Source organism: Phytophthora infestans, genomic scaffold (genome assembly GCF_000142945.1).
Source record: "Phytophthora infestans T30-4 supercont1.25 genomic scaffold, whole genome shotgun sequence".
NCBI lineage: Eukaryota > Oomycota > Peronosporomycetes > Peronosporales > Peronosporaceae > Phytophthora > Phytophthora infestans.
The window spans coordinates 665,576-806,203 of NW_003303734.1; the positions used below are offsets into that span (position 1 = coordinate 665,576).

The window sequence follows — 140,628 nt, forward strand, 5'->3', positions numbered from 1 at the left end:
TGGCGCCAGCGCCTCAGATAAGGCGTTTAATCTGAAGCGTCAGAAGCCGAATACACGCTGTTTCGGTACACGGTCATGCTGAGAGGGGGCTCACTATCGCCGATACTTACACGCTCTTCATTTTCGTGGTGTCGGGATTGCGTTAAACCAAACGGAGACGGCGTCGGCACTTCACCGTCAGCACAACGTTGTCGAGTAGTAACCACGATACTTGCTGATACGTGTGGCGTTACTGGGGGAGCACAGGTTATAAGTGAGTTAGGACGCTTGTCAGCAAAAGACGTTCCACCACTTTCGCCTTCGCCTCCCCCCCCCACACACACGCACGATCACGTGAGCTTGCTCAACTTAGCGTCGGGTGGCTTTCTCTACACTTTTGTTTAGTTCTCGTCGGTGAACAGCTACAGCTTGGCTTCTTCTTCGGCCTGTCTTGATAATGCAATTTGACGTGCCGTTTCAGAGCGATGATGCGTGGATATTTAGTCACGCATTTGGGATACCCACGCACGATGCACATGGGCCTATTCCGGGAGGGACTTTTATTAGGGCAACCTTGGCTGACGCTGCGTACTCCGTTACTTTCTCGGTCCAATGCTCGCGAAAGTGTCCCTCAGTAACAAAATGTGGTCGTCACTATTCTCTCTCACAGCAGAGTGATACTACAAAAACTGAATTGAGAGATATGAGTCTCTCCAACCTTTTGCGTTACCATAGACCCGGCCCAGCTGCGGTTTGAAGTGGGTCAATCTGTTTCCAGAGTGGTCGCCCAAAATTATTTGAAATTTCGTGCTCGCAATATGTTCGTCGGGTTTTGTAGACGGACTTATTGTGAACACCAAGAACGACCCTTGTTTTTCCTTTTTTAATCAGCTAGCAAAATTGTTGTAGCCTGTTCCTTGACCTTTTCATCACACCTAATCCAAACGGTCCGAGCGCTGCGATAATCTGTTGTCTTTCGAGGTAAGTACTCAAAACACACAGCAAAAAATAACATCAGTAGATTTTCTTCACTGTATCCAAAATAAAATAATTAGCCGTTTGATCTGCAGTGTAAACATTCGAAATGTCTTGCTCAACCATTGTCTGCCGAGCACTGGCTGTGAATTCAGTAGCAACTTTAGCGGGCATCTTCAGGGGTCGTCTGGCCTCGCCTAGTCCTGGCGCGGATCGAAAGTCTGTGACGTCGTAAGAACCGACGAATCCAGGTAGTTGATGCTCGGAGCGATAGCGGGTTGATTCCTGCCTCCGCAGCGACCGCTTTAGTTTTTTCTGTAAGTATTCCAGTCGAAACTGGTATACCGTCGCGGCGGGAAGCGTTTACCCATAAATTTGGGAGATAGAACAGCACCTTGCCCGCGTTGACACAATTTAAGCAAACCGCCTTTACCCTGTGAGCACATACACTCCGTGTGAGCGCGCTCCCGTTGCCATCGCCCGACCAGCTTTTTAAATCTCTTGCGTTCTAGTGGGATTGTGGCCTGTCGGAAACTACTTCTACACTTCTAGCAGGGGTTTTAGTTTAACAATTGCTCTTAGCTTTTTGTGTATCAATTGTATTGAAACTTCGCTCGCTTATTGAGCTGAAGTTAAGCTGTGCTTTTGTTCTAAACACAAGGACAAAACACACATATGATTTGTTATTAGGGATACAGTTGAGTGTCCATTGTTGCCCTGTTGGACAACCGTAGACATCATGATGAGCATGCCCCCGGCAGGAGTCGTAAAGGGCTTTAATGATCATCAGGCATCTCTAAATTTGGCATTTACGGGTAGTTTTGGCACTCGCGCCAAATCCAATCTTTCAAAAATGCAAAAAAAAAGATGGCCCCGGTAAGGGGAACTGAAACTCCTTCTTACGCACATTCGCCTTTATTGCGCTTCATTTTAGCTCATAGCAGTCGTGGCAAGAAGTTGCAATGCCTCGAGCTTGTCTCATGGGCAGGAGAAAAGCGGGAACAAGTGTCTCCACGCCATATACCGCGATCTAACAAAGTGAATCAAGCTATCACGTTCCACACCATTTCAAGACCGTCCCCTTTTAGAGTTTGGCCTGAAGATTTCTGAGCGCAATCCTCAAAGGGGGGGGGGTGTTCTTGCTGTCGCTTGCCAGTCTGTATTTCGTTTGGGCGCGAGGAGAAAGTTGGCTCGTAACGTAAACAAACTGCAAACACGAAGTACTTTAAGCTGCCATTTCGACCAGAGCAATACCGGTTGCACCTCACCGGTCAACATTTAAGTAAATGGGAGCACTATCAGCAGCTTTCTACCGATGCTCAGAGAGTTTACTCCGACGAAGTGCAGTCTTTTCGTTCCAGTATTCACTCTTTTGTAAATGAAAACCAAGCGCCGATAGTCGTTTGTATCGATCGTGACATTGTGGACAAGATTGTGGGACGGATTTTACTCGATGAGGAGGAAGACGACTCAGCCTGGATGGGGAGCTAAGCGGTCTAACATTGATCTGGATGAATTGAGCTCACACTATGTGCTGACAATTAAGAATCCCGTACGGTTTCATTTGATTGTCGACTACCTCAGTTTTGGTATGTCATTTCGAATGGCAATTTCGGTCTTGACGAAAGCTAACGAGCGCACAGGATTGGCATCATTAGGCTCCTGCTCAACCGAACTTCCTTCAAAGTATGCCCGCTTTGTTTGTATTATGAATTTGGACAAAATAAAGCAGATCATTACAAGCTAGTGGTCTTTCTCAATCGCTTTGGACATGCCGATACATTTGTCGATATCGTACTTGGATACACGTATTCGAGTCTACTATAACGCCAATATAATATTTTTTTATTTGATGGCCATTTCTTTGCACGAGAGCCATACTAGAGAAGCCATGTTCGATGCTGTCGTACCGGTGCTTGAAGTGCTTTGTCCCCACTAGAGAGACATTCTGCTCGGCATTACCACTGACGGAGAGCGGAAATTGACGGGTGTTAACAAAGGACTGGCTACTCGATTTCAAAAGGTGTTGCCGAAGTGGCTTCATGCGTGTTTGATGCGGCTTGCATCAGCTAGATTTGGATCTCCAGAATGCCTTCAAGGCCGCGATGAATGGCCGGCTTTTCGGCTATATGACGCAAACAATTGCATATCTACGAAGCGAAGGAACTCTGATACGTCGGTTGGATACCATCGCTCCTCTTCTTCAATACACGCGCTGAGAGTCTATGCAACGATGCTGTACTTGGTTTAAGAAACACCGAGTGCCATTGACGGCACATTTGAATGCAAAAACACCAGTTTGCAAGCCGCCACTTCAGTGGTAGTTGATATTAAGTTTGATTAAAATGTTGTCAACCCGGGCAGTGATCACGTTTAGAAGCCTAGAAGAAAGCAAAACCCTTTTGACGGAGCAAATGGCTCAGATGAAGAGGCTGTCTAGTGACATCCAGATCATGTTTGGGCTCGAGCTGTGACGGATGAAAACCACTGTGACCTAGACACCCGACCTACTACATTATCACTGGCTGAGAACAATACAATTGTTTGTGACCAAGCGATAATATTGGATCTGCTTCAAGACAACGGTTCTTTCGCAATTAAATTCCTGGATACTATGGGAACGGATGCTGCAACTCTATTAGATTCGGATTTCGCACGTGTAATTGCAACTTTGGTTAAACGAGTTAATTTAATCAAGACCGAACGCAACGAGAAAAATGAACCTGTAGAAGGAGAGCTTCCACCAGCTCTTCCTCGGGAGTTTGTAAAGTTAAAAGGCCGGGATTTATCCGCGTTGATAGTAAAACATCGCGATCGAATGGCTCCGCACTGGCCTGACGAAGAAATGGATGCCATTAAGCAAGAGCATTTAGCCTTATGCGACCAGTACCGCAGTCATGAACAGTTCCGCCGCAGTATTAACAATGAAGTTGCATGTCACGAGAAAGTATGCACCTTTGAAGACGCCTGGAATAATGTCGACGGGAAATTCGCAACACTAAAAAGGTTTGCAGGTGGATTGGCCACAACGTTTCCTGGTACGCTGACCGTAGAAAGTAATTTCTCGATTTTAAAATGGGAAAAGCCACCGTCGAAAAGCAGACTTACAAACCTTTCCCTTAAAGGAGCGTTGCACGCGAAGCAATTCGATCTTCTCAATAGCATCAATGTCTCCTCAGATGGCAAGTGGGGCGCTCAACACACTAACTAGCACTACCATGATCCTCTTATGTCATAGTTGTATGATGCCAAATCACTGCCAAATCCTATTTCTTTAAAATGCCAAATAATATCTATTTTGGCACAAATTGCTATATGCCAAGCTTGCAGATGCCTGATGATCATGTATTGCTATCAAGCCAAGGCGCTAGTCCTTTAATTTTAAGGTGCTGGGGTTAATATTTTTAAATTAACAGGTTCTACCTCCAGACCCAAAAAGAATGAGCACTTAAAATAGTATGAATAACGCTACTTGAATTTTATTGATGACTTTGATTACATGTATTAAAATAGTTGATACCTAGGTACATATAGCTGATTTTACACTCAATTGGAGCACGTATTATATCTATGTTCATAACACCACATTGCAGTGCACAAGAGGAAGCCAATGTCCAGCGAAATGATGCATTTGTCAACGAATCAATTCTGCTTAGATTTTCAGCTGTCAATACGACTCAGGTGTCAGCGTCCCATTGACTGCGTTAGGCTGACGCACATTGTTTCTCAAAAGCACGGCGCAGCATTGCCCCCCTTCCCCCCTCCTACACATTAAGCGTTCAGATGCAAGCTCGTGTTTGAGAATGAGAAGCTCGGTTGAAGGTCACCGCGCCAGCCTGCCGCCTCTGTTGCACACAAACTGGTTTGTACTTGATCTATCGTCTTGATCACCCAAACGCCATGCTCTAAAATGGCCCAACAATCCGTGACCGTATGGCTCCGCCGAATGAGAGCAATAGAGCAACCCTGACCTCCTTCAGAAGATGAAAGGAAGACTTGCCTCCACTCAAATATTTGCCAAGCTCACTGCAACAAGTGGCAGCGGTAATGGGGAACATACACCCATCTGGATCGACCACAAACTGACTTTTAGATGTAATACGTCTGAGAATAGCAGAAAGTTTGAAGTCACAAACGGCTCAACAGGGCTCGTGCAATGTGCATAACGACCATCCGATGATCTTGAGGTTCAACATGAACGTATTTCTGTGGATTGTCGTTTTGCAACCAAAAGGTTAATAAGATAGGCGGGCATTCAGTGCCTTCCGAGAAAGACCTTGAGCTCTCCTCATTGTCCATTTTGCTATCAGGTGCAACAACTACCAAATCAACTTCCAGTTAAACCAGAGAAGATGCACGATAACGACAACTACGAGGTCGCCAACTCTCCCTTCAAGGGTGGAGCTGCTCCTACCAATACATTCGATGAAGCCAACAAGGCCGCTGCGCGTCTCATCAAGCCAAAGGCTATCCTGTACACCACTGCGCTGCTGTCATGGATGCAGCCGTTCCAGAGCGGTTGGTCCACCTCGCAGATGAACCTGTCACAGTACAATGACACGGACGAGTGCAATGCTCGTCCCGTGGCTGAAAACACGTGCCTCATGTTCCCTGGCCACTCGAAGCTGGAGTGGACGTTCGCCGTGAACGCCTGGATCTTCGGCGCCATGGTCGGCTCGCTGTGCTGCGGCCACTTCAGTGACAAGTACGGCCGCAAGAAGGCTCTCATGGGCAACTGCATCTTCATGATCGTTGGTGGTGTGGTGCAGGCCTCCGTGTCGAACGTTTGGCTGTTCGCTCTGGGCCGCCTCATCGCCGGTATTGCTTCCGGTACGGCTACCGGTACTATTGGCGCCTACATCAACGAGCTGTCGCCGCCGCACATGCGCAACACGCTCGGCCTGGGCCTCCAGATCTTCACGACCATCGGTATTTTGGTGCCGGCAATCTGCTTCTTCTTCGCCAACACAAGCTCTGGCTGGCGTTACCTGGCTGCGTTCCCCGTCGTGTTGGCCGTCATCTACCTGCTGCTGGCCCCGACCATGTGCATTGAAAGCCCTGCATGGCTTCTGAATCAGGGACGCAAGGAGGAGGCTAAGCAGGTGATTGCTCGTCTGTATGGCGAGGAGCACGTGCAGACGGCTCTGTCGTGGCTTGAGGTGAGCAAGAAGCCGGAGAACGCTGAGGAAGGCCTAGCTGCCCCCAAGCAGGAGTCCATGTTCAACCCCCGCTACCGCATGCAGCTTCTTTGCGGAATTCTGCTGTCGTGCGCTCAGCAGCTTTCGGGTATCAACGCTGTGTTCTACTACTCCGGTAGCATCTTCTCGGATGCCGGCATTTCGGACTCGCGTGTCGGCACGCTGATCATTGACTTCATCAACATCTTCCCGGCCTTCTTCACGGGTGTGCTGGCCAACCGCTTCGGTGCTCGCAACATGATCCTGTGGGGTCTGTCGGGCATGGTGGTCATGTCCATCGGTATGACGGTGGCGTTCATCGTGGACGTGTCTGCTCTGTCGATTGTGTTCACTGCTCTGTACGTGATCGTGTTCGGTGTGACGCTGGGTCCTCTGGTGTGGGTCATGACGGCCGACATTTTCCCAGACTCGATCCGTGCCAGTGCGTCTTCGTTGTGCATTGGTATCAACTGGCTGTGCAACCTCATCGTGGGTGTGTCGTACCCGTACGTGTCGGACGCTCTGGACGACTATGCGTATGTTCCGTTCATGGTGCTACTAGCAATCTTCTATTTGTTGGCTTTGAAAATGGTTCCGGAGACGTCTGGGAAGTCGGCCGAGGAGATTCAGGCCGAGTACGACTCGCGTCGTGATAAGTAATCTTGTTAGCCTTGAATGACATTATTGCTTTTAGACACGCTAAATTTTAAATTCATATTTGTGAGCACCCAGGATTACGCACAGTTTTTTGGAAATAGGGCTTACTGCATCGCTCACGACCAGCCAATGGCCAAAATGAGCCCCCCCCATCTCGATGCTTAAAATTACACGATGACCACTGGTTCTGCTGTGGTATCATTCTCATTCACATGGCAATTAATTTTTGCTTGTACATGTATTGCTTTGGTGATGATTTTGACATGAATAATTGGATTTTTCTATTTGTCCACGCTGCCAGTGGAGGTGCTCTAATTATTGTATATTGGGAAGTACACGATGTCGCATTGATCTTAAAATCCAGAAGCGCACCTGCCCCTTTCCGCTTTAGACCACCGCTGTGGGTGGTGTCGGGGCGAGGGACAAGAGCCTGCGGTCTTCATAGCGTGCGTGTTCCCCAAGTTTCTACGCTTCACGGCGAGTTCAGGCCCTGGGCGACGTCAACGATGCACGATGCGGGGCTGTTTGTGCTGGTGGAGGTTCTGGCAGAGCTTCTGCGGCCGTTACAAGAGCTGCTTTCTGCGGCATTAAAACTTTCTGCAGAACGAATCCTGGTGGCTGCCGCGATTCACGGCCCGTGAACCTTGGACAACTCATTTTCCAAGTTTCTACCTGACCAAGAAGCAAACCAAGTCTGCAGTACCCTCATGAAGTGCGCCTTCGTGGACTGTGTAAACCCCGAGCTCCCGACGCTGTACCCGTGTACTGTATGCGAGCGTCAGGTTCATCACTTGTGTTCAAACGACTTGTTCGACCCCGAGAACATTGCGGTGCAGTAAGACACTTTATATTCACCTGCTTATGGACTGCTCTAACGACTAGTTCTAGTTTTTGTAGTGCGCAGTGCGTGTCCAGCTGGAAGGCTCAGCCTGGAGAGACGTCAGTGTACGACGACCAAGATGCGTTCGAGATCGTCGGGCCTGGCCAGTCGCTCAGGCAGCTTGCCAGTCAAGACTCTGAATCCACCATCACGGAGTCGGAAGACAGTGGATGCAGTCAATCGTCCCTTGATTCGACAAGTGACAGTCGTGTGCGAGTGGATGCCTACGGTATCCCGGTGGAGGTTCATCACTATCGTCAGCTCGGGTAGCGAGATGATGTCTGGGACATCACCGACTGGAGATGACGATGACGCTGAACGCTTCACCCACGTGTGTGTGCTCTGCGCGCTAAGGTTAACCAGCCACCCTAATGCCTCCGAGGACGCGTGGGAAGGCGCACTACGGAAGTTTAATCACACCTCGAACGTCAAGGACCACTTAGTGGCGAAACACAGCTCACACCCGATCGGCAAAGCGGAGGCGACCAGCGAGTCAAGCGAGCGCGTCGACAACTCGACGACGCGTTTAGACAAGCGCCTGGCTCGATGGCAACCGACACGGCCAGCGTTGACCACTCTGCAAAGGGATCAATGAAGCAGGGAGCGCTCAAAAAGCTGTGGGGGCCGTCGAACATGCAGCTCAGAGCATATATTGCCAAGTGGCTGATCAACGACGGTAAGCAAATCAATGTTGCCTATTGAATTGCTGGTTACTGACTCGTTATGTTATTGGTTGTAGGGCTACCTTACAACACTGTGACGAGCGAGAGTTTCCGAAGTCTAATGAAGGTTGCTACAGGGAAACCGGACGTGGTTGTTCTCTCTGCGCAGACGTTCAACGACGTCCTTGCGGCTTCCTTTTTGAGGTTCCGCGAGATGACGAAGCGCCTCTTGGAGATGGAGTACACATCCGCGTACAAGAGGCCGTTCCTGAACCTGATGCACGACATGTGGACTGTGGGTACCGGGAAGAAGGATATTATCGGCACGTCGATGTCCTTCATCGACAAGGACTGGACCTTTCGCAACGTGGCGTTGCTAGTGACAGTCTTCAACAAATTTCACGATTCCGGCGTTGTGCAAAAGAAGATTTCGAGCTGTATTGAAGAGCTTTATGACGTCGATATCGGCTGTATGGCTCACTTCGTCATGCCGGATACGGCCCCTGCTGATCGCAAAGTGTCAAAGCTCTATGAGGACGCAGTGCCAGTGGACTGCTCGATGCATGTATTAAACCTGTGTCTCGTGTACGGTCTGGGCATGAGGGAGAACGTTAAGACTTGCCACGTGGTCAACCCGGTCACGAATTTATTACAGAAGCAGCGGAAAGTGCGCACGCCCGGAGGCCCTTTCCCCGAAGGCGCAGCGCTAGTGAAGAAAACCCGGGTTCTGAACAACTACTTCAAGACTCCGCAACGTGTGGAGAGGCTGCTGCGTGTCCAGCAGCACTACGGCCTGCCCGAACTCGCTGCTATGGTGGACTGTGATACGCGTGTGGCTTCGACGGTGACGCTGCTCCAAAAGAGTATCCTGAACTATCCCGCATTTAAGGCCTACTTTCAACGCTGCGCGACCTACGATGATCCCAAGGTATTCTTGAAGTTATCGAAAGAAAGTGGCGGATGATGGCCCAGTGTGAGGCGGTAACGCACATTCTGGTAGACTTGGCACGAATTGAGGTCCAGAGAGAAGCCCACATTTCCTCCGAGTTGCTGGTGCTCATGCGGCTGGCGTGTGATCGGCTGAACGCAAACCGGTTCCACCCCTACGATGTCGACGCACTTTGCACACCCAGAACCACCGTCAAGACTTTGCCTCGGACGGCAACTGACGTGACCTCACTCTGTGCTGAAGCGGCGATTTTTTCCTTAATCGTATCAAGGCCCAAGTCCAGAAGCGCTTGGCTAATGTCTCCGCCGAGTCAATCGTAGTGTTGCTCTTGGATCCAAGGACGAAGGACTCTATTGATTCTTTGGTGCATTGCAGTACGGATAGTCCGGGCACCGGCGACGTCGACATGACGGAAGAGGAAGGACGGGTTATGCTTCGCCGCGCACACAGCGCCGTCTTCCAAGCTATGTATCCTGCAGCGCATGAGGTACACGGCGCTGGGGAGATGTCTCCGAACCTGGACCTCGTGCCGTCGATGGAAGACGAAGAGATGCTATGTGGAGCGCCGCTGACGTTGGAGGATGCGGGTCGGCGGTCCCTAAGCTCTCTTCATCAGGAGGCGGATGAGGTGCTGGACAGGTGGCTGAGCCACAACGTACCCTGGGTCCAAGTAGCTGTGCAGCAGGCTGATGACAAGACCATGACGGCGGAGGAGATTACAAGCCTGTTACTGGTACGCTGCAACGGAACTGTGCGCTGGAGTCTACAGGGCCTTTTTAAACATGTAGATGTTCTCCGGTGGTTCAAGGAGATCGGCGCCAAGCAGTTTCCTTCGATTGCCGCTCTTGCTCGCGTTTGGCTTGGCCACGTGTCCTCGAACGCGTTCCAAGAACGCGTCTTCTCGACGAGTAGCTTGGTAATGAGCTCACGGCGTACGAGCACTGATAGCGAACGTGCTGAGATGCAGGTCCTCCTCAAGCAGAACCGTTCAGAAATTAGTCGGATGGAGCCGCACGGCGGAAGCTCCGTCGTGTCGATCGACAATGCGCAGGTCTCTTAGGTGGTCGAAGGGCAGTACTTCCGCCGGTACTATAGTACTTCTACACAGTAACCCAGAAGGTCAGATTGAACCTACTGTGTAAACAGTAACTATTATAAACATAAAAAACTACTGGTGGCAGTAAAACCAAAAAAGCGCCGGTACTTGTAACATCTGATCATTCCTATGGAGTTCCCTAAAATAAACTCGAGCATTTCGCCAAGCAGCCGTATTGGTGGCAAAAGGATGTTCATTGTAGAGTAGAAATCGATGGGCGCGATACGTCGGGTTAACTCAGTGCAAGGAAATCGAGAATGGAGCCTGTGAAGCCTTCCTCAGTCTACAGCTAACTTTACTGTTTCTTTTTCGGTCTACTTTACCGCTTCGTAGCCAAGGAAGTCTAAACTCCATTTGATTCCATGGGGATATTAATTGTGGACTAGAAGTCAATGGGCGCGGTGGGCGACCCCATGTGAAGTTAATAGATTGCCACGCGTTTCGCCTTACTGTGCTGAACCATTCGTCTTGAGAGCCCATTGGTCTTGAGAGTCCTGTAGACGGCTTTGCCGGCTGCCCTGGGAAGTTTTCAAACAAGTCGGATGCTCACTGACCAAGCAGCTTGCTCGATAAGCCTGTCCGCACCGCCAGCTACGAGAGCTGATGCACCTCTTATGCGCATCGAGTGTGCTGCTTTTTTGGATTCTTGGACACCGGTTGCTTGCGATGTTCGCTTGCTCGCTCTGTTCACATCGTGAGAGCTCAGGTTTCCGCACAAGTAGTGAATAATGACGCTGACGTTTGGCTTCCGGATAGGCTTCGACACCCCGGACGAGGTATTCTGGATGGAGTATTCCAACTGGGGGTCAGATACCTGACGACAGGTTAGTGTCCTAATAGATGCGATCAAGAATGCAAGATGAAGACACATAATCAAGCACCACCTGTCCTGACGTGAAGAACAACGTACAAAGCGCAACCCAAGATCTTCAGTGACCGCGAACGACTCAAAGCAGCTGCAGACCTCGAGCCTGTCAGCTGTGGTCGAGTTGGAGTCCCGAACGGAGCATCCTAGATGAAAACTCCTAGACGGGGAAGATCGTGTTGTCTGCTGCGGTGTCGGGGGGGGGGGGCAGCTTCAGATCCGCGAGGGCGACCTCGCGCGTCTAACCACGATAAGTCAGACTCTTTAAGATCTAGTAATTGGATGTCATTTCTTGAAAACGGTTTGTCAACTAGTCTAGCTGTACGTAGTCCGTCGATGGCCAGTCGACTGCGGAACTGGCTGAACTTCCTATTGACCCAATGAGCTATGATGTGTAGCACTGTAGGGTCGACTGAGCACATGTCAGCACAAAATAGCTCGCGTGGCCGCTAACCCATTTTGTGTCGTCGTTGTAGACGTGTTTGACAATTTTTTACATGTGCTTACGAGTTTAGCGCATGTCTTTGGCTATCGGGCGTATACAGGTTGCTCTTGGACGAGAAGTCTTACATATTGACCCCTCCCTCGGTGGTGGCTACTTCATCAGTTGGGAGAGCCCGACGGAAATTCGTAAGCTCCATGTAGCATGGAGGGGGGGGGGGTCGTGGCGAAGTCGACGCGCGAGACTGTTGGACGGACTGGGGTTGCGTTTGGCCTCTCTTCCCTGTATGGGTTTGGCGAACAATAGCATTGTGAACTTGTCAATCCGGTGGTGAGGATTGGAAAACGATACCCTGTGCCTGTCCCTGGACATGTAATCAAAGCTAGAGCTCTTGTCAGATTCGAAAGTTTCGTGTATGTATCTTCGCTTTGCGAGCGGGCGGTGCATATGCTGGACTTCGTGAACATCGTCATCTTGAGATGACGGGGAGCATCGTTTGCATCGGGGCTATTCTCCACGTCAGAATCACCTTTTGTGTGCTGAGCGCTAGACTTCTCGCGGCCAGTTGCCGGCGCGCTGTCTATTATGTGCGCCTCCGTAGGTCGGATAGTTGCTTGCGGATAGGAGTATATTTGGTTTGACTCTTGCTGCGGGCTGCGGCTTCGTGGTCGGCAGCATGCGGATGACGGACTTGGATGAGTCGGAGCGAAGAGGGGAGAAACAGGTGTATTATGGCTATGTCGGAGTACGGGATGGTTAGCATCTCGGTGACAAATTTCGGTATGCTCGTACGTCGTCGGTTACGTGCTGAAATTGCATCATTTTGGTGCTGCAGAAGCTCCGCTGGACTCAGAGTGGGAGCGCTGACACTTCCTCAATATGTAGCCCATAGTTAAGTATATCATGTTTATTATAGCCTTCGCCTCGGTAAGCGGAATGCGCGTGGGTCCGTCGTGGTAGACTAAGGGCGAAGCTGTTGCCTTGTCCGCCCATTCATCGACGTCGGTGAGCGATGTACTGATGAAGGCTACTGGATGGGTCACGTACGACCCTGAACAATATGCTCTCTTGCGGTCGCGACGACTTTATTCTTGAGCACTTCAACGCCATAGTCAAGGTAGACTGCTCGTCCTCCACATCATCGGGTCCGGCTAGTTTCACGACAGCCTCGATATCGTCAGCGGCGACCAGCTCGACGTACTCGAAGTCTGCAAATCACGTGCGCGGGACCGGGCCGAAGGCAAGCGTGCCTAACTCAGGAAAATACATCATTCTGGAGGGGGGGGGGGCTGCGAAGGCGCTGATTAGTTGGAGAGGCTTATTGTTGATTTAATCTCAGTGCGGCGAATTCAAGATTGATCCCTATGAAGCCTTCCTGGATTTACAGCTAACCTTACTGTCTATGTTGGACTACTCTGTCGGCTTCAAATCATATTGCTTTCGCAAATAGGAGTATCCTTCTCACCGGAAACTCTCTACTTTCCAGAAAGTGTGAAATTATCCTCATTTCTATCAAATTCAGATACAATTGAAGCAATAAGCCTTCGTCCATTTCAGTTTCTATGCGAACGCGGTAAAAATCCAAATTTGCGTGTTTAACTTGGCATCATCCAAAGCCAGACCCGAGAATGTTTACCCATTCAATATGTCTATCGTCATACACGGTTAACACAGCTAGCTCAGATAATTCCAGTCAGCTGCTGTGTCTTGATCTTGGTCCCCCATGCGTCAACAAACTTGAGAGTTACTCTTCAAATCTGCCTCCCGTATATTGCCATTTCCTCATGGACAATCAAACAACCCCTTTTCTGGGAACTTCGACAAAGCCACTGCACAATTTGCTCGATAAGCCCCATAGCTTACTGCCCATGCGAGAGAGTATCGAGGAACATGGTCGTGCTCGCTTCGTAGAATACATATACTCAAGCCATTTCCACGCTTGTCGGGGGTAATTCGGAGTTCCAGCGTCAGGTTTTGTCTTACCTTGTTTAGTACTAAGGCCGAACCCAGAAGCACGAATTCGGAGGTTTCGACTCGTTCATCGCCGTATATCTCAATTTGCCCCAATTTAAGTCGAGCTATCAGTTACGCTACTGAATTCTTTGTGTCGAGATATCGACCTAATCTATCGAATACGCTAGCTATGACGCGCCCAAATAGCAAAAACCAGGAAGCCTCGTCTTGTAAAATATCAGTCTGCACTCACCACTGCTCTTTAGGACCTCGCGTTATCAGGAAGAAACGTTTTAAATATGTTCGTTAAATCAGCAAAATTTTAATGTGATTATAGTTAAATTTAAACGTTAAGCTAAGCACGGTTTTTCTAATCACCGATATCAGGATACTTCAAGTACCACCATTTTATTTGCCGTCCACATTAAACATTATTTTGCGCCCAATTAAAAAAGTGATGTACATAGCGCAAGTATCGGTCCCAATTCAAAAATGGGTCGATACTGCTACGGAAATCTATTCCTCTCGAATCCCCCTATTTACATGTATTGGGTTTTGTCAGAATATCGTTGCTCCAAAGGTCGCTAATCACGTTTGGTTTTGCAATACTACTGAAGTATTTGTTTAATCACTTCAGCTAAAACGTAGTATTTACTTACTCCTAACTACTATAATACTACTACAGTAAGCAGATCTTAACAGAGGTCGCAAATAATTAATCGTACCTGTTCGGTAGGGTTATCCGAAAGTTTGCCTCTCTGAAAAACGTACGCGTACGGGTAACCGACTTCCACGATCGGTTGGTTATGGTTGGCCGAGGGTGGGTATTCAAAGATTTTCTTTTCATTATTAATAGTTTTGGCGACGGCCCGCCCGAGAGAAGGTTGCGTGTCAGCTTATTTTGAGCTGAAATATTGAAAAAGAAAATGGCATTTCACCCTTTTTCATTCTATTTATAAAGAGCACGTAATTTTCGGCTAACCGATCGATAATTTCGGCCAGCCATGGTTGTCCGAACAGTCCGTACGGTTGGCCATGGTAATCCGAAACTCGATATCCAGGGCTTTCGGACGGGTACGGTTAACCGGAAACTTACGTTTGCGCCCTCTGGATCTTGGTTATTTCCTTCAAAAAAGTATTTTAACAGAACATACATACTACGTATATGCGTGTTTCAAAAACATTATATTAGTTTTATTACTGTTCGCGACGCGAATCGTACTCGGCCTGGATCTCCTCGGCCGACTTGCCAGACGTCTCCGGAACCATCTTCAAAGCTAACATATAGAAGATCGCAAGTAGCACCACGAACGGAACGTACGCGTAGTCGTCCAGAGCATCCGAAATGTACGGGTACGACACACCCACGATGAGGTTGCACAGCCAGTTGATGCCAATGCACAGTGAAGACGCACTGGCGCGGATCGAGTCTGGGAAAATGTCGGCTGTCATGACCCACACCAGAGGACCCAGCGTCACACCGAACACGATCACGTACAGAGCAGTGAACACAATCGACAGAGCAGAAACGTCCACGATGAACGCCACCGTCATACCGATGGACATGACCACCATGCCCGACAGACCCCACAGGATCATGTTGCGAGCACCGAAGCGGTTGGCCAGCACACCCGTGAAGAAGGCCGGGAAGATGTTGATGAAGTCAATGATCAGCGTGCCGACACGCGAGTCCGAAATGCCGGCATCCGAGAAGATGCTGCCGGAGTAGTAGAACACAGCGTTGATACCCGAAAGCTGCTGAGCGCACGACAGCAGAATTCCGCACAGAAGCTGCATGCGGTAGCGGGGGTTGAACATCGACTCCTTCTTGGGAGCAGCGAGGCCTTTCTCAGCGTTCTCCGGCTTCTTGCTCACCTCAAGCCACGACAGAGCCGTCTGCACGTGCTCCTCGCCATACAGACGAGCAATCACCTGCTTGGCCTCCTCCTTGCGTCCCTGATTCAGAAGCCATGCAGGGCTTTCAATGCACATGGTCGGGGCCAGCAGCAGGTAGACGACTGCCAGCACGACGGGGAACGCAGCCAGGTAACGCCAGCCAGAACTCGTGTTGGCGAAGAAGAAGCAGATTGCCGGCACCAAAATACCGATGGTCGTGAAGATCTGGAGGCCCAGGCCGAGCGTGTTGCGCATGTGCGGCGGCGACAGCTCGTTGATGTAGCCGCCGATGGTGGCAGTGGCCGTACCGGAAGCAATACCGGCGATGAGGCGGCCCAGAGCGAACAACCAAACGTTCGACACGGAGGCCTGCACCACACCACCAACGATCATGAAGATGCAGTTGCCCATGAGAGCCTTCTTGCGGCCGTACTTGTCACTGAAGTGGCCGCAGCACAGCGAGCCGACCATGGCACCGAAGATCCAGGCATTCACGGCGAACGTCCACTCCAACTTCGAGTGGCCAGGGAACATGAGGCACGTGTCCTCCGCTACAGGACGAGCATTGCACTCGTCCGTGTCGTTGTACTGCGACAGGTTCATCTGCGAGGTGGACCAACCGCTCTGGAACGGCTGCATCCATGACAGCAGCGCAGTGGTGTACAGGATAGCCTTGGGCTTGATGAGACGCGCAGCGGCCTTGTTAGCTTCGTCGAATGCCGTGACGGGCTTGGGTGAGACGGCCTCAGAGTAGGTGTTGGGAGTGCTCTCAGCCATAGTTGATGACTTGCTTAGATGACCGGCAATCGCTTAGGTAAGAAGACTTGTTGGTGGAACTTGTTTAAATTGAAAGTGAGCGACACTTGTGGTGCCGGGATCCGAGCGCCGGTACAGCACTTACCACTGCGAGCTCCTTGCAGAACCTTGATGAAAAGTCTCACTTGATACATTTGACATTTGGCCAGATTATGTGGTGCTGCGTTTTCATGTGTTCGATTTGGAATTGTGTGAACTCGGCTTGACGCTTCGATATGTTAGAAGTTTGTAGAGCGCAGGGGCTGGGGAAAAAGCGACTTTAGCAGTGCCGCAAAGACAGGAGATTTGTTATGAAGGCCATGGGCTTTGTAGGACATGTACCGGTACATGTATGCACTTCTGTAAAAGAATCCGAGCGAAAATATACTGCACTCATATGCAGTGTCCGCGAGTTTGTCACTCCTGGTCTCTTCTCTTGCTTTCTGTTGGATGTTTTCTTTCTTCTTCAAGCGGGGGAGAGCCGAGAATCGATCTAGAGTTGGTTTTCGAACGACCTGTCGAAGTTCGACGCTCCGAAGTCGATCGCAATTATTGTACAGTACTTATTACTTCGTTTTCTAACTTACCGTAAACCGAACTTACTGGTACAGACTATTACGAACTCGCCCAAATAAAACTTCTGAATAAGGTCATCTTTACATACCATGGTACAAGTACATTTTAAAATGATACTTATAATACAAACTCTTAGACTGTTGTATTCGCTCAGACTTGTGGAAATATCGGAAGTATTTGAGCTTTACTACTAAAAAGTTGCGGAGATATAAGAGGGAAAGGGTGCTCCGCTTTTACAGTGAGGAAATTTATCGATTTTAAAGGACTATTCGACGCTTAATATTACTATCAAGGGGGTCATCTTTGGCAGGATACCAGGCGTGGATTTCTGAAGCTTGTTCTTTTTTGCATCCGACATGCTTCTTGTTCCTAATGATTCCTGGGTCGCTGCGTTGCAAGTTATCTTTGCAATCATTATAATAATACAAAGAGCTGTTGATGTATTATCACAATACAGTATGTGCTCCTTTCGTACTATACCGGTATAAGGAAGTAGGAAGTAAAATACTGAGAAGTTATTTACTGTAGAGATCGACGGGTACTGCGTGATTTCATCATTCATGTGATGCATGCTGAATATTGATCAAATTTTGAAAGGAGTTTCCATAATACATGTACTGAGCTGCTAATCCCAATCTATAAAATAAATGTTCGCTAATCAGTACCAAAATGGTAAATGATATTACTGTATTAGGTGCTGATGGATTGTAGAAAAAATGTAAAAACTGTTGACATTCAAAATGCGCATCTATCTTTAAAGGGAGAGACTAATGACACAAGGGGGGAATGGGTGTTATGAGACTGCGAATCTATAAAAGTGGAGGAATTGACGTGAATTCTATCACCCTCCTAAACCCAGACCCAGACCTTCCTGAGCATTAACCCTATAAGCCCGAGCGAGGTTTAGCCATGCTTGGCCCTGGGTTTAAGATCCGAGCGAGTCGGCTTTCACCCCTCCTCCCTATTTCGTACTTTACGGGGGAAACTCCAAATAACTCTCCTTTGTGGAAATAGTCACTCTCTCTCTTTAATTCCACCTTGTAAATGCTTCTTTTTAAAATGTAATAGAGCGTCAAATTTAAAAAGAATTCTGTTGCCTGTATTCACGAATATTGGATCGATTTGCGCCGCTACATATAATAGGACGGGAAGCCTATCGAATCATTGTACGACTCTACGGACGTCGATAGGACATTTCCGCGATACGTAACTTTTCCATTTAGACAATGGCCTACGAGTGTGACACTGTTATGACCACCAGCATACATATAGGTATATGTATCCCGCAACTTCAGGTGGAGCCAGCACGTATCGGAAGCGTGAGCTTAGGCCGGTCGAAACATAAGCGCAGAACGCTCTGACGTAAGGGCTAAACGAAATTGGACAACACTTGCATAATTGTTTATCTGAAATATATCTTTCCGATTTTGTGTAAGAAATTAGGACAAGCTTTCAACAAGTTATAATAAGTTGAATGATAATCCAGTAATTATCTTGACCGACACTCTGACAAACTGCAGCCAAAATTGTATACGTGAGAGTATTAATTTGGAGGAGGAGATATATCTCTACCAAACCATCGAAGATTTTTTTCTACGCCGTGCATTTTTTAATTTAGATGTAAAATAATAGAAAAGAGAAAATTACATGCTGGTCTATTCAAATTAATACTTCCTCTCGTTGGTAATAATTGCAACAGTCTCCTAGTCAAGAACGTGGTTTTTCCTACAGACTCGCTTTAATTGGCGGAATCGTCGCGGTGTGATCTCCTCTGGTTTGCGCGCGAAAACCGCTGCTCAGACGCCAGAGTTATCGACGGAAATGTACCGCAGGCAGCTTGCCATTTCACAATTTTCAGCATCTTTAACACCAGACACTCCCCATTTCCAAGCCGCATGACCAACGCAGCCGACTCAGCTGGGGCCACTTCGAGGCCAAACCTAACGAACCGAGAACGCCAGGATTTCGTCCTCTTCATCCTCATGCGCAGCGTGCGGGGGTACACCTGACTGGGGTTGCTTGACCCGTGCATCTGACCATTTTGGCGTCGACAAGAGCACAATCAGCCGTGTTTGGTCCGCTCCGCACTGCTGGACCAGATAGCCGACGTCCCTTTCAGACGCCGCATGACCCAAGACAGTTTAGCAAAAGAGGTGGGTGTGTCTCGTTCGGTCATTCGCGACGCGCTTAAGGAAGGTAAGCTGCTGCGGCACTTAAAGGTGTAGATAGTACAATGTTGCACTTATTTCGTCCCGGAGGAAGTATTTGTTAAGGGTGTGTCCGATAGCTCGACTGCTCTTTCTACAGCCTCAAGATCAATCCCACAAATAACAATCGTCCACCAAGCACCAAAGACGCCAGAGCGTCGATCAATGTTGTGAGCGGCAGTGGTCTATTTGCCAGCAGAATGAATGTCAACCACGGATTCACTTTGGTGACTGTCTTAGAAAGAGGCAAAATCGATAAAAGAACGCTATATAAGCACCGCAGAACGTACCATGCTGTCAAGTGGTAGACACAAGAATGGCAGCAAAAACGTGCAGTAAAATTTTCGCTACAGCCATATTAAACGCACAACGAAAAAAAACGCAGAATCGCACCTTACAGTGATGTCGTAGAGGTCGTTGCCAATGCTTGGAGCTCACCGATGAGATCCATAGTCGCACACGACGCACGCGCTCATCAAGGTCAGATCGAGTCCGCTGCTCCAATGATTTATGGGTTTTCCCGCGATGTTGGAGCTCTAATACAAAACTGCTGTCCTAAAGTACTATCTGAAGTACTAGTACTACTTTTTACTACTATTAAGTCTGTTAGGACCATCAGCATATTATTAGCAGCTGTGGAATTCGAGCCAATGTGTGATTGTTCCCAATCCAATCCAATTCACTGTTCTGACCCTAGCACTATAATACTATAAAACAATTGCAATACTTATTATTGGCTCCGACATTATTACAGTAATGTATTACTTTTTTCAGCGAAGCCAGTTCAATTTTATATTTAGCTGTCTGCTTCACAGCACTTAAGCTCCAAGTCCATTCATTGCCGGCAGCGTCGACAGCCGTTTGCCCCTCCTATTCTCTATTACCCTGGTTATTAAATTGCTCTACATCAATTATGATACGCACAGTAGACCCAATAAAAATACAATCTAACGGTCGTGCCAATTAAACAAAAATGTATCGTCTCTTAAATGGTACCGGTACCTTATAGGTGACCAATCTAATTTGTTTTGGGATATAGAAATAATCTGGACCTTAAGCTGTTCACTGGCCCTTAATTGGCGCTAGTCTCGTAATTCGGATCAACCTTTTACAAGCTCTCTCCAGAGTTTTAGGAGGCGAGTCATTCTGACCCAAACCTACTCTAACTTCCTTTATTCAGACCCCTAACTACCGTCTTCAACTCAAACTAAAAACAATACCTAAGAATTTGATACGCCTGTTATATAAGATCTACAGTTCCTAGTACGTCTGCGTTGTCAGTGGACTTGTCAGCAGAGGAGTCCATGACGCCTCGACCCTGTTACAATGCTGCTTGCTGCACCAAGGGGCCTACTACTGGACACCGGTGTGCAAGGCGCAGCCTTACAGGGACTTGATGATGGCTTGGCGCGCTCGAGGTAAGTTCGATAGTGAGCTGTCAAGCCCAGTGCGCTCCATTCACGTACCTTCGCCACTCCTCTCAACCCGTGCGAGTAATATTAGGTCGTTACCTAACTGTGCTACAACTATGCTAACCGACGAGCAGCGGCATCGTCTCGTCAACGGCAGCGTCCGCTGCAGAACCAACTCACACAGCAACGGTAGCATCCGATGCTTTCACTGCAGCGCTTCTGTAGGATGAGATGGCGTGGCGTCTTGTCCAGGCTTCACCGGCAGCGTTACTGGCAGCAAGACGCGGTGTCTTGCTCAGGCTGAGCTTGGCGGCGCTACTGGCGACAGTCCACGCGGTGTCCTATCCGGGCTTCGCTGGCCACGTTACCGGCATGGGGCACTCAGGAGTCTGCAGTGATGACGGCGCGTCTGACTCCATGCTTTGGTTGCATCCAGGCGAGAGCACGGTGCAGCGCACCTGCTTCTTCTCGTACGCAGTACGGTTCGACGACGGTGCGTCGGATCTCGAGCATTCGGAACCAGCAGGCAGGACGCAGGAGCGATGTGGAGCGCAGCTCGTCTCCTGCTCCAAGTACGGTAGAAGATCACGGCCACCGAGAGCATAGTGCTGCGCACTTGCAGCTCACGTACGGCAGTACGTCACACTCCCACTCGTACACGATGCGCATCGAGACACAGGCGCGCCGAGCTACAGTCTGGCGTGGCAGCGCAGTCTCGCAAGTGTTGGGGGCAGACTTGCTCGTCGGATCGGACTTCTTTAGGTCACGGCAGCCTGACGCAGGCTGTGACAGGAACTGGTAGTACTTCATAAGTCAGCGCAGCTGATTTACTGTAGCTAGCAATCGCACCGATAATCTTGTAATCCACGCTCATGCGTCCGTAATGGATTCAATATCGTGCTTGTGTTTCTTAGGTGTGCGCGTTTGCAGAGCATCTGCAGTCGTCGCAGCAGTTCCTTCAATTGGCAACACCTTGAGCTGTGGTCGAAACTGACTGAACGTTGCTCGTGCAAGAGTTTTCGTCTTGATATCCGCGGTTTTGTCATCTGCTGCCACGTGCAACATGGTTAACTTGCCGTCTTCCACCAGATGCCGAATCAGGTGAAATTTGCTGTTGATGTGTTTCGTGTTGGCGTGCTTGCCGGGCTTCTCCGTCAACTACAGTGCAGCTTGATTGTCACCGCGCAGCAGTGGCGTGGTCGCAGGCCACTTCAGCTCTTCACACATTCCAGTAATCCACAACATCCTTCACGCCCTCATTCATTGCCACGTACTCAGCTTCCGTACTGGATTAGGCATTAATTCCCTGCTTGTAAGACGCATACGAGATCACGTTACCGTCCAAAAACGTGATGTAGCCCGATATAGACTTCGCATCGTCCGGGTCGTTTGCGTAGTCGGAGTCGGTGAGCACCGAGATAGCCACATCCTTTCCTGAGATGACATCCATGTGTAGTGCATATTCTCTTGTCTGAAGCAGGTAGCGCAGCACGTGCTCTGCTTCTCTGTTGTGAACCTCCGTATAACAGGACAGGAATTTTCCGAGGTGTCGCACTGCATGTGCTATATCTGGCCGCGCGCCAGACACTAGATATTGTAGACCACCAACCAACTCACGATAGGGCATCGCAGTGTCCTTGGGAAACGGATTTGGCTTCGCTCTGGACTCGCTCGTTGCTTGAGGCGTCCAGCAGCCGTACGAGTTCGCAAGGTTGAATTTTTTCAGCAGCTTGTCGATGAGAGATCATTGACTGTACACAATGCGATTGTGTACACCATCCAGCGTAATCTCAATGCCAAGTAGGTATCGGACTTCACCCATACTTGTCAGTGTAAACTTCGACTCGAGTTGTGCAGCGACTTGAGAGCACAGCGTAGCTGGGCCCATCAAGAGTAGGTCCTCAACGTATACTGTTAGCAACATAGCAATATCGCCGTCCTTGTACATCACGTAAAGTCCGTAGTCACTGTCGAGTCTTGTGAGTCCTGTGCTTACGAGGAGCTCATGCAGCGTCTTGTTCCACACTGCCGGGGCCTGTTTCAGCCCGTACAACGACTTGATAAGCTGGCAAATCAGTGCACCACCTGATGCCCCTTCTTCAGATCCCGCCGGAATCTCCATGAAGGTCAGCTCTTCAAGTAAGCCATAAAGAAAAGACGTCTTGACGTCGTACTGCCTGATGTTCCATCCGCGTTTTCGAGCGTACAGAATAGCGGCTCGTATAGTCTCGAAGCGAATGACAGGAGCGTAGGCCTCAAGATAATCAATTCCAAAGTGTTGCTTAAAGCCGTGAATCCCAAATCTCGCCTTGAATCTCTTGATTCGTCCTTCGACGTCTCGTTTCAGCGTGTAAACCCACTTATTGGTGATCACCGTCAGATGCTTTGCTTTGGTTCGCGCAACAAGCTTCCACGTTCCGTGCTGACGTAGCGACGTCAGCTCTTCCTGCATGGCAGCTTGCCACTCCGGCCAGTACTGGCTCTTCTTTGCTTGTTTGTACGCGTTCGGAACTGGAATGTCTTCTTTCGTATTGATGACTGATTCCACAATGTACTCCCTCAGATGTGCTGGCGGCTTCCTCGCGCGGCGAGAAGCCGTGTCACGGCTCTGCATGACATCAGGCATGTGACGGGGTCACACAGCACCTTGCGCTAGAGGAAGTTATCTTCCGAGAGTATACAAACTCTCAGTGAACGGCAGTTCACAGGTCCCCTCTTTAATTAAAGAGGGCGAAGTGACCTAAATAAGGTAGATTGTAAACTGAGTATATTTATAGGTAGGTTAAGTTTGGGTTTAATACAAACTATAAGTTACCTATAGAAATGCAATGTCATTTAACCAATGGTTGGCTTTGAACGACCTTGGTACCTTGTACCAAATATCCCGGAGTATGACGTGTCATACTCCTGAAGTGTGAAGTGTCACACTTCGTGTAACCAGGGTACACTTAGGGCTACGTACCCCGTTACATCCTCCCCCACTTAGGTTCGGTTTACCATCCAAATCAGAATGAAGAGGTGTTCGTCACAAACTCTCGTTCTCAAAGTCGAAAACCATCGACTTGGCCGCGCGAGCGCGGCGGAGGCTCACTTCACAGTTAGAGCCTCGAGCAGCAACCTGTGCGCTCTTCGTCTAGGTCTCCACTTCGACCGTTAACATGCCTCGTGGCACTGCTAAGAGCGGTGGTAAGACACGCTCCAAGGCTGCAGCCGGTAAGGCGCAGGCCAAGAGCACTAAGCCTCACGGCAAAGGCTCTGCACTTAAGAAGCTACTCAGGTGGCCTCCGAGGCGATCCAGTCCTCGGGTGACGCGGCTGTGGACAAGCGCGCAAGCAGGCGCCGCAGTCCGTCGCCCTCGTCTTCAGACAATCGTCCGAACCCTCGGTTCGTAGAACGTGAGTTCAACTCGGGCAGTGAAGACGATGCCGAGTCCGAGAGCACTCATGATGCTCCTGCGGGCTCTGTGGGAGGGCACAGTCCAGTGCCCAGCGAGCACAAAGATGACAGCGTGCAGTCGCCCGCTAGTGATCACGGTGATCACAGTCCCAGGACCTCTGTGCGCTCTGCGAGTCCGGCCGTCAAGGCTAAGGGCGGCTCCAAAGCCGGTGGCGATGAGGAAGAGAATCCTCGCAAACGTCTCTCGCTTGCCGAGGGTCTTGCGCGCGCTAAGGCCTCTAAAGCCGAAGGCGCCAAGCCCTCAAAGAAGCGTACCGCCTCTAAGTCTCCACTTCGCGAGGAGAAGGAGACTCGACGCTCCTATCAGAGTCTCTTCGGCTCCTCGGATGAAGAGGAGGAGAAGGAGGAAGAAGAGGAGGAGGAGGGTGCTATCGTTGAGCCCCGAAAGGTCTCGAATGACCTCGACCAGCAGCAGGAGGATTTCCAAGCTGCCCAGCGTGTGCGTGGGGGTTCGGTGGCGGCACCCGTCAGCCAGGGAGCTGCCATCAACTCAAGAGGGTATTGGCCTCCCGAGGAGAGCTCTGGGGCTGACCTCTTCTTGGAGGTCCTCGTCGCTCCTTGTGGCCTTGTGGGCGACCACACTTCTAGGGGCATCTATGAACGAGCCCTTGTTCAGAAAGAACAGTTGTTCGTCGACAACTTGGAGGCTGCTCGGTGTGTGCTTCTCGCGCCACACCGCATTCCCCTTAAGGACTTCACGACTTGTCGTAAGAAGCCCGAGACCCGGGGTGGTCTCTATCCTGTTTGGGGATACCCCTGGGCTATGCCCGAGAACTGTCCCACGTGGAGTTCTTGTGAGGACATGTTCTGGGCGTGGGTGGAGACTATCCAGTACTCGCCCACGGAGTTATGGGAACTCCATGAAGATCAGCAACTGTCCCACATCCTGGACCAGCGTGATCTTCGTGTGAGGTTTGCCCACTTGATCAGCAAGCGTATGCTGCCAAGGGACACCCTGAAGCGCGCGGCTTCGAGCGCTCACGATGAGCGCGGGTACGGTATGTATTCATCGACCGTACCCCGTTTGGGCAAAACGCCCCGGACTACTTATGAAGCTGCCGCCGCTTCTGCTCCCAGATTGCGACAGCCTTTGGGCAGTCAATCAGGAGCCGTTCAATCGGATCCCACGAGTTCTCGGAGTGGGCATAACCCCTCCACTTCACGAGGAGCTGTCGCTTGCCGCGACACCGTTGCTCCTGGAGGATCCGCTCCACGTGGAAGTGGGCTTCTCCATTCCGTCAAGCAGGGGCGGAGGTGCCCTCGTACGAGTACGAGTACTCGGCGCCTCCCGAGAGCCACTCTCGTCCGAGTGCTCCGACTGCGGGTCCGACACAGGACCCTGAGGTTGACCGCCTCCGTCAACGTGTCCTCGTGCTTGAGATTGCACTTGGCCTTAGGACTGGCGGTAATGCTGCCGCCCAGGCCGGGAATCAGGGCGAGCTCGCTCGTCTTGCGGGTCGCCTGGACCTGGTGGAGCGAGAGGTCGCGAGCCTGCACCTGCGGGTGGACCGCCGGGCCTCTTCGTCCGATCTGGACGAGGCCTTTCGCATGATCCGACGGATCGAGGCTTTGTTGCCACGTCCGGAGCCGCCTACGGCACACTCCCAGACGTACGCGTATTGTGCGTACCCGGCGTACTCAGCGTTCTCGGCGTATGGCGCCGGGGTCCGTTCGTATGGAGCCCCTCCGGCGTACGGTCTTGACCGCAGCCTTGCCGTCCCGACCGAGGCTTGGGTGCCTGCTCCGACGCCCTCGTCGACGACTGTGACCGGCCCTCGCTTCGAGGAGCTGGGTCAAGGGGGGTCTGCGAGTCAGCAACCCCCTGCGGGTCAAAGTACCGCTTAAGACGTCCGACATAGAACGTCGGGTGCGTCGTCATTGACTTTGGAAGGTCGATGGTGTACGACGCACCATGTCTGGCCAGGACTGCAAAAGGTCCGATGAAGCGGTGCTTCAGTTTGTTGCTGCCGACAGAGCTAACAGTGTCTAGAGGTAGGTTCCTCGTGTCTAGCAACACTAAGTCACCAATCTCAAATATACTTAAGTTTCCTCTTCCTTGTTTGTCCGAGTACTCCTTTTGTTTATCTCAGGCCGCTGCCATGGCATCGCGGACCCTGCTGACAATGTTCAGCTTGGTATCCATAAAGGATTCCACCTGTTTCCGCAGCGAAACTGGCCTCACATCCGAGACCTGGGAGGAAAGGGCTTTCCGAGCCTCTCCCCCACTTAGAATAGAGGAGTCAGTGTCTCCTCGAAGAGTGAGAGGCACTCTGGGGTGGCGGAAGCCGTTCAAGTAGAACGGCGTGAACCCCGTGGACGCGTGCACCGCGTTGTTGAGCGCAAACTCAACAACTGGAAGCTGCGTCGACCACGTACGTGGCGCTGCCGCGCACACACTGCGCAGAGTGTCCTCGGGCACTCGATTGACGCGCTCTGTTTGGCCGTCTGTCTGCGGATGATCCGCAGTGGACATCTGCAGACGAGTTCCCAGTAAAGGGAACAGCGTTTTCCAAAACGCAGCAGTGACGCGGGTCTCGGTCCGAGACAATCGTCTCCGGGAGACCGTGATAGCGGAACACGCCATCGACGAACAGCCTTGCGGTTTGTTCGCCCGTTACAGTGACGGGAACTGGAGCAAGGCTGAGCAAGATGTACCATCTTGCTCAGCCGACACACGAACACCAAGATTCCGGTGTTGCCGTGTCCGTCGGCGGGCAGCCCAAAGATGAAGTCAAGACTCATCGACTTCCAACAATCAGCCGTTACGGGCAGGCTCTGTAGTGGAGCCGAAGCGTGCCCTGCGGGTTTGACCCGCTGACATGTTTCACATGTCTTGACGTACCGGGCGACCCACTTGTACATGTGGGTCCGCCAGAAGGACTGAGAGACCGACAGAAAGGTCTTCTCGCGGCCCAAGTGGCCGCTGGAGGGCGCGTCATGCGCCTCCGCGAGGATGTCGAGCTTCAGATCCTCGTCGTTGGGTACGACCACCCGTGGAGGATCAGTGGGCTCCACCCGATAATAGAGGAGGCCCTCCTTCAACTCATATCGGTGGAGCCGTGAGTGCTGTCGCGACGAGAGCCAGTCGGACTTCGCGCTCGTTCCGGCCTTAAGGAGCTTGACGATAGGCGCGACAGCCTCATCGTCCCGATACGCCATGCGTATCCGATCATATAGATCCGTTGTCACCCGCGTGATGTGGGCCAACTCATAGTCGGGACGCCGAGAGAGGGCGTCCGCAAGCACGTTGAGCTTGCCCGGCTTGTATTCGACGCGGAAGTTGTATTCCGCGGAGAAGGACAGCCACCTCGCCATCCTTTGAGAGAGGTGAGGCGAGATAGTCGCCGTCCTCAAGGACGCGTGGTCTGTGTAGATCACAAAGGGCCTAGAGCCCAGAAGGTGAACACGGAACTTCACAAGGGCATATTTCATTGCCAGGAGCTCCTTGTCATGGACAGGGTAGTTCCGCTCGGCGGCTTTGAGCTGTCTGGACTGGAACGAGATGACTCGTTCGTGTCCAGCCGTGTCGGCCTGCAGCAATGCACATCCGATGGCGTAATCGGATGCATCGCAGACGACGCTAAGCGGCTTCGTCTCATCCGGCAGGGCCAGGACAGGGGCCTCTTGGAGACTGGCCTTGATGCTGTCAAAAGCATCCTGGTGCTCTTGCTCCCAGCGCCAGTCGACGTCCTTTTGAAGGAGACTCGACAAGGGCTTAGCGAAGCCCGCGTACCCAGCGTTGTACTTGTGAAGGAAGCTGGCCAAGCCCAACCACTTTCAAAGATCCTTCGGGGATCGGGGCGTTGGCCATGCTGCTATGGCCTCGACCTTGTCTGGGTCAGCCCGAACGCCCACGTTGCTTACGAAGCAACCGAGAACTTTGATCTCTGGTGACGCGAAAACGCACTTGTCGATGTTGGCGTAGAGCTTGTTCGCTCGCATCACGTCCAACACTCGACGGAGTGTCCTAGATGCACCTCCATGACCGTCTTGCCTCCCTCGGCAGGGCTATGGACGAAAATGTCGTCGAAGTACGTCTGTACGAAGGTACGCAAAGGGCGGAACAATTGCGTCACCAGGCGATTGAACGTCGCCGGGGCGTTAGACAAGCCCTGCGGCATGACGAGCCACTCCCAAAGCATGCCGCTTGGAGTGCTTACCGCGGTGAGAGGGATGTCACTCTCTCGCATCAGGATTTGGTAGTATCCGTCTACCAAATCCAGCGCACTGTACAGTACGCTCCCGGCCATGTTGTTCAACAACACATCCTTTCGTGGGATTGGTGTTTGGACCGGCACCATCGCGTTGTTCAGCTTGTTATAAGCGTGAACCAGACGCCACTTTCCGTTCGGCTTACGAACGCAGAAAGTCGGCGTCGAGTGCGGGGATTTCGACTCCCGCACCATGCCTGCCTTCGCTTTCGCGGCGAAGAAGGCATCAATGACCTCGCACTGTTCGCGCGGGAGAGGCCATTGCCTCGTGACACAATACTTTGTGCCGGGCACGAGATCAATCTCGTGCCGTACGCCTCGATCCGGTGGGAGTTGGGTCGGTGGGTGTTTGTTCACCACGTCCGCATACTCCGTCACCAAAGGATACACCGGATCCTTGGGGTTCTTGAGAATTTCAGAACCCAAGCGCGCGCCTGACGCTGCTTGTTCATGTCTTCCAGGACGTTCTCGTCCAAGACAGAGGAGGAGTTCAGCTCCTCCTGAGTGGTCTCAGGTCTCATGAGTACCATCTCAGCAATTTCGCCAGCCTTGAGGCTGGTCAGGAAAGACTCAGCCGTCATTTCCTCGAGGTGCAGTATCTCTGCAACCTCTGGCAACGATTCCAAGTGGACACCAGATGCCCTGACGGGTAAACCTGTCTTGCCATCGAAGAAGTTATAACACTCTTCCACCGGCCTTGTCGGAGGAGCCCGGGCCCTGGGCTCCGAGTCGCTCGAAGCGACGTCGATCGGAACGAAGTTCGGATCCGACTTAAGGCGGCGGCGGCGTCTTTGACGGGGAACTTTGCTGCCCACGTCTAGGGATGTCGTCGCTTCGACATCCGAGGCACTCGTGGCCTCGTGTCGTACTGTTGTACCCACACAGGAAGCGTGTTCAACGCCTTCCTCTTCAGTTAAGGTCTGGGCGACCGCGTGTGGCACTGTGTTACCCACACAGGAAGCGTGTTCAACGCCTTCCTCTTCAGTTAAGGTCTGGGCGACCGTGTGTGGCACTGTGTTACCCACACAGGAAGCGTATCCGACGTCTTCCTCTTCAGTTATGGTCTGGGCGACCGTGAGTGGAACTCTGTTACCCCCTCTGAACACGCTGTTCTCAGTGTTCATGACAGCTGCAGCTGTCTGCGGAACTAAGTTACCCGCCTGTGGACCTAAGTTACCCACTTGGCCAGCGCCTCTTCTGGGCGCGGCCACCATCAAAACATCCTCGGAGTCGTCATATACGTCGACGACTTTCAAGCATCTGCCGGATGCTTTGGTACCCTGGCAGCCCTCGCGGGCGCCCCGGGTCCTGACAGAGGTGGGAACATGACTCATTAATGCTCTGTCGGACTGCGCAGGGCGGCTGGCACCGATTGCCTTGCCTCGCCAGTCGATCCAGGGCTCGTGCTTCTCAAGCCAGGGCATGCCCAGGATCATATCATATGGATCCATATCGAGAACCGTGAACTGTTCGAAGCTGTCAAAGTCTTCAAACTTGACAGCCAGATCCACTTGGACGTTGGGAACAGTGACGACCTTCCCGTCGGCCAGTCGCACTGACACCGTCCCGTTGCCCTTGCTTTCTCTCAAAGCATCGGACAACTTGTTGCTGTTACGAGCAACCGTCTGGCGGCGTGCGAAATTCTTCGACGCCCCAGAGTCAATCAAGATTCTAAAGGGATGATCGTATCCCCGTACACATCCGTGTACTACGAGCAACCCGCCGCTGCTCTTCGCCGATTCGAGAGTGCGAAGACTCTCAGGGGCTAAGTCCCCGTGGTACGCGCCACCCGCGCACCCTTCACGAAGACTTAGCTCTTCCCCAGTAGGGCGCCCCGCCCCTACTGGTTCCCTGCGTTCCCCTGTCCCCGGGATCCTGGATTTTGCCAGCGACCCTTGAGGACGGGCTTGGGGAAGGACCGTCTGCGGAGTCTTTCCGCGAGGCAGTCGCGCTTGAAGTGGCCCATCTTCCCACAGCCGAAGCAGCGGATGTCACGCTGTTCGGCGGACCCGAGCTCCATGGGAACTGGTCCGTTGGGGCTTGTTCGACCGGGAGCCGACAAGGAACTCCCAGGCCACGCTGAGGCCGGAGTACGCGCCTGGCGATGGCTGTACTCTTCTTGAAGAGCCACTTGAATCGCCTCTTCAAGGGTGCTTGACTGCACCCGGAACAGCTGAGTGCGTGCGGGGCCCACTCGAAGGCCGTCCATGAACACAGTCATCTTGATGTGTTCGTTGAGTGGATTTCCCACTAGGGACGCCATGAGCTCCCGTATCTCTTGCACATACTCGTGCAGTTCGCGCCTTCCTTGTTTACACGCGAGGAAGCGCGAACGCTGGCGATACTCGTAGTTCGCCGGGAGGAACGCGGCTCGGAGCTGTTCGCACAGCTGAGCCCAGGATGTGAAACATCCAGGGGATGTTGCTTCCCGAGTGTACACTCAACTCTTAGCACGACCGCTAAGGCTGGAGAGTGCAAAAGCAACACGCAGTTGCTCGGTCGAGATCAGAGCCGCGTCCATCGCGAGCTCTACTTCTCGGACCCAGAAGTGAAGGTTCTCGCCTTCCTTCCCTTCATACGGCTTTACCTTCAGCCGTATTGGCTTCGGGTGAGGCGGATTTGCTTCCGCCGCCGGAGCCTGCAGGTTCTTCCGCACATGCGCGATGAGGCCCTGCTCGTACGCGTCGAATGCATTGACGCGCTCGAGCTGCTCAGCCGGTGTTGATACCACCAGGCTCTGCAGGGCCTCCATCCCGAAGATGCCTGCCATCTTCCGAACCGACTCGAACTGAGAGTCGTTCATGTGGGAGAAGTCGTTCCTATCCATGGCAACGAGCTTCGGAGAGGTTCAGGTAGTCTACCCGCGGTGGCGTGGATTGACTACGAGTGCTACCAAGTGTGACGGGGTCACACAGCACCTTGCGCTAGAGGAAGTTATCTTCCGAGAGTATACAAACTCTCAGTGAACGGCAGTTCACAGGTCCCCTCTTTAATTAAAGAGGGCGAAGTGACCTAAATAAGGTAGATTGTAAACTGAGTATATTTATAGGTAGGTTAAGTTTGGGCTTAATACAAACTATAAGTTACCTATAGAAATGCAATGTCATTTAACCAATGGTTGGCTTTGAACGACCTTGGTACCTTGTACCAAATATCCCGGAGTATGACGTGTCATACTCCTGAAGTGTGAAGTGTCACACTTCATGTAACCAGGGTACACTTAGGGCTACGTACCCCGTTACAAGGCACCACCTTCGGAGGCTCGTAGTCGTCACCGGACATCTCTGCATCCGGCCGCAGTCGACGCTTGCGCTTGTCCTTGGACTTGACAGCGCAGCTTGGCTTCACTTGGTCTGTGGACACGACGGCTGTACGTCCTTTTCTGGCTCTCCCACTTGCTCATATCTGGCTACTAGATCAGGTCCACTGCTTACTAGTACAGGCTGAGGCAAGACGGTCGATCTTGGTGGATCACCGGCGTCGGGAAAGAGCCGATTGGTAAGTGAGCTACCAATAGGCACGACTAGTATCTTAACAGGTAATTCCACATTGCCATGCTTGTAGGTATTCAATAGGAGCTGACGAACATAGCCTTGAGAGACAGTGAAGCGTTCATGGCAGAACACATTGCCACTCCGTTTCTGCAGCACACTGCCGGTTCGCAAGTCCAGTAGTTTGAATCCTTTCGTATCCGTCGAGTATCCAATTAGTAGTGCCAGCTCGGCTCGTGGCTCGAGCTTATCACTCGTGGTTGTCCTTTCTGTCGGTACGTGGGCGTGTACCAGACATCCCCAGGTTCGTAGGTAACGCAGCGTAGGCTTCCTTTTATATAGTGCCTCAAATGGCGACATGCCGTCCACGCAGCTGTCGGCAGCTTGTTTACAGTGTCAACGACGTGGAGGAGAGCCTCTCCCCACAGCAACTTAGTCTGGTGCGTAGCATGTAGTACAGCTCGTACTCGTGGCAGTACGAGCCCATTTGCTCGTTCAACGACACTGTTCTCCTCAGGAGAGTATGCGTTTGTGTACGGTGTCTCAATTTCTTCCTTTTCGCAAAACGTCTGAGGATCCTGGCTCTGGAATTCGCCTCCTTGGTCGGAGTGAAGCGTCACCACCTTGTTCCCAGCGCAAGAACTGTGTGTTCAGACGTAGGATGAGCTTCTTTATCTTGTCAGCGGCCTCGCTTTTTATCTTGAGTAGGTAGCACCATTTGAAACGCGTTGCTTCATCAATCACTAGCATAAACATTGTTTCGCCAGTAACCGTTTCTTGGTTGCTTGAGCATAAATCCACGGAGAGCTTCTCTAGAGGATTACGTCGTCGTTCAGGGTTACGTCTGTAAGACATGCGTTTGAATTTAGCTGACAAGCAAGGTACACAGTCGTAAACTGAAAGTGACCTGAGATTCGCGTTTACGCCGAAATCGACCTTCTTCGCAACCATTTCATGAATTATATGCATGTTTACGGGTCCTAGACGGCTGTGCAGTAGACCCATAGCGTTCTTACGAGACTCCACAGCAGTAACTAGACGTAACGATCGCTTCGTACGAAGTCGGTACAGCTTGTCTTAACGATCGAAGCGCAGCTTCATCGTGCTCTTTGTCAGCCAGGCGACACGCTGGTCGTCGCTGAGCGACACTGCAAATCCGCAGGCTTGCATGTATCCGAGACTTATCAGGTTGACATGAGCGTTGGGAGAATAGTGAAACTTCGTCAAGGCGGCGAGGCTCCCACTGGCTCGTCACTTCGTTCATCACATGTAACACGACGCTCCCACTGGCGTTCAGAGTCTCCGTCTGTCCTAGGGCCATGCGCAGCTCCCCAGAGTCCGTGCTGAATGTAAGAAAAGCATGACAGATCACCACAGAGGCTCACTTGTGAGCCGCTGTCAAGCAGCCACTCCATCTCATCTGTCGCCGCGTTGTGAAGCCTATCTTTCTCTTGATTGGCTAGAGCCATTGCCACCAAGCCTCCACGTGAACCGGTTGGAGATGGTGGTGGCGAATGTTGCTGGTTAGATGTCGATTGGTCCTCGACACGACGCGCGTTCTCTGGGCGCTTTGTCTCCAACTCTTCCTGTAGCTGCGCAGCAGCTCGTTCACCCAGCACTTCGCGTATTTCATCGAATGTGTACCCTGCCGCAGGAGGGACACTCGCCTCAGGACGTACAAATACTCCGCCAGCAAATGATTGCATGCGTGCTTCTTCTTGTTCACTGGCTTGTTGAGAAGTGTTTTTGCACAGTCCATCATCTCTCCAATGCCCTTTATCACCGCAGGAAGAGCACCGGGAATTATCTTTCTCTTAGCTATGGACTCAGCCTTAGCACTCGCGGTAGACGACACACTTGACACAGATCGGCTACGGTTTCCACCGTACCTGCCACCTCGCTGGTATGGCTTCTTGCTCCTGCTCTTTCCGCCACGCTGGACTCAAAATTAATTTGCTATGGCCTTCCGCTGGATAGGCCGCGACCTCCACGTGGTGAGTTCTGATGCTGCTCGCGGGCATGCGCAGTCATCTCTGCATTCACCAGCTCTGCACGCGAATCATAGATGGTGAAGTCCGTGGCTTGAATTCCACGACGCGTGACGTCGTCCATAATCCTTGGATGCACTCTCATAGCATTGGTCAACATCAACCGCGCTACGCGGTGATCTGGAATAGGGTCGTTGTTTTAAGCAAGGATGCGCTGCATCCGTTGGAGATCATTAATATATTGCTCCACTGTTTCGTCTGACTGTAACTTGCGCGCTTACAGGTCGGCTAACACTATGTCTGTGTTCACTCCAGGACCACGGCCAAAATCACAGTAGATACGGTCCTAAAGCAGCACGGGGTCCGCTTTGAGCACAATGACCTCGTAGCGTAGTAGTACTTCATCAGAAATTGAAGCCACTAGCAATCCTTGGGCCTTACGGGCACGCACGTCGTAACAGTTCTTCTGAGCACGAGACATTCTATCGTCGTAACGTTCGTTTCCTTGAACGAGAGTCTCCAGTCGTGACATGGCTAGCCCGGTCATAGCATGCATTCTCCACGCAGGATACTCTGACGGCTGGGAGAGCTTATTCCCAACGTAAAACTTCGTAACTGACTCAATCTTGGGCATCGCGGACGCCTGATCGTCCTGCTCGCTGGCAAGGCCGACGTCACTCGCAGGTGTATGAGTTGTATACGCTGCCGAGGCTTGGCCGTAATTCTGTGCGCGCGGCGGCACAAAAGCAGTCTGTTGCCGTCCCCAATAGGTCTGTAGTCCAGGCAGCCGAAGTCTTTCTGAGGTCTGAACTGGGTCGCTGGCTGTCGAGCGTTGGACAGGTAACGAGGTAGCCAATGGCGTGCCAGGGCTGTTGTTCGCTTTCCGCACGGCGGCTGCAAGCTGCTATTATGACGCGGGCAAGTTAGCCAATCCGTGACCTTGCGTTGGCTGGCGCTCAAGTTCAACTTGAGTTTCTGCCAATCGGTCATAAGAACTGGCCTCCGTCACTGCAGGTGTCCCAGTAGGGTTTGGGCTCATAGCATGAGACGAGGCGTTGTTAGTGGACTTGTCAGCAGAGTAATCCATGACGCCTCGACCCTGTTACAATGCTGCTTGCTGCAGCAAGGGGCCTACTACTGGACACCGGTGTGCAAGGCGCAGCCTTACAGGGACTTGAGGATGGTTTGGCGAGCTCGAGGTAAGTTCGATAGTGAGCTGTCCAGCCCAGTGCGCTCCATTCGAGTACCTTCGCCACTCCTCTCAACCCGTGCGAGTAATATTAAGTCGGTACCTAACTGTGCTACAACTATGCTAGCCGACGAGCAGCGGCATCGTCTCGTCTACGGCAGCGTCCGTTGCAGAACCAACTCACACAGCAACGGTAGCATCCGGTGCTTTCACTGCAGCGCTGCTGCAGGATGAGATGGCGTGACGTCTTGTCCAGGCTTCACCGGCAGCGTTACTGACAGCAAGACGCGGTGTCTTGCTCAGGTTGAGCTTGGCGGCGTTACTGGCGACAGTCCACGCGGTGTCCTATCCGGGCTTCGCTGGCCACGTTACCGGCATGGGGCACTCAGGAGTCTGCAGTGATGACGGCGCGTCTGACTCCATGCTTTGGTTGTATCCAGGCGAGAGCACGGTGCAGCGCACCTGCTTCTTCTCGTACGCAGTACGGTTCGACGACGGTGCGTCGGATCTCGAGCATTCGGAACCAGCAGGCAGGACGCAGGAGCGATGTGGAGCGCAGCTCGTCTCCTGCTCCAAGTACGGTAGACGATCACGGTCACCGAGAGCATAGTGCTGCGCACTTGCAGCTCACGTACGGCAGTACGTCACAACGTCGGATTGTAATACTATATTCAGTGGGTTATCTTCCTTAAACTTGCATAACCTGTCATTTCAGCTTGTACCAGACAGTGTCAGGTGCGGTGTCAGTGACACCGCACCTTCACTTCAAGCTAGTAGAATTGCTAAGTACAGTATATCTGACATCCCCTGTACCAGTGATGATACCCAGGTGAATGTTGCTTGTGGCGGCTAATTTTGAAGAGCAGTATTACTTTAGTAGCACTGTATTATAGTTAAGCCAGTGAGTATTTCGCCCGCCGACTATACAATTATACTCCCCAACATGCGTAAAATGGACTTAGCCGACGGTCTTGGCAATACTCGCTCGGAATTAATTTCTAATCCCAGACACAGCGCCTTGCCGAGTCGAGGACTTAGAGGCCGGGGTGGGGCAGGCCGCGCAGCGATACCCCCGAGCGCAGCGCATCAAGCGAAAAGAGGGGCGGGCCCAAGGCTATAAGTCCGCAGACGAGTGCAAACGCGCTAGTGTCCTGCCTTTACTCCAACGTAACGTATTAACGTCGATGCTATATTACCTCAGTCGGGCGAAATAACGAGTGCCTATAGTTAAAGTGCTTTATTCGGTAATATACGTTAGTATTTAGTGAAACAACGTGGTTAAACTATCCGTCATCTACTGTACTTCATGGACAGAAGTTTTTAGATTTACCGGTATCCAGATTGTCGATGTTCCAAATGTCGCGCCGAAATTCCTTACCAGTTACTGACAGTAACTTACTGTATTAACCCTTTCGTTTATACCTAAGGTACCATTTAACAAAAGAGGGTCCAATGAGGATGTAGCCATTTGAGGCCAGTCGAGGGACATAGTGGGCCTATGATTATGACTTTTCTAAAACACGATCACCGTATATTGAACCATGACTTTTGGACTCTCCCGGCCGAATTTCTACGAATCAATAGAGCCCAAATATCTCTTTCCGAGAAGAATTTAAAGTTGAAGTGTACAGGAATTGTGTCTTGCTGGCGTAACTCCTCAGCTGCAGAAAGTTGTGACTCACAACCTATTTGTCGAGCTTATGCTCATGTCGATGTGATGCAAAACGTCTCATCAGCCTTGCCGTGTACAATAGTAACAGTCCCCCTCTCGATTACGTCGAATACCGGGAGTCGTCACCAGCAACAGCCTAATTTGCACAAAGCCAATGCCGCGTCTACGCCGGCTTTAAGTAGCCTCATGAGAGCTAGGGCACATGAGACACTATAGCATCTTTCGTGGACGCGACAGCCAGCATCAATAGTGCTGATGCGAATCGTTTCAAGTGATTTATCTAAGACGCGAAATCATCATGTCATCTACAATCTGTCTGCTTCGTCAGCAGTGTTGAACTGGATGAAGCCTTCTCCGAGACGCGTTGGTTTTGTGATGGGAGGACCAACGAAGCTTCACCGAAAAGAGCGGCAATAGAAGTAGTGCTGGTGCATCGAATTGACACAGTACTCTGTTTTTGCTGTTGTGCTATATTTAAACTCCTTTGGCGCAGATACGCAGCAAGTATAAGTGCTTGGTACGGTGGGAGTGGTGCCTCGTTGCTATTGGCATTCATCAATCATTATAGCTACATATAACCTACTCGTATGACGTCTTTACGGCTTTAAGAGATCAAGTCGAGGGAGAAGGCTAAAAAAAGTGATGCATTCATCGACATTATCGTTGAGACCTAGGTCGGTGTCCACATCGACATACATATGTAAGCTTATTCGAATCGGTGGCGGTTGCTGAAGAAGAACACATCAGACGCAGTCATTTCCAGTCCTGGTATGATACATTGTATGGATGCATCATGTGCCACTGCGGAGAGCGATAAACCACCACACATTTTTCGCAAGGGCATGGCTTCCAAATGCGTGGGTTCTGGATCTCGTGGGCCAGCATGTCAACAATATCCATGGCAATTGAAAATTGCAATCAAACATTGTAACGACGCTTTTCAGCGCGTCCTTCTTGCTTGTGTTTCTGTATAGCTTCATCGCTCATTTTATCATCGAGACAATATGATGATAACGCTCAATGTGTTCATCCAGCCGTTGTCGTCGTTTAAGAAGATTATCGTTCAAATGCCCCAACCTCGCGCGGTTTAGCGGTCTCGTAATCTGAACAGACAATATTCATTGCTACCAAACATCTATAATTATACTTTCAACAAAAAAGTGAATGCTTACCTTCGATAGTTCTATGTTCAAATCTAACCAATAAAGCATCCAACGGTAATTGTGCACGCTCTTACGTCTTCATGAAGATCATGCATTTCGTTTACAGGCAGAGATCGAATGAAAACGTCGACATCAACAGAAGAGCCGTAGCGATCAAATTTCTGCATTCTCACATGAGCGTATCAGTAGCTGGTATCGAGCTGGTGGGTGGGGTGGCGAGGCTTACCGACTGTTGGCTCTTGGGCTCTGCATACATGCTTCTTCCAGACGGTGACACCGTCTTACTTGGAGGCGGCAGCCGGAAAGCCTCTTTATCTGGCCTGCGATCAGCCATCGCAGCCTTTTCCCTGATTGCTCACGAGAAGGATTTGGAATGACAGGATCCTCTGGGTACCTATCTCAGTCGGAGGTCCTCGCCAAAAGTAGCATCATCCCATCGAAGCGTCCAAATATGTTGCCATTTCTATTAAACTTTATCAAGATAAGATAGTCAAAGCAAAGCGCATCATCCAGTTCCAAATACCATTTACTTCTTGCTGGATCTCGCAGTGCCCAGTACAGTTGTACGTACTACTTGGTTGGGTATCAGTGGATATTTTCGGGTACCCAAATGAAGAGAGAGAGTCGGAAGTTGAGGTTTAAAGCCACAGCATTTCCCGTGGTCCCTTCCTATCATTTTCGGGGCTTATGCTTGCCAGTCTGCCTGTCAGTAGATGCTTTAGTATTGAGGCTCATACAGTCCGCTTGGAATGCACAAAACCAAATTCAGTGTTTTTTAAATAATCTTCCCGTTGCGAACAGTTTTGCCCACACGGTGCGGCTTAAAGCTCCTGCATGGGAGTCAGAAGGATGCGTTCTTCGAAGTGATGTGAATCCAGCGCTCCAAAGCGTCGTCATGTAGTACTGTGAGGAACACAGAATGTCTCATCAAGTCCGAGGCTACTGCTATATTTGAAGCATGACTTTTGACAAATCATGTCGTTCGGTGATCGTGTCGGCCAATCAGTAGGGGTCATTGCAAAATAATACCTGAGGTACAAGAGTCGCCTAAAACCTCGTACACTTGATTAAAAAAATCTCAATATAATGCGATTTATGTAATAAACCTCTATGATTAGATACTACCTCCGCTCTGAAAAAGATAACCATTTCAAATTATATTACAGCCTACCCAACAAAATACCCTCTCTATGCCGATCTTTTTTTTTGGATTTCGAATCTCCCGCGCTTTCCCGACCAGACTGGCTCCCGCTCCCAAGCTTTCATTTTGTAAGCTGGCACCTGGGGGAGATCACAGACAGTGAGCGCCAGGCCGTCTTGGAGACCTTACTGCTTCGCAGCGTGGGAGAAGTGGTCAAACATGGAGAGATCGTTCGGGTTGCAGCGTACTTCCGTGTAAGCCGCCAAGTTGCCGAACGAATTTGGAGGCGTGGAATCAATTCGAATGGAGATCGAGTAGCAGCCGTGGTCAAGTCAAGGAAGAGCGCATGTGGTAGAAAGAAGGTGGATCGAGCTGAGCTGTGCGAGAGAATCGCTGCAGTTCCTGTCAATGAGCGCGAAAACCAGCATCTGCTTCAGCGCGCGTCCAACATGAGCTGCTATTTGGTTCAGCAGCTGATCAAGGAAGGCTACATACGGCGTGCGCTCAGACAGACCCACGCACAAGTTGGCGCGCCTCCGGCACAAGGACAAGCAAGTACGAGCTGGCACTCTCCCTACGTCACTGCCTTGTGACGCTATCTCACTCGCCAATGCTAACGCGTACATGCTGGTTCTTGCAGCGAGCAGCCCCCCACCGCCTACCGCTGAAGTTCCAGAAGCCCCACTGAGCGCCCCTTCAGAATGTGGCGATGTAGCTGCCGTCTTAGATCCGTTTTTGTATCTGTAGTTGCACGGCGGAGCATGAACGCCTGTGCCTTGCTTAGTTTCTCACTGTCAGCTCTCGGTCATAAAGCTAGCTAGCCAGCCTCTCACAAATTAATAAACGCTTAAATGAACGAGGCGGAGCGTTGCGCAAAAAAAACAAATGGTTATCTTTTTCCTAACGGAGGTATTAATAGTACGTTACTGTTGTGAATTAATTCAACGAAGTGTTCAAAAAGTGCAAGCACAACTTCATTCAACTGAAGGCTACATGTAACATTATCTAACGAGCTTACTTTTCGCGACGCGAGTCGTACTCGGCCTGAATCTCCTCGGCCGACTTCCCAGACGTCTCCGGAACCATTTTCAAAGCCAACAAATAGAAGATCGCAAGTAGCACCATGAACGGAACATACGCATAGTCGTCCAGAGCGTCCGACACGTACGGGTACGACACACCCACGATGAGGTTGCACAGCCAGTTGATGCCAATGCACAACGAAGACGCACTGGCACGGATCGAGTCTGGGAAAATGTCGGCCGTCATGACCCACACCAGAGGACCCAGCGTCACACCGAACACGATCACGTACAGAGCAGTGAACACAATCGACAGAGCAGACACGTCCACGATGAACGCCACCGTCATACCGATGGACATGACCACCATGCCCGACAGACCCCACAGGATCATGTTGCGAGCACCGAAGCGGTTGGCCAGCACACCCGTGAAGAAGGCCGGGAAGATGTTGATGAAGTCAATGATCAGCGTGCCGACACGCGAGTCCGAAATGCCGGCGTCTGAGAAGATGCTGCCGGAGTAGTAGAACACAGCGTTGATACCCGAAAGCTGCTGAGCACACGACAGCAAAATACCGCAAAGAAGCTGCATGCGGTAGCGCGGGTTGAACATCGACTCCTGCTTGGGGGTCGAGTCGATGAGTCCCTCTTCGGCGCTGCCCTTGCTCACCTCAAGCCACGACAGGGCCGTCTGCACGTGCTCCTCGCCATACAGACGAGCAATCACCTGCTTGGCCTCCTCCTTGCGTCCCTGATTCAGAAGCCATGCAGGGCTTTCAATGCACATGGTCGGGGCCAGCAGCAGGTAGACGACGGCCAGCACGACGGGGAGCGCAGCCAGGTAACGCCAGCCAGAACTCGTGTTGGCGAAGAAGAAGCAGATTGCCGGCACCAGAATACCGATGGTCGTAAAGATCTGGAGGCCCAGGCCGAGCGTGTTGCGCATGTGCGGCGGCGACAGCTCGTTGATGTAGCCGCCGATGGTGGCAGTGGCCGTTCCCGACGAAATACCGGCAATGAGGCGGCCCAGTGCGAACAACCAAACATTCGACACGGAGGCCTGCACCACACCACCAACGATCATGAAGATGCAGTTGCCCATGAGAGCCTTCTTACGGCCGTACTTGTCACTGAAGAGGCCGCAGCACAACGAGCCGACCATGGCACCGAAGATCCAGGCGTTCACGGCGAACGTCCACTCCAACTTCGAATGGCCAGGGAACATAAGGCACGTGTCCTCAGCCACGGGACGAGCATTGCACTCGTCCGTGTCATTGTACTGTGACAGGTTCATCTGCGAGGTGGACCAACCGCTCTGGAACGGCTGCATCCACGACAGCAGCGCAGTGGTGTACAGGATAGCCTTGGGCTTGATGAGACGCGCAGCGGCCTTGTTGGCCTCGTCGAAGGCGGTCACACCGCCAGTCTTAGGTGTTGCGGCTTCCGTGTAGTCGGCCATTTGAGCTTGACTTGTTGTCGGCTTGGTCAATTGGAAAGTGAGCTTTCGGAGACTCCTGCCAAACGTGACCCTTGTGTTCCTGAACTTCCAGTGTGCACGTGTGCAGTCACAACGTCGTAAATTGTGTATCGGTTGCCAAGTTGAACTTGGCAGGTATCCTGTACGTGCTCTTACCTTTTGCCACTGAATTTTAGTTCGAAAAAACTGATGTTGCCCCGTATCTTGTTTGGTTTGAACTTGTTTCTGATCCCGAAGGGACAATAGAACAGCGCACTTCAGAAACAATCAGATGTTTGGTAAGTCGCACATTTGCTGGGATGGGAGGTCCGCATTGCTCTCGTTTGACTTGGCTCGAGTATGTGAGGCTGCTTGGTGAAAGAACACGAGGCTCGTGGTACATGCACTTTCTAGCTAGCCGAGATCAAGTAGAGTTCGGACTTAGGGTGCACAGCGACGAGCCCTCCAGTGTGACTTTGTGTTAACAAATTACGAAGTGCAACTGTAAAAGGTTTAGGAACTGTACATGTACTGTACTTCGAAAAACTTCTGAAGTGCATGTACAAGTGTAAGGGTCCGTGGCGTCGGTCTCCCAAGTTGAAAGGCCGCTTCTTCGTGCCTCTTTTCTTCAGCACTTAATTTCTGAGAGTTACCGCACAAACTTTCCATGTCCAAACCAAAGGTTGTACACCTATAATTGTGCCCCCCCCCCACTAAAATATACCCCTCCCCCAAAATTTTGAGCAAGCGGGGTTAGTGCTCCCTAAAATAACCTCCCCCCCACCACACACATACACTATTTTAGAACCCCCTGGTAGTTATCAGAATTCCTCGTCTCACTGCAGCGGTTCCGGTAACGAGGTTACTGAAACGCATTCTAAGCTAGAAGTACACTTTCCGACGAAGGAGAGCTAATCATTGACGATGTTTAAGTAGGAGGCCCCGGCAAAACTTAAGCCTTAGCTCGACTCACTTGACCTGACATTGATGTGTGCACCTCCCTTAAATTGAGCCCCCTAAAAAAGTACCCGTGTTTGGGTTACGTAACTCGCCAGGGGCACAAATACTTCGAAGTAGGATTTACAGTACCTGGTATTGCAAACAAGAGGGCGCTAATAACGTACATGCTTTTCTTTTGCAGCTAATTAACGGTAAAAGCTATAAAGATAAGATATTAGCATGTTATAATTAAAAAGAGGAGCTCGACTATTTATGTTTTTAATTGTAAAAAGTCGAATTTCCTTTTTTTATTTAAATATAGACAGCTGAATCTTCTCTTTTTTATCTGCTAAATACCTCGTTTTTACAAATGCTGCTCAGCTGTCCGAAGTGAGAGTTGCGTTTTAAGAAGAAACGTTGGGTTGTTTGAGTCCTTCGTGAATTACATGTACTGAAGTTCTAGAGTCCGTCAGGGTCAATACAGAAATCTGCCTGAATAAGGAACGCCTGATATAAATTAAGAAAGATATTGCATAAGCTGACAATGCCCCGCTAAAAACTGACTATGATATCGGATCATGTGCATGTATTGAATTAAGTTAGGATAAATTGAAGATTCGACTTTTATATGAATTCCGGCAGTGCTGAATCGTAGAAGCGCTAACTTTAGACCATGCAGCCTCGCACCAGACAGTGCAGTTAGCTGGTCGACGTTGTACAGGTTGTCGAGGCCTTCGCCTAGGCGATCCAATGCGAACATCATTTTTTGCGATAAGATGTAGCGTTTAATGCTTTTGATGATCCCCTCAACACGGACGTTGCTTAGAGAGAGACCAACCTTTGCGCCTTCTTGCGTACAGCCTTTTCCGCAGGCCGTCCGCGCAGCACAGCACAGCACTTGATTTGAGTATACGGCAAATTTTCGTTTTGCCAAGGGCCGTTGGAAGCCCAAACTCTTCAACCGCCCACTCAGCTAGCTCATTTTACGACAGACTAGGTGAGCGAGCAGCCTTCTCGAGGATGGCTACCTTCTCGGACCAGTAAGGCGGAGACGATTGGAGGACATGGGAGTGCTGAGGACGCAGTCGGCTAGTGAGATTGAATGTAAATGTAGGAATGAAGTTCGGCTCGTAGGGCTTGAAGCGAAGGAGGATCACCTACTGCGCGCCATTTTTTAAATTGAAATCAAAGTCAGTGCCTGGATTGTTTTGTCAGTACCTTGCCCATCACTATCCCCTCTCCCTAAATCTTTCCCGACTATCAAAATTGCGAGGTATGTATTAGTTGAAACCCCGTTGCAGATTTCTGTACCTATGCTACCAGCGATACAGATTGTACCGCTGCTACCACCCGCTAACAATCTTGCTGCGGAAATCGCTCCATCCTGCCCTTGAAATTCAAGTTGAATGGAACAATTCCCGCAGAAAGCTTAGATCCCAGATATGTCCTTTCTCAAGCTCAAAGAAAAAAATTAAAAGAGGGGTGCCTCTAAGAGTCTGCGGGAATCGCATACGGTATACTTCTTCTGTCCGAAAAAAAAGCAGGTCCACACTCAAAATTCAAGACTATGCTCAATAGCGTGGTTTTGATTGGTTTAAGTTTAAGCGCAGAGCACGTCGGTTTGAGACCGCGGTTTTCTCGCATCAATTGGTGGAGTCTAGCAAAAGTTACAGCCGGGATAGCACAGCAACTCGACCTCAGTGCGGCTTTAGCCCTTCTCCACCTCCCAAATGGTCTCCGACGCTGCCTTCATCAAGCGTAAACGAAAGAACCTCACTCCTGCAGAGCGCACTGAAGTGGTTGCTTTCTTTCTACGCGTTAGCATCGAGCCTTAACCCCCGATAGGTGCCATCTTCGAGTGTGCAGCCAAATACAAGTGTAGTGTCGACCAGATCGCCCGTCTTTGGCATCGTGCAGTCCAAGACATCAAGGTGGGCCGTCCTACTAGCTACGACAGCGGTAGGAAGGGCAGAAGCGGTCGCAAGTCCCGCATGATTGAGGAATTCCGCCACGACCTCAGCCATGCTATCGAACTTATCCCCTCGAAGCCAGAACCGACATTTGTACATTAGCAAATACTCTCGGTATTCCGAGCTCGACACTTCACGACTACTTTCTCGCCGTAGTATTTCGAAGCCATACTGCTCGGGTTAAGCCGATGCTGTCGACCATCATCGTACCGATAGAGTCAAGTTTGCGTGCGGTTTTGTTCATCGGGCTCATGACAATAAGCTGACGCTCAACAGCTTAATGGACTACGTGCATTTAGACAAAAAAAAGGTTTTATCTTAAGATGGAAAATCAGCGGTTTTATCTGGGCGAGCACGAAGAGGTGCTGCACCTCACGGTGAAGAACAAAAACTACATTATCAAGGTGATGTTCCTCGTGGATGTGGCTCGCCTGCGGTGGGACGCGAAGTGCCACCGTATATGGGACGGCAAGATCGGACTCTGGCCGTTTGCGGTATAAGAACCAGTTGATGGGGTCCAGTAAAAACCGTCCTGCCGGTACGCTAGAAGCTGAAGACGTTTAGCGTGGAGAAGGACATGTACCGCCAGGCACTTTACCGGATGGTCATACCGCTTTGGAGCGCGGTATGGCCATCGGGCAAGCGTGTAATACTCCAACACGACAATGCATAGCCGCACGTGAATGCGGACGACCCCGCAGTCGTCCCTGCTTGTGGTGCTGGAGGGTGGAATATGAGCCTGAAACCGCAGCCAGCAAACTCACCAGACTACAATGCGAATGACCTCGGCTTTTTTGCTTCGATTCAATCACTGCAGTACAGGAAGAAGGCGCGCACGATCGAAGATCTGGTAAAAAATGTCGAGAAAGCGTTTAATCAGCTGCAGTACAGCACAATTGACCGAGTTTTCGTCACGCTGCAGTCGGTGCTACAGGCGTCAATGAACGCATACAGTAATAACAAGTACTTGATCCCTCATCTCGCAAAGGATCAGTTACGGTTGAGCAATGGTCTCCTCCCTCCAGCATTGTGCTGCAGTAACACAGTGTATGACAAAGCCATTAGTTTCTTAAGTACGGATGAAGAGAAAGAATAATCAGTAACCGCACTTAACGCTTAGGTTTCCGGACAGCACTTATACAGGCGATCTGCTTATATTTTCGGGAAAGGCGAAGTACGTAATATGGTCTCACTGAGGGAATTGTCTAAATTTCGTATAAACCCTGTGTTCTAAAGTACTGGTGGGTGGAGTAAAATACAAGGGTGTTTTTACAGCGATGGTATTATAGCTCGCACCATTCTAATACATAAGCTTCTTGTATGCCCCAACGATTTTTTTTCCTAAAAAAAGAGGACGGGGGGAGATGCCAACGTTATGCGAAATCAGACGGTTTTTCGGTGGATCCTTTGTCCACCGCCATCAAAAATGCATCCCGCTTCCGAGCAGCGGTGTCGCATTCAACGTTACGACCAAAGTCACAAGAGTACACGGGAGAACCTTTTTAAAACTCGAAGGTACAAACTTAAGCATGCTTGATATTGCACTCCAGACGAGGACAGATTCTTCAGGAGACATTTCTGTTTTTCCTGCAATGCACCAATTAGAGGTTTTCATAGTCAGTACGTTGGTGGTTTTAAATCCTTTAAATTGCGAGCCTCGTATAGTACGGCGTACCTGTCGATCCTGTATCGAATCGCGACTGGCTTAATACTGCGCGGTCAAGGATATTCGTGATAGCGCTACTTTTGCAACACTTATAGAGCCAACCACAGGAAGTGTCCACAGGATTACGCCTATACTTCAAGCTTTGGAAACGCCAGTGCCCAGCTGACGACCAATGAAGGCTGTCAATTGCTGAGAGCCCGTGTCTTGACGCCTACCAATGATGAAGGAGTCTACGCCACCGCGCTGCATTGGATCTGGGACACACTGCATCAGCTCTCATTGGATACCGACACGTGCCCATGACTGCATGGTAGCTACAGCCTGGATGAAGACACAGGTTTAGTTAGTTCAGGCTAATATATTTAGTTCTGCATTTGCCTCATGAATCAGCTTTCCTCTTAAGAAACAAGACCCCTGGTAAGCTAGCTTTGCACTCTTGAAAACGTGAGTTTATTGACCCCGTACCCTTTCGCCGCTCGGAACTTCGTCTCTACAGTGCGCGTGGCGACTGAGAGATTTTTGTCGACGTTATGGAAAACAAGGTTGTACCGAACCACGCCGTCTAAGTACGACTTCAGCCTTAGTGCGACACAGTAAGCTGTTCAGCAAAGATCGCTTGAAGTGCTTAAGTTCTCGATCTTCAATTATGTCGGGAATACGCAACACGGTTGACTCCGAAGGAGACGTAGAGATGTCCATCCTTCATCTTATCTTCGAGGCTGATCGGGCTCCAGAACTCTCCAGCTGGGAGCAGACTGCACTCATTGAGTGGCACCGTAAACGGAAGCACTACGTTGAGAAGATTCAGTATTGCTGTATGGAAACAGGCGAGACGTTTGAGAGCATAGTGGTCACACTGAAGAAGTCTATCAAGCCCAAGGCGCTAAAAGCATGGCAACCTATGTGCAAAACTCGGTAGCCTCCGTGACTGATGCGGACATCATGGGTTCTGTGGCTGCAGGCTCTCGCATACTTAAGAGCAAGTTTGTGCTAGATGCCCTTCTCTGTTCCACCAACAACTTGAGACGTACCTTTCTGTTGACGACTGTGACGCTCGAATCTCCCAAGATTATACGGAATTGTGGGGGCAACAGTTTACAAGGCCTGGTAGACATCGGGAACGAGTCTGACACTGATTACCGAAATCGGTTAAAGGCTAGTTGCCGTCTTTTGGTCGATGATCTGCAGCCTTCCGCTCTGAAGGCTCAGATCACTCAACTGGTCGATCTAGAAAGGGAGATTGCAAATCTGATGATGTTGCTCTATTTGACCTGATTCTGGAACATGCAAAAGTACAGCAGCGCGTGCTCCATCGCATGTCAAAATATTATGCTAAAAATGGGGGACTCCAAGCCAGAGCAAAACTCGCAACGGACGGGAGCGATAAAGTCAGCAGCGACTCGGAATTCACCGCCGGCTGTCTCGGCGTCTACAGCGTCTGGACGAGCCCCACAACCCTCGCGCCATCCACCTCAAGACGAATGTCTCGTGTGCAAGGGCTCGCACTAATTTAAGGACTGCCCCACCGCTTCCGGGACGAAGCTCGCGAATGCTTTCGTGGGGTCAAGGAAAAGAGTTCCAACGTCATTCGGTTCAGGGAAACCATATATGCGTCTCTTGCAAGCTCCGTCCAGATCAACGGCATCATGAAAGCTCTCTACGTCTCGGATACTGGGGCTGACAAAAGCATTGTTCCTCAAGGCATCGTGGATTCACTCCTGCCTACAATTGCAACTATGTCGCCTACGCCACTAGGTATGCGAGTCGATGTGTAAATGACTGATGGGCGATGTCTGGAGTGTGAACACGAAGTGCTGCTGAAGTTAGCGCTGGTCACTATTGCGGGACCAGTCTTGATTCGCTTTGCGACATGTATAACTCTGACCGGTAAAGGCGAGGAGCTCATACTGGGGCGGGATGTGTTGAAGAAACTGGACATCGACATCTACCACAGCTAACAGGTCAGCCACTCCTTACTGATGAAGAAGATGAATTTCCTGCCGGTGATGATCTACCTGAAGGGTAAAATGTCTATGACCCAAGGTTATCGACCGACTAATCACTGATGCAGTCGCAGAAGGTCTTCCGGCCAATCCCGTCCCACGTGTGTTAAGCCAATATTCTGACATTCGGAGTGAAGCCATAGGGTCTGACCCGTCAAAGCAAGTGGAACCGCTGAGCGTGACCATGCAAAGTGATGCCGCAGCTCACATCGCAAATACGCGCCGCTCCGGGCTGATTCTGTACGTGAGTACGCTCGGACTCTGGTTGCTAATAAACTCGTCGTGACGAACAATGCTTCACGGTGGGCCTCTGCTGTGGCTCCTGTGCGCAAGGCTGGTTCTCGTGATAAGTTCCGTTTGACCATTGATTATCGCCCAGCTAACCGTGATACGATTCCTATCGCCGGGTCGATGGTGACCAATGCTACCACCACTGATGGTTTTGCTGGAAAGATAGTGTTTGGGTCGCTCGACTTTACTCGAGGATTTTGGCAGCTGCCGCTGCACAAGGCCAGCAGAGACGTTTTTTCCTTTTAATACCGAGGATAGAGGTCTCACGCCAAAGAGTGCTTCACAGAGAGCAACTGACTCGACTCTTTCATTTCCAAGGTGAGATGCGGCACTAACTGGCTCCACGTATTCCTCACTTGGGCCGACGACGCTATCCTGCTTGCACCCACAGAGCGTAAGCTCGTCCAGGTGTTGGAAATTATTTTCTCCGTGGTGGCTACTGCCAAACTGAAGCGGAGCATGTCGAAAAGCTCATTGTTTAAGATTGAGGTGCTACGGTGTGGGCGCCTCATCTCGGGGTCGGGCATTCGCCATGATTCCGTTCACGTGGATGCTCTATCTACACTCCCGCTACCTGATACGATTGCTAACCTACAGTATTTCGTCTGCGCGACCAATTAACTCCAAGACTCCTACCCGATTACGCGCGCATGATCGCCCTCCCCCTTCAAAGGAAAGGAGCCGTGGAGAAGAGGCGCGTTGGCTGGTGTAGTCGCAATGCTCTCAATGTGGCTACCGTGTGAACAGCGCCTGAACAAGATGTCTAGGTAATGTTCTCGCTGGTCCGAGATTCGACACTCATGGCGTCACCCAATCCGGAAGCGGGGCTGCTAGTATTTACGAACACTAGTCTGACGGAACATTCTATCGTGGTGACGCAGGGTAGCTAGCTGGGGTCCCGAGCTTACTTTAGCCAAGTAGCAATATGAGATTATCTGCAGGGGTGGTCTCTTCAAGCACAATAAGCCCAATTAAACTATTGTGGAAAAATAGGCTTTTCATATCGTGAAGGCGTGTCAGGACTGAAAGTATCTATTGCTTCAATTAAAATGATTCCGGCTTTACTGCGATCACGCCAACTTGGTGTACATTTTTGCACCCTAACGAGGCGCTCAAGAGGCATTCAGATATCACCTCCAACGCTGGGTCATGCGACGGTGTGGTCTGCACAACAAGGTTGAAGACATTACAGGCGCCGATAATGATTGGGCGAATATCGCTCCCGCTGCACACGCGTGAGACCATTCGTGTAGCTGCTGTCCAGACACGCAGCCACTGAGCTTTTCCGCTGGCAGGAAGGTCTGCCCTTCGCCCAATTTCGGGTGGAGGGGTGGGACTCCCTACGCTTGACGACGTCCGTGTCGCGCAACGGCTGGCTGGTCGGCAAAAATCGCGTCTGCGAGTCACTTTAGAGGAGGAGGGCGGTGTCATGACAGCTGAAGGCCGCCCATGGATCCCGAACAGAGCCAAAGAGCTCCTCGCACGAATTTTCGTGGTGACTCACACTGGTGCGCAAGGCCACTGAGGCGAGGATGCAATGGGCATACTGCTGGAACGACACTTCAGGATTGCTCGTGTAAAGAAGCATATGTCGGCGTTTATTCGTAAATTTCCGCTATGCAAGCGCATCAAGGAACCACGCCGATCATACGGACCAAGTCGCACTGTGACCATTCCTACCTAAGTGCTGCACTGGGACTTCCTAGTGGCTACGGGGACGCCGTCTACCTCCTGGTAGCCAAAGACAGGTTGACCACTACTGTGCGCTGTTCGCATGCAGTTCACCCACGGCCTTCCTTGCAGCTGAGCTACTCTTGACGTGGTGCGCAAGGTTTCGAGTACCCGTGTATCTATTGTCAGACCGAGACCGTCACTTCGGAACGAAACAGTCAAACATCTATGCGCGCGAATAAAAATTGAGCAGGAATTTTCATCGTTATATTCCCCGTGGATTAGCGAAACGGTGGAGCGCCTGACCAAAGACGGACTACAAGCGCTGCCAGTGCTCCTATTGGAGATCGACCCCGACTTGCACGAATGGCCGTACCTCCTGCCTGTGTTACAGGGGAGCCTGAATCACACGTCGATACGATCACTTAGGGGGGGGTCACCTCCCTGTTGAACCCTCCACGGGACTCAGCTGGACACGGCTGTCGCCGTCGTTATGACCCTGATTTTGTGCTTAAGATTGACCTGGATGTGGCTGACGAGAAGCTGGGAGCTTTGCGTCGATCACTACATGGTCACAAAGATGCGCTGGATGAGAAGGAGCGCATACGCCTGAAGAACGTGGCAGTCCACAAGGGATCGATCGTCAATTTTGATGTCGGTGATTATGTTCTTTGGTCACATATTGAACAGCGTCTGCCGGATATCTGAGGGCAACTGCTTGGCCTGTTCAAAAATATTGAGGCCAAACCGCGTTCGCTCATGGTTCAGCACCTTATCTCGGGACGCGAGTACGACGAGCACGCATTGCGCTTAAAGTAATGTGCAAACTCGGAGGCTAACCTGGCGAAGGTGATCGTCGAGTTGGTGTCGTGCAAATAAATCCTGCTCGGTGTGGAAGATTTTCAGACACGGAAATAATCGACAAAGTCTATAAAAAGGACCGAAGGACAAGAGACGAAGCTATTCTGCCATGCCGCGAACAACGGACTGACTGGTATCTGTCACATGCGAGCTCAGGGTTCTGTCGACAGCAAGCTATCAAAGACCTTGTGCGGTCAGTACAACTTCAGCTCGCTCTCTACCTTTCAAGGGCGGTTGAGACTATTGAAGCGTCCAAATTCACATGGAGACTCTGCTTCATTCTTTGGCTAAGACAAAGCAAACAAGTTTTGACACTCTCGCCGAGACGTTAGCGTGAGCACTAGTGGATGCAGGAATGTGCAAGACGAGAAGGCAGCGTTGCAATGCACAACGCGTCGAGCATGGCAGTACGCACCTGATGGACTTCTTGCACCACTAGAGTGGAGGAGCATACAGTAGTAACGTGAAGAGCCACATGAGGCGAAATTACACTTCCCTTGGCTCTCAAGATAAACAGTGGCAATAGTTTGAGTGACGATCGGCTCACTGTGTTGTGTCGAGTTTCAGAGTTTCGAATACGGTAGTGCAAAACAAATTCTGCCTCGTACCTCTCGAGTGCTGTCTGAAACGCAGTCCAGTTGTTAAATGTCTTGACTGGAAGCTCTGGCACAAAGTTATCCACAGGCTTATGCGCGTTCAGCATCTTCTTTCACTCTTCCCACGTTTTAGTCTTTCGTTAAGGTAGGCGCCGTCCCACCGACACAGTCTGAGTGGAAGTAGCATGGCGGGGTTGTCCCCCATAATTAAACTTGGAGCGCTTGGGTGAAAATGCAGTTGTTACTGCGTCATCACAACCCGAATCTTCGGGCTCCGTTCGAGACTTTTTCTTTTGCGGTTTTGATTTCGACCCGCAGTTGGCTGACAGCTTGCTTTGGCATTGCGTGTAGCAACTTCAGCTTCGGCGTTCTTTTGGGTGATTGTCACAAACTGGCGAACCGCATCTTTAATATCAACAACCACAATAAGTCAGCAACAATACAAAACAACACACAAAACAACACAATGAAACAACACAGCAAGCAACATGCCAAGGAAGCAGGTCCTGTTTCGACAGGTGTCGTAGTTCGTGAGTGTACGCCGTCTGCGTTTGCGGTCTCTGTCGCTACATCTGCGTCTGCTGTGACGTCGGCGCTTGCGGCGTCTCCGTCTGCGTCGTCTGCGCTAGCGGCTTCTTCGTCTGCGGTGTCTCCGTATGTGGCGTTTCCGTCCGCGGCGTCTGCGCTAGCGGATTCTCCGTCTGCGCCTGCGTCGTAGACCTCGTCCTCGTTCACCAGACCCTCCATGTCAGCATCTTCATTCACCACATCGGCTAGGGTGGCTAACGGGTTATCGATATACATATCATCGTCATCGTCCACAGGGTCCGTGGTGAACCCTTGAGCAGCGCGGACGTAGTCGACTGGCTTGTGGTATCGCAAACCAGCACGACGCTCTATAAACAAACAAAATATCGTCAGGTGGTGGAAGCAGCACGACGCTCTATAAACAAACAAAATATCGTCAGGTGGTGGAAGCAGCACGAGTACCACGATGACTTGAACCCGTGCCTCCATCTATAGAGCCGTCTTCTCCTTGCGCTGGCGTTCCCTTTGCCGACATCCTCGCCGGGGCTGCGGTCTCCACTGCTACTTCCTCCCGCTTTCTTTACTTAAAAACGGGGGACCGTGGGATCCGTACTTATTCGAACAAAGTAAGAAATTCGTACTTGCTCGAATGAAGTTATCACAACATTTAAAAATTCGGCTCTTTTGATTTTTTACGTAATATAAACCATGGTAAATTACCCAGCAGCCCAAGTGCGTCGTACAGTAGGTTGCTCTCAGCACTTTGTCGTGTAATCGTAGATAGATTGCAGTAACGACTCCCCTCTATTCTGTGTAAATTTGTCCATACTGTACTAGGATAAAGAGCTCTACGCATAACCAATCTTTTTCCTTAGCTTTGATCAGATTTGTCAAACAGTCTAATTTGTGGCGTCACTAAAGTGCAAATGCATGACTAAAAAGCGTGAAGGGTGTAGATCCTACAATATCAGCACGCTCAAATGTAAGAGTCATACACCGCATCAGATCACACATTGTCTTACAGCAGTTTGTGAGCAGCGTGGCATCTTCATTGTTAAAACTGAAAAGTGTTTGCTGTACACGTTCAAGTACAGTACTTACCACAGGTACCGACCTTCATATTATACATGTAGTATCCGGATGAAGCGCAGGTCTCTTGTTCATGTATTTCAACCTTTCCGCCAATCGTATTACATGTAATAGGCCGTGCCGATGCCGCAAGTCTCACAATCCGTGAGTATCGAAGGGAGCAGCAGAAATCAATCAAGTGGCGCGACTCAGAAAGCTTGAAGTTGCTCTTGTCCGACTGGACAATGTCCCGTCGATAGGCATGACTGCGTACGTGTGCAGTACCGCTCATGCACGGCTTGCTTCAAGCTCCAAACTCGGAGCTTTGCCGACCGCTCCACACCTCACTTTCCATTTCAACAAGCGCCAAGCAAACCTAGCGCACAACAACTACCGTAGCAACAATGGCGGACAACTACGCCGAGGTTGCCTCCCCCAAACCCGTCACGGCCTTTGACGAGGCCAACAAGGCCGCGGCGCGTCTCATCAAGCCCAAGGCCATTCTGTACACCAGTGCTCTGCTGTCGTGGATGCAGCCGTTCCAGAGCGGTTGGTCCACCTCGCAGATGAACCTGTCGCAGTACAACGACACGGACGAGTGCAATGCTCGTCCCGTGGCGGAGGACACGTGCCTTATGTTCCCTGGCCACTCGAAGCTGGAGTGGACGTTCGCCGTGAACGCCTGGATCTTCGGTGCCATGGTCGGCTCGTTGTGCTGCGGCCTCTTCAGTGACAAGTACGGCCGTAAGAAGGCTCTCATGGGCAACTGCATCTTCATGATTGTCGGTGGTGTGGTGCAGGCCTCCGTGTCGAACGTTTGGTTGTTCGCTCTGGGCCGCCTCATCGCCGGTATTTCGTCGGGTACGGCCACTGCCACCATCGGCGGCTACATCAACGAGCTGTCACCGCCGCACATGCGCAACACGCTCGGCCTGGGCCTCCAGATCTTCACGACCATCGGTATTTTGGTGCCGGCAATCTGCTTCTTCTTCGCCAACACGAGCTCTGGCTGGCGTTACCTGGCTGCGTTCCCCGTCGTGTTGGCCGTCGTCTACCTGCTGCTGGCCCCGACCATGTGTATTGAAAGCCCTGCATGGCTTCTGAATCAGGGACGCAAGGAGGAGGCTAAGCAGGTGATTGCTCGTCTGTATGGCGAGGAGCACGTGCAGACGGCTCTGTCGTGGCTTGAGGTGAGCAAGAAGCCGGAGAACGCTGAGGAAGGCCTCATCGACTCGACCCCCAAAAAGGAGTCGATGTTTGCTCCTCGCTACCGCATGCAGCTTCTGGGCGGCATTATGCTGTCGTGTGCTCAGCAGCTTTCGGGTATCAACGCTGTGTTCTACTACTCCGGCAGCATCTTCTCGGATGCCGGCATTTCGGATTCGCGTGTCGGCACGCTGATCATTGACTTCATCAATATCTTCCCGGCTTTCTTCACGGGCGTGCTTGCCAACCGCTTCGGTGCTCGCAACATGATCCTGTGGGGTCTGTCGGGCATGGTGGTCATGTCCATCGGTATGACGGTGGCGTTCATCGTGGACGTTTCTGCTCTGTCGATTGTGTTCACTGCTCTGTACGTGATCGCGTTCGGCGTCACGTTGGGTCCTCTCGTGTGGGTCATGACGGCCGACATTTTCCCAGACTCGATCCGCGCCAGTGCGTCTTCACTGTGCATTGGTATCAACTGGCTGTGCAACCTCATCGTGGGTGTGTCGTACCCGTACATTTCGGATGCTCTGGACGACTACGCGTACGTTCCGTTCGTGGTGCTGCTGGCAATCTTTTACCTGCTTGCCTTGAAGCTGGTGCCGGAGACGTCTGGCAAGTCGGCCGAGGAGATCCAGGCCGAGTATGACTCGCGTCGCGAGCAGTAGAGCGTAGACGTTAGGTAGTTTGTAGTAGCTTTCGACTTCTAAACCGATCATTCGGTAAAGCCATGGGTTTCTGCTTAGATGGTTCGAATACTACGTAGTACATTTGTTAATCTAAAACATCATGTTGCTCGGATAGCAATTTTCAGCTTTTCGATGTGGATATGGCACTACTACAGCCGCCGGCCAAATATCTACTGTAGCAAGCTGGAAAATAGGTTTTGAGAATATCCCTGATATTAAAAAATCATCCGTCATTTATTCGGATTTTATCCAGAATACCGGTATCTGTACAAACAACCCAAAGTTCTCTTATAAAAACTAAACAGAATTTCTTCCAAGCTGTTGAGAATGCTATATTTACACAAGTACGACAAACACATGCAACAAGTTCTGCTTACTTCTCGCGACGCGAGTCGTACTCAGCCAGGATCTCCTCTGCGGACTTGCCCGACGTCTCCGGCACCAACTTCAGAGCCAACAGGAAGAAGATTGCAAGAAGCACCACGAACGGAACGTACGCGTAGTCGTCCAGAGCGTCCGAAATGTACGGATATGATACTCCCACGATGAGGTTGCACAACCAGTTCATGCCGATGCAGAGCGATGAAGCGCTGGCACGGATGGCGTCGGGGAAGATATCGGCCGTCATGACCCACACGAGAGGACCCAACGTGACGCCGAACGCGATCACGTACAGAGCAGTGAACACAATCGACAGAGCAGACACGTCCACGACGAAGGCCACCGTCATCAGCACAGACATGACGAACATGCCGGCCAGACCCCACAGAATCATGTTCCGAGCGCCGAAACGGTTGGCCAGCACGCCCGTGAAGAAGGCCGGGAAGATGTTGATGAAGTCAATGATCAGCGTGCCGACACGCGAGTCCGAAATGCCGGCATCCGAGAAGATGCTGCCGGAGTAGTAGAACACAGCGTTGATACCCGAAAGCTGCTGAGCACACGACAACAGGATGCCACCCAGAAGCTGCATCCGGTAGCGAGGAGCGAACATGGACTCCTGCTTCGGCGTAGACAGACCCTCCTCCGCCGTGTCCACCTTCTTGCTCGTCTGCAACCACGACATGGCCGTCTGCACGTGCTCCTCGCCATATAGACGAGCGATCACTTCCTTGGCCTCCTCCGTTCGGCCCTTAGTTAGCAGCCACGCCGGACTCTCAATGCACATGGTTGGCGCCAACACCATGTAGATCACAGCCAGGATGCACGGGAAGGCAGCCAGGTAGCGCCAGCCAGAGCTCGTGTTGGCGAAGAAGAAGCAGATCGCCGGGAACAAGATACCGATCGTGGTGAAGATCTGCAGACCCAGACCCAAAGTGTTGCGCATGTGCGGCGGCGACAGCTCGTTCACGTACGCACCGATAGTTCCCGTGGCCGTGCCGGAGGCTATACCGGCGATGAGCCTTCCCACGGCGAACGCCCAGATGTTCGACACGGACGCTTCAACCACACCGCCCACAAACATGAAGATACAATTCAGCATCAATGTTTTCTTACGGCCGAGACGGTCGCTGAAGTGGCCGCAGCACAGCGAGCCGACCATGGCGCCGAAGATCCAGGCGTTCACGGCGAACGTCCACTCCAGCTTCGAGTGGCCAGAGAACATAAGGCACATGTCCTCCGCCACAGGACGCGCATTGCACTCGTCCGTGTCGTTGTACTGCGACAGGTTGGTCTGAGACGTCGACCAACCGCTCTGGAACGGCTGCAACCAAGACAGGAGCGCGCTTGTGTACAGGATGGCCTTGGGCTTGATCAGACGTGCAGCGGCCTTGTTGGCCTCGTCGAAGGCGGTCGTCGCCTTGGGCGTTGTAACTTCCGTGTAGTTATCCGCCATCGGTGAATCTCTTTGTTGCGTTCTTGAAGCACTAGTGTCGAGTACTAAACCAAATGAAAAGTGAGTGAGCGACACACTCGAGGACGTCGGTAGCGGACACACCGCTGTCTAAGGTGAGTGCGACTACCGTTACAGTACAAGGCTGCTGCGTATGGAAATGCTTTCACTTGATTTCTGCTTGGGCCGCTGACCGCCCACACTTGGACACAGTGACACAAGCGGATGCTGTACTACTGTAGGATCTTGTTTTTGAGCTACTGTACTGTACTGTACATGTAATTGAGCCGACAAGTTTGCACTCTTACGCGCCTATCAGCGGCTGGTCCAACCAGGCTAGAGAATGTCACAACGACCTGTACTGTAGAAGCGACATTGTTTTTCGTTATTCAAACAACCACGGAAACTTCGGATGAAGTACTGTACAAAATACGTTACATTTTCGCGCAGTCACAGGAAAAAACACGGTGAGCCGGTACATGTACGGGTTGATGCTGGCATCGCTGCCAGCAACGTGTAGCCTGCGGGAGTCGCAAGGTGCCTGAGACTTTCAGGCTGTCAGTGGGAGTCAAGGTCCCTCCAACCGTGCTGGATTGCAACGACGAGTCGACTAGCAAACGACCAACTAACTTCAACCAATATGACGCTTTTTTCTGCATATCTGAAGTTCGTCTTTCTTTGCACGACCTTGACGCATGTACTACAGTACATGCCACGTAAGGCAAAAGTACATGCGCTGTACATGTATCAGAGACCGACGTCGTCCTGCAAGGCCACCACCGTTATTAATACATGTTGATCTTTGAGCTAAGCTTACACAAGAATAAGGAAGCGAGTCTACGCGTACCTCGATATTGCAGCTTTAGTGCGTAGGAGTCTGAACAGCGAGCGGACACGCATAAAACTTCAGAAAATGTGCCGGTACTGTACGCGCCGGACTACTGTAGGAACGTCGAGTGGCGCACATTGCGCGTATCCAGGTCAAAAAAGACGCGTCTGTTTCTTGTTGTCAGCCTTTGCTCGTGTGTCGTATCGCTGTTTGTGACAGGTGGTCGCAAGGTGAAGGCTGATTGAAGTTCGAGCCGAGAAACAAGCGATGTTGCATTTTAATGAACGCCGTTTGGCGAGAGATCAAGTGAAATCCTTTTCCTACGCCCTCATACATGTACCGTGCTGCAGCCAGCTTGCCATCGAGGACTCATCGAGGAGGGTCCTTCCTCCTCTTCACTTTTCATTTGGTTTAGTACTCGACACTTGATTTAAGTCGAGTGCTTCAAGAACGCAACAAGAGATTCACCGATGGCGGATAACTACACGGAAGTTACAACGCCCAAGGCGACGACGGCCTTCGACGAGGCCAACAAGGCCGCTGCACGTTTGATCAAGCCCAAGGCCATCCTGTACACAAGCGCGCTCCTGTCTTGGTTGCAGCCGTTCCAGAGCGGTTGGTCGACGTCTCAGACAAACCTGTCGCAGTACAACGACACGGACGAGTGCAGTGCGCGTCCTGTGGCGGAGGATACGTGCCTTATGTTCCCTGGCCACTCGAAGCTGGAGTGGACGTTCGCCGTGAACGCCTGGATCTTCGGCGCCATGGTCGGCTCGCTGTGCTGCGGCCACTTCAGCGACCGTCTCGGCCGTAAGAAAACGTTGATGCTGAATTGCATCTTCATGTTCGTGGGCGGTGTGGTTGAAGCGTCCGTGTCGAACATCTGGGCGTTCGCCGTGGGAAGGCTCATCGCCGGTATAGCCTCCGGCACGGCCACGGGAACTATCGGTGCGTACGTGAACGAGCTGTCGTCGCCGCACATGCGCAACACTTTGGGTCTGGGTCTGCAGATCTTCACCACGATCGGTATCTTGTTCCCGGCGATCTGCTTCTTCTTCGCCAACACGAGCTCTGGCTGGCGCTACCTGGCTGCCTTCCCGTGCATCCTGGCTGTGATCTACATGGTGTTGGCGCCAACCATGTGCATTGAGAGTCCGGCGTGGCTGCTAACTAAGGGCCGAACGGAGGAGGCCAAGGAAGTGATCGCTCGTCTGTATGGCGAGGAGCACGTGCAGACGGCCATGTCGTGGTTGCAGACGAGCAAGAAGGTGGACACGGCGGAGGAGGGTCTGTCTGCGCCGAAGCAGGAGTCCATGTTCGCTCCTCGCTACCGGATGCAGCTTCTGGGTGGCATCCTGTTGTCGTGTGCTCAGCAGCTTTCGGGTATCAACGCTGTGTTCTACTACTCCGGCAGCATCTTCTCGGATGCCGGCATTTCGGACTCGCGTGTCGGCACGCTGATCATTGACTTCATCAACATCTTCCCGGCCTTCTTCACGGGCGTGCTGGCCAACCGTTTCGGTGCTCGGAACATGATCCTGTGGGGTCTGGCCGGCATGTTCGTCATGTCTGTGCTGATGACGGTGGCCTTCGTCGTGGACGTGTCTGCTCTGTCGATTGTGTTCACTGCTCTGTACGTGATCGCGTTCGGCGTCACGTTGGGTCCTCTCGTGTGGGTCATGACGGCCGATATCTTCCCAGACGCCATCCGTGCCAGCGCTTCATCGCTCTGCATCGGCATGAACTGGTTGTGCAACCTCATCGTGGGAGTATCGTATCCGTACATTTCGGACGCTCTGGACGACTACGCGTACGTTCCGTTCGTGGTGCTGCTGGCAATCTTCTTCCTGTTGGCTCTGAAGTTGGTGCCGGAGACGTCGGGCAAGTCCGCAGAGGAGATCCTGGCTGAGTACGACTCGCGTCGCGAGAGATAGACTCTAAACAGTAGTCAAATTTGAGTAGTATTCTGCCCGTAGGAAAGCTAGAATACCCTTTTGTCATAAGAAATTTTAAGTCGTTAGTTAAAAGAGTTAGTTAAGAAAAAAAAGAGAAGATAATGATCGTTCTGGTCGACACAGCTGCTCTTTGATTGTCCATTATTTCATCGAGAAAAGCTCCCGGAAGCCGGTTTTCTGCTCATCTGAAAGCGATTCTGGGAACTTAACATGGAATTTGATGTGCAGTTGGCCTCTTTCCGAAGAGGAATGCTGCTTGGGCATGCCCTCATCCTTCAACACAGTGACAAATCGAGGCGGCGTGATGTCCTCACGTACCACTTCCACTCGTCGTCCATCCAAGTGCGTGAAAATCTTTTTGAATCCCACAAGCGATTCACGTAGAGAAATGTCCATATCCATCCACAAATGGTCGCCCTCGCGCGTGAAAAGCGGGTGTGGCGCGGTCAGTACCTGTAAGCGGACGTGTCCGGCCGGTTGGCCGGCGATTTCGTCTGCGTAGTTCTCCAGCTCGACTTCGAAGCCATCGGGTGTGCCCTTGTCCAGATCCACATCGAAGCTGAGATCGCTCATCTCTACCTTGCGACCGCCACATATTGGACACGTACTCGTGTAGATTTTCCCCTTGCCATGACATTTCTCGCACGTGGTTTGGAACTGCTGGATAAAGCCCGGGCCTACGCGTCGCGTGGTTGTCTTGACCCCTTGACCGCCACATTCATTGCAGACGTGAACGTCTTCTTCGTGAGCTGCGCCTTTGCCATGGCAATGATGGCAAATGGTCTGTTAAAATTAATATTCACACGACAGAAAGTTAGCCCCTTTTATCTCCTGTAATTGAAATTCACTACATACCTCACGACGAATGGAGAACTGCAGACTCTTGCCATTGTATAGATGTGCCAGTGATACACGCAGAGGCATCACGACATCTGGACCGCGCGACGGCTCGCGTTCTCGGCGATTGCGGCCGCCACCGCCGAAAAACTGCGAGAAAATGTCGAACGGGTCGTGGCCGCCATCTCCGCCGGCATTGTTCAGACCCTCTTCTCCGTATCGGTCGTACTTATTCCTTTTGTCCTCGTCAGACAGCACGTCGTACGCTGTTATAAAGTATGAGGAACGCCATAAGCTTACTTGCTGATATGCAGATCAACTTTAAAAAACTATTTCGTTGAGACTCACCGCCCGCCACTTCCGCGAACTTCTGAGCCGCACTCTCGTCCCCCGGGTTCTTGTCAGGATGATGCTGATTGCCGAGAAGTGGATTATCAATATTAGGAGACCTGTGTCAGCTGGAGTGAGATAACGGAACGTACTTTGAGCGAGAGTTTGCGGAATGCGCGCTTGATTTCGGCGGATGAAGCGTCGCGAGACACACCCAGCACCTCGTAGTAGTCTTTGCCAGCCACGGACAACGCCACGAGGCACGCCAACGCGAGCAGCACTAGCAGATGTCTGCCACGCGTCATGAGGATCTGCTTATTGCTTTTCTAACAGTGAATCCTTCACTCTATACGTGTTTTCTACCCTAAGTGTCCGTAAATATAGGTAAACTACATAATTCACACACGTCACAGAGTTTTGGGCTTGTACATTGGTTGTACTAGTAGTATCAATACCGTAGCTCGACACCGAAGAAGCAGACCCACGTCGCCGATTTCTTAGCCACAATCCACAGAGGCTTCGTCATGTCGATCTCCGGCTTCGCTGCGGGACCCATGACACTACAGTAGTCGTCTGGATATTTCCATGAGGGCAGTCAGACAAAATCATTAAAATGACAGGAAAGACCAGGGTGCGTTAGCCGTAGCTGTCCGATACCATGTCGTCTATGGTACGCAAAGCGGGATAATAGGGTACGTGACTCCAGCTCCGAGGTTGTCCCAGCTTGGAATAATGGCATTAGCCGTCCAACAACTTCATGGCAAACATCACCGACGGCCAGTACGCGGTCGTCACGAAGGATGAGCCGATGAGGCCAATTTCAAGTCGAACAATCACAAAGCTGTTGTAATTTATAACAAAGGCAACAGAGGCTACAGAATTATCACAAATTGGCCCAGAAACTATTTGCCCGATGATACCATCGACTTCATGTTGAAGCCACTTTCACACTCCCAGTGAGCTACGTGCTGTGGACACGATTCCTGTCATGATCTGAGTTGAAAATGTTGATCTTATAACGAATTAAAGCAGATCCTGAGAAACTACACACGGTTTCCCTAATACGGTACTACTCGAAGCTATCACTATTATCATGACTAAGCTCACACGTAAAAAGCTTGCACAGTTTGTTCCGTACGCCGGCGCGAATACCTGGAGGGTTCATGACTCCATATCGAACGCTCGTCTTTCACACGAATACAAACCGACAAAATGGCGGAGCTCATGACGAAGAAGCTCAAATATCGGAATGACAAAGCGCGTTCCTCGACGATCTTGAATAAAAGTCCCCACATGAGTCCTCCCACATTCCCTCCAGCGCCCACAATTCCAGAGGTCACACCTGTGTAATCCGGGCAAATGTACGGCACAATTCCATACGTTGTGCCAGTCGAAGCCTGCGCGAAGAAGCCGAACGCAATCAAACAGGGAACACTCCATTCCACACCCCGGATGTGGCTGTACACGTATAGAAAAATGGCTTGGCCGGTGAGGCAAACCAGTTGAGTCGAGATCCGGCCCTTCATATCCCAATGGCGATTGCCTATATCCGAGATGTATCCACCGATAGCACGCGCAAAGATGCACATTAGGCCGAAGCAGGACGAGATGAGACTGGCTTTTGTTTGGGTTAGTAGACGACAGTTGTCTTCGTCGATGGTAGGGTCACAGTCGAAGCGTCTGAAATCCTCGAAGTAATACAGACTCAACACATTGTGGACTTGTATCTGCACACCTAAGCTACATGCATACTGGAAGGCTAGTATCCAAGCAACAGGCTGTCTTGCTACAGTAATAAACGCTCGAAGCATGGCAGCTTTAGGTTTGTCTGCCATCGCGTGAGTCTTCTTCAACTCAACATAGTTTCCTTGTGGACAATCGTCTGAGAAGAAATAGGTGCAAATCCCAACGATTAGCATCAGAAAAGCTGGGAGCAAGAGCGTAACCCGCCAGCCCGAGTTGTCCGACATGCCACCTTGCACTGTTATGAGGTCAAACAGTAACGGAGTGATAAGGTACGTCGCACCAGCTCCTAGATTTCCCCAGCCAGCAGCAACCGCGTTGGCACTTCCCACAACTTCTTTCGAGAACATTGTTGATGTCCAGTACGTAGTAGATACAAAGGTGCAGCCTACAAGTCCGATGAAAAAGCGCACAAACATGAAGCCGACGTAGTCAAATGCCAAGGCAGCGGATGCCACGGGGATTGCCCCGATTACCAACAGTGCAGCTTGAATACTACGAGCTCCACACCGATCGCATAGAGAGCCAATTAGTAGTCTTCCCACCATAGTACTCGCCAGCGAAATGATGTTTGAATTGTCGACTTGAGCCTGTGTTAGCTTAAGCTGTTCCTTGATCGTAGGCATCAATGGAGGGATTGAGAACCAGCCGAAGAAAGCGACGAAGAAGGATAACCAAGCCAAGTGAAATGCTCGCATGTGAGGTCTTGCAAAGCTGAAAAGACGAATCTCGGTAGCTCTGTCAGCTTGCAGCGGATCCGTGAAGAGAGCAAAGGACGGACGGTTAGAGGAGTTAACTCGGTGGTGGAAACCGCGACGCTGTTGAGAAGAGGCGCTTGATGCGTCTAGATAACCCACACTCTCCCGCTCGGACAACTCCAAGTCCACGACGGTGATGGTTTTGGTTCGATCGTGTCGACCTTCGTGCGACGGATAAGCTCCGAGTTCCTGCAGCGTCGGTCCGAAGTACTCAAGCGCCGGCTGTCGACAATTATTTCGTGACGGCGCTCGCCTAGGAACATCGTTACCGAATGTGAAATCCATATTGCAAAGTGCGTGATAGTCGAGATCTTGCAAATGACATCAACTCATTGATGGAGAAGGCACAGATACGTACATACCTGGGTGCAAGTGCTTTTCATTACCAGCCAAGAAACCCTCGAAAGAAAAGACCCCTTCCGGTCACTTGGTACTGAACTCCTGAAGAGCGGACTGGCGTTAACGTCCACCCCCTTAGAACTTCTTCATAAGGAATAAAATTTCGAGAAGGAGGGGTGAATACCGTCAGCGCTAACAGATTTCTGCTGATTAACTTGGCACTAGAGGGGATGAGGAAGATGGCGTGTAGCTTCATAGACTGAAATTACCGGGTAAGACTGTGGATGCAAGTTCTGGACAGCAGTTTCTCTAAGCGTTCATTTGTGTGGAAATTGCATTGACGCACACGCCGACTTCTCCAGTCCAACGAACAGCCCCAGCTTGTAGTGGTCCCGCTAGGTTTTACGCCGCAACTCGTAAAATTTGACGTCAAGAAGCGTTTCAGAGGTCACTGGAGGGGTGTCGAATCAGGCCAGTTAAATTTAATTTACCACTTGTGCTTTCAAAAACCTAAGTGTGAGTTCGAGATTTCATGCTACCATATCGCCAGACCTCGATCTAATGTCCACAGTATTTATTTGCGACACTGCGGTAGCACTGCGCTCCGGCTTCTCGTGCTATTAACTCACTGTAAACTCGTCTGCTTTTTATCTTCTGCGCTTGCATTAATAAACGAATGTCCTAGCTCCACAGTGTGAGTTCTTCAACGCCACCGTACTCAGTTAAGCGAACGACGTTGATGAAATCTTCGTCGTAACAGATGTAGGATGTAGTGTACTTGCAACATCCATGTGGCTGGCATCTTAGACACACGGCCTCCTTTGCTATATAGCTGGTGACCTCAACCGTGATTCTTACAGAGTACTCGTGTTGCCCCCGTTAGCTGATTAAAGTAGAGAGCGACACGCCATGTCGGGCAGATCTCCACCAGCTGAGGTTTGATTAAGGTGGTAGCCAGAACACGAATTCTTTTAATCATGGTAGAGATCCAGTATGTTGTAGCAAGCATCATGCCCAAAAATAAATACTCGGAAAAATAATGTTGTATTGTTTGAAACAATTACTTGTTTTGCACATATTTGGTCAGTCACAAATAATTGATCTCACCAATTCTGAAAAAGTAATGCTTAATTTTCAAGCTGCCTACACCACCCAAAAGCGTTGGCAGTCAGCTTCCAAGTACTCACAGAGAGTCACTGACCGCAGCACTTCGTTTGCATTTCTTAATTTTGCCACTTCTCCGCCATACTGCCGAAACGCCGCAATACCTGCCATGCTCGCCAATCTCGTCGATACGACTCAGAAACCCCAGCCTTTCTCACCAAGGCAAATTGCCGCCTTCTTCTTCAAGCCCGTGCTGGACGAAGAAGGCGACATTACAGGCTACCATGCCTGCAAGGCCTGTGGCAAACGGCGTAAACACGCTCCTCGGAGCGGCTACACTAACCTAGTGACGCACGTTCGCGCGTCGCACCCAAGGTTCGAGAGCGAGATGCGTGACGCGAGCGCTGCTGCGACTGGAACACTTGTTCCCTGGGTGAGCCAGAAGGCATCGAACCGTTACGCGTGGTTGAGGCGGATTGTCGAGGGCAATCTGCCGCTCAAGTTCTGCGAGTCGAGTTGGACGCGCAAGTAAGTACACAAATTCTTTCGGACTATTTATGATTTGAGCTAATTTCGTATACGTGCGTTTGAACAAGAATACGAACTTGGCACCAGTCTCTGTTGGAACTTTGGTGTCTAACATGGAAGACCTCACCAAGGCTGTAGAGCGGTCTATTGGTGAGGAGATGCCCGATGAGTTTGGGCTTATGCTCGACGGCTGGAGCCACGGAACGGAACACTTCCTGGCTGTCTACGCTTGTTACGATGAGCCAAACGGTCCATGCTATCCCCTTTCATCAATAGATTCAATAATGGAGGAGCCGGACGATCAGCTGTTCGCGGATGGGCATTTGCTTGCTATTGAGCGTTTTTTTACCCTTTTTAAGAAATCTATTGAGGGGTGTAAGCTCCTCGTCGGGGACAACTGCTCGGTTAACAAGCGCCTTGCCAACCTCATGGGCGTCCCGCTAGTCGGATGTGCCAGCCACCGACTTAACCTCGCGGTTCGAGATTACATGGCTCCGCACGAACCCGCACTAGAGGAGGTTCAGCAGCTAATGCGCAAGCTGCGTACCCTCAAGCAAGCCGCAAAGCTGAGGTACCGTGATCTGTATTTTTGTATCCAATTCAGTTTTGTTAATGTAATTGTGGAATACTATTTTTGGTCTGTGATTTTTTTGGTACAGACTCAAAACGCCGCTGGTACCAATTATGCGTCAGGACACGCGCTGGGCCTCGACATTCTCGATGCTGAAGCGCTACTTCAGGCTGAGGGAGTTTCCCTCAGCTGACGACGACGAGCTGGCCAGCATGTTGCCATCCCGGACGACACACCGCCAGCTAGAGGAGCTCTTGTCCAAGCTTCGATGCGTTGAGTCCGTTTCCAAGATGATACAGTCCGATGGACTTACTCTGTTAGATGCCAGGGATCTTTTTGATGGTCTGTTGGAGATTCGTCCTTCAATGAGCAAGTACCTTGGTAAGCGTATTTAATTTGAGATGTTTTGGATTCTTGTATTATTTTTTTATGTCTAGCTCCAGATGCAGGTATCATTCACGCGCAGGCTTTTGAGGCAGCTGTGGTCAAGGTATTGGCTAAGAAAACGGTTGAGTTGACGGCAATGGAGATAACGGTATTGGAGCCATTCCGTCAGCTCGAGGCGGCAGCAACGAGCGCGTCACCAGCCTCTCCACCGGATGCGGATGGCTTTGCTCGCCAGATTCTAAAGCGCCGCAAGATTTCCGCGGAGCATGTCAGGTACAAGCTGCTAAGTGCCATCCCTCCGACGTCAAACATCGTGGAGAGGCTCTTCAGCGTGGCTCGAGCGGTCTTGCGTCTCGAGCGTCACCGTATGTCGTCTTTGACCTTAGAAATGATCTTATTTCTGAAGATCAACGCGAGTTTCTGGAGCGTAACTACTGTAGACTCTTGTTTATCAACGGCTGTGTAGGTCAACTAACACGATTGTAGTAATAATTTACTGCACGTTTCCAAGTATTCCAGTTATTTATTTACCTTAATCTGAAGCATCAATGAAATCTGTATTTTCTAGTAGATTCGCCAGAGCGATTTTATTTTATTTTGGGGTCCCTGACCCCCCCCCCCCGGCGGACAATGAAATACAAAATTGAACTCGGGTCGCTGAAAAAAGTGCATGTAAAACATACTGTAATAATGTCGGAGCCAGTATTAGTATCGCAATTATTTTATAGTATTGCTAGGGTCAGAACAGTGAAGTGGTCGAAACAACCCTACCAATCCACTGCTGTTAATCTCGCGGGTACTAGTCACAATGTTGGAATTGGAGAGTTATAGTGGGTCAATTCGCATGTCGCAACAAGAAGGCTGCAATGCGCGCTTATTTGATTTGTTCACAGAAGTGGGCATGAAATTGAGCTTGTTCACAGAAGTGGGCATGAACCGATGACAGGCAAGGCCGAGGGCTCGCAGAATTATACGCAATGACGCGCCATCCGAACACGATGCGGGCAGAGACGGCGTTGGCAGATGTCTTCAATAGTTGAGACAATTGTATTGGGAATTGTTGGAAACGAATCGTTGCTATGTATTTTCATTTTATTAATTAAAACCAAGGTTTTTCTAAGGAGCGGAGCAAATAATTTGAGGGATTGTTTTTTTTTGCTACGAGTTTTGATACTTCCTCCGTCTGAAAATATAAGCAATGGTAACCAAATACATGTATCATATGATATATTCTAAAGTAATAGTACTGTTTCTCATTTGAAGTATTAATAGTAGCTCAGTTTTATATAGCTATTATTATTTTAATACTACTAACTCAGAGATTTGAAGGCCGTGCTCGAGTTGAAAAACGTGATCTCGCAAAAAAAGCTATTTACTTAATCTGCCTATTTTTAGCAGCTCAATCGATATTAGCTACTTCGTGAAAAACAAGTCTACCACCAATTTGAAAACCAAGCATTTCGAGGCATTTGAGTTTTTCTAAATCGTAGTTATAAAATAAAAATACTTAAGAATCATAATAAAACCTCGCAAAAATAGCTATTTAGGAGCGAATCGAACACTTAGATTTCCGGATGGAGGAAGTATTATAAAATTAATGTTTTAATAAAAGCAAGTTTTTTCTCTCTCATTACATGTAAAATGCAAAAAACCTGTAAAATAACCTTAACCAGTAATGGTGATTTTCAGCTCTGTTTGTCTATATTTCGAGAAACCATTCGAACAATGCGCATTTCATGAGATAAATTCCGAGAGCTTGTCGTAAGCTTACCCGCGCCTAATCGATTGTACTGAGAAGTATGTAAATATTATACCTGATCAGGAACTCTTACGGTTCGAATGTTTCACCTGCATGCTCGAAATGTTCCTAAAATGCAGAGTCACAGTTCAGCATCAGGTGCCTCAGCAGGGGCCCTCAGTGAGGGCTCCCGATTATGGCATGGTCTTGTCAATTATTTCTTATGAGATCATAAATATATTTATTTCGTCGACATCACGAAGGCAATAAATAATGTATTTGCTAAAAAGCCAGTTCACCATAATTTATGAAAAGATTTCGTCATCACTATGCATTTTCATTGAAATTTGAGTCGCAGAACGCTGAGCATCACAAGTCGCTGGAGCGCTCCCTCTTCATTTCGGACAAAGTAGGCAAAAATGTGTTATTACTGCACGAAAACGGTGTGATTTCGAGAGATTGTGCATTATTAAAATGATGTTGAGTCGTTGTACGTTATGCTCTTATTCATTGTTTGATCACTGTACATGCCATAATGTATGTATTGGCTCTAGCTTTCCCATACCATTATTTATGCTAAGCAAGGGTGCCCGATAAATAACAATGCCATTATCGGGAGCTCTGCCCCTCACTATGCGAGTTCAGTGTGGACTACTCTTCGGAGCGGTGTCTACACTGGTGCATTCGGAGTTCGGACTAGACGATCGTGTCTAAAAAGAAATTTAAGCTCGACGAAAAAGAGAAGAAGAGGTGGACTCCTTGCCGATGCATATCGAGCCCCAGCAAGCAAAAAGGCAAATCCCCCACGTCGGAGCGCTTCGTTGGTGCGGCCTTCTGAATAGTGTCCGTGTTGAAGTGTTGATTCAGGCAGTGTATTGCTAAATGATCATGCGAAGACTCGCTGGGGGTCAAGGAAACCTGAAAATTGTCGTGTTGCTGGCGATGGATTCATTACATGTATTTGGCTACCTACCAGTATGGCACGTCGTCGTACATGTGATACTGTAGTCTGCAGGTGCTCAGCATTCCATGATGCGTTGAGTGTGCCTTATATCGACTGGAGATTTCGCAACGTGATCCATTCGCAGCCGTTGGATGAAGGAGGTACTCATTTTGATGCCATAGCAAAAGACAGGAGAAGTCAACGACGAGATTACCACCACACTGAAACCCAGAGCAGTCAGCCGGTGTCTTCTCCCTATTGGCTACTCACGGATTCGCTCCCTTTATCTTCTTACGTTCGGAGATGCATCTAGCCATGTCTAGAGCTCCACACACGCTAACCGACCTCGAGTATCCGATCAGCAGTCGAATCAACATGGGCTGAAACCCCGCGGCCACCGCTTGATATAGGAATCTCCAGCATTACGAGAACTGCCGATCACAAGTCCGCCTCGTACCAAAGCATGTCCACCGACCCGTACCGCCAGATCCCTATGCTGCAGTCAAACACACCACGCCACTTCTCCTTCGACATCTGTACCGATCCACAGCAAGGTGACAAGGCCACCGAGATTCAGCTTTTCAGCTTCCAGCGACCTCACATGCGCGCCTTTCATTACTCGTGGCTGTCATTGTTCATCGCGTTCTTTGGCTGGTTTTCCATCCCGCCTATCATGCCAACCATCAAGTTTCTAGCTTTAACATCGTGTCACTAGCTAGTATCATTATCGGTCGACTCATTGTCGGTCCCCTATGCGACCGCTACGGAGCACGCATCATTCAGTCTGTCTTGCTGGTCATCGGAGCTATTCCAGTTGCCTCAGCGACATTGGTGACCAGGTAAATTGGTTTGATGTTGGCGAGGTTTTTCATCGGTCTCGTGGGGTGTATTTATGTGGCAACAACGTACTGGACGTCGACCATGTTCTCACACGAGGTGGTTAGTAGTGACAACGCCATCTCGTGTGGGTGGGGCAACTTGGGTGCAGGTGTAACCTACTTAGTAACCCCGCTTGTCTTTGATCTCATCACATTTAACGGCACTATTTCGGACAATTATGGTTGGAGAATGGCATATGTATTTCCTGTCATTATCAAGGTTGCAATTGGTGTTTGCACCTACTTGTTTTCGGACGACTGTCCACAGGGCAGCTACGTCGACCTCAAACGTAATCACGCCATGGCTGATCGCGCTAAGTCGGAGCTGTATAACGGGTTTATGGCAGTCGCTAGACAGCCTATAGCTTGGATTCTTGCCTTCCACTACGCTTGCTGCTTTGGTGTCGAGCTGCAAGTCCACAACGTGCTCAGTCTGTACTTCTATGAAGACATCAAGACCGACAGGTGCGACGTTGAGACCGGTGACAACGAATGTCATCTACTGACACAGACCAAATCTAGCGCCATCTCGTCCTGCTTTGGTCTCATGTGCATTTTTGCTCGAGCTATTGGAGGCTACGCGTCCGATGTGGCAAACCACCACTACGACATGAAAGGCCGTATCTCCATGCAGTTGTTGTGTCTTGTAGGTCAAGCTGCGTTTCTCTATCTCTTCAGTCAACTTCGGGTACTAGCTTGGAGTATTCCATGTCTTTTCGTCTTTGGCTTCTTCGCTCAAGCCTCCACTGGAACAACGTACGGTATTGTTTCCTATGTCTGCCTTAAATGCATTGGCGTGACGTCTGGAATTGTGGGCGCCGGGGGTAGCAGGGGTGGTTTCGTCCGGGCGTTCATATTCAAGGGGGTTGCACACCGAGCCAAGTTTTTTAAGTACTTGAGCTTCGTTGTGGCAGCAGCTTCGATCTCATCGGTGTTGATTCGGATCAATGGCGAGCGCTCGCTTTGGTCCCGAGGTGGTGGCGTGAGTGTTCGAGGACCGCGACACTTTAACTGCTCTCGCGACGATACTGCTGTCACCTGGTGAGCGAGTCGATGTCCTGTAATTGTTTGATAACTAGCCGAGTGCCGCCGCTACGCGGCGGGTAAGAATGAATGCCGATCCTTGTGTTTTGCCTCGCCACGGAATTGGGGCCGCCTCGCTGCGCTCGGCAGCCAGTAGGAATATTTAAATTATTTTATCCAATGATTTGTCCGGCAAAGCGTGACAGGCTCGAAAATTTAGTGTGACGGACAGACAGGTTGCTGCAATAGATGTTTAGGGTGTACCGGAATTAACGTATTTCTTAAAACAACTATATTTCATGCAACGACGCGTAAAAAGCTTGGAAGACGACAATTTCTTTATATTTTCACCCCTTCTTCCAACCAACTTCCATATTATAGCTGCAAAAACGTTTTATTGTAGTATTGAGTAGAATATAAGACATTCAAACCGCCAAAAAAACAGTTTATTGAGCTTGTTTAGCTACTCGAAACCGACCATTACTCTCCCGTGGTCCAGACGGAACAATACCCGCACGAATAAAACCCCTCTGAATGGTCTTAGCGGGAACTTCATTCCAAGCTTGGACAACGATGCGAGTTATGAGATCGCGGCGGGCGGCTGGGTCGGGAGAGAAGCCGTTGTCGATGTGGTGGGCTACATAGAGCTCACGACATCGCTTCTTAAACACTTGCATGACAGAAACGTCCATCGGTTACGCCACGCCCGTACTTCCAGGCGGGATTAACTTGACCTCAGTACTGCATTCACCTTCTAACTTCAGTCTTACAGAGTCCATCTTGTGTGTTTTTAGGCTGTCTAATAGTAGAAATCGAGTACCAGATACGGTGGGCTTCCAGACCTAGATTTATAAAAACGAACATTCAAATTAGAGCTTCAGCAAAAGTTAAAATGAAACTGTGGCTCACCTCGTCAATCCAATAGAGCATGCGTGACTCGTCACAATAAGCTTTTTGTTGAACTGTCAGAACAGCTTGGTGACGATGCAACGGATTTTGCTGCACTTTCTCCTCGACAGTAGCACCAACAACTCCAGCAAAGATAATCATCGGTGGGAGCTTATCCCCGGTGGCAGACGCACAGAGAAAAACAGAAGCTCTAAAAGCATTTTCCGTCATTCCTAAACTTAATAAAATATTAAAAAAAGGTTAAAATAATGAAAGGAAAACATTTGTTTACCTTGGACGACGTCGACGTGTTTGGCACCCACGAAGTCGATCGTCGTGTTGGGGTTCATGTCGATGATCCTGCCGTTTGATCCATGTTGAAGACAGACGCGAACTTAGCAGAACCAACAATGTGGGACACCACACTAGACTCCTCTAAACTGCATTGAACAGTTTTAGAAAACTCGTCAGCAATTTTCTAGATACGTTTATAAAAAATGAAACATTAGAATGATAAAACCAAATTAGAGAGCTCTTACAATGGAAACACAGGTTACCTCCATTTCAATTCGTTTTTAGGTGCCCCGGTGAGTCATGCGCCGAATAGATAAGCGGTATCGTCTGCGAAATCTGTGCAGGTACATATTTGCCGCCGTCTCAGAGCGACCAGAGAAAAACTCGGGTTCAAATCGAGCTGCCACGATAAGAAGACATTCGGTCGTCATACCTATAAAATATACATAGAAAAAAGAGTTTTTTTAATTGTTTCCTAAATTCCACCAGCCATAAAGCTCACTTATTTTTCAGCGGGATTTGTTTGCGGGCATTTCCATAACCCAGTTAAGCAATCTGTGGTACATAAATAAGAAGAATAACAATGTTAGCGATAAAACGTAATAGTTAATTCTTTAAAGCTTTACCTTCGATCCATTGCCAAGAACCAAGGCTTTGGGCCCCGCTTACCTTCGGTGACAAAAGTTTTGTTGGGCTTCTCCTTTGCAGCCACTTCGACACGCTTTGCGTCTTAAACCCAGCGCCACAACGTCGTCCTTTTCACGTCGTACTCGTCGGCGAGGGTTTGGCTGATTCCTTGAGATTTTGCCGCTTGCACCGCTTCGTGCTTCTTGCGATTCTTGTTGAAGAATGTTCTGCCCATTTAGAAAATGAATATTAAGCAATCTAGCTCGCCAGTGGTGCTGCCCGCCACCAGTACTTCTGGCGGGAAAATTAGTGCAGAATTATGAGTATTTACGTTTTTTTGTTCCTACGATTATACTTCAAAAGCGTTTTTACGATGTTGCAAGAAATACGTTAATTCCGGTACACTGCTCGGCAGGGCTCGGAAAATACCGTAAGCTATTGTACGGCTTTCAAACAGAGTTCGTAATAAGTTATTCCATATACGCAGAGACAATAATTTATTATTGAGAGATACCCACTGTATTGATGTCCAGCGCACCAAGTAGAGCGTACATCTACCTACATTGGCTGGAACACTTCTTGCACGGTCGTCACGTCCCAGTAGGCTCGCAGAAACATCAGCATCTCGAAGTTGACCGGCAGGAGAGATGCTCGCTGTGGAGAAAGCACCAGTTTCGCCTGCGAGAAGACCCCCCCCCCCCCCCGATTGCTAGTGGGCGGCAACTTCTCCAAGAGCTGGCAATATTTGGACGGCCTCTGGGCAACTGCGCTTGCACGCTTCGCTCTCAGCACCGCCGTCGCAAAGTCCTCCTCTTCCTCAGCCTTCTCCTTCCCGTTGTCGTCGTCATTCTTGCGCTTTCTTCCCGTGAGGCTTGGGACGGCTGTCACCTCAAAGCGTTTGATGGCCTTGCGCTTTTTCGTCGTCAGACTACCTGTTTCTCCGTGAATAACCTTTATTAAAACAAAATATAATAATTAGTGTTTGCAGACAGTATTCATAGATAAATACTATACCTTCACGGTAGCAGCCTTAAAACCGGAGAATGGACGATTGATGCCGTTGCTCCTAGCGTGGGTTTCAGCGATAGGAAGCGCTGCACAATCGAGTGAAGAGCTCGCGGACATCGGCTAGCGACACGTCCAACCATCAAACATGATCCCAAATGGCCCGTCCAGCTCGGCGCTGATCTTCGTCTCAACATCAGCCACTACCTTGCCGATGTAGACCTTAAGCGTCTTCGAGCAAACAGGCTTGAGCTTCGACGTGCTGCGAGTAAGTCGACCATCGACCTCACTGAGAGGCATGTTGCGGTCGACGACCCACTCAATCTAGATGTACATGCTGGAAGTCGTTGGGTTGACGAACCCACAGGCTGTCAGTGAGCCAGCCTGTCTGCGCTGGTGCGCGTCGTAGTCGGCGTGGTAGTCAGAATGCTTGTCCTTGAGGTGGCCAACCAGATTGGCGTAGCCACATGAGGGTAGCTGTTTGCGCTGCGTGCCACAGTAGCTGCAGGTAAAGTAGTGTTCGGCGTCAGTCACGTAGAAAAACCGGCAGAGCTCGCGGTTCGAGACAGAGGTCATGCTTGAGCTTTATGTACTTGATAAACAAAAGGAAAATGAGTTCTTGGATTGAGAGGCTTGCATAGTATGCTCTGCGAAGGTAGTGTTTTGTGCGTGTGTTGTGGGCCATTCAAACGTTTGCCTACTGCGGTTAAGCGAACCGGCCCGTTAATAGTACACTGGCCAGCCGGTAGTAATAATTTTTAAATAATATCAATAATACTACCCGGTATCAGTTCGCAATAGCTAATACCTTAATACTTTCAACACGAATAGTACTGGTACGGAATTACTTTCTTCCGAGCACTGCTGCTCGGTAATGTACGTACACAGTGTCGGTTTATTGGATACTGAAGGAAAAGTCAGAATCTTTTTTTAACATTGGGCCTGCTTCTATGGAGGTCGAACTTGCAAACCTAATGGGGGATGGACCGTGGGTAGAGAAGTTTATTGACAAGGCCGAAGAACACGAGCGCTTTGGAGATGATACACTATTCAGACGCACCACAGGCTTCAAAGGAGAGCTCGCCTTTAACGTCACAATTGACAACGACAACCCACCGAATGTTTTAATCATTGGAGTGGAATCTTTCCGGTACCGAGACTCGCGATACCTCGTGGATTTGGGTACAATTTACTCTAATTTAAAAAGCAATACTTTTGCTTTTGAGATATTGGGCATTTCTACAGTCCAATAGTTTTTTTTAATTTGATAATTAAAGGATTAAACTTTCAAAATATTTTTAAAGAAAATGACCTTTGATTTTAGCGAGCAGTGTCCTTCAAAAAATTACGATAGCATTTATGAAAAATTCGCAATTCTAACCCATTTTTCGGATTGCAATTGAAAGTAGCGACAGCAATTTCGAAGGTTGACAAATATTGTACCAACTGAAGAATAATGTTGTGTTTCGCATAAACCAATCAGACGGCGTGAAGAGAATAACATCAACTGGAGATACCTTATACTACTTGCTTGTTGTTGTGGACGCTGTCATCGCCGACCTCCGTGGGTGCTAATCCTCCATGGACCGAGTCATCTTTCTCCCAGAGAGCTGCATTGCCGGGTACCTTGATGCCGAAAGTGGTTAACGCTGCTGCGGCAACAAAGATACTCAAGTATTTGAAGGACGTCCCGCGGTTGCCGATCCCCTTGAACATCAAACTCCAACACAAAGCGCCGATGTTGCCTCCCGCACCAACAATACCTGATGTGGCGCCCGTGAAGGCAGGCAAGACGTATGGTACGATACCGTATGTGCTGCCGGTGCATGCCTGCACGAAGATGCCGAAGAAGACCAAGAGAGGAATGCTTGTCGAAAGACCCTTCGTTGTGCTGAACAAGTACAAGAAGACTGCCTGGCCGACAAAGGAGATAAACTGCACTCCGATTCGGCCTTTCATCCCGCAGCGACGGTTTGCCACGTCCGAGAGATACCCGCCCAGTGCGCGCGCGAAGATGCACATCAAGCCAAAGAGTGACGAGATGAGTGTGGCACGACTTTGGGTCAGACGACGGCACTCGTTCATATCGGTCTCAGGGTCGCAGTTCGGGTGCGTAAAGTCCTCATAGTAGTACTCAGTAAGCACGTTGTGTACCTGAAGTTCGACACCGAAGGAACACGCATAGTGGAAAGCCAGGATCCAGGTGACCGGCATCTTGGCTACACGGAGTAGACCCTGCTTCATGTCAATAGCAGGTTTCGTCGCTGCCGTGTTGAGTGAGAAGTTTTTACGGATATCCTTGTATTGTCCCTGTGGACAGTCATCTGAATTAAAGTAGAGAGCAACACCAACGATTACCATAAAGATTGCCGGGAAAAGGAGAGCGACGCGCCAGCCCATGTTGTCGGATAGAGCTCCACCCGTTGTGACCAGGCTGAAAAGCTGAGGTGTGATCAAGGTGGTAGCCCCAGCACCCAGATTTCCCCATCCAGCAGCGAGGGCGTTAGCACTACCCACGACTTCTTTAGTAAACATAGTGGAGGTCCAGTATGTTGTAGCAATAAAGGAGCAGCCGACGAGACCGATAAAGAACCGAGCGAACATGAGGCCAGTGTAACTCGTCACGAGTGAAGCGGAAGCCACCGGGATAGCTCCGACAACCAACAACACTGCCTGTACCGTTCGAGAGCCGTAGCGGTCGCACATTGGACCTCCGACAGCTCGTCCTAGAATGGTGCTTGCCACCGACACAATGTTGGAGTTGGAAACTTGGTCGGCAGTTAGTCCGAGTTGTTTCTTTATAGTGGGCATCAGAGGAGGAATGGAGAACCAGCCGAAGAAAGCGAAGAAGAAAGATAACCAGGCGTAGTGGAAGGCTCGCATGTGAGGACGAGCCGTACTGAGCAGCTTGATCTCCGAAGCCTTGTCATCTTGCAGCGGGTCCGTTTGGATGGGGAAGTCAGTGCGGCGATGGTGGACACCAGCAGTGTCTGGTTGCAGTGAAGGTGTGGCCAACCCGATGTACTGGTCTTGGGGCTCCATTGTTGTTGGTGGTTGCGCTTCAAGTGGTAAATAGAGGAGTGAGGTTGGGCCGAGCTGCAGAAACGATGCTGGTATGAATGAGTCATCCGTAAAAGACAACAACATCACAGAAACACCCCACTCTGAGCGCCAAAAAGCGAGCTCACTTATCGACAACACATGTAGTTTTATTAGAGCTTCTAGAGCTTATCAATCGCTGTAATGCCGACACTCACGGCGTCACGTGCGGAGGGAGGAGATTATTTAACGTCACGCGCACTCGGTCACTTTCAAGCACGAGATCGTGAGTCAGCTTTAATGGCGAGTTTGAAGTTGTCCAGCAGCTCGAGTCTGCGATGTAGCGTTCAGAGATCACCCATCCTTTCGATGGCGTGCATGTATTTCGATCTAACCCGCTTTCTTCTAGGTGCGACTTCTCTCGACGGGCGCTGGACTCCGACCTGAAAGAATTGTGACAAGCCGCGCGTGAGCAACGCGAACTTGGAACTGATTGGCCTCTCTCCACCATGACGCGTTTGAGATCTGCCGCCAGCACAATCACCAACCGGTCGACGCCGGCGTTGGCGCTAACGGCATCCCACGCGGGCTCGCATCCCGCCGTCATCGTGCCGATCCAACCGCTCTTGCTCACGCTCGAGCACCGCCCATCATGCCCGCACCGTGTGAGTTATCCCGAAATCGAGGCATACCGCGGCATCAGTAGCTCAGTGCGTCGGAGGCGACGTGGTCCAATTAAAACGCGGAGTGAAACCGGTTGCTCAGGGTGAAAGCCAAAGGTATGGACGGCTAAGTAATCCTAACTCCGCAGTGGCGGGCGCGCTCTTAGCTGCGTTCTCACAATGCGATTGTCCGTGCAAGTGACATCATGGCGCAAATTGACCCCAGAGACGTTGGTACGCCCGATGAGTGGGTACCCCGGCACCCTGAGCTGATCCGGCTCACGGGACGACACCCGTTCAATAGTGAGCCCCCGCTGAAGTACGCGAGCACCTTTATCACACCCATGGCATTGCACTACGTTCGCAACCACGGCCCCGTGCCGAGACTCGAGTGGGATACACATACGTTCTCGATCGACGGACTGGTGAAGAAGCCGCGTACGTTCGGCATGAACGAGCTGGTCACCACTTTTGAACAGGAGACCGTGACGTTCCCGGTGTTGCTGGTATGTGCCGGTAATCGCCGTAAAGAACAGAATATGATCAAGAAGACTATCGGCTTTAGTTGGGGCGCGGCCGGATGCTCCACCGCTGAGTGGACAGGAGTCCCGCTTCACGTACTGCTGACGGCTTGCGGTGTTGATCGAGAGAAGGCACAGTGGGTGTGGTTTGAGGGCATCGAGGACTTGCCACACGACAAGTACGGCACGTGCATTCGTGCCAGTACGGCGTTGGACCCGGCGTGCGATGTTCTGGTGGCGTGGAAAGCCAACGGTGAGCTACTCGGTCCTGATCATGGGTTCCCTGTGCGCCTTATTGTCCCAGGTCACATCGGTGGACGCATGGTCAAGTGGCTCGCACGGATCCACGTGAGCGATCACGAGTCCTCCAATCACCATCACATTATGGACAATCGCGTACTACCGTCGCACGTCACTGCCGAGACGGCAACGGCGGAAGGTTGGTGGTCCAAGTCGCCGTACGCGATCATGGAGCTTAACGTCAATGCCGTGGTCATTTTACCGAACCATGACGACCTGTTGGCTCTCGGTGAAGACACCACGTTTAACGACATCGAGACGTACACGATCAAGGGGTACGCGTATTCAGGCGGTGGTCGGCGAGTTATTCGCGTAGAGGTGACGCTAGACGATGGCGCATCGTGGCAGCTAGCTCGCATCATTTACCATGAGAGGCCAAGCAAGTACGGCAAAATGTGGTGCTGGGTGCACTACGAGTTGGCCGCTCCGATGAGCAGTCTGCTTTGTGCTCGAGAAGTGTGCGTTCGAGCTTGGGACAGCTCGATGAACCTCATGCCAGCGTTCCCTACATGGAATGTTATGGGCATGATGAACAACCCTTGGTACCGCGTCAAGATCCACCACGAACAAGACACGAACTCGCTACGGTTCGAGCATCCGACTCAAGCAGGAAACCAGAAAGGTGGCTGGATGACCAAGGAACGGATCATGACTAACGACGTCGACTCGATTAAGATGCTGCAAGTGGAGCCACTTGACACGAGCAGTGCTGCAACACCGAAGCCTGGTCTGACTGCAGACGAATTGAGTGAGCTGCCTCTGATTTTTGCAGACGAAGTTGCAAAACACAACTCGAAGAAAAGCTGCTGGTTTATTTGTCGCGACCTGGTGTACGACGCAACACCGTTCCTGGACGAACACCCTGGTGGAGCCACAAGTATCTTGCTGTGTGGTGGCACAGACTGTACGGACGAATTCGAGAGCATCCACTCTACCAAAGCCTGGCAAATGCTGAAGAAATACTGTATCGGACGTTGTTCAAGCACAGAGGACGACACTGGAACCAGCGATACCTCGTCGGACCATGAAGAGACGGACGTGGCGCTCAAAGGCGCTACCAAGGTGCCTATCGTACTGATCTCAAGAGAGGTGGTCAGCCACGATGCACGCATCTTTAAATTTGCTCTGCCTGCCAAGGATCTGAGACTCGGACTACCTATTGGCAACCACGTTTTCTTGTACGCGAAGATCAACGGCAAGACCGCCGTGCGTGCGTACACACCGATATCGTCCGAGAACGACGAAGACCGAGGATTCGTGTCCTTCCTCATCAAAGTCTACTTTGCAGGCGACAACCCTGTGCATCCAGAAGGAGGACTCTTTTCACAGTATCTCGATGGCTTGCATCTTGGTCAACAGATTCAGATCAAGGGACCGCTGGGCCACTTCACGTACTACGGAGACGGCAATTTCTCCCTCGAGACGACCAATTTTCACGCCTACAAGTTCGGGTTCGTCGCCGGAGGGACAGGTATCACGCCCGTCTACCAGGTCATGCGCGCCATTCTTGAAGACGCAAAGGACCAGACCAAAGTTGCGCTCATCTATTGCGTGCGCTCGCAGCGTGACCTGCTGCTCCGAAAGGAACTTGAAACCCTACAAAAGCTGCGACCGGGTCAGTGCCGGATCTTCTACACTTTGTCAGACATGGAGCTGCTTGATAGGAACGACCCTATTGTTCGAGGGTGGGCGTACGGTAAGAGTCGACTTAACTTTGCCATGGTGAAGAACATCATCGGCTCGGACGCCGACCACGTTTGCATGTGCGGCCCCGAGGGTATGATTGAGTACGCCTGCAAGCCAGCGCTACTTAAGCTGAACTACGACCTCAAAACCCAGACCACCGTGTTTTAATTGCACTATTTCGTGTAGCTAAGCTAAAAGTTTCAAAGAGAATCGTGATCTAAAAGAGTACATTGAGGTCCAGCCATCTTCACCTATAAAACGCGATGCTCCTTCTGCTTGGTTGCATAGGTAAGCAAAGGTACACGACCCAAGCACCCTGCACCCTTGGCTCCCGTCTCAAGACTATATCCACCATTATCGTGTCAAGATACCTGGTGGTTCTGGCCACTTAACGATCTTGAATTTCGGATGACTCACTGCCAAGTGCCCTCTCGTCTGTTTGGTGACGCTACAGACAGGCGATGCTTTTTGTGAAGTCAGTGGTCGGATTGGATGGATAAAGCGCGTCACACTATCGTCTTGTCCAGCACTGCAAGCTGTGCACCATGCGTCATTTCGAGTGAGTCACCACTTTTTCGAGCTCTGCTTTTTGGATGCCGCTAGTACTTGTTCATTTTCCAATCTTCCTCGCGTCCAGCAGTTCACCACCGAATCCTTTACTTGCTTTAATCATGGCACACGCCAACGAGGTGGTCGTGGTTGTGGGGAACGGCATGGTAGGTCACCGGTTCCTGGATCGGCTCCGCAAGTACGATACCACCAAGCGCTTCACCGTCGTTTCTATAGGAGAGGAACCCATCCAACACTATAACCGCATGCTGTTAACCGAGTACTTTGAGCATCTGAGTATCGATAAACTCAAGCTGGCGCCACCCAACTGGTACGTCGAGAATGGAGTCGACCTCATAACGAACACACAAGCTTTGGCACTAGACACGAAGAACAAGAAGTTGCTATGCCAGCGACTCAGTGACGACGTACCAAAGCAGTTCGAGGTGCCGTACGACCGTGTCGTGATCGCCACGGGTGCGAGTGCATTGGTGCCACAACTTCCTGGTGCGAGCCTGCACGGTGTGTTCGTGTACCGCTCCATCGCCGATCTCAACAGCATCATCGCCCACGCTGAGAAGCAAGCCAAACTGGAGGCCACTGGAAGTGCCAAGAAGTACGCACTAGTAATTGGCGGTGGTCTACTAGGACTGGAGGCTGCGAAGGCCGTCCACGACCTGAAGCTGTCCGTACGGATCATCGACCGCGGTACGCGGCTCATGTCACGGCAACTCGATGCTGACGGTGCTAAGGTTCTTCACAACGAGATCGTCAATAAGTTTGGGATCGACGTTCTCTACGAAAAGTCGACTCAAGAGATCATCGGCACTGAAGAGAGCGGTGTCGAGGCCGTGGAGTTCACCAATGGCGAGCGGTTTGACAACGTGTGTATGGTCATCTTCGCTACCGGAATCAAGCCACGGGACGAGCTCGCTCACTCCAGTGGCCTCGAACTGGCAAAGCGCGGCGGGATTCTCATCAACGACTACTTGGAGTGCAGCGAACCGTATGTGTACGGCATTGGCGAGTGTATTTCACACCGCGACGTCACGTACGGTCTCGTCGCTCCGGGTTACGAGATGGCTGACACATTGGCGAAGAACTTAACTTGTGGATCTCCAGAGAACCGTATCGCATTCCCGGGTGGAGACGTCTCGACAAAGCTCAAGCTCATGGGAATGGAGGTGGGCTCGTTCGGTGACTACTTCCCGGAGTTTATCAGCGAGCCGTTCGAGGTGTTAACGTACAATAACCCTCTTGAGAATGTGTACAAGAAGCTCTTCTTTTCTGTCGATGCGAGCAAGCTCCTGGGTGGAATTCTGGTTGGTGACACGAGTGACTTTGTGCGTCTATCGCTAATGTTCAAGCAAAAAGATACCAAACCTTTGGTAGATCCACCAAACGAAATACTTCTTAAGAAGAGAGGTGGTGGCAGTAGTACAGTCTTGGATCTACCCGATGAAGCTCAAGTGTGTTCGTGCAACAATGTGAGCAAAGGAGACATCTGCCAAGCTATTAAAGAGAAGAAATTGACCAAGCTTGGAGACGTCAAGAAGGTCTGCAACGTCGGCACCGGCTGTGGCGGCTGTATGCCTATGGTGAAGGACATTCTGGAAGCCGAACTGGCTGCTGCCGGTGCGGAAGTTGACAAGTCACTATGCGAACACTTCGCGTATTCACGACAGGAGCTGTACCAGATCATACAAGTCGAACAATACGCCACGTTCGCCGAAGTTTTAGCCAAACACGGTCGCAAACAGCACGCTCCTCGTAGCTACGGATGCGAGATCTGCAAGCCCACAATCGCCTCGATCCTCGCTAGTCTCCAGAACGGGCATATCCTTAAAGGAGACCGTGCCGCCCTTCAAGACTCGAACGACCGATTCCTGGCCAACCTGCAGAAATCGGGTCAATTCTCTGTGGTGCCTCGTGTGGCTGGTGGCGAGATCACGCCGGACAAGCTTATTGTGCTCGGCCAAGTGGCTAAGAGGTTCGATCTGTACACCAAGATCACAGGGGGACAACGTGTTGATCTGTTTGGTGCCCAGAAGCAAGACCTGCCCGAGATCTGGAGGATGCTGGTACATGCTGGCTTTGAGTCCGGTCATGCGTACGGCAAGTCATTGCGAACAGTGAAGAGCTGTGTGGGCACGACGTGGTGTCGCTATGGTCAGCAGGACTCTGTTGGCTTCGCCGTCTTCCTTGAGAACCGCTACCGCGGCATCCGTTCGCCACATAAACTTAAAGGAGGCGTCTCTGGATGCACCCGTGAGTGTGCTGAAGCTCGCAGCAAAGATTTCGGCTGTATCGCTACGGATCAAGGCTACAACGTGTATGTGGGCGGCAATGGCGGCACGAACCCACGCCATGCTACACTCCTGGCTTCAGATGTTCCGCAAGAACTGGCCGTTAAGTATCTGGATCGATACATCATGTATTACATCATGACGGCCGATCGTCTGCAACGTACATCCAAGTGGCTGGATGCACTTGAAGGAGGCATCGAGCAGCTTCGTCGTGTAGTAATGGAGGACTCGCTGGGTATATGTGCCACACTCGAGAAGCAGATGAGCTATCTGGTTGGAACCTACGAGTGCGAGTGGAAGAAGGTGATCGAGTCACCTGAACTCCTGGCTCAGTTCGCCCAGTTCAAGAACACTAACGAGACTCAGAAGGAAGTGCAGATGAAGACCGTGCGGGATCAACGCATGCCGACATTCGTGGCGCACGCTAAGACTGGAAGTAGTGGGACTGGCACCGAGTCTTCGTCTCCTGCATCAACTACTTCAGTGTTATCAGATCTCGATGAGACGGAGTGGGTCTCCTTTGGCAGCAAGGATCTATTCGATATGAATAGTGGTGGTGCCGTGCTGTATGGTGAGTCGCAGTTGGCGATCTTCAACATCACAGAGAGCTGCAACGGCATCGAGAAGGTGTCGTGGTATGCCACCCAGAACATGTGTCCTTATGACCACTCGTTCGTGTTGGCTCAAGGCATCGTGGGCGACCTGGATGGCAGACCGAAAGTGGCGTGTCCCATGCACAAATGCAACTTCGATCTCAGCGACGGCTGCTGCCTCAGCGGTAATGACTTTCGTCTTCAGACGTTCGATGCCAAGGAGGAGGAAGGGATCATTTACGTTTTATTACCACCTGTGGATGCGATTGACGCTAGGCTTGCAACGTCCAAGTTCATTGCGAAGGACAGAGATGTTTCAGTACTCCCGGTGGTGTCAAAAGCACCCGTCACGCTTGACTGGTAGCGCCATTTGTGTAGTGTTCGTGTCAACAGTATTTCATGCTACCAGCCAGCACTATAACTCGTAAAAAATCATGCTTGTTTCATCCAAGTCTGTGCAGTGAAATGATAACGCTGTATTTTACGCTATCTGATTGATTACAGCATTAAAAGCCATAATGAAATATAAAATTTATTCTTAAAACAAACTGTAAATTTACATATTTTAAAAATGGACATTGCCCTTTAACATTTAATTTTTTTTCCAAAATGGATTTAAAATCAATATTTCTCATCTGACGCAAATTGCATTATCTTAAACGGCCCATCTCCATCGATCAGTCCGGGTTTCTGGAGGTCGCAGCGGTTTGGTGCTTTAACGATTGCACCTTTAGTGTTAAAACCAGATAGAACCATATATTAGCTGTACTGATGGTAGACTACAAGACACAGTTACCCTTTTCAATGTCTTATGACGAATACATTTTGCTGCCGTCTCAATAAAATCAATGAACACAATGCAAGAAAGATTTGATGGTGACAGTGCATCCTGAAAATAAACAATGTACGTTGCTCTTCTGTACGCATACGCTAAAGAGACTCCTAAGCAGCAGAGTGCGCTGTTAAGCAGATGATCCTATTCAGTGTTCATGTTGAAGGTGTAAAAGGTGCCAACAAACCCCTGATGGATTATAACAAGACAGGTGATCACGTCTCTTTACGGCTACACAAAACACTATCGCGCGAGGAAAGGACGACATACAACACTTAAACAAAATGAGATATTTTGTTTATTATAAACAAGTGCAATAGTAGTGCCCAACACTCCGTGTGGCGTCTTGTAAGACTACAGGCTTTGACTGTTTAGCCGTTACGGGATAACTTGACCCAGTCGACTTATACGTCATACAGTAGCGACGAATGATTCCCCCTCTCTCATTGACCAGCTTTCAAGCTGCTTAACGTTTTTTTAGCACCCTTACCGGCAGTATCTAGCGGCCATCTAAGCAAAACCAAACTCATCAAAATCAAATGTTAGAGAGTAATAAAGCAATGCAACAAACAGCTACTTTACCTGCAATGAAGACACCGAAAGCACCTAAGTCGATCTTCGAGGTCAGAATCGTCGAAAACTCCGAAATCCTCGCTAAGCACAATGTGGAAGTCAATGCGGCCAAGCCACACTAACCCAACCTCCATATTTCTGACTGCATTGTGCCACCGTCGCATCGCTCTAATAATAGATGCCGTAAAACCACCAGCTGTGCCGATGAGCAGAATGATGTCTCTTTCTGAATTTGTTATCTTATATTTTGAAGTGAGGTCGTCGCACTGCCGTGTCATATTCATCGGAAAGCTCATGCTTTATCTCGGAGGGAAGTAGTGGAGGCCGGTGGCATCTTTTCCAACAAGTGTGCCGTAGCTTTGGTGTAGTGGAGAAGCAGCATAAATCATAGCTCCTGAGAAACGATTCAGATTTAAAAGTTTTTCGCCGATATTGCAGCCAGTGACTTCAAGGGATGTGATTCGCAAACATTATGTCATTTTCGACGTCTTGTGCTGCATTTTATTGTTCAGTGGGCCCCAGTATGGGAGACGTGGTTAATTGGGCCACACCGTCTCGGTAACTTGAGCAGTGAGAGTAGGCGGAGATTGCGCAGCTTCGTTCAGGCTTCTAACAGGGATCTCTGGGAAGCCGTGGCTGTCGATAGCCCCCCATATAGGCCACAGACAGGTCAGATCACGATAGGCCAGCACATAATATTTACTGAATTAACTAGATTGTATTATTTACTAGAAGCAAATGGGCACGTGTCACATTACGACGAATGATCGACCCCCGCATTCTCCTCGCAAAATTCATGCAACACAAGGAAGCAGGGCGAGCATACACCAGCGGGGACGACCACAGCGTCAGCAAGGAAGGGACTTTATAACAGCGCCAACGCCGTGAAGGCGGCAGTTTCGACATCTTGTCCACAAGCAGAATTTAAGTAATACAGTAGTACATGTATTCATATCTACATAGTACGCTAATATGTGTATATTTGATGTAAAAGCAGATACAATAATAAATGACGATGAAATACAAGAGATTATACAGCTTGTGATGAATGGATAATCTGGTCGCGATGTCTACGATAGGAAAACGATATCGAAGAAGCTTGGTGATTACAGCCATCATTATATTCGAGATGAATTCAGACGTCACGATGCAGTTCGTAGTGAGGAGCCTATTCTAGCTTTTAGGGATGCACATCAATCTCTAGTCCGGTATCATCAAGGGCTACCTGTATCATCTACGGCTACACATCTGTACAAGGCAACGAAGACAGATGATGTTTTTGGTTTTATTAACCGAGAAGCTAAAGAAACAAGGAAAGGATTGCAGCACACACCACCGGGGTAGTGCGTGTGGAAAATTACGGAATACGCGGATTCTATTAGAATTGACACATCTCAAGGATATCGTTTCGATCAAAAATGTTGGCTGCAAGCTGGTAATCGTGAAAGTCCTGGGCACATGAACCACGGTCGTGTTCTATCTTACATCCTCCTGCGTTAGTACATACATTCAAGATTTGGATTGCTTTTACGGATTTCATTTAAATGTGACGTGGATACGGTCATTAGAATGGCGCGAGATATCGATACTGTGATCGAGATCCAGCCATTTAAGACGTGGTATATGTGAGTCCGTTGATTCATCATTCGGTACTGTTATGCGGTATGCGGTACTGTTATGCGGTACTGTTGTGCTATTCGTCGAAGTTCGACCTTGAAAACCAATGGGGGATTATTGATGGATACGTTTTCATTTTAAGAGAAGACAAGCTGACATCTTACGTCTACGCTTCCCAATCATAAGAGAAAAATAGTGCCTGCTTATCCCGAATTTGCAGCGAAAATCCAGAATGGAGCTGAAACAAGGCGTCGTGGTAAGACACGAAACGCTAGCATGAAACGTGCTAGGTCGTTAACTGAGAAAAAATTAACACAACATATAATTTGTTTATTATTGCTACGTACCAATGTTAACGTATTTCTTGCAACATTGTAAAAGCGTTTTTGAAGTATAATCGTAAGAACTAATGAAACCTAAATACTCATAGCCCTGCGCTAATTATCCCGCCAGAAGTACTGGTGGCGGGCATCACCACTGGTGAGTGGATTGCTTAGATATTCATTTTTTAAATGGGCAGAACATCACCCAACAAGAATCGAAAGAAGCACGAAGCGGTGAAAGCGGCAAAAGCTCAAGGAATCAGTTAGACTCTCGCCAACGAGTACGGCGTCAACAAGACGAAGCTGTGGCGCTGGGTTCAAGACGCCAAGCGTGTTGAAGTGGATGCAAAGGAGAAGCTCGACAAAACCTTCGTCACCGAAGGCAAGCGGGACCTAAAGCCTCGGCTCTTGGTAATGGATCGAAGGTGAAGCTTTGAGGAATGAACCATTACGCTTATTCGCTATTTCTTCTTACTTATGTACCACAGATTGCCTAAATGTATTATTGAGATGTGCTCAAGCAAAGCCCGCTGTAAAAAAAAGACAATGTGAGCGCTATTGCTGGCGAAATAGATTTATTATATAACTCTTTTTTTCTATGTAAATTCTACATGTGTGACGACCGATTGTGTTCTTATCGTGGCAGCCCGACTTGAACCCAATTTTTTTCTGGTCGCTCTGAGATGGCGGCAATCATGTACCTGTACAGATTTCGCAGGCGATACCGCTTATCCATTCGGCGCATCACTCATCGGGCACAAAAAAAACGGAGGTATTTTGTGTTAGCCTCTCCAATTTTGTTTGGTAATTCTAATGTTTAATTATTTATAAATGCTTCTAGAAATTTACTGACGAGTTTTCTAAAACTGCTCAATACCGTTTAGAGGAGTCTAGTGTGGTGTCCATTGTTGGCTCTGCAAAGTTCGCCTCTGTCTTCAACATGGATCAAACGGCAGTCTACATCGACACGAGCCCCAACATGACGATCGACTTCGTGCGGGTCAAACACGTCGATGTCGTCCAAGGTCAAAAACTAATTTTCCTTTTTATGTCTAAACCTTCTCTAATAATATTATTATGTTTAGGGATGACGGAAAATGCTTTATGAGCTTCTGGTATTATCTGTGCGTCCGCCACCGGGGATAAGCAACCACCGATGATTATCTTCGCTGGTGTTGTTGGTGCTACTATCGAGGAGGAAGTGCAGCAAAATCCGTTGCATCGTCACCAAGCTATTCTGACAGTTCAGAAAAAAGCTTATTGTGACGAGTCACGCATGCTCTATTGGATTGACGAGGTGAGCCACAGTTTCATTTTACAGTTGCTGAAGTTCTAATGTGAATGTTTATTTTTTATAAATCTAGGTCTGGAAGCCCACCGTATCTGGCGCTGGATTTCTACTTTTAGACAGCCCAAAACCACACAAGATGGACTCTGTAAGACTAAAGTTAGAAGGTGAATGCAGTACTGAGATCGAGTTCACCCCGCCTGTAACTACGGGCGTGGCGCAACCTATGGATGTTTCGGTCGTGCGAGTGTTTAAGAAGCGATATCGTGAGCTTTATGTATCCCACCACATCGACAACGGTTTTCTCCAGACCCAACTACCCGCCGCGATCTCATCACCCGTCGTGATCTCATCACCCGCATCGTTGTCCAAGCTTGGCATGAAGTTTCTGCCGGGGCCATAGAGAGGTTTTATTCGTGTAGGTATTGTTCCGTTTGGACCTCGGGAGAGTAAAGTCGTTTTGGAGTAGCTAATCTTTTTTAGCTACTCCAAAACGACCATTACCCTCCCAAGGCTAAAAAACTGTTTTTTTGGCGGTTTGAATGTCTTATATTCTACTTAACCCTACAGTAAGCGTTTTGCAACTACAAAATGAAAATTGGACTAGATAGCAGAATTGGCGCACAATTTAAGGGCTGGAAGGTAACATGCCGCTTGTCCTGCTCTTAATAGATCGCTCTATTTTAATAGATTAGTAGCACTGCTACGTGCTGCATTATGTATGCTTCACCTGTCTTCAGTCGTGGCGTTCGCGCTGCCAGCCTCAACTATGACGGAGCTGTACGGCGACGTACTGCAAACCGTGCGAGAAGTGCATCCTCCTGTTCCCGCATTTTTCGGCTGCGTTTATCGAATTGCTAGACTTAACGAACTCATCGTGATGCAAATGTCTACCAAGGAGGATGCCTATACGTCGTCGCTTAGGGCTGTGCGAGCGTTAAGCGGAGACTGGCGCTCTTAAGCTGAAGCAGGACTGGGACACGGGGTCCCTATAGTCTCGGAGTATATCTACGGGTTATAAAAGGAGAAGGATATAACATTTTAGCTTACATCGCAGCTGTAGCGTGCTGCTGAGCTGCTGTTTAAAATAAATATTGATCTCTTTTCCCTCTCCAAGTTGCATTCTACCTCTAAAACGTGTATACCTTGTTTTCCTGGCACCAATGCTTCCCAGAACGCCTAGAAAGCAGTCTTTATAAAAGACCACAGTTATAGCTGTCAACCGGGACACCCAAATCAGGGGCAAATGATCGAAGTCAGTACCGCTACCTTAAAGCGGGGATGGGAACAGGGAAATGATTGTGTTGGCAGCTTCTTCCATATTTTTACAAGAAAGAAGATCCAATTGGGTCATATACCCGCACACTTGCGGTGGCAAGAGTGACCATGACGGCACACCCGTGCACATCATTACAATTAAAGAGGAGGACTAACTCGTTATTTCGATAGAAAAATCTGCTAGGTCTTCCGAGTTGTTTCCAGCACCACGATCATTAACCATTCCAATGCTTGATGTCGCAGCAATGTCAAAGCGATTTCCAAACACCTTTTGTCGAAAAGTAAAATAACTGTTCCGTCGCTAAGTGAATCTTTACTAGATAGGTTGATGCCACTCTATCTGAAACGTAAGAGCAAAATTTAGCGCTCGTCTAATATTTTTACGATTTGTAACTAAAGAAATTACCTGGAGTGAAGACAGAGGGGGGTATGATTTAAGCGCTCATCTCCATTATCTTTCACCATGACATGAGGGAAAACCTCAATTGGAAAGTCGATACCTTTCATCCACATGAGCACCTTCTTGACATTTTTAACAGCAGGCATGGCAGTGTGTCACTTCTTCATGACGCCAACGACTGACGCTGACAATGTTCCTACGCCCTCGATTTTCAGTGCAACGTCCTTTTAGGTCTTTGGTGTTACCTTATAATGAGGTGACCTTTTGAAAGTAACGCTTAATAATCTTTATTGGTAGGATTTTGCTAATTTTATAAGGTGGCAATAGTGAGCTGGCTGACACCTTCTTTAAGCGGGTTGCAGTAATTATCGGGACTGTTTTCGAGATGAAAACTTTAAACCATTTCATAAAATGTCTTGATTCGTATGTAGGAACTCTTACAGCAATCATACCAAGTGACTTCGTCATCAGCGGGTTAAAATTATCGGATTGCTGACCCACTTCACCAAGTCGCCGTCACCCACACTATCCTCATCTAAATAAATCTCGACACCTGGCTGAGCTACTGCTCCCTCTGGCGCTTCACCGACATACTTACACACATCATTCAGCTCGATCGCCTCCCGCTCCACGCGGATCACCGCGTCGTTCAGCTCCACCAACTGTTCTGTCTTGTCATGGGAAGAAGCACGCGGCTCTACTATATTACCACCGGCGAGCTCACCGCAACACTGTGACTTCCCCTTTCCTCCTCCGAAGAAAATTGGGCAGCTATCTCATCGTGCCTCTCTCAGCGTTAATACCGCTTTCTATCGCCAACTGCGACTGTGCAACGATTGGTCGATAATGATTGACAAAGCGCAAGACCCAGTTTTGCTTTATGCGGTTGTTCTGCTTAGCAAATTCCGGGTATTTGCTCACAATTTTTCTGCAATTCTGTCTCTGTGATTTTGCTGTCTTCAACACAGCTCCGGTAAACTGAAAAACTCGATCTTCGAATGGCTTGTCTTAGCGGTCGGGTCCAGCATCACTATTGCAAGTTTCAAACTCGGCTTTCACGAAGGATAGTTTTGAGTCTGAAAGAGCTATACACCAGCCGAGTGGTGTTGATTTCTGTAAATCTGACGCGGTCGCTGCCTGTGAGGCACTCCATTAACTGTTAGGACTTGAGCATCTTGTAGACTTCCGTATACTGTACACAGTGGCGTTTTTTTGTGAACATATTCATATAAAGGGGGGGGGGTAGACATAGAAAAATCATGGACTGGTCCATACGCTAACCGGTCATACATTCTCGACTGGTCTTGAAAAAAAATGCAGGTTTCTTTATTGGTCAAGCTAAGTTGCATCTGTGTGCAGGTTAGCTTGACCACGTGCATGATAGCCCGCCGGAAAGCCAATTACTTGATGAAAACGAAATGTTTGTATAACAGCATTTGTAAACGGTGGGGTCATGTAGGAAACCACGTTAGTCAATTTGTATTCTGTTAATTCTCGTCGGTGGCTTCGTGCATCTCGGCATCTAGGCTGACACAGGTGCCACTTCGCGACTGCGCCCCGACTCCGAAAGATACACGCGGTGGCACCCCCGTGATAACACACGGACAGCGTTTGGGTGAAGCGAAACGAGCAAGAATTTTCGTCAGCGGGACCTCCTTCTGGACATGACTCTGAAACGTACTAGCATTGAGCTGGTAGCATTAAGTTATGGTAGCATTGAGCTGCTAGCAATAAGCTAGTTCGTTTCAGAGTCATGTCCAGAAGGAGGTACTACTGACGAAAATTCTTGCTCGGACATGATTCTGAAACGTACCAGCATCGAGCTGGTAGTATTAAGCTGGTGCGTTTAGAGTCATGTCTAGAAGGAGCGAAAACCCTTAACCCGAACTTTTAGCTGCTGCGACGCGTCGGGTTGCTCCTTGAACGCTGTTGGCGTAGCTGATTGGTGTCCACAACAATCCGCTACTAGCTGTAGAAGCGTTCCAATCTTATGCTCGGTCCAAAGCATGTGGTGGCGTATGATCAAACGGTTGAATTGTGGCGTATTCACTAGGTGTGGGGAAACATTGCCACCGCCAGAGCTCTCTCTTCATCCAGATGTTGCTGAAGTAACTCCGAAACTCGACCAGCTACTCTTCGCGCAACCACCTCTCCAGATCAATCTACATTTGTTCGTCATACACTTCCTTTGAAGACGCAAAGTGAAGGTCGTAAATGCCAGCGACCACCCTCTCGCACAGACTGTCCGATATGCACTTAAACTTTTCATGAACCTTGATCATCACGTGGTAGAAATACAGATGGTACGCATAGTCGGAATCCACACCAAAACATGATAAACATGATTTACCGCGTTTTGTAGACCGGCTTCAGCATCTGTCATCGCAACATTTATCGGACCGGATGACCGGACCTGTAACAAATGGATGATACATCATAACAATAACCCAATATATATGTATATAAAAGTATAAAGTTTAGATGTTGTGGGCCACACACTAAACATTGTTTTTACTACAGGCGAGCTGAAGGTAGGAGGAGGGTGGCGAGGGGCGACGACAAGAGGGACGGCAGTAGCGACAGGAAAGACAGCAGGTACGAAAGAAGCGAAGGGGTTATCAGCAGCGGGCGAAGCCTCAAGGGCTGTGGTGGCTTGCCCGGAAGGGCGGGCGGCAGGCTGCCCGTTGGGTGCGTGCCTGCAGGTGGCGCCCCGAAGGGCGGGTCCGGCTGTACTGTCGAGCCATCTACCACCAGCAGCGAGAATGCCACCGCCAGACCCCGTGCAGACCCCGCATAAGCTATTGTTCCACCCGGCAGGGCGGGAAGCATGCTGCCGGCTGGTAGCCCGCTGGCGACGCACCAAGTCCAGATGGCTGTCCCAGCTTCTGGTCGTGTCGATGTAGAGCTCGATTCTGACAGTAGTTTCGTGTAGCTGCGAGCGCTAAGTAATGTAAAATATGTCCGAGTAATTGACGCAAATTGTCAATGCCTCTTAAAAATCGGGTACAATAATAATTCGCAATGCGCCACCTCACGGAAGCTGCAAGTGTCGCTACTACATCTCGTCATCACAGAAGCTATTGATGGCATGCATACTGTCGCCATTTTACCGCTTTCTAATAATTGCTACGGTATTAATACTACAAATTTTAAAATGCTTTTGGAGTCCTTTGTACTGAAATGATTACGTCGGTCGAATAAAATGAAAATATGCGTGTGATACACCGGCATCTTAATAATTGTTCGGGGATACACATATGTTTCGTGCCCATCCGACCTAGTACGTCCGATGTGGGGTTTAGATGGCCAACCTAGCCCTTCACGTTTTGATTGGCCAAGACTGACATATTACATTGACATGATTGGTTATCTGAAAATAATAATGTATGATTGGCCATCAATACTGATAATAAACCTAAGAGAGGTCGGATAAGTGATGATATTCTTCCATAACGTACTTGACCACCAGCTGCTGTCCCGTTACGGTGGTGAAAATCTTTCGGAGAGACGAAAGCGCTTTTTCGAGTACAATCTCTCCAGTCGCTGGGAGGTTATGAGCAGAGCTAGCAAGTGAAAGGACCGACATCTGTCCGAAATACCGCAAACGATGGCAGGATACGAAACTTAGTTTAGCTTGAAGGTGGCTTTGATGTGGAGCACAGACGACCCAGGGTCACGGGCAGCATTCCGCAACAGGCGCTTCGGGATAAAGCCGGCCAAAACGGTTTTTTCATCGGAGCCGTTACCGACGTCAGGCTTATTACGCGCGTCGCGCTTAGAAACCAAAGGAGAATGGACGAGTGTCAGACACCTCGGGCCAAAAGCCGGCTGGTCGACTTGATTCAAAATTTTGTCATAATCATCGTTTGGTGAAGCGTCTTCTTGGTGTAATGGCTGGTGAGCCATTGCATTTAGCGCAGGGTGGGCATTTCAGCCTCCGATAGCCCGTATCGCCTGGACATGCCCATGCGAGTTCGCCCCCGGCTTCAGGCCTTGCGCAGCCTTTTCACGACCATAGGTTTTTAGTCGACGAGTCAGCTGGGGCCTGCCTGGCTTGAAGACGAGAGTCTCGTGGGCAACAGACTCCTTGATCGGCACTCGATGGAGTTCTTGACAGATAAGTATCTTTCCTACCCAGTAGCACGCATCGTAGGGGTGTCACCGCTTTGCACGTTTCCGAGGAACACCGTAGCAGCTGGTGTCGCATCTTGTGCGCTCTAGACAGCGCGCAAACGGAGCATGGGACCAGCTGACTATTGACAATGATGAACACCCGCATGTCTTCAAGGAGCAGCTGGGAATCTTCGCAAGCCATGTCGCTGCATACGGTCGTTCACACGTACCCTGAGGCCATCGTAGGGTCGGGATAAGAAGAAAGTGGGTCTGGAGAGTGGGGTTCTCAAGAGCTGCGTGATTCTGAAAATGGATTGAGAGCCACGGGGTCTAGCTGAGCGATTAGGCCAAAGCAATTCATTTCATTTGTAGAGTTCGTCTTTGTTCAGCACGATGCGCTAGAATCGAATGGTGTGAGTTCACCCACATTTGGTGTGTTCTTATTAAGGGATGTGTGCAATGAGTGTAGCAAAACATTCGTTTGATCTGTAACAAATTTTCAATGTAAGCGCTCATTGTCTGCGAGTCAAACATTTTTCGTGTGTGTGTTCTGTTTTTTTTTTGTAAAACGCGCTAAAGCTTGCCTCACAATTTCAAGCTGAAGGTTTCCATATATCCACTATAAAACCTATAATTGTGCCCCTGGGGAATTATGTTAGTACCCCACCCCCAGACTGGACTATTTCAGGGGGAGTCTCTATTTACCACCTTCATGCAGTGCTGTGAGCCAAGGAAATCTGATATTCCACAGGGGGAAGCTATAATAGGGAGGGGTTATTCTATTGGTTTTTTTAGGGAGCACCCAGCTCAAAATTTTGGGCAGGGGGGTTATTTTAGGGAAGGGCACAATTATAGGCTTTGTAAAGCCTATAATTGTAAAGCCCTTAAAATAGTAAAAAGCACGAGATACTGCGGGAAATATGGTTAACTAAACCTGGCGCGGAGTAGATGCAAAAGCTTGCTGAAGAGTACAAGCATGTTTGTAATTTCGTTTGCTGCCTTTTGCAAATCTTCTAGGAGCTCAAAATATTGCCAGCCATTCGTTACAGCTGACTGTGAAGTCACGTTGCTTTCCGAGCAGCACCGCGTAGCACGGAACCAACGTCAAAAGGGGAAAAGGAAATATTTTACTACTTTCCGAAGAAACGAGCTATTGGCTTCCTCCTTCGCCTATGCTCTAGGCAAAGCTGCTATGGCAGCAGCCGCAAGGAAAAGAAGAAGGACGAGAGCCCACGCTACGACTTTGATTTTCCCCGATTCGCTTGCTTCGCCGTCGATTCAACCTGAGAAGGAAGGGAGCACCGCCAAGTCTCTCGCTGCATCGCCACTCAACTCAGCTAAGCAGCGACGTAGGACAGTTGCAGTGACGACCTTACGCGGTCGTTTTTTTCTTCTTCTTCTTGTTCTTCTTCTTCAAAGAAGTGGCAAGAATCTTAGCCGTCTCGTCGTCTACAGTCTTCTCCGAGTGCACCTTTTCGCTCGGGAAGGGGAGACCCGTGATCTTGGTGGTACCGTTGGGCAGCAGCAGTACCGTAACCTTAAAGTGCGCCACCTTATCGCCGGCACGGCCCTCCAGGATGGGGTAAGCCTGCAGCAGGTCGTGCTTGACGCACTCAACGACACCCATACGCGCCTGGCTCTCGTCCTCAAAAGCACGAATAGTGAAGGGCAGCGTAGGGAACTTGGTGTTGATCTCCTTAAAGACATAGCGAGAAGCCTTCATCTTGAGGCGGTATTGCTTGTCCACCTGGCGCTTGAACACCGTGGTACGACGCTCACTGTTCACGGGCTTGTCGCTGCCCGTGGTGTAGCACACATCAATAGTGTACGCCTCATTGGGCTCGAACGTAACCTTGGGGGTACGGTTTTCCACGTCCATCTTCTGGGCAATCATCTTGTTGCCGTCGATCACGAAGCGCTTAAGCTGGTGCATAAGCGTACCCTGCAGACTCTTAACGCCATACGACGTCTCGAGCTTCGTAAGCGCCTCCGTCACCTGCAAGTTGGTGTTGCCAGGCTTAATAAGGCGCGCACAGAGCTCCACAGCGTCGTGGGCACACTTGAGGACATCGGCCTCCTCGCCCTTAAGCTCAGGGAATTCCGCGTCAGCAGCCGAGCCCTCAGCAGGCACGATAGCCGTGTGGGCCACAACGGCAATGTAGCCATCAATGTGGCAACCCAAGTCGATCTTGACCCAGTCGCCGGCCTTGACCGTCATGGACTCGTTGGCCAAGGGCGAGTAGTGGCACAGGATCTCATTCACTGAGATGGACGTAGGGAAGGCCAGACCCTTGTCCACCTTCTTGCTCTTGAAGATGCCGGCGCAGCGCTGCTCTACGATGAGATCACCGAACTTGCACAGCTCCACGACGTCCTTACCAGCCTCGAGCTGGGAGAGCACGCCCTGCAGAGCTGACTGCGCGATTTCGGAGGCCAACTTGTACTTAGTGACCACATCCGAGTTGCTGCAGTCCTCAATCTCCTGCGGCGGGGTCTGCACCTCCTCCTCCACGTCGCTCACGTCGCTCACACTGCGCTCGTCGTCCGAAGGCATTGTTCTATCACTTTGACTACTGGCCTTAAAGATATCGAGCCTGGAATTGAGGGGGAGGATTCTAGCCACCGGTTTACAGTGTTGTTGTGAGGTGGTAAACACTAACTTAGTGCAATAGAGAATATTGCCTAAAAATAGTCCGTGGCCTCTCATTGGTGGAGACACAAATGGAAATACTGAGTCCAAGTATTAATAGTCCAGCTTCTGACAAGCGTTCGCGCCAATAAAAGAGAGGCATGGCGGAGGAGATCGTGCCCAACTCGGTGGGCTGGTACATCCTCGAGGGCTACCCATGGTGGCCCGTGTACATCTGCGACGTGTTCAAGCTGCGGCCGACCCTGCACCTTCTGGGTAGCGGCCACAAGAAGATCCTGAAGAAGGCGCGGGACTTTCCGGAAGACTTTATTGTCGTCTACTACTTCGGCTCGCATGACTTGTACGTAGCTTGGTACATTGGGACATACACAGTCTAATCAATACTTCGTCAGCTCACTGGTAGGACTGAAGAAGGGCGTGTTGCGGCCATGGGACTGCGCCCAGAAGGACCAGTTCCTCAAAGGCCATCCACAGCATCTAGCAAAGAAGAAAGGTGTGATGGAGGACTTAACAGAGGCCGTACAGGAGGTAGAGGAGTATCTATCACAGCCCGAGGACATTCGTCTACCGCAGCACATGGTCCCGTCCGATCTCGACCCGACACTGGAGCCTCCACCGCCCGAGCTTGTGCCTCAAGAGGAGGCAGCAGACCCCGATAATATGGACGATTTTGAGCCAGTAGATGAGGACGACGTGCCGGAAGACGATGAGGAGGAGAAGAAACGCAAGAAAAAAGACAAGAAAGACAAAAAGAAGAAGGAGAAAGTCAAGAAGGAGAAGAAAGACAAGAAGCGCAAGAGCGAGTCGACCGCGAAAAAGACGTCTCCGAAAGTAGCTAAGACGTCAGATACGGACGCTAAGAGCCAGACTGCAGTTAAAGAACCCACGGAGGAGAAGAAGCCTCCTCCATCGGATCTGACGACCGAGGCGCTGAGTATTGTTCTCGAGAAGGAGATCCGCTGGATCCTCGTCAACTGTCCGTTCGAGGAGATGACTACAAAGACAGTGCGGAAGCTGCTCGAGGACCGACTTCATATGGATCTACGTCATCACAAGGCGTCGATTAAAGAAGGAGTGGCTCGCGTTATTGCGTCGATGGAGGAGGAAGACGCCGCTGACTCGACGTCCACAGCTTCAGAAGATATTACGATGGCTACAGATGACGCAGGGCTGAAGGCTGAGCCGAGTGACGCTGCTGTACCCGTGACACCTGAAGCTACAGTCAAGGAAGAAGAGAGTGTAGGGGACGCTCCTGAGGACGCTACGGAAAGGACGAAACTAGAGCTCGAAGCAGCGTCCAAGAACTTGTCGTTGGCGTTGGAACTAGAGTCCAAGATCATGGACGCGTTGGACCCGTTGAAGACGCTAGACAGTGTAGAAAAAGACGTGCTGGCGACGTCGACTCTGCAGCCGAGACTGGTGAAGCTGAGAGCGCATAGGTCGTCCAAGATCTCGGATCTGGTGACGCTTTTGGTCAAGAAATGGAACGTTGAGGATCTGGTTCCAGCTCCTAAACCCATCAGGAAGGAAGAGATTCTGGAACTGAAATTGAAGGTGGAGAACGCCGACACGTCGCATGACGAGATGCTGGTGTGCTTGAACCAGCTGGGCGAGGTATGCTTTCTTGTGCTGCGATGGCTCTGAAGAGAGTATTGCTACTTACTGGCGCTCTGTACTGTAGATGCCGCTGACAATAGATCACTTGAAGAAGACGGGGATTGCACGCGCAGTGTCCAAGTTACGCCAGCATGGGTACGTTATGTGTGTTGTGTAAGGTGCTGTTTTTTTTTTTTTAAATTGGCTCTTGTTTGTTGTTAATATAGCAACGACAAGGTTTCTGCGAAGGCACATGAGCTCCGGCAAAAGTGGATTAAGCAGATTAACGAGCAGTCTGCAGACCATGGTACCCGCTAAGAGTGTCAACCTCTTACGTGATGCAGTAGTGGACTAACTGTGGCGGTTTGGATTGTAGATTCTGGCTCAAATCCTTTGAAAACACTTAAAACACTGAACCGAGTTCTTGACCACCACGGCGACGGTACGGACGAGCACAAGTTGCACAACAAGCAGTTGGCTGCGCTCGAACAGCTTCACAGTATGACGCTGAACACTCAAGACATCATCGACTCCAAGGTCGGGATCTCGGTGTCCAAACTGCGCAAGTCCAGGTATGCTGTTGTGTGATTTAGCTGAATTCGAGGTTAGCTCTAACCACGTGTAATTGATCGCAGCGACGAGAAGGTAGCCAAGTCAGCCAAGAAGCTTCGCAAGAAGTGGCAAGCGGAAGCCAAGGCCAAATCTTCTGCCTAGATACGAATTTTGTCGCTATTTCCTACGAGGACCGACGTCTCAACGCTTCGAGAACGGAAGAACTACATACGTGTTGTAGCTGCTGTACTTGTCCCGTAGATGACAGAGCGCTACGTGGTGCGTGTTCGAGGATAAAGAATTCAACCTGAAGAATCTGTTGGAAACACGCGACGACGAGCTCGTGACGCAGACACTTGGAGCGTCTGTAGCTATGGTAACAAGGCGCAGTGAGCGGGAGCTGTCCTTGAAGTCTTTTGCTTTGAGTTTCGAATACTGTAACTCTGTTTGCTGAGTTTGTGAAAAACAGAAGAATACATTGGCAATTAAAAGTCTAATTGGCGTTCTTGCCCTTGGTCTTCCGTTTGCGCTTCTTGGAGACCTCGTTGGTCGCTGTCTCTTTAGGTTTCTCCTTGTCAGCTTCGATCTTGGCACGTTTGTCTTCGAGTTTCTGGATCTTGTCCGCCTTCTTACCCAGACCGTACTGCATGCGGTCATACAGACGCTTGGCCTTCTTGGACATCATAGTCTTGGCCAGTTCCTTGAGTTCTGCAGCCTCCTCTTCCTTCTTAACACGCTTCGACTTTTTCTCGGTCGTCTCCGGTTCCGCCTTACGCTTCAGAGACTCGTCTTGTTCCTCTTCCTCACTCTCTTCCTCCTCGTCGCTGCTCTCCTTGTCCTCTCCATCCACCTCAGCCTTGAGATCAGCCGCGTAGGCCTCTTCCGCGTCGTCTTCTTCCGAGTCTGACGCACCTTCCTCGCCCACTGCGCCCACCTCACGTAGTACTTGAGACGCAGACTTGAGCTTGTCCAGCTCCTTCCTGTACTCAGGCGTGTACCCTTCTTGTTGGTCACTGACGAACGGCGAGAGGTGAGGCGGGAGCTCAGCGCCAGGCACGTAACGTGTAAGCGGCAACAACATGCCGTTGTTCACCGAGTCAAAGACCCACTGAGGCTGCACATACTCGCGGTTAAAGTAGCGATGTCCTTGATGCGGACGATCCATGAGGTGGTGCGTGATACGCGTGTTCTTCTCGTCGAACGGAGAGCCCTCGCCATCCCAGCCTAACGTAGCGCCGTGAGAGCGTAGAACCAGCTCCAGACACGCAGCAGGCACTTCACGCGACAGGAAGAACGTCAGCCCACTGAACAAGCTCTTCTCGCTGCGTTCCTTGCGTTGTTCACTGTAAATCTGCGCCGCTAGCTCGTTCGAAGCGAACGCAGCTTCGAGCGGCTCACTCATCTCTCCATACGTCGCTTCGTCCTCTTCGTACTCTTCAACGTCGTCGTCCTTGATGGCTCCATTGAGCGTCTTGATCCTCTTCTCGGACTCCTTCTGTTGCTGCGAAATATTGTTCGATTCCGTCTCTTCTTTGTCTTGTTCTTCACTCTCTGCCATCTCTTCGTCTTCTTGCACACGTTCAAGCTCGATCGCAGCCAATTGAGCGCCCGCAGCGTCCAGTTGGAGGTTGATCTTGGGAGGATACGCCACTCCGATCTGCATGTAGAGCTGGGCGTTCACAAACTTGAGTAGAACCTCGTAGAACTCGAGGAACGTGAGCATAACACGCACATCCACACGTTTGTCCACGGTAGGGGTGAATTGGTGGGGCACGAGCCACGTGATGGTCTGTCCTTGCACATTGGCTTGGTAGTAGATGCCCTTAATGCTCACAAACACCTTGGTCAGCGCTCTAGTGGCGACAACGTAGTTCTGCCACTCTCGGACTAGTCGTAGACACATACTGGTGACTTGAGCGTGGACTCCGTTGCCCGTGGGCATGAGAGCGAACAGGTGGACGAGACACAGCGCGTCGTCCAGGTCTCCTAGAGCGTCCACGAAGCGAGGGTAACGCTCCTTGACGATATGGTCCAGCTCGTAGGTAGGGCGGTTCTCGTGCTTGCGCTTGGCGTCTTCGTAGTCCTTCTTGCCCATAGCCTTTTTGACTTTTTTCATGAAGGATTTAAACTCGCGGAACTTCTCGAGAACCGGTTCGTGGGCCAGGAACATGACGTCTTTGAGGTAGTAGTACGTCTTGTCCTTGCCCGAAGGCTTCTTTTTGGGCTCGCGAGGGTAGATTCCCTTCAGAATACACAAGCGACGGAAGTCTTTGAGCGTCACCTGCAGACGCTTGAGCGCCTGACTGCGCGTGATGTAGTTGGCTGCAGAGCCACGCATGCCCTTGCGCTGCTCCTTGCCGAACTTGGCCAGACGGCGCTTGCTGCCCATCGCATCGGTCTGCTTGGCCTTGATGGACTTGAGCTTCTTCTTGCCCTTGACGCGCTTAGTCGGCATGGTTCACTTCCTTTAGGTAGAGCAAAAAGAGGTAGAACGGCAACTGGAAGGTTCTCCAGCCAGCCAATTGAAAGACAAATGTGATTGGGTACAAAATCGTTAGAAATGAGCTTGTGATTGGATGATGTGAGTGCTGGTACAGCGTACCAGTCTTTGTGACGTTTCGTTGGTGGCTACCGCATTGCGGATTGACACGCAAGGCGGAATCTTTGACTGCGTGTGTGTGATCATGGCGGCGAAGAAACGAAAGCAGAGCGGTAATGCCAAGGCAAAGAAGAAGGCCAAGACGGCGAAGGCGGTAAACGTGCAAGAAACGTTTGAAAAGACGCCGCAGGAGACGCAGGAGAATGATACGAACAAGGAGCACGAGCAGGACGAAGCTGACGTTTCCAAGGATTCTGGGCTGCTTTCGGCCGAACTATTGGAGGAAATGGGTGGAGAAGATGCTGGCGGTGCACTTGTACTTCCTGGTCGCCGCGAGAAGAAGCAAAAGGCCGAGAAAATACCCGAAGAGCTGATAGAGCAGGCTCAGCACATGAGTAAGAGCAAACGCAAGAAACTAGAAGCCATCGCAGCCAGGAAAGTGAAAGAAGCAAGACGTGCAGACTTGTACAAGTCGCTAGAGAAGCAGCAGCTGTCGCAGGACCAGATGAAGCTTCTGTACAGCACGTCACAGATGGGTCACAAGGAGACACTACGGGAACGACTCAAACGCTCGTTAAACCGACAGAAAGCAGGCATTGAACTGTCCGAAGATGCCAAGAGCGAGCTGTTCAAGAAGCAGGACAGACGTGAAGAAGACGATGAGCCGATGGAGGAGGCAAAACCTGCTACGAAGACGTCAAAAGAAGCTGAAGTTAAGGCTGACAAGCCTACCGATGACGCTGTGCAGGATAAAACTGGTAAGAAGAAGCGTCGTAAGAAGAAAGCAGCCGTATCCAGTCGCTCCGTGCCGATGCTAGAGCCACAAGAGGAGACTCACAAGCCTGAGACCAGTGACGCTACGTCCGTCATGACTCTCCAACAGATTGAAGAGGATCCGGAGCAAGAAGCAAAGCGTACAAGCTCTCAAAGTGCAGCGATGACGAAACTGGACGCTCTGCGCAAGCAGAACGAGGAGAAGCGTCGTCTACGCGCTCTATCTGGCAAGCCACAGCCAGCAGCTGCTTCTAAACAAGAGGAACCGTCTGTAAACCCCGCTGACGTGTATGTACCCAAGCCGATCGTGCTGAAAACCCCGCAAGAAATGCGCCAACTCAGCAAGAAGATGTCGCTATCATACAAGAACACACTGGTTACTCTGTCACGCAAGCCCGAGATCCAGATGGCGCGTATGCAGCTTCCTGTGTGCAGTTCGGAGCAGGAAATCATGGAATCGATCACTGAGAACGACGTCATTATCCTATGTGGTGAGACTGGTAGTGGCAAGACCACACAGGTTCCTCAATTTCTCTACGAAGCTGGCTATGGACACCCTGATCATCCGTCGAACAGTGGACGTATCGGAGTCACCCAACCACGTCGTGTCGCCGCTGTATCCACCGCTAAACGTGTAGCAGAGGAGCTCAATGTGCCGTTCGGAGCGCCTAAAGGCCACGTGGGATACCAGATTCGATACGACGCTGAACATGTGAGTGAACACACGCGTATCAAGTTTATGACGGACGGTATTCTACTCAAGGAGATCCAGCAGGATTTTCTACTGCGTCAGTACTCCATCCTGCTGCTGGATGAGGCCCACGAACGCAATGTGAACACGGATATCTTGATTGGTTTATTGTCTCGAATAGCGCCGCTGAGAGCTCAAATGTCGCGAGAGGAAGAAGAAGCGTACCAGGCATTGTCAGAAGACGAGAAAGAGACTGCTGACAAGCCTATCAAGCCGTTGAAACTGGTGATTATGTCGGCTACTCTGCGTGTAGAGGACTTTACGCAGAACCAGCGGTTGTTCCCCTCTCCGCCGCCTGTGCTGCGTGTGGATGCTCGTCAGTATCCTGTGACTATACACTTTAACAAGCGCACAGAACTGGACAACTACGTGGACGAAGCATACAAGAAGGTGATTAAAATCCACAAGAAATTACCCGAAGGAGGCGTGTTGGTGTTCCTGACAGGCCAACGCGAGATCCTGCAGCTATGTCGTAAGCTCAGTCGAGCGTACTCTGTCGCTGCGAGACACAAGAAGGCTGCTGCGCTTAAATGCAGTCGAGCATTCCGTGCACAACGCAGACCTACCGACAAGAGTAAAGACGACTTCTTAAGGGAACACGACGACATCGAAGAAGAAGCGGACTTGGAGGACGATCAAGTGTACGGTAACGACGTGGATGACGAGGATATCGCGTATAATTTGGAGGAACAAGAGCGCAATTCCGACGATGAAGACGAAGACGTGGAAGAGCTGGCTGTGCCTTACTTGCACGTACTGCCGCTGTACTCTTTGCTGCCTAATGACGAGCAGATGAAGGTCTTTGATACGCCTCCAGAGAACCATCGACTGGTCGTTGTAGCTACCAATGTGGCCGAGACGTCGTTGACGATCCCGGGTGTCAAATACGTGGTAGACGCTGGACGTACCAAGGAGCGTGTGTTTGATCTGGCGAACGGCATTTCGTCGTTTAAAGTGCAGTGGATCTCCAAGGCCAGCGCAGATCAACGTGCCGGTCGTGCCGGCCGTACAGGTCCCGGTCATTGCTACCGTTTGTACTCGTCTGCAGTGTACGACACGGAGTTTCAGAAGTTCTCGTCTCCTGAGATCCTGTGCCAACCAATAGACGACCTGGTGCTTCAAATGAAAGCCATGGGGATCCATAACGTGTCGCAGTTCCCGTTCCCGACACCTCCGGACCGTCTAGCAGTCAAGAATGCACTTGCGACACTGGTAAACCTCGGTGCGGTGTCTCCAGGTGACGACGAGGCCATCACGGGTCTAGGACGCGCTCTCGTCAAGTTCCCCGTAGCTGCTCGGTTCGCGAAGATGTTGCTGCTTGCACAGAAGCTGGAAGTTGTGGAGTACACGATTGCTATCGTCGCTGGTCTGTCAGGTCACTCTCCGTTCATCCACGCTTTGGATCGTCGTGAAAAAGAGAAGAATGAAGAAGAGAATGAGGAAGAAAACAAGAGCGAGCTGGAGGACATGGAGAAGGAATGGCGCGAGGCCGAAGAGATGCGCAAACACGCACAATGGATCGACCAGGAGAGCGACGTCTTGAGTCTGCTGCGTGCTGCCGGCGCTTATGCGTATACTGGAGGCAGTAGTCAGTTCTGTAAGGACAATCATCTACACGAGAAGACGATGCAGAATATGCTCAAGCTACGACAACAATTGACTCGAATTGTCAACAAATTGTACGCAGAAGACACTGTAGAACTCAAGCCAAAGATGCCGCCTCCAGACCTTGACACTCAAGCTGTGTTGCGTCAGATCGTGGCTGCTGGTTTCTTGGATCAAGTGGCCAAGCGGGTACCGGCTGGAACCATCACGGAAGGCACAAAGATTGAGCGTAACTGTGCGTACATTGCCGCTACGGGGCAAGTGAAGGAGCCTGTATACATCCACCCCCACTCGTCTGTGTTCACGCCCAACCCGAGCAAACTACCGCAGTTTGTAGTATACCAACACATCATGCGGACTACCCGTGCGTACATGAAAATGGTGACCGCTATTGAACCGGAATGGCTGGCGGGGATCGGCAAGAACACACCGCTATGTAAGTATGCGCCGCCACTAGCTGAGCCCGCGCCGTTCTACCATCGCGAACTGGACGAGGTGCAGTGCTATGCTAAGGCGCAGTATGGCATCCATCAGTGGGCTCTACCGGCGATGCGTATCCCGTATCCGGACCAAGTTACGTCGGACTCGAAGGACGGATTGGGCGGCAAGTATCGGTGGTTCGCTAAGTTCCTACTGGATGGTCAAGTTATCACGAGTTTGCTGCCGTTCTCAAGCGCACTGAAGGAGCCTAGTCACACGCTGATCCGCAAGAAGTTTGACAAGAAGATTCAATTGTTGGTTGCGAAGTTGCAGCAGAACCGCGTGGCGTCACGTCGTGCTCTTGTTGCTAAGTGGAGTAAAGAGGACGGGAAGCTGTTTCTAAAGGCGGAATTGCAGAGTTGGATCAAGGACAGTCACCAGACTGCTTTCAGTCAGGCATGGGGAGCTCTAGTAAAGGCAGCAGTGCAGCAGGAGAGGAAAGCGTCGTCTAGCTAGACTGTAGCTTTTTACGTTTATGAAAAGGGTTCACAGTGTACCCCTGGAGCTGCTCTGTCTGTTTTTGATTTTTTAAATACAAGCTTCCTATAGAAACATGTCAACTCACAGAGGAGCTGGAAATATCATGAAACAATATCATTTAGTATCTAGTATTTTTCAAATCTCTGAGTTAAAAATCATACTTCATTAGCTTTTGAAAAACTAAGCTACTATTTATATTTAATATCGAATATAGTACTATTAATATTTTAAAAATAGTAAATGATATTTGTACGGGATAATTTTTCCTACAGTACATGTACTGATAAAGCGATCGGGCGTCAACAAAGAATGGACCGACAATCTGAAGAAAGCCCAGCTGGCACGGATTACGGACATTGAACGCCACGTAAACTCTGGCAGTCACTTTCTTCAAAGCGAGAAAGTTGACGCTCATCTACCATGCGCTTTCAGTCAGCCGTTCTGCTGGCTGTTGTCATCCCCCTCCTCCTTGTCTTGGGCAGTTCCAGCGCAGCCATCAACTCAAAGCTGGCTCGTCGGGCTACCGAGAGCTACAAAACAGCTAATAGACTCCTCAGGCCAGGCAATACCGATGGTGAAAGCAGAGTAGCTAATAGGCTTCCTGCTGTTGAAGTAGTGATCAAGGCTGCAGCACCGAAGCTGACAACTGCAAATAAACTTCAGCTTCAGTGGTGGTTGATGCAAAACAAACGCTCAGTCAAGGTTCTCAAGAAGCTTAACCTCGGTGATAGTGTGGACGATCTCCTGACCAACCCCAAGCTGAGTATCTTGCAGCACTACATCTCCATGTTCAACCAGAAAAACCCGAAAAAATCAGTGACGATGGCCGAGACGCTCGCAAGCAAATACGGAGAAGTTCAGGTGACAAAAATGCTCGAGCTGGCAAAGACATCTTCAACGTCGTCGGAGAGAACGAAAACACTGGCGACGGAGCTGCAGCTGGAGCAGCTCACCGTTTGGCTACACCAGAAATTACCTCCCGCTCAAGTTTACAAAAACTTACAGCTCGATGACCCGACAATTTCGCACCAGTTTTGGAGGTTTGGATTGGCTATTTAAACAAGTTTAACGTCGATAAGAGTGAGGGGTCAACTATTAGTATGCTTCAGGCCTTCAAGACAGTCGATGGAGAGCGAGCGCTGGCATCACTGCTGTATGAGGCTAAAGGAAAGCTAGATCCGAAAAAGACCGCGGAGACTTTAAAATCCGAGCTGTATGCAGAGTGGTTTGAGAGGCGTATCAGCGAACGTAACTTCTTTTCGGGGGCTTTCAACATACAACGCTCTCAGGCAACCGCGGTCGACAAGAGGATTCGAGGGGAGTATGTGAATGTTGCGTTTCAAAAACACAAACTAAAGAAGGAGGCCACTACACTGGGAATTGCGGTCTAGCGTTTAAGCTGCGGGCTTGAAACTTCTACTTAATCAGCTAAGATGGCAGTTGGTAGATAGGAACTGCTTGTTCGTCGCCGATTTTGATTGGGTAGCGTTTCGCTTTCTTTTTTACATCGAGGATGAAATACGGCATCGTCGAGGTGCTTGATCGATCAGTTCAGTTGAAGCTTATCTGTTTATTAGCAAGCCGCCTTCAGCTTTTGAGGAAACTTTACTGACTTCTGATAAATATCAATTCTAGGAGGGAGAATAATATGTTTATACGGTACATGTATTCCAATGCTTTATCTGAGAATTTGTAAAATGGAGGTTTATTTTTTTTCAACCAGACCTCCTTTGCAGTAATTCTTTACTAGAGTGATTGGGCTTGAAAGTGAGATCGCGAAATTGAATCCGCGCCACAACATGCATTGGGGTAAAATTCTTTGGCGGCTGTTGGAGGCCAGGATTATATATCGGAAACGACTAATGGGGGAACGAAATTAATTCCTAGCTGGTGAAAAAACCTCTTTTAAAGGGAATAAAAGCACTGTGGATAAATTTTTGGAGAAGAATTTCTTCGAAAGATTGGAAGAAAGAAACGTGTGGCTATCCGCTTTGCAGGATTAATCCTGTCTCTACCATTATTTAATCAGGGATCGAAGTTTTGTACTTCAATAATTTCCTCATTGTACAGGATTAGTCTTGTTTTATCCCATGAAAAAAATCTCGGATCAAAGACTTGATCTGTGTCTGCACGAATCTTAATGCAGAATTACATGTATTCGACGTCAAGATGCAAGCTACCTCCAAGCACTTAATTGTCTGCAACTTGGGTTGGAGGCACCTCGTCGTTGTCCAAATTTGTGTCCTCTGTCTGCGGCGCAGGAGCGTTTTCCTCCGTCAAAGTACTCGGTGTAGTCTCCGCTGGAAGTAGTCGACCAGTAAGCAGGTAGCAAAACAATTCCAAAGGACGCCTTGGAAGCGAAGCGTCGCTCATATCTTGAGGCGGTAAGGCGGCAATGTGCCAGATAAACATCCAACACACGAAAACGCCGCAGCTGAAGCCGTCAAATTGGATCGGGATGTTCTGTGGAATTACACCAAAGTCATTCAGGCCTGCGATCTTCAGTCCAGCGGCAACATCCCTTGTCGCGCTCATATACGCCGCTTGTTTCATCGATTCGTAGTAGAAGATCCTCTTCGCGCTCACTTTGACTACCACACAGCACCAATGCAAGTTGCCATAGTTCACGGGAACAAATACCGACTCCACGCCTTCTTCCTTGACTTGATTCAGCACACTTGCGGACTGCGTCGCTCAAAACAGTCCTCTCTGTAGCTCTCGTACATTTCGTTTTGACTGCTGCGTCTTGAAAGCCGGCGAAGCGACACTCTCGGTAATCTTGGCATAGACGCAGACACAGCGCACGTATGGAGGCATCTGAAAGCCATGCTGGTGTGTAGCACGATAGAGCATTGCGTACTGGAAATCAGCGACAGCCGGAAGTCCCTGGATTTGCTTGTAGGGGTAAGTAGCCTTAACCTCTGCGGCTATCTTCTTGGCGAAGGCATGATTTTCTGCTGGTAACGCTGGGATGCCGATTTCTGTCATCCACCTGTACGTGTTCAGACCCATTTCTACGATGCCCTTGAGATTCCTGACTCGCTTGAATATCTCTATTTGCATTCTGGAGAACTGGCCGACGTCTTTAATGAGCACTGTTTCGTGAGTCTGTGGAGCCAAGTCATCTTCTGCGTCGTGAGACTGACTTGGTTGCGATACATCGACAGATACAGCTGCCGTATTCGTGTTGGATACCGGCAAAACCTTCATGCACGCGTCTAGAAGCTTGGATAGGAGAATATAGAAGGGATCCTGTATCAGTACAGGATTCTTCGACATCTTCAGCTTGGGCTTCATGTTGGCCGAGTCCGTGTGCCGGACAATTATTCCTGAGAGGCGTTTCTCTGTCTCCGCTAAGCCTGGCATGTCCCGATCCAAACAAATCATTCAACAGCTCCTTCAGAGCTTTCGCGCCTGCCAATTTACGTCCAGATTCTGCAGCTTCAAACCATTGACGACCTTCTTTCTCGCCGGCGACCGTGTTCTTCTTAGGTTTTTTTGGAGCTCCAACTTTCTTTGCCTTGGGGTTCAAGCGGATCGCAACCGGCGCAGCACCTTGCGCCGGGGATAGACGCCGACCTTCGCTGCTAGACTCCTGGGACTCTTCTTCGAGGTCACTAGAGCTGATGTCGAATTCGCGTCTAGTTGCCTTTGCCTTCAGGTTGCTAATACTCTCCTTTGATGAACTTCCACTTGGATCCATGTCTTCACTTTCGCCCATCTTACGCTGACAAACGTTTCTCCACTGAGTCAACACAAACTTCAACATGTCATCGAATTCATCTTCATCCTGAATATCATCCATTTCACTTGCAATAAGATGCGTAGCTCGGACAGCTTCACGGTACCGCTTAGACTGAGTACGCATCTTCTTTCGGACAGATCCTGGACCAGTGATGGTGAATTTCTCGTACGCAAACTGCTTCACTTGCTTCAGTGGTCTATTCGGCGTTGTCCATCTGCGCAATTATGGAAAAATACAGGATCATAATAATGGATTAGACATGATTAGAATTGGGTCATTAACATGATCATAAAACTGGAAAGTACTTTGCATTTACCTTTCGTCAATGCAACACCATGGAATGAACGGCCTAGACACACCAACGTGTTTACGATAAGCTATTGCATGACGACAGGGTAAACACATCAAAATGGAAAACTCACAGTCGCATTTCCAATCGGACGTCCACAAACGATGCTCCGAAAACTTTCCAGATACCAAAACATCTCCATCAACGTCCGGATCTTCACTGAATTTGTACGACGCACATTTAGCCAGAGCTGCAGCATACTGTCCTTCAATCTGTCGCGCAACGTAGTGTGTAGTGAAGCGGAGAACGTTGGTCATCTCCTCGTCGTGATTGCTGTTCACAAATCGTCCGATCCGAGACAAGCGGTACTCATACTCGTTCTGCACCCGCCAATCGTAAGCAACAATGGCCTCCACACACATGGCCATACTCATAGAGCAATCCACCGCGTCCTTCAACTTCCCGAAAAAACTCTCCAGACGGTTGTTCGTGTGATTCTTGAAGCGAGGAAGCTTTGACCGTAAGTAAGAAACCCAACGATCTTGACATGAGTCCCAATTCTTCTGAAAGTACTAAATAAACCACTCATCCCTGTGCGATCGCAAATACCACACAATGCATTGTGCGCCTCAGTGTATTGGTCTTCCGACTGCGCGTAAACCATCTTGTGAAAAGCCGCATCGATCTGCGATGCGTCCTCCGACGAAATCTTTCCAAATTCTGGCTTGGAACGCTTCTCTTTCAAGTATTTGATAACGTGAAAGTGACAGATAATCACTCTAGCCTCTGGGAAGTGCTCCTCCAGTGCCCGAATCTCATTGAGCTCTTTGTCAACCACAATAACTCTCAACAACTTAATCCGAGTCGGGTGCGACCGCTTAAAATGAGCAATTGCTCTCTCCATGTGCAAATCTCCGTTCGCTTCAATAAGAGACAGTTGCACCACAGCACCCTCCCCAAATTCATTCATCCCCATGAAGGTAAGCAGTTGATAATTGTACCTACAAATTAATCATGGAAAAATCATGTAAAATACAGGACTAATCCTGTAACATATAATATGAGCTACCTGTTGGTCTTATGACTGCAGTCAACCAAAAGAACATCGCTAAACCTGCCGTAAATGCGACGCATATGAGCCGTAGCAAGCGAAATCACCCCACTTTCACCAGCTTCCGTCTCCGCAATAGTAGACACGTTTTCAGGATCGGCGGCGGCAAACCGTGCGATTTCTTGAGCAGTAGCCTCATTGTCGTTCACGTTACTGCTCGCGGACGTGTAGTTTCGCACCAGGTTATCCACGTCAATCTGAATTACGTTCTGGCCATGCTCCAAAGATAATCGTAGATACGAGAGCGCTTGGCTCCAACAGCCAGCATTCCATCGACACGGGCAGTAACAATCGCATCATCTACACCACGTGACGTAGGGTATGTTGCAAATGCAGCCACTGAAACTGGATGGTTATGAGCAAAACATCCGTGTTTCACCTGCAGCTCAGCCTTGGCCATGTTCCATTGGACGACAGAGCGAAAGGGGCAATCCGTCAGCCGGATGTGCTGGTGCGGCCGACTTCCTTCACTGCGAGACTTACATTTCTTCCACCCATGCGTACAGATGTACGTACGATGGTATGGATCGAAACCCTCAGGAGCCAGCTGTGACGAGGTTTCCCCTTTCTTAGTCTTCAGCAACCTTTTGTTTCTCACAGCACGGGACATCGTCTCCTTTACGGGAAGGACCTACATGGTACGCTTACAATACAGCAACAAATACGCATGCCAGGCGTCCCAATCCGCATGCCACGTAGTTGGCGCCTCCACAGTCACAGACACATTGCCATCGTTACGATTCTCCTCATTAGACGCCTCCTCACCATCGTTTTCCACCGTCAATACATCCACATCATCCAGTCCCCCCACGTCTTCACGATTGTCAAAGCCAGCGCTAGCGTCCTCGTCCTCCTGCTCAGCTGAATCTTCAAACTGCTCAGCGCCTGGCACCGGCGGCTCCGTATCACTAGCACGCGTGACGCCCGATAGACCAGGTCCTCTACGGCGAAGAGATCTGCTCCGAGCGTGCATATCTCCCACTTCGTCCTCGAATGCTTCACGTAACTGGCGGAAGAAACCAAAATGAAAGACAATCCGGTAATTTAAAGGGATCGGAAATAGCAGAGACCGAAACAAATTTTAACTTACAATCATGGACAGATTCAGGATTGAAATCATGTACGTTTCCCTAATTATAGTCCTGGCCTCAAACGGTTCCCAAATTCTTTTAAGCCCTCGTCGTTATCCATAAAAGTACTGTAGCATTTAAATTGTATGTGCAGCCATTTATAAGTTAAGGGATTGATATAGCTGAATATACAGTAGTGATCTTTCCGACAGATAAAACATCGTGATTATGATCAAGGTACACCACACCTAATATTAGCCAATCAGATCTCTGATAGATCCACTTCTCTGTACATTTTAGCGAATTGGCAACTATAGTGGTAGGTGTGTCGCTCGAACGCCTTCAGACAAATATTTGTCGGGAGTTCGGACGAAATATGTTTGTCTGAATACTTCAATTCAGTCAAAATTTTATGCTAAAAATATTTTTGGCATTCAGACAACAAGGGGTAATTTTAGCCTAGGGCACATGAAGAGGAGGAATATTGAAAGCTATTCCCTCTCACGCATTAGGAAGGAGCTGAGGCAGTTCCTTGGACTTGCAACGTACTTGTGCAAGTACGTGTGCAAGTACGTTGTGAATTACGCGGGCAAGATTCGCCCGCTATCACATCTCCTGAAGAAGGAGGCTGAGTGGATTTGGACTGCTGAGTGTCAGCAGGCCTTCAATACAGTCAAGCAGGACTTGACTGAGGCGCCGATCCTGGCAGCGGCTGACCAAGATCGCCCATTCCACATCGTGTGTGACGCGTCCGATTTTGCGATCGGATGTGCGTTGATGCAGCACGATCATGAGGGACGTGATCATGTGGTCTACTACCAGTCACGTCAGCTTGAGCCAACTGAGCGTAGCTACCCTGTACATGACAAGGAGCTCCTTGTCATGAAGTATGCACTCGCAAAGCTCCGAGTGTATTTACTTGGGAATAGACCGTTCGTGGTCTACACCGACCACGCTTCACTGCGAACAGCAGTGAAAACTCCACACATCTCGCAACAAATGGCGAGATGGGTATTGCTCTTTGCGGAGAATGACTTCCAGGTTGAGTACGAACCTGGAAGGTTGAATCTGGTGATCGACGCGCTGTTGCGTCGATCCGATTACGCTGATAAGACAACCGACATCAATTGAATTGGCGTCGAACGAGTAAGTGTTCCGTCGTCGACATAAATTGACGACGTAAAACAACTGCTAAACTATGTCTTAGCACCTTCCGACGTGTCACGTCGGAAGTTGTCACAACGTCTGCGAGCTCGTGCACACCGATATCGTGTGCACGAAGGGCTGCTGCTTTACAGCGCAATGTACGACAGTGCGGATCGCATCGTCGTGCCGAATGATTATGATCTGCGTATGCGGATCCTGTACAAGTATCACGATGCCGTAGGGGATGCAAGGAATCCGTGCTGTGAGAGGACATACACCCTTCTCACGAGATACTTCTACTGGAACCACCAGTACAAGTGGGTGCGCAAGCACGTACGTGCTTGTGAAGTGTGCCAATGCGTGAAGCCTGCTGCGTATTCACAGGCTCCACTACAAGCACTACCGACACCGTCAGAGTGTTGTCAGCTCAATTCTATGCGCTTTGTTTTCAGTATTCCGCCAGACAACAAGCGGAGGATTGGCGTTGTGGTCTTTGCTGACCGAATCAGCAAAATGGTTCATCTTGCTGCAGTACCGGCTGGTCACGACCTTGCAGACTGCACGACTGTTTGTTGACATGGTGGTCCAACACCATGGAATGCCACTCGACATTGTGTCGGACCGTGATCCACGCTTTACAGCGCGGTTCTGGCAAGAGGTGTTCACACTTCTTGAAACACAGCTGTCGATGGCGACTGCGTTTCATCCGCAGACGGACGGACGGACAGACCGAGCTCGTGAATCGCGTGATCGGTGACGTACTGAAGAGCTACATACACTCGCTCCCACAGTGAAGCGACTTGTCGCCGATGGCAGAGTTTGCCATCAACCACTCGGTGCATGCCTCAACAGGGCATACCCTGTTTTACGTGAATGCCATGCGGCATCTACGCCTTCCAAGCTTGCTTGGAAGGGGTGAGTTAATCCTTATGTAGGGGAAGATTTACGGTTGCGTTGCAATTGCTGCATGAGAACACTGACACCGACGTGGTATCAGCTGTGACGACGCGAAGACAAGCGTCTCATTCCGGGAGCGAGGGGAAGACACAGAACACCGTGTCTGTGCGGGGCACATACACCGCGCAGGCCAGGTCTCCGGCGGAGAAAGAAGCCGTGCTGAACAAGCCATTCAGCACGCAATCAGTGGATATTGTCCATCGCCGACAAGCCGTAATACGTTTGTCCAGCAATAGCAGCTTCTGTAGACAAACAGAAGCTGAGCGCAGACAATGTCGGTAGAGGCAACACAAATGTGGTCAAAAAGGGTTCGTCAGTTCTGTTAGCTACACGAGACCACGACATACAGTCTCTGACTTCGGTGCAAGCAGGCTTGCTTCGAGCTTCATCGGCCCGCTCACAATACTTGAACGGCATGGAAACGCGTAAGCGTTGAACGTACCGTCCAGCATGCGACTTCATCCGACATTTTACGTCAGGCGGCCGAAGCCCCACGGGCAACACGACCCATCTAGTCTTGATGGCTCGAGGACGACGAAGCGGCGTGAGCCAGCTTCTCGAGCGCGACGACGCGGTCGTGGAGGCGCCTCAGCTCTGATCCAAGTGCGACTTGGATGTTCGAAGCGGCCGGAGCAGCCTCAACGACCTGCGATTTCTGTAGGCGCAGATCCAGTTGCAGAGCAGCGAACTCCGCGCTCTGGGATTGTTCCAGAACGACGACACGATCGTGTAGAGCGAGGGCTATGGTCAAGGTGGGGTTGGCCATACGAAGGTTATCTTTCCGCCCCCGCCACCACCGCTGCGTGACGCGGACGGCTCGACACGTCGGATCGTCGAGGGAGTCGTGGACTATGAAGCCCCGAAGAAGAATCGAGCTCAGGCTCGTCTTCGTATTCGTTGGAGAGGATTTCCTCCCCATCGAGATCGAGGGGGGGGGCACGGGATGTCCTGATGAAGGACGTTCCGGCAATGGTGAGGGCGTACGAGGTCCAGAACCGAGTGCAGGCATAATGCATGCACTAAAACTGCTAGAGCCACCAGCACGGGGCGCATCACGGTGCTCAAGTTGAGCACGGAGGTCTCGCAGAGGAGCGGGTACGCGTACAGAAGTGTATCCGAGAACATCGCGTTCAGAAAGGCACACTGCCCCTCCTCGTCAGTGCGAGCACGCAGTTTCAGGTGGAGCCGCCCAGGGGATTCCCGTTTCCATAGCGGCATTATGGAGGCGATCGATGAGATTACGTTTTGAGATGGTCTCGAAGCGCTGGTGAGCCGTGAAAATACGCTCGCGGTAGCCTTTCACATGGTTGTTGAAGGTCACAACAAATACGTTCCAAGACTGACAAAGTGCCACCTCCTCGGGCACTCTGCTTTTGCGCGAAGTCTTCTTCGACGCATTCCATCGGAGCCCATGGAAGCGTCCGATGTATTAGTCGTGCCTTTGATTCGCTGACAAATCAAAGTACGTGTCGACGGCCTGAGCGTCATCATTGATGGTGCTGCACAAATACAATCATATCGGTTCGGCGGCGATGTCGCGCCGAACCTGTCAGCAATTTCGCATGTGGTTGGCATTCAGGGAGCGCTGCAGTACGCGAAGAAGAAGGCGGCACCGGCACAGGTGGCTGCGCCTCTTCTTCATTACGCGGACGCTTCGATTCGGGAGCTTCCTAATCATCGTCACGGCCACGCCGCGACCCAGCAGGAGGATCGGGCGTTAGCTTGGTTGACTTAGAGTCGACAGCTGAAGACGAGGTGTCCTCGTCCTCCATGGGGACGTCTTAAAGGTCAGACCCATAGTCAATGGGTATGTCTCCACCGGGAGACATAACGGACGATCCTTCAATGACGACTGACGGCTTGTCAGTCGTAACTTGTGCACGCTTTTGCTTGAACATTGCGTGATATTGCGTGACAGAAAGATTACCTTGTGTCGCGAGCGTGTCACCTGCGCGGACACTGAAGTGGTAGTGCCTGCACGTGCAGGCATATCTACCGGAGCAGACTCTTGCGCGGGTTTCTTCTTCGGCGAGCTCATTGCGAAATGAACTCGGGTTTCTCAAACGTTTTGACGGGCTCGTCAATAGTTTGAATGATGTGTTAAGACAAGAGAGTCTTAGCATAACAGATGGGGGGGGTAACGTGGTTATACGCAAGTGGCTACACATAGCCACTAGGTTACGAAAAAGGTTTTCTACATTGATGTGAGAGACACCAATGGTTACATGTGGCAGACTGTTGGTCTGTATGCATTCAAGGCATTCATGGGTTGAAAGTCAATATATTCAGCCGATTAGAATAGTAGGATTCTGTCAACCATTCGTTGATAAATTCCTTTCATTTAGAATAGTAGATTAGGAGGAAAACCCAAACAAACAAATAAACAGCTCTCATTTTACCGGAAATCGGTTTTGCTTTCCTATTTAAGTAAATCTGTACTTTCGGACGAAAGTATAGTTTATCTAAGTGAAGCGCAATTTACGCTTCCTCATACACGTGCGCTAATGTGTAAGCCGAAGTAGTGGGCTTAAACTAGGCCCATTAAATTAGACATTTGATTAGCTTTAACTATGCTAGATAGTTAAACATATACATTTACCTCTAGGCGGCTTGGCCGCAATAAAAGGTAAATAAAACACTTAAGCTTTTGAAGCAGGAGAGTTATTTTGAGCTATTAATACGTAATCCCTGGTTATAGGGCTGTGCTAAGGTTCCTTGGGATAATGAACTTTGTATTACGGACTCTTTGAGTCGAATGTCTTCCTCTGACGCTAAAGCTACGGCAACCCCGCTGCACGAGCCTTCTTTCTCGTCACGATCTCATCTACTTTTGTCTCGGATGTTAGAGCGCTGGCTAATTGAACGAGCGCTAGACGACAGTCAGATGTGAGAGTCCTCGAGAACTGACGCACGACAGTGCGATGGGTTTGCACTACGTCCATCAAGATGATATAGACCATGAAAGTGTGCATCTATGGCACGCTTCATATTAGCCAGTGCGCAACGTGTTTCGTGAACTCCTTCACGTCCTTCGTCCATTGTCGGGTCTCGAGTATAAGCAGCGTGTAAAACTTTCTTCACCAGTCATCTACAGCTTACAAACTCCCTTTTAGTGTAGTGTGGCCCCAGAATCACTCACCTTGCGCGTCCCGTGGTAAAGTCACATATTCTTTCCGCGTCCTCCTTCTTAACACCGCGAAGGATAGAGTCCTTAACGATTTCATCTAGCTCGTCGTATTTGTCTTGATCATAGCCAGGCAGTACTGACCGCTGAATTGATCCATTCACCAACCCCATGCTTTAAAGCACTCCAGAAATAAGCTCAATTGAGCCTGATACAAGCTAAAACTACCCTCCATTGTGGGTCCGTCCTTGGAAGAGAAACGTCATTTGGGGATAGGGTCATGATAGGGAAGGTCTTGTAAGATTGGATGAAGTGGGGGGAGGCATATTGAGCAGGCATTTTTTTTAAAGAACTCGCAGCCATCGGAGCTTCAGTTTGGAAACCCTGCCCATAGCTTGCAGACCAAATTGCAAGAGCAACCTGAGCTGGAGTAAGAGCACTTACTGAAATAGTCGCACGTTGATATTTAGTGGTTTTAGCTGTGACAGCCACGCTGCCACCAATTTGGCCCCCACCAGCCGCAGCACCGCCGATTCCACTTGATCCGATCCACCCTTGAAGAGCTCTATGTGCTAACTGATGTTGTCGCTGATGCTGCTGCTTCCATGACAACGAAGCAGACGCTGCTGGGGTCTAGCAAACGGGCGAAGCAAATTATCTTGTCTTCAAGTTGACAGAACTCAAGCTGAGGCTTTGGGCTCATAACTCAGCGCGCTTGATGATAGGTGACCGCTTACTGAATAAAATACTGAAACAGGTCACTAGCACAAGAGGAAAGCAACGATGAAGACACTGCTCGCCCGATTTGAGATTGCGGGAGAACCGCAGTCTCCGTTAACTAAATCATACTGAAACAAAGTGACTTAGTGGGCGAGCCCAGAAATACAACAATCAATTCAAGCTGCAGGTTTTAGAGAAGGTGAGGTACGCCAGGCACCCAGGTCTCATAGGCAGTACCGTAACGGGGCTTGTATTAGTAAAAATGCGTTACACTGAGGGGGGAGTGAGAAGGGGCGTCCTGAGCGGTGTAGGGGTCTGGGCTTCTAAAATGGCGAGAAGAAGAACTGCTGTGCGTCGTGAGTGGTTGACAATTCAGAAATGTAAAATTTGTAAGTGTTTTAAATTATTAAAACTACAAACATGGCCAATCTTAGTTTAAAACTTTTAATTTTTTTTCCTAGTTTTTAGACTAAAGGTACATTTGCCTCTATGCCGCTATATTTTAACAAGGTTCGCTTGAGTGATGGTCATATCTTCTGTACCCAACTTCAGCTCGAAGTTGGCATAATGCTCTCATTCCTCGACTAGCCATCCTTCCGCCATGGCAGCCTCTACTCAGCGTGTTTCGGTCATAGCAACTGCTTTAGATGACGTCGCACCCGCCACCTTAACACTCGTCGACCAGGAGCCTTTCCCCGTTATATGCCAGATCTGTATGGACGCACCATCTTCCGTCTTTCAGCTGTGCGGCGCCGAGTGTCTGGCCGAGGTCTGTGGCAAATGCCTGGTACGCCATCTCACCTCCAGTATCTACTCCTTCTACCCGGGTGTTCTACCTAAAGTTCGTTGTCCAGTGTGTCTCAATCTACTCAATAAGAACCAATGGGAGCAGTTCGTTCTTCCAGCAACGTCAGCGCAACAAGATACCCAAGTACCTGAACAAGAAATAAACTACGAGGAGCAACAACAGCAACAAGATGGCAGCAGACACGTATTGGATAAATATGTGATGCTGTGTCGTCAAAGCTGCGGCTTCCAGAGTCCATGCTGTCATCTTGCCGACTACACAATGCTACCCGAACGGTATGCAAAGTCGGAGGATGGAGACGACGAAGACGACCAATTAGAGCTGCCAGCTGAGCAGGTTGAAGCTCTAAATGGATTGTATCAATGTGGTGTAGAATACTGCTATCATCGTCTCGATGCAGCGGAATTTTACAGCTTTTTATCGAAAAAATTTAAGAGCAATACGGAGCACGTCTTGTTGAGACTGCTACCACAGATTGTAGACGAAGAGCGACGTGCAGCACTACTACTGCGTCACTTGAACAAGAACCCGGACACGCATACGATTTGCTGTGGCGCTAAGGTCTGCTTTAAGTGCAAGGCCACCAACCACCACGGTGGAGACTGTCGAGACTTTATCGAGGATGAAAACGTCGTGGAATGTCGCGGCTGTAACGTCACAGTTGTTATGGTGGATGGGTGTAACACGTTAAATTGCTTGTGTGGCTATGCGTTCTCGTGGTCTGCGGAGGTGGCGCGTCAACGTGCACAGCGCAAGCTCCTTGTACCCGTGGAAAACGACGAGTACGATAAGTGGTCGCTTTGGCACGACCGAATGGGTGAAACACTACAGAAGGTGACCAATTTATCGGCGACGCAGCGCCAATTGCGGCTTGCGAGACTCGTACGGGAACATCGCCCACTGTTGCGTAAAGTTCTTCTTCTCGAGTGTATCGCCGCCGAGGGAGCAAAAATGAGCCTCAAAGTGTAGAGGAGGCAGCGATCAAGCTCAAATCGATAGCGGAAACTCCATTGACACCCGAAGCTCCGGTGCTTTCTCGCAGTGCGTCCGTACCATGATCAGGTCATTTAACTTGGCCGAGAAAGATAAATTAAAGCTGATTTCTGAACTTTTACTACAGCAATTGACTCTACTGTAGCTAGTTCAACGTCAATAACGCCGCATGGGGCAGCGTTGGCAGCCTGGATCCCTTAAAACGAAACGCTCCAATGTCTCGTGCTGCCTTCGCTTTCTACCAGCCATGGCCATTGTGTACGATGGAGCCCCGCATAAAACAATCCAGTGAACTGTTTTTTATAGTAGTGCTTTTCATATCTCCAATTAGGTAAAGGAGATGTTCAAAGCAGTCACCTGCGATATTATCAATGGTAGGTCCGACTGCGAGTCCCTCCCTGAATGAACGACCTCAATAGCCATAAATTTCGTACTTGTACAGTACCGAATTACCTTAGTTATGCATTACACCCAATCTGCAGTGCAGAGACCAGAAGTCGAGCTCGGGAGGGCAAATTTGACCCTGGCGGGTCTTAGCTCGAAGGGCTAAGCGATGGCGGCCTTTAAACAGGCTCTGCCAACTCCAGGATGTCGTGAACGCGTGGATACCGGCTTCGTTAGCTTCTGCGAGTGCCTGCAACCTTAGCATCATTGGTGTGATTGGCACCCCTTCGTCCCGTAGGTCCCCGACCCAGTGAACAAGTTTCAACTCTACTGAGTAAGGTAGAGCGGTAGCTACACCACTACAACGTGCCTTCATCTTCTTGGCTTCTTTAGGGACTGTACACGCAGCGACGATCTTGTGAAGAGATGTACGCCGTAATGGTGTTCGTTGGTGCTGGCGGCCCTTGCCACCAAATAGGCGAGGCCTCCCCTTTGGGCGTTTTCGTTGCGTTGGACTCATCTGCGGCTTTGAGAATACTGGATAATGTACGCAAATTACTGGTTGTCAAGTCGTGTAATTGATAACTAAGGATGCACGGCTTCTTTTCCCACTCAGCGTTTGGCGGCTTCTGATTGGCCACATTGAAGTGTAATTGATAACAAAGAGTAATTCATAGCTAAGGTTATTCGGTAGGCGAAATTCACGGTACGAGAACGAAAGTGCCGATTGTACATCCTGGTGAGCTGCCAAGAGCGTCAGAGCTTGCTTACAGTATTAAATACATGTACAGTGTACATACATGTGCACGTACCAAGACAGCAGCACGTTCACTCAAAGAGATGCTCCACATTATCTTCGCGCAGATTGCTGGTTTTTAAATAGAAATGGACCGGCGGATTTTTTTAATCTCTTTAGACTTGCACAGTCTCTGGGACATGATGTCCTGACTTTGCGATTTTGGTACGGTTCATAGGAGAGTCCGATTTTGATTTGGACGAATCTGCAGATTTTAGCTCTTTTCGGTCGCATTATCGAAGCCTGCACAACGAACAACAAACCGGACACTGACACCGTCTCAAACTGATGCCGGCCCGCCGTGTGCATGTGCTCAAGATCAAGTGCCCTGCTCACTGAGGTGGGCGTCCCCCCATCGCCCTCCTCAGTGAGGTGGAGCTGCGGCTCCGAAAGCGGATTCCCAAATCGTACATATACTAGTTCACATTCTCGGTGCACGACAAAATTAGTTTGACGAAATGAACCCAAACGCTAACAATTGCGAAGTAGGTAATACACGGTTTGGCTTAATCGAATACTGGAATTGTCCCAGTAAATCGGTAGTCTATGTCTCGAAACTGACCGAAAACTAGCTGCTGACCCAGACCGGCTTTTTGGAGTTAACCTACAAAACAAGCATTGCGGGGATAGTCAGGGGAATAGGGGAATTAGAAACACAGGCCAAAGCGACAGAGAATCAAGTCGAGTGGGCAGAAGTGCTTTGAAAAAGCTTCAGGATGTATTAGCACTCTCACAGCAACCCTTTACTCAACCGGAACACTGCGTCTTTCCCAAGAGATCGTTGCCGAAAAAACATTGGCACACGCTTGGTGGTGCCGCGTTAATTTCGGCCAAGCCCAGTTTAATTTAAGCTGCCCATTTTTAATCTTGCATGTACAAAATGCGAGCCCCCCCCCCTTTTTCGCCATGCTGGCCGATCTGTTGACTTTGAACGTCGTGCGAAGGAGTGCAACCAGGAATCTCTCCAGATTCCACTGCGTTAGCATCCGTTAGCAGCGGAAGGAGCTCGGGCCCCAGCGAATCTCGAGGGTGCAAGCGCACCGGCTATTCATCATCTGGTATTAATAGAGGTCTCTGTACCACTACAAAATCTGCAACCTGTACCGTTTCACTGTGTTTTTTTTTTATTTGCCCATTTTCTAATCAGATGCCTATCGCGGGTAAGGCGAAGCTTCGCGGCCAACCACCAAGATATCCGCTAAGCTTTTTCAGCTGGTGTCGTCGTCTGTCTTGGCGCCACACTCAGCTTTGACATTGGGTCATTCCGCATTTTGCTCAGATCCTCGCAAGCCCACAGGACTCCCAAGCGCAGAAAGATGAACAAGTTCCTGGTGCGAGGCCTCGGCTTCTTCAACGATGCCTACGATCTCTTCGTGATGAACGTGATCAACATTGTGCTCACGGAGCAGTACGGCAAGCACGTGTACACGTCCACCATGAAGTCGTGGGTGTCCGCCGCGGCCCTCATCGGTGCCGTTGTGGGCCAGCTGGCGTTCGGCTACCTTGGTGATGTATTCGGTCGTCGTGTCAACATGATTGCCACGTGCGCCCTGCTCATCTTCGGTGGAATCCTCTGTACGGCCGCCTACGGTGGCACTGCCGAGGCTACTCTGTGGTTCCTCGTTGTAGCCCGCTTCATCCTCGGTATCGGTATCGGCGGCGAGTACCCGCTTGCTGCTTCGTCGACGGCTGAGGATGCTACGTCCGTGGCCGACCGCAACCAGCGTGTGGCTCTTACGTTCTCTCTGCAGGGAGTGGGTTCGCTGACTGCTGCCATTCTGGGCAACCTGATCATCCAGGCTCTAGCTAGCGCCGACAAGGACGAGAACTCTAAATCTCGTCTTGAGACTGTGTGGCGTCTGCTGTTTGCTATTGGTGTCATGCCCGCCATCGTTGTGTGCTACTGGCGTATCACCGCTGAGGAGACCGACGCCTACAAGGCCGCTGAGGAGCGTCGCCAGGCTGCGGCTAATGCTAACCCGACAGCCTCGCGTGCTCGTCTTTCGTTCATCATTCGCAACTACGGCGTCAGCCTTCTGGGTACGGCTGGCACGTGGTTCCTGTTCGACATTGTTTTCTACGCCCAGAACTTGTTCTCTGCCAGTATCCTGTCTGTTGTCGGTGTCGAGAATGCCTCGCTGCAGGAGGTGACGACCCAGAACGCCTTCGTTGCTATGATGGCTCTGCCCGGTTACTACGTCGCTGTATACTTCATCAACCGCTTGGGTCGCAAGGTCATCCAGCTGCAGGGTTTCGTGGTCATGACGATCCTGTTCCTGGTGCTGGCCATCTTCTGGGATGACATTCAGGAGGAGGCCGTACTCTTCATCATCCTCTACGGTCTTGCTCTCTTCTTCTCCAACTTCGGTCCCAACATGTCCACCTTCGTCATGCCTACGGAGATGTTCCCCACGCCCATCCGTTCGACGTGCCACGGTTTGTCGGCTGCTGCCGGTAAGGCCGGTGCCGCCATCGGCTCGTTCGGTTTCTCCATCTGGGTCGAGAACGAGAGCTTCGGCTACGACGGCGCCTTCTACACGTTCGCTGCCATCACGTTCGTGTCGATCCCGCTCACCTGGTTCTGCATGTTCGACAACGAGCAGGGCTTCGACGAGATGGACGCCGAGTTCTACCAAAAGCTGCACGGCGCCGACGACTTCACCCGCGAGTCGTTCAACTCGGTCATCAAGCAGAGCGACCTAGAGAAGGACGGTGTGTACAAGTCCACCACCACCCCTCAGTAGATTTGCGGTAGGTAGCACAAACCAAATGTATGGAAGTATTCTTCCCAATCTTTATGTAAAAACCTATTCAAGTGCTCAAATTTTTTTAAGGTTGCGATTGGGTTTGCTTTACGTATGTTGTCCTTCGGGCTGAAGGGCTTGTCAATGAGAAGGTCGTTAATCATGGTAGAATTTCAGCCGTGCGATAAGCCTTTCATCCCTCCAAAAGATATCGTTATGTTGCGGCTTCAATTGCGAAATACAGAATGCCGCTTCTTTGAGATCCACGTCATGTATACCGGTATGAGTTTTGACGGGGCTTCTTCTGATAAAAAAACTCGGACAGCAAGAGAGCTAGATCTCAATAACTAATAACCATACATTACCGCAGGTAATAAATTAAATGTAGATTTTTATCCAAGCATCATTTCCAGTCATTATCCAGAGCCCGAAGCTTCTATCCCAGCGAGCAAGTACTCGCGGTACACGTGCGCCACTGCCTTCTTCCTAGACTGGTTTCTACCAGCACACGCGGTCGCGGACGTTTCGCGGGTAAGCGTCTGGACCTCGACGCGTTCAATGACGTCGTGAAAGACGTCGCTACGGACCCTTCGACACTCGCGCCCAAGCTGCTGCAGTACCTGCCCAAAGCGCTGGGAGCTTGCCAATGCGCCATCACACTACGATGTGAAGTGTGGAGGAAGAGCCAGGACTGCGTCCAGCTCAAACCTGAGGCTCAGGTGCCTCCAGGACGCGATGCTCGCGTCCAGAAGCCGGACTTCGACGGACCATTGGCTGGCGAGCCGCCAGCCCCATCCTACTGCTAATCCTACCAATATATGTTACCGGGGTTTTTCCGTGTGCTGCTACACACTCGACAACTTGCGCCGTCAAGAGCAAGCAGCAGCACTCGGTTTTCTCCCCTGCTGGACTTTCAGTCCCTGCAACTTACTGTTGTTACGACTACTTCCTTCATCGCAATGGTCACCACTCGGCGTAGCCGAGGAGCGACCATCACTCAGGTTATGAGCCCAAGAAGGAGAGCTGGAAGCCCAGTCCGGAGTACGCAGAGCTCGCGCGCGTCCGACGAGTTGCAGTTGCCTGCAAGAGCAGACGAGACAACGTCAGACGAGACACATGCGACGTCACAAGCGTCATCAACCCGAGTTGAGCAACAACTCGAGCTCTTATTGGCCCAATTCGGTACCGTTATGACTACACTGACCAATCAGCAGCAAGTGCAGAACATTCCAGTGGAAGCATCCACCCGACGCCCACAAAGGCAGCTCATTCAAGAATTCTCAGCGGCTCGAGCACAACCGCAGCGAGTGCCGACGCCGTACGGGCCCCGCCGAGGAAACCCAAGCACAGAGGAACTTACCGCCGACGCCAGCACGCGTCAGAGCGAGCCGCCAAGAAACCCAAGAACGTCCGAGGCTGCAGCGCAGCCAGTCCAGACCGAGGCCGGGACCGACTCCGCTACGGACGAACCCATGGTTGGAGACCACAGATGCACGCGGTGCATGAACCAGAGCGGACACGTGCAGTTGAACGCAAGACTTACCGATACCAACTACCAGACGTGGCGCGTCGAGATTTGCTCCATTCTCGACGTCGCACACCTCTTGGACCCCATCATGGAGCGCGAAACGATGGCAGACCAACGTAACGAAGGACAGCGCGGCTGTTTCAAGCAACGACTGCGTGTTGCTCAACGTGAACTTACGATGGGACTTAGTCAAGAACTACAGATGCGATTTACAAGTGTTATTCAACGTGCTGATCCTATCCTACTGTGGCGAACACTGGAAGATCATTTTGATAACCATCCTGGAGTAAACAGCGTGTTTCTCAAGCGAGATATGCTGAATCGTCGCCTGCAACGTGACGAACGACTTGACGATTACATTCGTGACATCGACGACTACCAACAGAGACTTCGCCGCGCGAATAAGCAGCTGCCTGAGCAGGAAGCCGTCTCTATCCTATTGTCGAATACAGTGGGTGTGTACCCAGCGGTGGTAAACGAGCATGAAGTACGTATTGGACGTGATGAGTCCATTACGTGGGAGCAAGCGATCGAGCGCCTTCGACTCGCTGACCACTCACGCCAAGAGACTGAACTACAGCAAGGACGTGGTGGAGGTAGACGTGCCGTCCAGCGAGATGTCGCATTTGGTGGTGGCCGTGGCGACGGACACAACGACGGAAGAGGACGTCGAAACTCGAGCAGCAGTCAAGCACGAGGCAACAACAACCGCAACAATCGTCGCAGCCGCAGCTCATCGCCGCGTGGGCGGAACAAGCGGCAGAAGAGCAAGAGCTCATCCAGTGCGAGGGATGACATCGCCAAGCGAAAGGCGAAGACGAAGTGCAACACGTGCGGAAAGCAAGGACATTGGAGTGGCGATCCTGAGTGCCGCCAGCGTGGCAACAATAACAACAACAACAACTCGAGCAACCCGCCGCGCAGGATGATCGATGTGGTTACTGTGAAGACAGCCAAGTCGGCTGCACCGACTCAAGCTGAAGGACAAGAGCATGTACTCGCGGTGCGTGACAACTTCAACTACAAGGACAAGGACAAGGACCAGGACATGGTGGAGTGGGTGTTGGATAGCGGCGCGCAGACCAACGTCTCGAGCGACCTTACCTTGTTTACGGAGCTACACGAAGACTCAGTTGCAGAACTAGTCTTCGGCAACGGCACAACCGAGCGCGCAACTGTAGGCACAGTGCTTATGCAAGTGCTGAACGAGCACACGGGCAAGATCGAGGAGCGCCTCCTTGATGACGTGAGCTACGCCAAGTCGGCTGCCTACAACCTGATCTCGCAGACCTACATGCAATTCAAAGGAAACTTCAAGGTGCGCATCTCGCATGATCAGAAGACTACGTGGCTAGGTCAAGGACACATTGAAGCTGCGCTTCCAGTACATCCGCGAGGATGTACCGCATGTGGGACGCCACGTCAGAGCAAGAACGTGATGAGCGTCAAGGCCAGTGAAGCTGAGAACCCCATGACGTTGCTGCACAACCGCATGGGCCACGTAAACATGGAGACTATCAAGACTATGGCAGGAACCTATAACTTTGGCATCAACATGCAGTCGAAGAATTTTGCTCTCTATGAATGCATTCCATGCTTAGAGTCAAAGACGAAGCGCATGAGCTACAAGCGCAAGCCGTCTCGCTCTGAAAAACCCTTGCACAAGCTTTGTGTCGACCTATGCAGTATTGGAGTGGATACAATATCGAAATCAAACCAGTTTCTATTGATTATCGACGAAGCTACGAGATACAAGTGGGGATATCTATTAGCCTACAAAGACGAAGCCACGGAGCTGATTCAGAAGCAGATTCGCTGGATCCAGAACCAGTTCCCGAAGGCGACCATCAAGACGCTGTTCTCCGATGGTGGTGGCGAGTTCGTCAACATGCAGCTCGAGACCTTCTGCAAGGACCTCGGCATCGACACGCGTTCATCCAATCCCTACAGCCCGCAGGAGAACGCTATCGTGGAGCGCACGAACCAGACCGTCATGCGGCAGGTCAGATCTATGTTACAAGCTACGCAAATGCCTGTTTCATTATGGGGAGAAGCCTTCCTACATGCAATTGAGACGCTCAACAAGACGCCGACGCCGGTGTTGAAGGACCAGCAGTCCCCGTACGAGGCCCTGTACGGAGAGCGGCCAGACCTCAGCGTGCTGCGCACGTGGGGGTGCTTGGTGCACGCGCACATCCCTGATGATTCTCGGCAGAGAAAGGAGAAGCTCACTCCAAGGACGCAGATGTGCTTACTACTTGGCTACAGCGAGAAGACCAAGGGCTATAAGCTGCTGAACCTGCGCACAGGATCAGTGACGACGTGCAGAGATGGAAACATGAAGGCACATGAGAAGTACACGGTAAACACTGTGTATATTGAGCAACTTCTTGCAAACACCTACGCTTACGGAGACTACGACTTACCTGCGGAGATCCCGATCGTGCCGATCCGGACGACAATGTCTACGTACCTGCAGCTTCCTGCAGAGCTTGCAGAAAGGCGAGCAGCGGAGATGGCGAAGCTGGCCACTGCTGGTGAGAGCCATGACCAAGGTGTTGAAGTTGAAGCCGAGTCTGCGACTCGAAGTGATGACCCACAGCTACCAAGCGAGGACGCTAAGAAGCCAGCAGCTTCAGTGGGAGGTTCCAAGCGGAAGAACACAAAAGGCAAGAATAAAGCGAAAGCATGTGCAAATCGAGTGGGAGCCTCGAAGGCCAAGGACAGTCGACGTGATGCTCACGAAGACGAGAACTGGGAGCCATGCACGACGCAGAAGTCGTCGCCAGACGACAGTGCAGCTACGTCGCGACCGAAGCGGAAGCGACAACCATCCGCCCGACTCAAGGACTACGTAGTGACGAATGTGACGAAGCAGAACGTCGAGGATGTGCAGATCCCCATTAGTCACAAGCATGCGGCAAGGTCAAAGAAGTGGAAGGAGTGGAAAGCAGCGATGCAAGTTGAGATGGACTCACAGCAGCAGCACGAAACTTGGGTGCTCGTGCGACGCACGGAGGCCAAGGGCAAGCGTGTCATTTCGTGCAAGTGGGTGTACGCGCTCAAGAGAGACTCTACGGGCCGGATTAAGCGATATAAAGCTCGACTAGTGATCAGAGGCTTTCTACAACGCATGGGCATCGACTACAGTGAAACATACGCACCTGTTATCAGATTTGAGACGATCAGATGCGTGATCGTATACGCGCTGCAACGCGGATGGGCCATCTTGCAGTTCGACGTCAAGACCGCGTTCTTGTACGGTGACCTCGACGAGGAGGTCTACATGGAGCAGCCTCCAGGCTTCGGAGAAGACTCTACGCGCTATGTATGCAAGCTACAGAAGAGTTTGTATGGGCTAAAGCAAGCGCCTCGCGTTTGGAACAAGACATTGCACAAGTTCCTGACGAAGATCGGACTCGAGCGCCTCGACTCTGACTACGGACTCTACGCCAGGAAAGTGGGAGGAGAAGTCACCATGTTGCTCACGGTGTACGTCGACGACCTACTTCTCCTCGGCCCTAATGACCTTTGCGCTAAGGTTGCTATGCAACTCAGTGAGGAGTATGAACTCACATCTCTCGGACCAGTCAAGTATCTACTAGGCGTGGAGATACTGATCGACAGCGAGCGTCGACATGCGGTATTTTGCCAGCGGCAACACATTACGGAGGTGCTAAAGCGATTTCACATGGAGGGGTGCAACGCGGTTGCAACACCGGAAGCGCTGCGCGCTGAGGTGGTCACAGATGCGAAAGATGACTCCCCGCCCCCGTACCGAGAGCTCGTTGGTGCACTACAATATCTGGTCTCAGCCTCAAGGCCGGACATTGCGCACGCTGTGCGTAATCTCAGCAAGTACCTGTCCTGCTTCGACCACACACACTACGCTATGGGAAAGAGGGTGCTACGCTACCTGAGTGGTACTCAAGACCACGGCTTAGTGATGGACATTGTTATTGGGAACGACGTCAAGCTGACGTGTTACACCGATGCTGACTACGCTAATGACCCTGATGACCGAAAGAGTGTTAGCGGGTTCGTGACGTTCGTCAATGGTAACGTGGTTTCGTACGGATCAAGAAAGCAAGATAATAACGCACAGAGCACAACGGAAGCAGAGTATATTGCCATGAATGAAGGCACTAGAGATCTACAGTGGCTACGTGGACTCTGTGAAGAACTATGCTGGGAGTTCGCGACTCCGGAGATTATCGGCGATAACAAGTCGTGCATCTATCTGACTGCCAAGCCTGGCAAGCACAGCAAGAACAAGCACATTATGAACAAGTTCCACTTGGTGCGCCACCTCGTGGAGAACGAGCAGCTACGGATTCGCCATGTTGGCACCGACGACATGATCGCCGACGCGATGACGAAGCCATTGCCGAAGGACAAGTTCGAACATTGCCGTGATGGGATGAAGGTGCTGCGCATCGACCGTCAGCAAGGCTCAGCTCGTTCAGTGGGAGCCAAACATCATCGCCATGCGTGAATGCAAGCTACTACTACCAGTTCATGCATACGAAGGACAAGAAGGAGGAAGAGCGCTACCAAGGACGAAGCGTCGTGCTGCAGCGCAGCTAGAAGATGCCAAGGACATCGTGGTGAGCTCTACAAGGTGATCATGTTGAAGCTGCGCTTCGACTAGATCAAGTGGGAGTGTGAAGTGTGGAGGAAGAGCCAGGACTGCGTCCAGCTCAAACCTGAGGCTCAGGTGCCTCCAGGACGCGATGCTCGCGTCCAGAAGCCGGACTTCGACGGACCATTGGCTGGCGAGCCGCCAGCCCCATCCTACTGCTAATCCTACCAATATATGTTACCGGGGTTTTTCCGTGTGCTGCTACACACTCGACAACTTGCGCCGTCAAGAGCAAGCAGCAGCACTCGGTTTTCTCCCCTGCTGGACTTTCAGTCCCTGCAACTTACTGTTGTTACGACTACTTCCTTCATCGCAATGGTCACCACTCGGCGTAGCCGAGGAGCGACCATCACTCATACGAGAACACGTCGCTCTGTTCTTCGACGACCAGGAGCGCGGCCACCGTCACTTCCTCCCACCTGTCTTGACATTCTTCAGGTTCTCCCAGTTGAGAAGGAGATTCAACGGTTTGAGAACTATTATCAAGTTCTACAGGAAGACGAGGACTATTTCCCAGTTTTATCACAAATAAAGGGGCTTCCAAGAAGTAGCAAGGCCGAGAGGAAGAAGCTCTTCAATGAAGCTTTCGCCCAAAATCTACAGACGGAGGCTGTATGCTACTTTAAGGAACTGGAGGAGCATGTCGAAGGGGTGTTTGGTACTTTGGCTCTGCGGATGGCCAACCTACTGACATCCAAGCTCCATGTGCGCTATCCGACGTTGAAACTGGCCGAAGATTTGGTCGGAGCGTTGGTGTATTATCCCTCTTCAGGTCTTGCTGCTCGACTCACAAAGGCACCCACTGAGAGACAAGCGAGCTTCGAGGCTAACGGAGCATTCAAAGTACGCTACTCCATGACTTCACCAATGTAAGGGTCACTTCATCTTTACGACAATTTGTCCGCCCATCGAACCGATCGAGAAGGCACAGCCGAGCGCTCTACCCGATGGCTATTTCGGCCCAAACTACGAGGAGGAGCGAACCTCGGAGTATGTATTTCCCGACGTTTACCACTATGTCGTTCTAATCACATTACAATCGCCCGCAAAATTGGCATGATGGGACGTGGATATGAAGGCCAAAGTGGCCTGGTCGTTGACTATATGGACGCCTTGGAAACATACCTGGCCACATGCAAAGTGACCATCCAACTCGTCTTCCTCTGTATTTGTTGGATGCAGTCTGTCACTGCACTGCAAGGCGACGCGGGGCTTAGTCGCAATATTAGTCTTACCATTAGCCATTCGGAGAGTCTGATCGATATAGTCAAAACGTCGCTGCTACAAGAGAGAATTAAAGACTCGATGCATGCTATTATGTCATAATAGCATGCATCGAGTCTTTCTTCATAATTTATGAAGGACGCTATGGACGGCTTCCCTGCGACAGAACGGGTCAAACCCCCTGTATGGGGCTCTCAGATGCTGTCGAACCACTTGGGGTTCTTGATGATCGGAGGTGGAGAGCTCTCCTCCAAATGTGGAGCCTTCCATCAGCTCTACAATGCTCTAGTCCAGCAGGGATTTCTAGAGCGCTATCCGTTCCATGACGAGCTGCTGGACATCTATGAGGACATGAACTTTAGTCCGTCGTCACGAGCGACGGTCGTTATCGCTCAAGGCCACACAAGTGATCCACATGATGCATAAGATCTATCGTGGTGACGACACAGACGCCGTGCTAGTTCCGGTCCGGGAACTCTGCGCTACAACGATCGATTTCGTCAGGTTTGTGGTGCGCACGGCACGCATCAGTGTCTCTGTCGACAGGCCAGCGAAGTGCTGAAGAAGCGACTGCTGAAGACTCCTCTCTTAAAGAGAGAGCGGTCAGTGTTTCGCGATATATTGCAGATGTATTCGAAGGAGAGAGGTGCCATGGGGTTGGGCAAGACGCCCGGTCTTGATGCCTTCCGTCGCTTGGAGTGGTACCTGAGTGTGAAGAAATCCAATGCACTGACGATTGTCACGGACTTGTTGGACGTCCAGTATACTTCAAGCTGGCGATTGATGCGAGTGAACAGCATCTGGGTCGTTTCCAACCGGGACTTGATGGGCTAAATGGTGTGGCCTGCTACAAGATCGTAGGTGGTATGTTGTGTACAGTAGCACCAGTTAGGAAGACGTGGCAAGAGTTCGCGAATTGGTTACCGAGGTAGCCACTGGCCACAGGGTCCAGTTTGAGGACCAGAACTCGCAGCTCTGCACCTTCAGTCGAAATTTGAGCTTTCGGTCTTTCGCAACGCTGCAGCAGCTTGAGAAAGAAAGGAGGAATTCTTTTATGGAGTTTGCGGTGTTCATTTGGGGTGTATTGCTTACTCAGTGGGTTGGCCACTTTGATTCTTCGCTGTCTATCGTTTACTAAGTATCGTTGTGCAGTTTTCAAATGAAAGTTAAACGGTATACTAGCACTGCTGTAGTAGTAAAATGTATCTGGGGACAATAAGCTTTGCCGCAGTACTTGTCTATCAGTTGCTACATCACACATGCTGTTCGTGGGCCACACCTACCAATTTACGATGACGAAGCTGGCGTACTCACAGACTTGTAATCCGACTCCTTATCCATCTCTGAAGCGAATGAGTCACGTGTGAAATCATCCTCACCGTGAAGCTTGCGGTAGAACTCAGCGTCCATCTCCTCAATAGGAACGTTGTTGTCGAACACGCAGAACCACGTCAGTGGAATCGACACGAACGCGATGGCGCAGAACGTGTAGAAGGCGCCATCGTAGCCAAAACTTTCGTTCGACACCCAGATAGAGAAACCGAACGATCCAATAGCAGCCCCGCCCTTGCCACAGGCCGCTGAGATACCGTGGCAAGTGGATCGGATCGGAGTCGGGTACATCTCGGTCGGTAGGACGAAAGTGGCCGTGTTGGGGCCGAAGTTGGCGAAGAACAGAGTGAGGCCGTACAGGACGATGAACAGAACAGTCTGGTCTTGCAGGTCATCCCAGAAGATAGCCAGGATGAGGCAAAGCACGCCCATAAAAAAGAAACCCTGCAGAGCCATCTTCTTACGACCCAGACTGTTGATAAAGTAGATAGCCACATAGTAACCAGGTAAGGCCAGCAGCGCCACGAACGCGTTCATAGTGGTGACCTGCTGCAGTGACGAGTTCTTGACTCCGATAACAGACAGGATACTGGCCGAGAAGAGGTTCTGGGCGTAGTAGATGATGTCGAAGAGGAACCAGGTGCCGGCCGTACCAAGAAGACTGACCCAGTAGTGGCGGAGAATGAACGAAATGCGAGCTTTCTTCTCGGCACCGACGCGGGTTACTGCATTGGAGCGCTCCTGGATAGCTCTATAGGCCTCTGTCTCCTCTGCAGTGATACGGTAGTAGCAGATCACGACGGCAGGGATGCAGCCGATAGCAAAAAGCAAACGCCACACGGTCTCAAGGCGAGAGTCGCTGTTCTCGCCAGGCTTACCGTCAGCTAAAGCCTCAACGAGCAGATTGCCCAGAATGGCAGCCACCACCTGACCCACTCCTTGCAGCGAGAAGGTTGTGGCCACACGAGTGTTACGCTCGGCCGAGTTGGTCGAGTCTTCAGCCGATGACGAAGCAGCAAGTGGGTATTCGCCGCCAATACCGATACCGAGGATGATACGGGCCACGACCAGGAACCACAGCGTCGAACTGCCGCTACCTCCATACGCAACTGTACACAAGATGCTACCCACGATCAGGAGCACACAAGTGGCGATCATATTGACCTTGCGACCGAAAACGTCACCCAGGAAGCCAAACAAGAGCTGACCGATCACCGCACCGATGATAGCAGCAGCCGACACCCAGGACTTGACGTACGACGTGTAGACGTGCTTGCCGTATTGCTCCGTAAGCACGACGTTAACGATGTTCATGACGAAGAGATCGTAGGCGTCGTTGAAGAAGCCGAGGCCTCGTACCAGATACTTGTTCATGGTTGGCGAAATTGACGGACTTAGGCGAGACTGAAGTCGGCTGCAGCGTTGCTGGTAAATTAAGGAATGAACTGACAGATCCAGTACACGATGCAAGGTGGAGAGGGACGCCCTGCTCAAATTAGTCGTACAAAATGGGACTTAGATTGGGTTCCGTTTCAAGTTTCTGCCAGTTTCTCCGCTCCCTACGCTTTAGCAATGAATTATTACAGCGTTTCGGTAAATTTATTGAGCGGAATAGGTATCATCAAGCGAGTCTAAGGAATAACCTTTTTCTTTAACTCTAAAACTAGTTCAATTCGATGCTCGAAGTGGCGTGTAAGATTTTAGGTATCTTGGCTGGAGGTTCTTTATCTGGGCGTTAACGTCTCCGTGAGACGGCTCTCGAAACCGGTCGAGCTTTGGGTGACGTAGGTGGGGAAGGTGTCAGCGAGATGCGTAACATACTCGCTTCGAATCTTGCTCTTGAGCTCGTCTCACGCGTTCGGGATTTTCGCAGCGACCAGTGAATTCACATACTGGCAGCAAGTGGCCAACTAATTTGATGTGGCACGTAGCCATTTAATACGAAACATTGGCTCGTACATGACATTACAGAATTAATAATGGCTGTAAGTTAGCGAAGTAGTGTCCTACATGGAGTCTACCCAAACAAAGAAATCGCGACTACCCAAAACTACGTGAGATGCGACGCATTTCGGTAGTCAACCTCTTTTCCAGCAAGCAAGCGACGCATCAAGCAGCGAATCTGCTGAGATTCAGTCCCATAGTGACCAGCGTAGCTCGAGAATCGGATCCAGTCACGGCGTTACAGTGTGCTACTGTACCACCTTGGGTGACACTCAATACAGGATGGAGATTCTCCATTACAGAAATGACTTCTTCAAAAGACCAGTTCTGTTCTGTATCCATGCCTCGCTATTAACGAGTTGCTAGTCTGAATTCTGAAAACGGGAAATACATTGATTCTCGTAATTTCTAAGCTATTTAGCGGATAAGATGGGTGTCGACGACACCTTGTAGCCCGACTCCTTGTCAGCATCGGCTCCCTTCGAGGCAAACGAGTCACGCGTGAAAGCGTCCTCACCGTGAAGCTTGCGGTAGAACTCAGCGTCCGTCTCCTCAATAGGAACGTTGTTGTCGAACACGCAGAACCACGTCAGTGGAATTGACACGAACGCGATGGCGCAGAACGTGTAGAAGGCGCCATCGTAGCCAAAACTTTCGTTCGACACCCAGATAGAGAAACCGAACGATCCAATAGCAGCTCCGCCCTTGCCACAGGCCGCAGAGATACCGTGGCAAGTGGATCGGATCGGAGTCGGGTACATCTCGGTCGGTAGCACGAACGTGGCCGTGTTGGGGCCGAAGTTGGCGAAGAACAGAGTGAGGCCGTACAGGACGATGAACAGAACAGTCTGGTCTTGCAGGTCATCCCAGAAGATAGCCAGGATGAGGCAAAGCACGCCCATAAAAAAGAAACCCTGCAGAGCCATCTTCTTACGACCCAGACTGTTGATAAAGTAGATAGCCACATAGTAACCAGGTAAGGCCAGCAGCGCCACGAACGCGTTCATAGTGGTGACCTGCTGCAGTGACGAGTTCTTGACTCCGATAACAGACAGGATACTGGCCGAGAAGAGGTTCTGGGCGTAGTAGATGATGTCGAAGAGAAACCAGGTGCCGGCCGTACCAAGAAGACTGACCCAGTAGTGACGGAGAATGAAAGATAACCGAGCTTTCTTAGCCGCGCCCACATGAGAAACGGCGTTAGCACGCTCTTGCATCGCCCTGAAAGCCTCCGTCTCCTCCGCAGTTATACGGTAGTAGCAGATCACGACGGCAGGGATGCAGCCGATAGCAAAAAGCAGACGCCACACAGTCTCAAGGCGAGAGTCGCTGTTCTCACCGGGCTTACCGTCAGCTAAAGCCTCAACGAGCAGATTGCCCAGAATGGCAGCCACCACCTGACCCACTCCTTGTAGCGAGAAGGTTGTGGCCACACGAGTGTTACGCTCAGCCGAGTTGGTCGAGTCTTCAGCCGATGACGAAGCAGCAAGTGGGTATTCGCCGCCAATACCGATACCGAGGATGATACGGGCCACGACCAGGAACCACAGCGTCGAACTGCCGCTACCTCCATACGCAACTGTACACAAGATGCTACCCACGATCAGGAGCACACAAGTGGCGATCATGTTGACCTTGCGACCGAAAACGTCACCCAGGAAGCCAAACAAGAGCTGACCGATCACAGCACCGATGATAGCAGCAGCCGACACCCAGGACTTGACGTACGACGTGTAGACGTGCTTGCCGTATTGCTCCGTAAGCACGACGTTGACGATATTCATGACGAAGAGATCGTAGGCGTCGTTGAAGAAGCCGAGGCCTCGTACCAGATACTTGTTCATGGTAAGCCAATTCTTTTCGAGTCCTCGACTGAAATGCTTGAATGGTCCGGAGTCGGTGAATTGGAGAATAAGCGGATTGCGGCATGTATCATCTAGCTCCCTATCTCATGCTGAGAACGGCCGTACCTTGCCCTGCCTCAGATATGATTACGACCGATTGGTGTGGGGAATTTGGAATCTTGACGCTACTATTACTATATTAATATAAAACTTACTCAACTTATGCAGGACGAGACAAGAAGGGCAGTTTACTTACACGTACATTGCAGCGATATTGGAAGGAATGTCACGGCACACGTGAAAGATTAAGCTTCCCGTTATGTACCGCATTGGAGTCATTCTGTACCCCACAACACCCTGTCACGATTTGTATTGCGAGATGAACTCCCCATAGCCATCAATGACACTAAGCTTTAAGCTATAAATCGAGTACTTAACATTTAATGCTATCATATAGATAGGATATCCGGTCTAAAGTGCTGCGGATCTGGCTCACTTAAGTCTCGCAGCTCAGCCAGAGCTTTGCAAGTTAGCCGCTCCATGTTGCACTTTTTCAGTGTGGGGGTGTTCATCTACAAAAAGCAATCGTGTTGGCTTTCTGTACACACTTGATTCGATCCAACACGGCAATTGAATCTCCACGTGATCCACAGAGCCTCAGCCGACCAGCGTACGCGATCACAACTAACAGTACATGTTTCAAAAATTATTGGTGTTAAGCGTGAAACAAAAAAAAACTTTACACCCTCGGTCAAATTGCCACTGGCAATACATTACATGTACCGGTACTTTCAAAGTAGAAGCCGCGATCGAACACAGCTCAAGATACATGTACTGTACTGGCTGGGTGTTGTCGTGTGCATCCCAAATCTATAGAGCTCCCCCAAAGATTTTAGACCCTGCTCTTCTCGAGGTGAACAATGGCCATTACCAGCTCGATCCATAAAATAAATCGCATCGAATCTATCTCTATTATCCTTCTCGTAGCAATACCAACCTTACGAATGCCAATCGATCCCATAAGTAAAGTTGATCTTGAGTCACAGACTTTCCCATAAGCGTAGGCGATAGAGATCTCTTATTGAGAATTCTAAACCGTCGGCACCAAATCAAAAACTGCACCGCCCACAGCCAGCGCTTCTGTGTAGTCTAATCAAACGGATTTCACTTTCTTCCAGACTCATCAATCCATCCCGCCACCTCATCGTAAAGTTGCTGTCTCTGCGCTAGTAACACCGCTTCCAACGGCGCGAGTTCCAAGATCGTCACGTCGAATAGACAGGTCTGAAGCAGCTTCCGTTCCGTAAACGACCCTGGATAGAACGCTGCAGGTCGAGCAGCCGTGCGGTACAGTCGTCGAGAGTCTCGACCCCACTCCAAGATATTATCACTGTTCATATACAGCGGCTCAGCATCTGCTTCCAGTCCCACAGCAGAATTCCTCCGCACCGGGTAATGCTGCAGTGCGTCTCCACACAAAACTCCATCGTTTTGTCGCCCTTCAGCTAGTAGCTCCCAGCCGACAGAGCCCACAGCATAGTCTGAGAATTCGTACGTAGTCTCCGCCAACTCACACGCCAGCCAATAGAGCTCTTTATCGCCATAGGACGGGGCCATTCGTAGTCCGTTTAGCGACACAAAAGACGCCAGAATGACCGTCGCTCGTGGCTGTCGTGCCTTGTTCCACAACATCAGCGACGAGTCCATTTGGTGGCCACTACGAAGTGCCCAAACGTGCGAGTTTACGAGAAATTCGCTCGGTTGGAAACTAAAATCTAGATCCATGTAGTGCCTTGGTATCTGAGGTCTCGGTTTTGTGTCTAAAGTACCGAAATTCCTATACAGAGAGACGTCAAAGTCCGCGAGAAATTGATGCAATGCACCAATATTATCAGAGGACGTTCGCTTGGCCAGATACGACAAGTCGTAGCTGATACGGTCGTTAAAGAAAAGTGTTCCTGTGCTCTTGTACTTGACTGTGTCCCATAGTGTCATGGGATTCTGGAAGAAGAGCGTGTCTGCGTCTAGTAGCATGATTTCCTGGAATTGCGAGTATACTACCGCCAGTACTTTGATGTCGAAGCTGCGGAACTTGTGGTGGCAGTGATCTAGATCTACACAGAAGAGTTGACGCTGCTCGATTGCTGCATTAGTTGCGCGTTCACAGACGTCGTAGAATGTCACGGATGAGTCCTGATTTTGCATCTTTTTCTGCAGGTTTTGACTCAAATCTCCGCAGTGAGGAATTTCCACGGGGAGGCGAACTTGGAGACGTCGAAGCTCCAGGATTAGAGAGAAGCCCAGTAGGGCGATGTCATCAAATAATGGTAGCACAATCCCACGAGTATTGGGCTTGAATTGCTGCGTCTCGAGCCACAAACTCGAGGTGAAGGCTTGGATCTGGTGTGGTGAGAGTTCGGGAACGTTCCAAGCAAGGCGGCGACGGTAAGACAGGAAGGATTGCCATAGCTTTAAGACAACAAATAGAAGTAGACACGAGGCGACTACTAGGAGACGGCGGCGATGAGAGAGTAGCCACAGACGCCAGCGCGTGCGGTACCGTCGCCATCGGTGCCTCCGATCGCGATCCCAATGGTCCCCGAGCATGGGCCACTGTCATTGGCTACCACCTAAACTAATTTTAGTACTGCAACTCAATGGCATCTAGTCAATGCATAGTAGTTTGAAATCGAAGGCGCCTAAAGTATTATACTACTGTACCTGTATTTACTTGTGATATTGTACGTTTAAAAGCTTTTTAGGTGAAAAAGTGCTTTTCTAGTCGGCGATGTTAGGTTTCTGGTAATACATTACCATTCTTAAGTTGTTAATTGGACTTAGCTTTAGAATAATGAACATATTTTTACTGAGAAGTCAGATAACGGGCTTTCGTCGGACTAAAAAACTGCTTGTGAGCGAGCAATTGTCCGAATGGTTGGCATTTATTGGGCATTCGGAGATTCATCCCGTCGTCAGAGTTGAAGAGATGACCTACTCACTATATATCCGCTGGAGAGGTATCGTATTGATGTACGTTTATTTAATCGAAACCGTTGGAGGCCATGATTATTTACATGGAACTATACATGTTATAATCCTGTACATGTCCAGGATTGCAAAATAAAATTCTTTTCAAACTCTGCTATTTCCGATCATAATAAATTCGGAGGGTTTCATATTTGTTTCTGCCGTTTGCCGGTCAGATGTCGAGGGACGCCGGCGATGCTGCTCCGCAAGACGCGGACACCGCGCCTGCGCAGGAAGGCTTGCGTGAAGAATCTCCTCTGTGTGGAGTGTATGCGGTCGCGAACGCGCAAGTTATTGCGGAGTCTGGAGGTGAGAAGTGCCGGAGAAGCGCTGGAGTTGACGCGAAAGGGACTGTAGAGCCCGGAGGAAGCCTTATCAGCCAGACACAGGACCCCGAAAGCTCTATCATGAATGTAAAGGCGGGCGCCCACATGGATGTAGAAGATGAGCGAAATACGGAGGCTGTGCGGTCTTCAGAAACGGATGGTGATAGTGAAAAACCTGGAAGCCAGAGCACCGACGCTGCGAGTGTGCCAGTGAGCCCGCCGGTCAAATACCACGCTAATTGGAAAGCGTGGCAGAGCTACTTCGTCGACTACTGACGACGTTCGATGCAAGTCATCCCCGTGAAGGAGACGATGTCTTGCGCTGAAAGGAACAAGCGTCTAAAGAAGACGAAGAAAGGTGTGGATGACGATCAGCTGGTCCCGAATGAGTTTGACCCGTATCAACGCACGTACATCTGTACGCACGGCTGGAAAGAGAAAGTCGCGCAGTGAGGGCAGCCGTCCGCGTCAGCACATCCGGCTGACAAACTGTCCCTTCAGATTCGTGGTACAGTGGAATTTGGCGCGTCGAGAGCTTCAGGTGAAGAATGGTGTCTGGTTACACAACCATCAAGTCTCGCCCGCAGCTTTCGCGACGTACCCATCGTCGCGTGGAGTGTTTGACCCGCTGGTAGGAGCGCGTGTTCAGGGTATGCTCGAGGTTGGAGCCAAGCGCTCTAAGATTTACGACTACCTCGTGGAGCATGACGAGAATGTGGTGCAGGCGGACGTAGACAATCTGGTGCGTGATTATTCTTCTTCCACAACGGACGTTGACGATAACGAGGGAACTGCTAGGGAGCTCGCATTGTTTGCTGCAGTTGATAATGAGAACCTTTCGTCAGTGGCCGACACGGATTGTGGTGAGACAGGAGTTATATCGATTGCAAGTGCGCACATGCGGCGCGTTTCTGCGAGGTCTTGCTAGTTGATTGCAGTCACAAAACGAATAGGTACGTCTGTGTAATGTGAAGGGTAATGATCTTGGATTTAAACAGGACTGATACGTGTATGTGTTCATGATAATGATGTAGGTATAACTACCAACTACTAACATTCATGGGAATGAACGAATTTGGCGAGGGTGCAGTAGTTCAACAGTCTCTGATCGAAGCAAATGGAGACTGGCATATGTAACGAGCCATTGATCATTTTAAACGATTTCACCCTACGCGCATCAACTTACTGCGCGTGATAGTCGTGGATAAGGATTTAAACGAGATACGCGTGTTGGAGGCGAATTTCCCTGAGGCCAGGATCCTGATATGTCACTTTCATGTTATTAAGTATCTCAAGAAGATGCGCTCGAAGCCAGAGTTCGGGAAGATTTCATCAGACGACGCTAGCCAAATAGACGCTGCAGTTCATAAGATGGTATACGCGTCCAGTGAACAAGAATACGAAGATGCACACGATTCTCTAAAGGGCATTTGCGAAAGATGTGGTATGGATCGTTTTTTCAAGTATTTCGAGAAGAATTGGCACTCATGCACAGAGCGTTGGGTGTTATATCTTCGTGCTACGCTTCCCCACTTCAACAATCACACCAACAACAGACTGGAGAGTTACTTTGGCAAACTGAAAGAAGGTATCGACAGTTCTATGACTATGGCGAATTGTATCAAGGCATTGGTTGCTTTTGATCGGCGGAAACAAAACGACTACGGATACCGGCTAACTCGAATAGGTCGTTTCAGCAACTCGAATTATGACGAGGAAATGTCGACGGTTCTGCGTTTCACTACTCACTATGTGGCTCAACAGATAGAGCGGCAATACACACTCGGATTAGAGAATACATTACGTTACAAGTTCGAGAAAGATCCCGGGAAATTGAAAGTCGTCAAAGTCCGTGGATCATTTAAGATCCATATTTTTCGAATCGATGAGTGGAGATG

The 140,628-nt window shown here is 50.3% G+C and overlaps 23 protein-coding genes across 23 annotated transcripts; 12 read left to right on the forward strand and 11 right to left on the reverse strand.

Moving 5' to 3' along the window:
* Positions 1-5,306: 5,306 nt before the first annotated feature.
* On the forward strand, positions 5,307-6,791 carry PITG_13001 (glucose transporter, putative; the record flags this gene model as incomplete). The annotated part of the gene is made up of 1 exon (XM_002900497.1): positions 5,307-6,791. The coding sequence occupies one exon, from the start codon at positions 5,307-5,309 to the stop codon at positions 6,789-6,791; it is 1,485 nt and encodes a 494-aa protein (XP_002900543.1).
* An 8,041-nt stretch (positions 6,792-14,832) lies between these two features.
* On the reverse strand, positions 14,833-16,308 carry PITG_13002 (Major Facilitator Superfamily (MFS); the record flags this gene model as incomplete). Its single annotated transcript, XM_002900498.1, has 1 exon — positions 14,833-16,308. The coding sequence occupies one exon, from the start codon at positions 16,306-16,308 to the stop codon at positions 14,833-14,835; it is 1,476 nt and encodes a 491-aa protein (XP_002900544.1).
* A 23,471-nt stretch (positions 16,309-39,779) lies between these two features.
* On the reverse strand, positions 39,780-41,338 carry PITG_13003 (glucose transporter, putative; the record flags this gene model as incomplete). The annotated part of the gene is made up of 1 exon (XM_002900499.1): positions 39,780-41,338. The coding sequence occupies one exon, from the start codon at positions 41,311-41,313 to the stop codon at positions 39,847-39,849; it is 1,467 nt and encodes a 488-aa protein (XP_002900545.1).
* An 11,969-nt stretch (positions 41,339-53,307) lies between these two features.
* On the forward strand, positions 53,308-54,777 carry PITG_13004 (glucose transporter, putative; the record flags this gene model as incomplete). The annotated part of the gene is made up of 1 exon (XM_002900500.1): positions 53,308-54,777. One exon carries the CDS (start codon positions 53,308-53,310, stop codon positions 54,775-54,777), a length of 1,470 nt encoding a protein of 489 aa, XP_002900546.1.
* A 394-nt stretch (positions 54,778-55,171) lies between these two features.
* On the reverse strand, positions 55,172-56,635 carry PITG_13005 (solute carrier family 2, facilitated glucose transporter, putative; the record flags this gene model as incomplete). The annotated part of the gene is made up of 1 exon (XM_002900501.1): positions 55,172-56,635. One exon carries the CDS (start codon positions 56,633-56,635, stop codon positions 55,172-55,174), a length of 1,464 nt encoding a protein of 487 aa, XP_002900547.1.
* A 1,296-nt stretch (positions 56,636-57,931) lies between these two features.
* On the forward strand, positions 57,932-59,395 carry PITG_13006 (Major Facilitator Superfamily (MFS); the record flags this gene model as incomplete). The annotated part of the gene is made up of 1 exon (XM_002900502.1): positions 57,932-59,395. The coding sequence occupies one exon, from the start codon at positions 57,932-57,934 to the stop codon at positions 59,393-59,395; it is 1,464 nt and encodes a 487-aa protein (XP_002900548.1).
* A 129-nt stretch (positions 59,396-59,524) lies between these two features.
* Positions 59,525-60,905, reverse strand: PITG_13007 (uncharacterized protein; the record flags this gene model as incomplete). Its single annotated transcript, XM_002900503.1, has 4 exons — positions 59,525-60,199; positions 60,272-60,519; positions 60,602-60,665; positions 60,736-60,905. 4 exons carry the CDS (start codon positions 60,886-60,888, stop codon positions 59,558-59,560), a joined length of 1,107 nt encoding a protein of 368 aa, XP_002900549.1.
* Positions 60,906-61,686: 781 nt separating this feature from the next.
* Positions 61,687-63,369, reverse strand: PITG_13008 (major Facilitator Superfamily (MFS); the record flags this gene model as incomplete). The annotated part of the gene is made up of 1 exon (XM_002900504.1): positions 61,687-63,369. One exon carries the CDS (start codon positions 63,367-63,369, stop codon positions 61,687-61,689), a length of 1,683 nt encoding a protein of 560 aa, XP_002900550.1.
* A 5,788-nt stretch (positions 63,370-69,157) lies between these two features.
* Positions 69,158-70,617, forward strand: PITG_13010 (Major Facilitator Superfamily (MFS); the record flags this gene model as incomplete). The annotated part of the gene is made up of 4 exons (XM_002900505.1): positions 69,158-69,248; positions 69,410-69,533; positions 69,642-70,037; positions 70,095-70,617. The coding sequence occupies 4 exons, from the start codon at positions 69,158-69,160 to the stop codon at positions 70,615-70,617; spliced, it is 1,134 nt and encodes a 377-aa protein (XP_002900551.1).
* Positions 70,618-74,832: 4,215 nt separating this feature from the next.
* On the reverse strand, positions 74,833-76,479 carry PITG_13011 (sporangia induced Major Facilitator Superfamily (MFS); the record flags this gene model as incomplete). Its single annotated transcript, XM_002900506.1, has 1 exon — positions 74,833-76,479. The coding sequence occupies one exon, from the start codon at positions 76,449-76,451 to the stop codon at positions 74,928-74,930; it is 1,524 nt and encodes a 507-aa protein (XP_002900552.1).
* A 478-nt stretch (positions 76,480-76,957) lies between these two features.
* PITG_13012 (nitrate reductase [NADPH], putative) lies at positions 76,958-79,841 on the forward strand (the record flags this gene model as incomplete). Its single annotated transcript, XM_002900507.1, has 2 exons — positions 76,958-77,158; positions 77,278-79,841. 2 exons carry the CDS (start codon positions 76,958-76,960, stop codon positions 79,783-79,785), a joined length of 2,709 nt encoding a protein of 902 aa, XP_002900553.1.
* A 402-nt stretch (positions 79,842-80,243) lies between these two features.
* On the forward strand, positions 80,244-83,609 carry PITG_13013 (nitrite reductase [NAD(P)H], putative; the record flags this gene model as incomplete). The annotated part of the gene is made up of 1 exon (XM_002900508.1): positions 80,244-83,609. One exon carries the CDS (start codon positions 80,289-80,291, stop codon positions 83,427-83,429), a length of 3,141 nt encoding a protein of 1,046 aa, XP_002900554.1.
* An 11,252-nt stretch (positions 83,610-94,861) lies between these two features.
* PITG_13014 (proliferation-associated protein, metalloprotease family M24X, putative) lies at positions 94,862-96,043 on the reverse strand (the record flags this gene model as incomplete). Its single annotated transcript, XM_002900509.1, has 1 exon — positions 94,862-96,043. The coding sequence occupies one exon, from the start codon at positions 96,041-96,043 to the stop codon at positions 94,862-94,864; it is 1,182 nt and encodes a 393-aa protein (XP_002900555.1).
* Positions 96,044-96,261: 218 nt separating this feature from the next.
* On the forward strand, positions 96,262-98,053 carry PITG_13015 (uncharacterized protein; the record flags this gene model as incomplete). The annotated part of the gene is made up of 5 exons (XM_002900510.1): positions 96,262-96,479; positions 96,532-97,336; positions 97,397-97,753; positions 97,821-97,891; positions 97,963-98,053. The coding sequence occupies 5 exons, from the start codon at positions 96,280-96,282 to the stop codon at positions 98,051-98,053; spliced, it is 1,524 nt and encodes a 507-aa protein (XP_002900556.1).
* A 727-nt stretch (positions 98,054-98,780) lies between these two features.
* PITG_13016 (pescadillo-like protein) lies at positions 98,781-100,676 on the reverse strand (the record flags this gene model as incomplete). Its single annotated transcript, XM_002900511.1, has 1 exon — positions 98,781-100,676. The coding sequence occupies one exon, from the start codon at positions 100,674-100,676 to the stop codon at positions 98,781-98,783; it is 1,896 nt and encodes a 631-aa protein (XP_002900557.1).
* Positions 100,677-100,971: 295 nt separating this feature from the next.
* On the forward strand, positions 100,972-104,952 carry PITG_13017 (ATP-dependent RNA helicase, putative; the record flags this gene model as incomplete). The annotated part of the gene is made up of 5 exons (XM_002900512.1): positions 100,972-101,040; positions 101,137-101,489; positions 101,650-101,683; positions 101,734-103,816; positions 103,907-104,952. The coding sequence occupies 5 exons, from the start codon at positions 100,972-100,974 to the stop codon at positions 104,950-104,952; spliced, it is 3,585 nt and encodes a 1,194-aa protein (XP_002900558.1).
* Positions 104,953-105,396: 444 nt separating this feature from the next.
* Positions 105,397-106,035, forward strand: PITG_13018 (secreted RxLR effector peptide protein, putative; the record flags this gene model as incomplete). Its single annotated transcript, XM_002900513.2, has 1 exon — positions 105,397-106,035. One exon carries the CDS (start codon positions 105,397-105,399, stop codon positions 106,033-106,035), a length of 639 nt encoding a protein of 212 aa, XP_002900559.1.
* Positions 106,036-117,853: 11,818 nt separating this feature from the next.
* PITG_13019 (uncharacterized protein) lies at positions 117,854-119,004 on the forward strand (the record flags this gene model as incomplete). The annotated part of the gene is made up of 2 exons (XM_002900514.1): positions 117,854-118,858; positions 118,903-119,004. The coding sequence occupies 2 exons, from the start codon at positions 117,854-117,856 to the stop codon at positions 119,002-119,004; spliced, it is 1,107 nt and encodes a 368-aa protein (XP_002900560.1).
* A 2,431-nt stretch (positions 119,005-121,435) lies between these two features.
* PITG_13020 (inorganic phosphate transporter, putative) lies at positions 121,436-122,863 on the forward strand (the record flags this gene model as incomplete). Its single annotated transcript, XM_002900515.1, has 1 exon — positions 121,436-122,863. One exon carries the CDS (start codon positions 121,436-121,438, stop codon positions 122,861-122,863), a length of 1,428 nt encoding a protein of 475 aa, XP_002900561.1.
* A 7,274-nt stretch (positions 122,864-130,137) lies between these two features.
* On the forward strand, positions 130,138-131,091 carry PITG_13021 (uncharacterized protein; the record flags this gene model as incomplete). Its single annotated transcript, XM_002900516.1, has 3 exons — positions 130,138-130,198; positions 130,620-130,768; positions 130,885-131,091. 3 exons carry the CDS (start codon positions 130,138-130,140, stop codon positions 131,089-131,091), a joined length of 417 nt encoding a protein of 138 aa, XP_002900562.1.
* A 453-nt stretch (positions 131,092-131,544) lies between these two features.
* On the reverse strand, positions 131,545-132,963 carry PITG_13022 (inorganic phosphate transporter, putative; the record flags this gene model as incomplete). Its single annotated transcript, XM_002900517.1, has 1 exon — positions 131,545-132,963. The coding sequence occupies one exon, from the start codon at positions 132,961-132,963 to the stop codon at positions 131,545-131,547; it is 1,419 nt and encodes a 472-aa protein (XP_002900563.1).
* Positions 132,964-133,946: 983 nt separating this feature from the next.
* Positions 133,947-135,377, reverse strand: PITG_13023 (inorganic phosphate transporter, putative; the record flags this gene model as incomplete). Its single annotated transcript, XM_002900518.1, has 1 exon — positions 133,947-135,377. One exon carries the CDS (start codon positions 135,375-135,377, stop codon positions 133,947-133,949), a length of 1,431 nt encoding a protein of 476 aa, XP_002900564.1.
* Positions 135,378-136,541: 1,164 nt separating this feature from the next.
* PITG_13024 (uncharacterized protein) lies at positions 136,542-137,984 on the reverse strand (the record flags this gene model as incomplete). Its single annotated transcript, XM_002900519.1, has 1 exon — positions 136,542-137,984. One exon carries the CDS (start codon positions 137,982-137,984, stop codon positions 136,542-136,544), a length of 1,443 nt encoding a protein of 480 aa, XP_002900565.1.
* Positions 137,985-140,628: the final 2,644 nt, after the last annotated feature.